General features: G+C 42.4%; 1 protein-coding gene across 1 annotated transcript; it reads right to left on the bottom strand.

Annotated features, from left to right (window-relative positions):
• Positions 1–725: 725 nt before the first annotated feature.
• Positions 726–109798, bottom strand: CTTNBP2 (cortactin binding protein 2). Its single transcript, XM_083182807.1, has 23 exons — positions 109642–109798; positions 79923–80030; positions 63347–63571; positions 59015–60647; positions 55406–55609; positions 51325–51424; positions 49740–49887; positions 47048–47296; positions 44905–45022; positions 39671–39943; positions 37320–37415; positions 32576–32655; positions 26843–26929; positions 25996–26095; positions 25312–25467; positions 25012–25199; positions 21344–21522; positions 20844–21049; positions 11042–11218; positions 8981–9038; positions 7858–7990; positions 5010–5108; positions 726–1799 (listed from the first exon to the last, which is right to left on the bottom strand). The coding sequence occupies exons 1-23, from the start codon at positions 109795–109797 to the stop codon at positions 1632–1634; spliced, it is 4941 nt and encodes a 1646-aa protein (XP_083038933.1). The 5' UTR covers position 109798; the 3' UTR covers positions 726–1631.
• Positions 109799–144179: the final 34381 nt, after the last annotated feature.

Here is a 144179-nt window from a genome sequence, read left to right on the forward strand (position 1 = left end):
ATGGGCTAATATCACTATTTTAGCCTGATGGTGTGTACTGGGCTTTTTTTTTTCTGCCGAAAAATTCCTGTTTTTGGCGATAACACATACAGTAAATTACCACTGCTAATAGGATATAGCCCCAGCATTTTTTTTTTTTAAACACAGAAGATACAGTAGAGTAGAACACCTAGATTGCAGTACAGTGCCTTCCCCGAAGCTAGATATTACACATTAAACACCTGTTAGAATCTACGGGGACTTTAGTCAAGTTGGCTACTGAAAGTCCTAAAGTTATAGTAGCCAGGTTAAAGAAGAGCTTCAGAAGAGTCTATTTGGTGACCAGAATGGAACCTAATGGACCCTACAGGTTTTATTACATATAGCCTATATTCTATTTAGTGCTTTTAAGTGACTGCTATTGGTTTTCTTGGCAAATTCAGATCTTGAGCTATAATGTTGGCTGACGTGCATACTGTAGCTTGCTTGGCAAACATAACTTGTGACCTAAGCAGGAAGCATGGAGTGTCCTCACCCATATAATGTACACAGATTGCATGCTCAGTAATACATGGAAATCTAAACCACATTTCCATTCATTTGTAGATTTAGATCTACATACAGTATATAAATAAATATATACCACCAATTTAATCTGTACCATGTTTTACCATACACAGTAGTACCATGCATAGCTGATGTATACAAATAGACATTTGAAGAACAAAATTACTATTATCTGTCTAGACAGGAGACAATGTGTTTATTGCATCAAGAACTCTTTTTGTACATTAGTGAAACAACAATGTAAATAGAGCAAGCAACACAAACAGCAAATTATGCAATACACAAGAAGCAAAAGCTATTCATGATGATTAAAAGAACAGTCAACATTTTGTCTATGGCTTGTATAAAAAGGTGCATTGATCGGGCAGTGATTCTAGTTATTGCCATGCTGTATTAGCTTTCTGAGTACAGAAAGTGGATATTACAAATCCTTTAATGTAGATTTTATGTGGATCAGGACTGTGCATAATACAATACAGGATCATCCTGCATGTGGTCTGTGTGACACCTCTGTCAGTAATACGGTGCATAATACAACAGGACTCAGTCGGACCATGCTGCATGTGGTCTGTGTGACACCTCTGTCAGTAATACGGTGCATAATACAACAGGACTCAGTCGGACCATCCTGCATGTGGTCTGTGTGACACCTCTGTTAGTAATACGGTGCATAATACAACAGGACTCAGTCGGACCATCCTGTATGTGGTCTGTGTGACAACTCTGTCATTAATACTTTTTGCAAAACAATCTCTTTGCTTTTTTAAAAAAATAATGTTGATAACATCCAAATTTTCCAAGACTCAAATATGTAATTTAAACCACTTACATCAACACATTATAAACATATATACATATAAAGTATTTTTGAGTCCCCATTTACAGACTATAATACAGGGAAAATGGAATTCCATATTTACATAAATGGTCTCTCTACAAGGAATACTTCTTTTACAGATAGACAACCCTTAAATACATGATACAAAAGTGAGGGATTTCAGGCTGCTTGTGCACTTCAGGGATTATATATAAAAATGTACAGATCTCAGTGTGTTGGCCTTCTTGTTGTGCAAGCTCAAGAACTCCTACTTTGAGTCTTTAGAAATGGTTGTTTGCCTTGTATTACTGCTGCTTCGTCGGTTACTTCTCGGTATAGGGAGCAAAGATTTTACTTTTATACATCCAGGCTCTAGTTTTGGCTTCTGGTCACTGTATTCGGACATCGGACTGCTGCGGAGAGGACATGCCCCATTCTGCAGACAACAAAATGGTTCTGTTATATTAGTGGAAAAATAAGAGGAAAAGAAACACATAATGGGCCTAATTCAGAATATACAGCTAAGCAGAGGAAAAGCAGTTGCTGTGATCAAATAGTTGCGGCCCAGAAAGAAAGAAAAAAGGCCATTGCAAATCCATTCACAAAAAGCAGAAAATCGCAGAATATTTTCCATATGCAACAAAGGCTTCTACAATTCTGCTAAAGCAACAAAATGGGAGTGGTCATTGCTGTGGCCATGTTCCCTCCTGTCCATGAAAATGCGAAGCATTGAAGCAGTATACAAATGCAGAGTAATCCACAAATTGCAGGCGCAATGCGAAGGCTATGTACACGCAGTTGTATGTTAATCAACCAGATTGTGTTGATCCATGCTGAATTAGGCCCAATGCTCAATGTCCATGCTGATTTCCCATGCTGTAGCTTATATATATTAGCCACTGATATAACTTGATTGGGATATTCCACCCAGACTGAAGATCGGCTAGACTGCATTATACAAACCATGACTAAGGAAGTTGGAAAGTGAAATTTCATTCTGTAGATGGTTCCTGATTAGTTGCCATAATGATGTGCATTGTGAAATAATAAAAACAGACCAGTAGCATCGCTTTGAACCAGCTTTACTACAAATTTCTCTGTTGAGCTTAGCTACAGCATTGGCTGACAAGGTCACACTTTTAAGGTGATTGATTAAACAAAAGATACATACTGTATGAATGCGTTTTGCAGCTAGGAGGAGAATGTTCATTGCCATAGAGTCTGGTATCTGACTGGTTTTCAGCAGCTAACTTACTGATAAAGCCATAGCCTGGCATTTAATATACAGATTACACATTTGATATACAGTGACAAAGCATTTAGTAGAACCATAACTGCTGTTGGAGAGTCCGCACAAGTGCAATCATGACATTGTTACAAAAGAAGAGATCAACTATGTTACAAAATGCTTTGGTCATAATGCACCACCCCACTGTCCAGGTCAGGACAGTCCTGTCTAAATAGTTGCAGTTGGTCTGTATACTGGAATCTCTCCACTAAAAGAAACCTCAAAATAACATTTCAGTGTACTTATATGTTAGTTGGGCGCCGACTAAGCTACTTGCTTAGTTTTCCGCGTCCACTTACCACGCTTCGGTCACGGTGGCTCGCTGCGCTCGCCACACTATATGATATCAGCTCCATGCCGACATGGATAGTGGGGGTATGAGCGTAGTAACTATAGTGGGCGCCCAACTAACATATAAGTACCCATTTCACAATCTGCTATTAAAAGAAGGTACTTGAACTTTAAATACAATGAACTTCTTTTGAATAGGATACTAACACACTATCCAGTCAGAACATTAATTCATTCATTTTTTTAATATATAAAATAAAAACCAAAAGTACAGACAGTCAGGGAATCAATCGTAAAATAGTGAAAAATGGATTTCTTCATACAGTGTGCAAACAGATGGATTGCCCATGCACACAGCAGAAAGCCTGGTTCAGCCCAGCATCATTGAAGTGTGGGCTTTGAGGCCACGCCTTCACCAGCAATCCTATGCCCCCTAACCACAATGCCACACCCCCTCCTTGGCAGAATTTTAGGGTTGGCTTCACTGGGTTTAATGCATTGGTTCCCAGCTCCAGTGCTCAAGTACCGCCAACAGGTCATGTTTTGTGAATTTTGTTAATCATGCTCTGGTGAGTTCATCTATTTTGCCAGGTCATAAATATACCACCCGATAGGAATCCCGAATATAAGTCCTGCTAGCAAAAATTGAGGATAAGGTTTTGACCTACAGAATATTTAATGTTAATGATAGCCACGCATACAATAAAAATGTACAAAAACATGAGTATAGAACTCATTTTCACTAATATACGACTGATAATCTGTAGATCCCGGATGCCAGTACGCTTGGTACTTAAATGTTGATTTATTAAGACGAGTTAGCAATTTTCTCAGATGTACAGATGTGTACAACTAACTACTCAATAAGCAATGTGACTCAAGACACACGGCACAAGTGGCCTGTTAAGTCCCATGCAGCTCAGCTAGTGCCAAGTACTGTAACTTTTGAAATCATTTTTACCTGAAATTCAACTTAGCAATGCAAAGCCATATATAGTGCACTGTAACTGCAATTTGATAAGTGACACTATGTATGACGGAGTCTGTATATTAAGCAAAACTTAGTGTGGTAAAAAGCTGTGGCCACTGCTTCCTAACACTTTGTATCCAGATATAGACTTGGTTACAGACAGATATACAAGTGTAAAAAATCTAATTAATCTGCAGAGTCTGGTCCATCCTAGTCGCATCGCATTGTAACGTAAGCCCTTTTGGATACAAAGTTAAAAAAAAAAAAAAAAAAAAATTATATATATATATATAGATAACTATGTATCGACACCCGGCTTCTAAGGCTAGAGGGATTGTCCGGTTGTATGCCGGCTGTGATTGGCTGTACGGGGAATAAAGGATGGCGATGAGCGTCACACAGGACAACCCACTGACGAAGTCTCTATGACGAAACGCGTTTGGGGTGTGCCTGTGTGACGTCATCCGTGCTCTGTGTCCCGGTGATCGGCGTTCCCTGACCCAGCGAGGAGAAGGTACCGGCGCGCTTGTAGTCTGTGGAAGGCTGCAAGTGCTGAGTGGTGTGCTGTAATCCCGCAGGAGGAGGCGTGCTGTTATCCGTGGACGGGTAGATATTAAAAACCTTGTGGTATTCGAGCCCACAGCGGAGGAATTAAATGGTACGGGTACCATCCTCTGTCTGTTTTTAAATCTGCTGTATTGTCTATAAACTTTTTACATTAAAAATACTACGCTATGAGGCGCCCCCATTGTCCTTCCTTTTCTACAGATTTCTAATACCCGCTGGACACGGGTCTTATACTTTGGGGAGCAACGGTCTATGTTTAAAGGGACCTAAGCAAGGAGACCCAGAAGTGGTGTGTCTCGAGTTTGAAACTTTTAATTGAGGAGGACTCTTTTTTGCTGGACTGCCAAATTGTCACTCCAACACGGTTTGAGCGCAGCTGTCAAAAAACCTTTGTCTTGCTTATATATATATATATATATATATATATATATATATATATATATATATATATATACACACATATACATATATACATACACACATATATACACACACACACATTATTATAGGCCTGTAATTCAAAATCTTACTTTATGTGGCATCTGACAACATGGTTTGTTAACCGTTACGGATTTCTGCCCATTTGAAGGACTTTTAAATATCACCAGACAGGTATCCAGGTCTGCAATCTAAATATAAATAAACAAACAAAATGTTAAAATAACGAAAACATGTATTAATAGTATTATTCCAGATGTGTCCACATTCATCTATACTCCATGCACTCCAAGTCCTGTTACAAATAACTTGTGACTCGGTAGTGTCCGGCCTCTTTGCATGGGATTCAGTATGAAATCCCGGCGGCCGGGATCCCGGCGTTCAAAATCCCGACCGCCGAAATCCCGACAAGGGGGGGGGGACGTGGATGCCCCCCTTCCTTGCGGGCTCGCTGCGCTCGCCACGCAGCGGGCCCGATGCCTCGCTACGCTCGGCACGCTAATTTATTCTCCCTCCAGGGGTGTCGTGGACACCCCTGGAGGGAGAAAGTGTCGGGATTTCGGCGGTCAGGATTCCAGCGTCGGGATTCTGAACGCCGGGATTTAAACTGCATCCCTTTGCATGCGACTACTTCTGTTACCATTCATCTTATTTGTAAGACTTATTTTGTGAATAGGATGCACAAGCATATTATTAAAAAACAGTATGTGAGACTCAAGGAGCAATTGTCAATTAGCAACCACTTGTATGATGAGGACCACCCAATCCTCTACAAATACAAACATTTTGAAAAGAATAAAAAGTCTCTGTCCTTAGTCAAGTTTCACAAATAAAATAGATCCCAAGGATAAATAATGCTCAGTACATAAATGATACTTAGGGGTAAATTTACCATAATTTGTGTCCTTTCGGGATTGCAGTATTTTCATAGCCTGCAGCTCTGTAATTTACTAAACACAAGGACACAGCAGAGATTGGTCAAGGTTACCGCAAACTTAATTGAACTTATCCACAAGGTTAATACAGGTCACAATTTTTGGTTAAGTTCAATTAACTTTGTGGTTAGCCATCATAGAGCACAATGTTTTTTTCATAACACCGAGTTCTATGGGAAGCAAATAGCCAATCTCCAGCAGAGATAATCTTGTGTTCACAAAGCAGTGGTTCCCAACCTTGGTCCTCAAGTACCCCCAACTGTTCATGTTTTCCCGGTCACCAGGTAGGTGCACAGGTGTACTCATTTACTGACACATTTTAAATGGTCCACAGGTGGAGCAAATTATTTCACTTGTGATTCTGTGTGGAGACCTGGAAAACATGAACTGTTGGTAGTACTTGAAGACTGAGGTTGGGAACCACTGTTCTACGATGATATGCTCAGGGATGTCCTATTGACAGAAGTCACAAGGGATGCCTACATGAAACAAAGAGGAAGCAATCTACACTGGAATAGGTGAGTATTATAATTAACATTTTTAGATATTTACAGTTGTAGTCTGCTAAATAAGAGAACCGAAGGCCTAAGTGGATGTAGGTATGTGCAAGTAACTTTCAAGGTCACATGTCAGTTTCCACAATGCAGTGAAGTAACTTGATTCAATCTTCTCTTCATAATATGTTCTCATAAATAAAACACAATTCATGTTTAGTATGTAATCAAAACCCAAACACAATAGATAAATATGGGGGGAAAAAACTAAGTAATTCTGCATTCTGAAGGATGAAAATGCACCAGAATCTCACTGAGGTGAGTCAACCAGTGCATATACAGGTTTCTTTAATGGACAATTTCTTTCACTGTGTATACAATGATCTGCATTCACCCCAAATGATGCTTAATTGTAGGTATAGTTAGCGTACCATACTCACAATCAATTAGACAACCAACTTATATAATCAGGTTTCTTTGAACAATTGGATTGCTTCTCCATTTGCAATAATAAAACCAGTATTCAAACCACAACAATGTCTAGAGACAGGAATAGCCAGCATACAATACTCACAATCAGTGAGACTGTTATACTCCTATAGCGGTTTCTTTGGGGAACACACAGGTGTCTCAATGTGGCACAACTCAGTTAGATCACTGATGCGGTGTAAACATTAATAATTGGATAATTCTTTGTTTTCTATTATTTAATTTTAAACAGAGAGTATAATATTACAAAAAACAATTATAAAAAAATGTGAGTGTTGCATGATACAATTAAAAAGCAATATATGGCCTGTGGATGAACTGCCAGCTGGACGCCATAACAGGAGCATATATTACACTCACACTCACTCTTAAGCTGTGTACACACGGTGCAATATCACTTGCAATATGGTCCCTGAGCAACCATATTGCCAATGATTTCTTTGTGCTGCAGCGATAAATTGCCAGGTGCACACTCCTGTGTTCAACCCCCTAATGGTCGATGGTTGCAGGAGCTTGCTCCTGCGATCAGCTGTTTCCCTCTGCGGCTCCCCTGGCAGAGTCTCTTGTTAATCAGAGACCATCTCTGGTCGCTCCTGAAAACTGGACACTGAGCAATATATTGCTCAGAAATATATTGAACCGTGACTACACAGCTTGACTCTCTCTGACCAACTCGTTTTTACTTTTTCTTATGTCTTTCAAAAGTTTCATAGGGTTTTTCATAAGTCACCATTTTGCAAATAAGGCACACTGTAATGGAAAAAGTTGCAGACACAGATGCTCACAGCTGTGTCATGCCATGGCATGGTGTCACTATAAGGGCTGTTTAATGCACAAGGAGGCTAGATGTATGCGTACACAGCTGTATATGGTAATGCATATGTTATCATGACAGCTATAAACCTTTTTTCTTTCACAACTGAATAGTGCTGGTGGTTGAAGGCATTCTATCACATGACTGATGCATATTTTAGTACAGCAACGCAGAATCCCATTCTATAAAACAGTCGTACAGGCCTTACCTTGGTAATGTCTGGTTCTGACTTGCTGGAACACATTGCTCGCAATTCTTTCACAAGATCCACATCATCATCTGATCCAACCGACAGCCTTTGTTCCACAAGGAGAGATCTAGAGTGGTCACGATCCAAAGATCTGGTACAGTCAATTGTACACAAAAAATACACATTTTCTTTAGTATAGCAAATATATTTCAGTAGGAAATATACAATTGGTAGTAGCATATAACAGTACCAATATTATAGCATTTAAAGTTACCACCAGTCCAGATTATTTCAGACCCCTTAACCCAGTTCTCAACTATACTTCAACTACAGATGGTCTTGCTATCGCCACGGCAAGATTTTTTGCTGTCTGCACAGGCATATTATATACAGCAGGGGCGGGGAACCTTTTTTGTGCCACGGGCCATTTGTATGGGGAAAAAATCCTTGGGGGGCCATATGTAAAAATTTCTCTTACAAATTGTCCTGCTGCAGCCGTCCCACGCTCCGGCGGCTGCCGCGGAATAGGACTGACAGTCTCCGGCTGCTGTTGATTAAGAGGAATCTTGTGAGAACTACCGTCCTCTTGCGAGAATTCCCCTCTACTTGACTTCCAGCAAAGCTGCCAGGCGGGTGGGACCGGCTACAGGGGCCGCATACGGCCCCCGAGCCTGAGGTTCCCCACCCCTGATATACAGGGTGGGTTCCATGTAAACCCACATGGGTGTCATTGACGTGGTGTCCAGCTCCTATATGTAGAGGAAAAAATTCAGTAGAGGGATACTACAAGCAAAATTTTGGTTAGAACTGCACTTATCAGGGCCATAACTAGGGATGTGAAAGGGAGGCAGCCACACAAGGAGCAAGAGGATGAATAATTGACTTGATCAGCTTACAGCCAAGGTCTAGGAGGAATCAGACTGCCTTCTTTCCCCACAGACTAGCATTTCGGGTTCCAGACTGTCTCTTGCGCTAAACACACTGCAGCATGAGACATTTAATTTTACAGAGATCCAGGTGGGATTTATGTGGCTTGGTTAAGAACAGGGCATACTTGAATACTCACATGTGCAATACTGTTACATTACCAAAGCATTACTTTAGATTTAGTGTGTATAAGCAAGACCTAAAGTGAGCATACTTTTTTTTGATCGATGAGATGTTCATTCCATTCTTTAGTTCATTCTTTGTAGTTCCACCTGTATTGGAAATAAAATCAATTATAGTTAATCTATATAGTACATGGGCAGCAGGCTTGGCTTGTCCAGTAACCTTGGGCGTAAGTATAGTGGGTGCAAGGGCTTTGGGGGCTACCCGGGTTATAAAGCTGCATATGTGGCATAGTATGAACAGGAGGCAGCACTGTGCTGTGACATAATATAAACTGGGGCACTGTATGTCATAATGTGAATTGGAAGCAAAGCTCATCTCGGCTCAGGCTGTGTAGGTGCTCTCCATGCTCTGCGGCTCTGCTGTGTCAGACTTGCCAAAACTCCCGCTTTGTGCCCAGTTAACGCGCTGCCACGCAAATTGACATGCTGCTCCCAGAGTTCCACGCAGCTCCCCATGTATATATACACATAGTGCGAGTGCCCAAGTCTGACTCTGGGGTCGGGGCTTTAAAGGGTAGCTACTAGGAGCCTATAGGAAGGAGCACAGCAGTTGCCCCCCCCCCCCCCTGTAATACATCACTCACCATGAGCTTCACACAGGCAGTGCAACCCGGCAGCTAGAGAGGCTCAGCAGCTTTTAGGAGCCTGTGCTGCTAATGTGAAACAGGAAGCTTCACCAGCCCCATCACCTAGATAGCATGTCCAGCGCCACAGAGACACGCAGCACAGTCTGTATGCAGACTTTATTTATTTTACAAGGTTCTTCTCTCACTTTCTCCCCTTCCCCATTCGTGGAACCCCTGACGCCCCCTCCCCATCCCTGCAACCCCCTCTCCCCACACAAGTTCCCTTCTGCTCACATCCCCCCTCTGCCATCCCCTCCTTCTCCACAGGCTGCCTTACCCTGCTCACTCTCTCCTCACACTCCTCCATCCACAGTATGCCCTCCCCATCCATGGCACCCCAGATCCCTCCTCCCCACACAGGTTCCCTTCTCCTGCTCACATCCCCCCTCTCTCATCCGCTCCCCCCCCCCCCCCCCCCCTGGCACCCTCCCCACAGAGCCTTCCCCTGCTCACTCTCTCCTTACACCCCTCCTCCCCCATCCTAGGCACTCACACCCCCCCACACACACACACAGGTTCCCCTTTCTATCTCACTCTCTCCTCATACACTCCTCACCATGCACAATATCCCCCCTTCCTCTCCTCTCCCTTTTCTCTTCTGCTGATCCCTCTCTCCTCACATGCCCTGGCCACATCACCCCCTCCCCACACATGTTCCTCTTACTTTCTCACACTCCCCCCCCCCCCCACATCATCTTCCCCCATCAACCCCTCTCTCAACCCAGCACCTGCCCCCGTTCTGTCCAGCAGTGTCTTTTAGGGTGCCTAACACTACTAGTGTGAATTGCGTTAGCGCCGGGTACCTACCTATGGGCAATGAGCATTTAATACCCCCCCAATCCGGGACAACAAGCATTTAATCCCCCCTAGGCATGTAATCCCTCATGGTAACAAACATGTATTCCCCCTTGGCAATGAGCATTTAATCCCCCGGGGCAAGTAGCAAGAAACTCCTAGCAATTGGCAAGATACCCCTGGCAATGAACAAGGCACACGCTTTGCGAACTGTCCCTAACTTGTTTGTGTGTGTGGACACTAATTAATTTTCTGGCGCAGGGCAACAAAATATCTAGTTATATCACTGCTGCTACTGGGCATATTATGTGTATGATGCAATACTACTACTGGCATTATACACCTTTTTTTAGCACGCGCCTTTAACATACGCTGTGTCTGTAAAGTGCGGGAGAATGACATAGAATGACATATGCCTAATACAGGCCTTCTAGAAAGAGTATTTATAATCCAAGCAGACATACTGATGTAGTGCTAGCTATGTGAGCCGGTCACACACTATGGGCAGCTTTAGCACATGTTACACAGAGCACATGTCACTGCTGTACACTGCTTGTTCCTGGAACTCATAGTTTCCTTGAAATTAAACTGTAGCTAGGCAAGGGCCCTAAGCAATATGCAGGAAAATCTGAGTGGCACACAGTAGTATAACATTACTGTACATATGACCTTTCTCTCTCTCTTCTCCGGTGTTCCAGGAGTTAAGATTGGACTTTTTACGGGGACTTGTACTGACTTTTCTCCAGGCTCCATTCTCGCCCTTCTTCTTTCCTCCAGACTTGTATGTAGGACTCATAGATAAGGAAAAGTGTCCTCCTTTAAAATCAGTTATGTACTGCTCTATATCTGAAAAGACAGAATTACCAATTTTAAATCATTCAGTATGAACACAATATACCTTCTACATATAGGAACAGATAATTAGCAGATGACCTGTAATGGTCATAGTAGAACTGACAGTTCTAGAGACCATTTCAGGTGTTTCCTGAACCAACATTTAAGGTGGTATCCTATTGCCGGTAGTATTTTACCATATGTCACAAAAGGGCCAATATCCCAATTTTTATCATGTCGATATAATGGGGCTATCCAATTATAGCCTGTCTTTTCATTCGCTAAATTTACAGTTTTTGGATGATGGCACATGGGATTCGGGAGAAGTTCCTGGACCGATCTGTTATTGCGGAAAAGCCGGTCTGATAGGGCTGCTTAACAGGGATACAGCATAATCCCTGATAAGTGGCAGCTTGCCAAGGCTAACTGGGTACCCACCAAGGGATCCAAAAGAAGCAGTAATTTACAGCGGTTAATAAGATACCCCGCCTTAGAATGTTCCTATCTGTTGAAGCCAGTTGAAACCAGTAAAATGAGTCAACTATAAAGACTTTATTCAAGCATCATCTACTCCCAATATTGGTAAAATTAATAGGAAAGAGTGTTGGATTATTTATAGTTTAGTCATAATATATATATATAGATATACACACACACACACACACACACACACACACACACATATAGCGCTAATCTATATGCCTAATACATATACATACACACATATATATATATATATTTGGACACTGACCCTATTTTATATATATCCTTTTTTAGGATCTAGCATTATCTTAGATGATCCCGATAGTTTGGCTCCTTTGGAAGTGACAATATAGATTTATATATTGTAGCAGAGTTTTTTCATTATTTGATTTTTTTTATTTATTTTTTTATGCTTTATTTTTTGTGCTTCTATTATGTTTATTTTTCCTTTTGTATATTGTGTGTATGTATTTTGATGTATTGGTTCCCTGTTCCCATTTTCACAGATGCAGAAAAGCAAGCTGATTCAAGTTAATGTGCGTTCCAGACCCTGACAGCCGGCCGTAATCAGGAAGTGAGGTGACATCTGGCCAATGGAGTTGCGGCGCCCGGCGGGGACAGGTAAGAAATCACTTCACTGTGGTATTTATGTGTGTGCTGGGGATGGGGAGCTTCTTGTTATCTACATCACTGTAACTTGTGGCTGGTATCCTGAGGACGGGGCTGTATCCCCGAAAGCGCTCGATCTATATGCCTAATACAGCTTGAAGTTTTGAAAAAAAGTCTGTGTGCCTCTTTCATTGGACTATTGTTATTGGAAATTAGAGTGCACCAGATAAAATCTGCAATGATTGGAGTGCCGGCATAAAAGGACATAAATAAACTGTTTACCAAACATATTTGGGTTAGGAGTTATATATTGAATATGATTTTAACGCCCATCTTACTATTGTAAAGCCCAAGACTCTCATACATAGTGAAGGAAAAGTTTAGAAATTACAGATCTTTGATATGTTACCATCTTTATTTAAGGGACCAAAATTAGACATTTGCCTCAAAAGCTATTTCATGGGCACATTTGGAGTATTCCTTCGTTATTTCTTTATCAATTTAGTCAGCAAAAGATCTGGAGTGTGGCACTGGCATGCATGGCAACAATACAGGACTGAACATCTACAGAAGAGAGTGGTGAATGATAGTAAGATCATCTCCTTGGTACAGAAAACCCCCTCCACAACATCCAGCCATGAGAAGAACATTCTGCCGGAGGTAGGCTGAACATTATCCAAGTCTACCGTAAAGAAAATACTTTACAAATACAGAGGATTCACCATAAAGGTACAAAGCATCCATAAGCCTCAAGAAAAAAAGTCCAGATTAGACTTAGACAAAAAAAATCTATAAAAGCCAGTCTAGTTCCGGAACAGCATGCTTTGCACAGATGAGACCCTGGGCTGCAGCATCAACCAAAGTTATTTTGGTGAGTTATTTTGTTTCTGTGCAGGGTAAATACTGGCTGCTTTATTTTTACACTGCAATATAGATCTCACTTTGAAGTAAAACCCCACCCAAATCTAATTCTCTCTGCACATGTTACATCTGACCCCCTGCAGTGCACATGGTTTTGTCCATCTAAGAAGGATTTTGTCAGAAAGAGTGAACTAGAATAAGGCCCTATGTAACAATGCAAGGTAACGTTTCTCTGTAAAATACCCCTTAGCAAAGAAAAATACATTGATGTTACTTAAGCTGAAGTGTGGTAATGATACCTGAAAAGAACAGCACCACTCAAAATGCTTTTGACTCCTACTGTATATTATGCAGGGGCGGATGGGCCATAGACCTTTAAGGGAAGAATCCCGGAAGGCCAAAGCACCTATGAGGCCACATATCAAGACAGTGACTCTTTTCCCCATTTTTTCAGATGTGGCCCTGTCCCTCTCCTGTCTCCCACACAAGCAACCTTTGCCTGTTCACAGAGCAGAGTACCTCATGCTGCAATACTCACCTATGGCAGGTTACCATCTATATACATTGTTACACCTGTTACAGGGACAGGAGCGTGTGCTATCTGGAGGTTTAACAATTTGTGGGGTTTTACTGTGCTCCACTGGGGGGGTTGGGGGGGGGGGATTTGTGATATTCGGGGCTTATGGTATTGAGTTTTTTGCTGGATGCAGGGTTTGGGGTCTCAGTGGGGGAGGAGGGGCAATATGTGAAATGTAGAGGTTTGTGGTTTGTCGCAGAAGCTGAAGGTCTGGGGGCCAGTAGATTGTCAATGGCTTTCACCCAGATGTAGTGATGTATTAATCCTGCCTATTTTGGTGTTGGTTCTGTCTACATTTGGTATGGTGCCGCACATGTGAGGCCACTTCCAGAAATGTTTTCAGGGCCACTTTCAGTTGTCAATCAGCCACTGATATTATGTGACAGATAAAAAGTAGCAACCATACACACAAAAAAATATATAAAGAGCACTCACCAGGCTTTCCCTTTAATGACAATAACAATCATTTAATAACACATCAAGTTAAAATGCATACACACATCCACACGACATGCATATAATTACATTGAGACAACACATAAAAATAGGTAAAAGGCAAAGACATGGTCACACTGAAGAGAGAGTGTTAGACACCGTTTGGCCCAACTAGTCTACCCTAAACACATGTATACAAATGGGCCCTACACATGGCGATTTCAGGGCATTTTCTAAGCGATCTCACTAGATGCCCCTACATCGCTCCATGTGTAGGGGCCATATCCTAGTGATAAATCTATTAATTGCTGGTGTCAGGGCCAGTGTTCTCACTGGAGAACACTGGCTCAGACAGATCACTCAGCACACAGTGCTGGTACTGTACATGACTGTGTGCTGAGCAATCTTGCTGAGCTTTCTGAGCAATCTAGCATCACTCAGAACACTCTGCATATCTCCCTGTGTATAGGCCCCATTACACACTAGGGGATATTTTTTTTTGAGGGGGCCATCTAACCAACCAGTACATTTGTTGATTGTAGGAAGAAACCGTGGTATGATTTTCCACTGACTAATTGGTGGTATAGACCAGCCTTAACAAATGCTTTATAAGAAGAATCATGCACAAAGTTGTTCTTCTGCAGAAGAGCCCAGAAACGGAATCGGTACATCTGTCAGACCAGACTTAGGTCTACAGTCATTAGGTCGACTGGCCCCAAGGTCGATAGGGTTACAGGTCCACATGGGTCAAGGTCAACATGGGTTTAGATCGACAGTCATTAGGTCGACATGAGTTTTTCATTGTTTTTTTTGACCCGAATGTCGACACAGTCGACATGGACACAGTTGGAGTTTCACCGCAGCCCCTCGCATCGCACGCAATGCTTCCGGCACAGTGCCTCGCTATGCTTGGCACACTATTTTATTCTCCCACCACGGCCTAGTGGATGGTAGGGCATGAAATACCGCCTGTCGGCTCAAAAAACAGTGAAAAACTCATGTCGACCTAATGACTGTCGACCTAAACCCATGTTGACCTTGACCCATGTCGACCTTTAACCCTGTTGACCATCTGGGGTCGACCTAATGACTGTCGGTGGAGTGGAGTGTGGTCTGACAGATGACCGTTTCCGAAATAATACGGAAGTCTGAGTTTCAGTAAAACAAACAGGTCATAATAAAAGAAGAGACCCCAGCATTTTATCAATGAGATCACTAAAGTTGCTGTAGATCACTAAAGTTGCTGTAGATCACCTCCAGAATTTATTACACAATGCAAAAGTACAGATTAGTACCTGTTAATAGGCTTTCCTCTACTCCACCATGGCAGCATACTTCTGGGTTACGCCCTCTTGGGTAGATATCTGGAAAGGAACACAAAAAACAGACACTGCCCCTATATAAGGACCTCCTCCCCTGGGCTCTGTGTCTTAAATTAACCAGCTCCATACACAACACATATAACAACTAAACGGGTACGGGAAAACGGCTGCCATGGTGGAGTAGAGGAAAGCCTATTAACAGGTACTAATCTGTACTTTCCTCTACCTCCCCATGGCAGCATACTTCTGGGTATACCCAAGCAGTTTTATTTCACTGGGTGGGACAATCCATTATCATAATGAAAAGAAAAAAGGATACGGTTACTTCTCCATCTCCGTCCGTAGTCTGTACATTCTATCGTCATACTACTGCACTCAATATTTTGCGCCCCATGCTAGCATCTTGGGATGCTGTAACGTCTACCCTGTAGTGCTTGGTAAACGTGTGTGCAGATGACCAGCATGCTGCTCTGCGTACTTCTTCTATTGACGTGGATTCCCTTTCAGCCCAGGATGCCGCCAAGGACCTGGTCGAGTGGGCTTTAAGCCCCACAGGAACTTCCAATTTCCTAATCTTGTATGCTTTCCTGATACATGTCTTTATCCACCTAGAAATGGTGGTTTTTGTAGCTCCCAGCACCTTATTCCTGCCTTCCATCAGCACGAACAACCTTTTTGACTTTCTGAAAGGCTGTACTCTTCTTATATATGCTTTTAAGGCTCTAGTCACATCTAGATTATGTAACCTTTCTTCCTTAGCATTTTTAGGATCCGCACAGAAAGAAGGAAGGATTCTTTCTTGGTTGAGATGGAAACTGGAAACTACTTTTGGTAAAAAGGTAGGGTTTGTTCTCAGCACTGCCCTATCTTTGAAGAAATTTAGAAACGGTTCTTGTACCCACAGGGCCTGGAGTTCGGATACCCTCCTTGCTGACGTAATAGCTACAAGGCAGACCACTTTTATAGTGAGATAGTTGAGCGATATCTCTTCTATTGGTTCGAACGGAGTCTCTGTCAGTACGTTAAGAACCAAATTGAGGTCCCATGGGGCCATGGGGTTGTGGAAAGTTGGTCTAATCTTCTTGATCGCTTGAACGAACCTCTGAATGTACTTATTGTCCGCAATCTTGATGTCCAACATTGCCCCAATGGCCGAAATTTGCACTTTCAAAGAATTCGCCGCCAGCTTCTTTTCCAACCCTGCTTGCAGAAAGTCTAGAATGGTCGGGATTAATCTGGGGTTTTTGTTATTTTCTTTACAGAAGAACACATATTTGCCCCATATTCTATAATAAGTTGCTGACGTCGACATCTTTCTTGCCTTCCGTAGTGTATCCACTACCTTCTGAGAAAACCCTTTTCCTTTTAACGTCCTGGTCTCAGTAACCAGGCCGCCAGGCTCCAACTTGCTGGTTGCCGTTGATGATACCGACCCTGCCACAGGAGATCCTCGTGATCGGGTAGGACCCATGGCCCTCCTATCGACATCCTTACTAACTTGGCAAACCAAGGTCTCCTCGGCCAATATGGCAGGACCGCTATTACCGTGGCAGTTTCTCTCTGCACTTTGTTCAGGAACCTGTGGATAATTGTGAACGGGGGAAAAGCATATGCTAACTCCACTCTCCACTCTGCAGTGAGTGCGTCCGTCTGCCATGCTGTCGGTTCCCAGTGTCTGGAAATGAACCTCGGAACCTTCGCGTTGCTCGCCGTCGCCATCAGGTCCACTTCTGGCACACCCCATTTCTGTGTTAGTTGTGCGAACACTGCTGTTGACAACTCCCACTCTCCTGGGGTTAGCCTGTGCCTGCTCAGAGCATCTGCCCTGACATTTTCTTTTCCTGCCACAAATACTGCGGAGATGTTTCTGACATGACGTTCTGCCCATTTCAGGATAAGCGCCACTTCCGACATCAGCTTCCGGCTCCTTGTACCCCCTTGTTTGTTTAGGTACATGACCACTGACTGGTTGTCTGATCTTATTATCAGATCCTTGCCTCTTACTGGTTCCTGAAATTCTTGACATACCAAGAACACCGCCCACATTTCTCTTACGTTTGAATGTTCCCGGCTCATAGCCTGGTCCAATTCTCCTTGTATCGACTGTTCTTCGCACACAGCGCCCCATCCTGTCTCGCTGGCGTCTGTCAGCACCATCACCTGTGGTCCGGTCGCGAAAGACTTTCCTTTGGTCAACCTGTGCATTTTTGACCACCAAAGCAGATCTTCTACTGCTCCTTTTGACAGATATATTCTCTGCCTTCGGTCCTTTGCATCCCCGTTCCACTGTCTCAAGAAGCAATTCTGCAGTGATCTGATGTGAAATCTGGCCCACCTGGCCGTGTCCAATGAGGCCGACATGAGGCCAAGTACCCTCATGCAGTCTTCTGAGTACACCGCCTTTTTCTTCAACATTCCTCTTACCTCTTGTAAAAGTTTTAAGCGTCTGTCCTTTGTTAGTTTTATAGTCATCTCTTTCGTGTCTAAAATGACCCCCAGGTATTTTACCTCTTGCGTCGGCACTAACTGACTTTTTTCGAGGTTGATTAACCATCCATGTTGTCTTAGGTAGTCCTGCACTACCCTTGTATGTGCCTCTGCCATTTCTCTGCTGCAATTAAGAGGTCGTCCAGGTATGGCCAGATTGAGACGCCTAACACCCTTAGGTTGGCCACCAGTACCACTAGAATTTTTGTAAAGGTTCTCGGGGATGTTGACAGGCCGAACGGCAGCGATGTGAACTGGTATGTGATCTGTTTTAGGCGAAATCTGAGGAACTTTTGATGTCCTAAAACTATTGGAACATGTAAATATGCGTCCTTTAAATCGATGGTAGTCAAAAACATCCCTCTTTCGATATCTGGCACAATGGATCTTATTGACTCCATTCTGAATCGCTTCACCTGAACGTAGGTATTTAGTCTCCTTAGATCTAGAATAGTTCTGAATCCCCTGAAGGTTTTTCCACAACGAAGAATCTTGAGAACCACCCCAGATCTTCGTCTTGTTTGGGAACTCTTATGACTACTCCTTGCTCTATCATGGTTTGTAGGCTGCTGAACAAGGCCGCCCTTTCTTCCAGATTGCTGGGAATAGGTGGCACTTCCATCCAGTTTCCTGGTACTGTAACAAATTCTATTTTGTTGCTCTGAGGTAATTACCTCCAGCACCCATTTGTCCTGTACTGACTGATGCCAGGCTTCTTGGTATTGCATCAGCCTGCCGCCCACTTTGTCTCTGGCGTCATTGCTGGTTTTGCCTGAAGGCAAACCTGCCATCTCTACCTCTTTGGCCACGAAAATTATTTCTGTTACCGAGCCAAGGCCTGCGAAAACCTCTGCCTGGCCTATACGTTTTTGCTTTCCTGAAGTCCGTGGACTGGTACCGGGATGATTTATTAAATGACCCCCTTCTTGCGGCCTTATCCTGGGGTAGCCATACCGACTTACCCCCTGACACTTTCGTAATAATCTCATCCAACTGTTGCCCAAACAAGTAACTTCCCTGGAAAGGCAATGAGATTAACTTATTTTTGGACTGACTGTCCGCCGCCCAAGGCTTTAGCCACAAGGCCCTTCTTATAACTGCCGTTGTAGCGTTGGATCTGGCCGCCAAGCGCACCATATCAAGTGAGGCATCACACAAAAACTCAACAGCCACCTGTATGTTTTGCACCACCTTCAGTAACTCTGATCTTTTAATGCCGTCCAGCATGTCGGACTCCAGGTCTTGGCACCATGACCTTAAAACTCTAGTAGTCACTGCTGCCGCCGATGAGGCTTTCATTGAAGCCCCTATCGTCGTGTGCTGCTTCCTCAGACTCATTTCAATTTTTCTCTCCATTGAGTCCTTAAATATATTCGCATCCTCTAATGGGAGCGTAGTTTTCCTTGAGATGCGTGCTATTGCCGCATCCACTTTAGGTGCCTCATCCCACTTTTTAACCTGCTTGTGGTCAAAAGGGTACATTTTGGATACTCTTAAAGGCACCGCCACCTTTTTATCGGGATGCCCCCATTCCTCTTCCACTACTTCCTGTAGCTTCTTAGACAATGGGAATTGTTTAGTTTTTTTCTTTTTGTCCTTAAATAGGAGGTCCTGAAGCTTGCCCTCCTCCTGAGGGTCTTCTATATTGAGAGACTTATGGACTAAACAGAGCAGGTTTTCTAGTAAGTCTGGGTTAAAATCCACTCCTTTTTCTTGGAAGACTTCGCCTTCCTCCATCTCTTCCTCTGCCTTCCCTGAGGGACCTGGCTCTGAACCCTCCGAGTCAGAAAGTACAGCTCTAGGCCTCTTCCCTGATGATTTGGCAAAATCTTCTTTAGACATAAAGGTGTCTGCCAGCTCAGTCTTGAGCAACTTCACTAAGTCTGTGATCTGGATAGATCCCATTTGCAGCGAACCTCTACATTTGCTGCACACTGAACCTGAGCATTTATCAGGCAGTACTTTGTCACAAGATGAACATTTCCGCTTGTGTTTAGTTTTAACCTCGCTTTTTTCTTTGCCAGTTTCAGACCTAGCAAAAGAAACCCATATTCAAGCATATATAAAAAAACTTTGTACTAAGCAAAAAACTGCATCTTTAATCCTGCTTACCCTGGCTTAATCGGCTGCTTTTTTTCATCCTCCATGTTAACCTCTAGCACCAGAGACTCACTGTAACAACATATGATCTCTATTTAGGCGAAAAAATAATATAGCCAAGTCCCAGCAGCGCCGCTGCTTAACGGGACCTTACCCCAGTCTGCTGGTATCGGGAAAACTTCCACTGGCCTGCACCTCCGTGACAGACGCCGCTTCCACACTCACACGGCCGCCGGTATCTCCTTCCACAAACGCTTTGAGACGCCTTCTGATGACCTCAGACGCCGGCCCGGCGTCTCTTACTAATACCACGCGTGACGCCTTGCGTCACCACGCGCCGCGTCACGCTAGTGCGCCCGCTCCGTTTCCATGGCGCCTGTTTGTGCAGATACCGGCGCCATTACCCGCAACCGCTCCCGGCGGCGGGGTACTCCAGCAGACGGACGGCCCAACTGCCCTTGACAGCGGGAGTCCTATTATGCCACTACCCCTTACTGCACTCGGCAGGGGAGCCAGCTCTACAGCCTCTTCACAGGGTAAGCCCATACATCTACCCGGAAAGGAAAAAAAGACACAGAGCCCAGGGGAGGAGGTCCTTATATAGGGGCAGTGTCTGTTTTTTGTGTTCCTTTCCAGATATCTACCCAAGAGGGCGTAACCCAGAAGTATGCTGCCATGGGGAGGTAGAGGAAATGTGTGTTGACACAAAATGACCATGGTGTCCTCCTGTGTGCAGAATACTGGTGTTAGAGCTAGCACTTACCACTCTTGGGAATATGACAGCCGTGTAGAATGGCTTTATTCAGCAGGATACTGAGAGCGGCTTTCACAATCGCCTGTTGACCATGAATTGGAGTTTTTGTGGCTGTGACATGTCCAAGAAGAGAGGACCTTTTTATTGTGGCAATGGAAAGGATTGCTTCTTGCACTTTTGGAACAATTACCGCATTCCACAATTTTGACATCCACCTTTAAAATACAAATATATATTAAGTCATACATGGTGAATGAAACAATCACTTATACCCAGGGCCAGAAAAACCACTAGGCAACCTAACGTGACAAAGTTTAAAGGCCATCAAATAGTGAATGTGCTTCTATTGATGCTGCTTCAACCAATGAAATGATAGAAAGCAGAGCCAAGCGACTGTTGCTACCCTTGGTATTTCATTTATTTATTTCATTTCTCTTCAGAGTACTTATTTTTGAAAATACTATTACTAACTTAAGTATAAGTATACCACAGGAAGAAAATGTACTTACTTCACCATTATTTGTGCATTTCCAGGCACTAATGGACAAGACATAAATGGCTGTGGTCCAATAAGTGCATCTGGTGTGCCTAGGCGAGACAAGCAGGAGTTCAGCTGGTGCCAGACAGCACATATCCAGTCAACACCTTTACACACTGGGTCACTGGGTGGAGGAAGTTTTCCCTTGAACTAAAAAGAAAGATTAGAAATGAGCAGTCAATATTTTTTTGAATGTGCAAATGGATCTGGAAGAATACTTAAGTTGTGTATATTAAGGGCCGTAATCAGATGTGAGCAAATGAGGCAACATTGCGTGCTAAAAATAATGCAAATTTTTGCTGTATTCGAAGTTGTAGCATCCATGTGACTGCACTTCCATAAACCATATGAAAAACAGCCATCAATATAAGAGTTCCTTTTTTAAGAGCCCTATGTACAGTACACCTAGTTTTAGAGATGCAACAGAAATCAGACAGATCTCTGAATATGTTCATCCCTCATCCTTTCAATAGATGAGTCTACATTTATTGTAGACTCATCACCACCAGTAGCTCCTGGGGCTATATTTACAGAGCAGCAGGATTTTCTAACTGCTAGATTTACAACAACATTAGTAATAAATGCAAATTATGCTGGTTTTGCATTTATTGGTATTGCAATTTTAAATTCAGCAGACAAAACTGTTGATAATCAGGCATCTGGTCTTTAAAGGAAACCACAAAGATGTCTTCCCATTTGACTGTTCTCATAAACAACTCCCTAAGTAAAAAGGAATTAACTGAGAAAGAATTTTAGATGCCAAATAACTTGAATATACAAACTCCACACAGTTACGGTCATGGTGGGTACCGCACCTATGACTTCAGTGCTGTAAAGCAGTGTACTAGCCTTTACACCATCCGTACTGCCCTATATTTTTCAATAATAGTTTTCAAATTCTAGGAACTTCTGCGTACTTTTAGTAACATTTTATGATCGGTTTAGTATAATGGACACATATAATAGGTTTCATTTCAACTTCATTAGCTAAAATAAAATTATATATACAGGTTGAGTATCCAGTATCCGAATATCCGTTATCCGAATTATTCTGAAAACCAGACATTCCAGAAAGTGAAAAAAAAAATTGGGGGGCTAAAAACTTATTTGTGACACATGTAACAGCCCTACTGAGGACATGATATATAACTGGCACTATATATGTTCAAGAAAATTATTGCTTGGCATTAAAATTCAGTATCTGATCTAGTACACAAATTTTGTTTCATGTTTTGAAACCTTGTTTTTTGAACAAATAAAATATATTTGTGTGTATTTCATGTGGTTGATGTGTTTATACAACGTAATTGCAAGATACATCACTGAAATATTAAAATATTCCAAAATACGGAGTAATCCGTTATCCAAAATTCTCCTGGTCCCGAGCATTTCGGATAAGAGATACTCAACATGTATGTATGTATGTATGTATGTATGTATGTATGTATGTATGTATGTATGTATATATATATATATATATATATATATATATATATATATATATATATATATATATATATAAATAAGACATTGAAAAATTGTATGGCCAAACAATGAGACCAAGAGGAGGTATACAATCACCTGCAACCATTGACTATGGGTAATTGATTTGCCGGGGGTACCCAACTAGCCCCCCTATAAGCTGCTGGTATTGAGGATGTTTCACCTGCCTCAGGCAGGTAATACCAAATACCGACCGCAGATCTGTTTTTGAGTGAAAACACACAGGCTTCACTAAACCTGTGTGTTTGGGAGAAACGCATTTTTTGGGGGGTGACTAGATATATATTATGTTAGTGAATATCAACCATTTATGCCTGATTTCTACTTTAAAGTTAACCTAGCTTCTGGAGACCATTGATCAATAAACTGGAATTGGTACCAAAATATGAATATATTCTTAATGTAAGTCTACTCAGAAAGATTGTTTCTTTAGCACAGTGTTCAGAGAACAGGGGTAAATTACCCCAAATGGGGTAAAAATTTAATTCCTGGGGTTAATGGATGGTCCTGCTGCCGAAACACATCCGGGCATTCACATGAATCTAAATGCATGCCCAGCTTTGTCTCGGCAGCGCGACCGCCCATTACCTCCAGGAATCTAATTTAATTGCATATAGAATCTATATAAAGATTCTATATGCATGTATGGTTGTGTGTGTTACAGTACTGTAGAGTATAATAAGGACCTGACACAGTGCAATGCGTCAGGCCCTTGTGTATAACTCGCTTCCCTGCATGAAGACCCGGGCCCTGCCTCCAAGTCTGCCCGCTTCCTCGGCAGAGGCGACTAGTTGCTGCACCATCTGTAGTCAGTAGCATAGTCTGTACTGCCGCTGCAGCGCTGAGTTTCCTTGCCTGGTTATAGACTCCTGTAAAAGGTATACCCATCTCTAGTCTAGGGAAAAAATGTGCACAGACTGTCACTGTACCATATTGAAATATTGACACTAAAAGTTGCGTGGATGTCATTATCAACTGCTATACCACACACAGCCTGGCAGCCATTGATGAGGATTACCATGTATGGCTTTGTGTGATACAAAATTTGTACCACCCACACACAGCCATACATGGTAATCATCATCATCAAAGTTGCTGCCAGGCTGTGTACCGTACTAGCTGGATAGCTCATCAATTACTTGGGGTACAATGTGTATTACAATTATATGATTTCCTTTCATTCAAATCAAGGGGGTAACATCGGCATATCTAAATATATTTTGGGGTAAAAGGTAAAAAGTTCCCTGACCCCCCGAGTGAAACCTTGTTAACCCTGCTCACAGCTGAATAACCATACAACATTTTGAAGCATAGAGTATTTCTATATCGGGACTAGAAATCACTACGCTAACCTTAGAAAACTTGAATCAAAAAAGGAAGAACATATTTGTTTGGCTTGCATTGTTGAACGCCTGCCATCCAAATAGAAAACATTGCCTTCTCCTAAAAAAGAGGATCATTTCACTTCCTCCAAAGGGAAGCACAAGCAAAGTAAATGATGTCATTGTATACCACTTTAGCATGTTTGGATATTAATTTTTCAGACAAAAGTTAAACCGAACACGGATTAGATAAATATTTATCCCTAGAAGGCTTCATATTGTTAATGTTCACAATGCGACTGTAAAACACATGCCAGCAAATTGCTGATTTGTCTAATGAGTACAGTTGGTGACAATCAATAGTTCTGTATTCTGAGCCTGCTGATGCTGCACATTGATCATGACATTTCTCTCCAACATCCAATCATTCTGGAAGGATACAATGAAATGAGAGCAATGTTGCTGCTGCTTTATCGAGAATAAAGTAGCAGTTTGGAACATTTCTATTTCTGAACGTCATGCTGTAGAGATGGCCATGCAAGTATTTATCCTATATTATTTCAAATTAGATCCAATTATAAAATGTTGTATACAGTGATGCGGCCCCCCACTACACATACACACACATACAGCATGACTGCCCCCAGCAGGACTTCCAGAAACCCAAAAGCTCCTGTTTGAGATCACCAGCCCCCCCCCCCCCCCTCCCCCCCCCCACCCCACACACACACACCTTATAATCCATCCCTGGTGTCTGTCATTTTGATGGACTGTTAAATAATTATAGTTCTATTTCAATTGATTTAGGTCATACCTTGTGCACAACTCTCCGTTTCAAAACTTTCTGGAGTAAAGTGTGCATTGGTTCTCCGTTCCACCTCAGTTGCACCCAGCGGAAGTGCTGCTGAACCAATAATTCCGGCCCTTGCAGGCGAGACCTTGCCACAGTCCCCATCAAAAAGCAATCTTCATGGAAGTAGTAGGCATATGACACACCACTTGCTATGGAAACAATAAAAAAATGTCATAACGACAAGTACAATACTTGAGAATAAGCATTGAGAAATGGTTTAATTTGGATTTCAGAAATATTTAGCAATTCATATATCTCCACCTCGCTGAACATGAAATGGATTTTCAGAGCCACGATTCTCTAAGGGTGACATCAGATCTCCAAGCAGTTCCAATAAGGACACCTTCTCCAATTTTTCCAGAACTATAATGGTTTTCTTTTTAGATGGAGGTGGTTCAGTAACTGGAATCAGACAGCCTGGAAAGAAAAGCAGATTTTTTACAGTATTTATCTTGACAATGTATAAACAACCTATATATATGGTTGTATGTTGTTATGAGAGATCTATTATAAAAGGGAAAAGAAAAAAAAAAAAAGAGTTCAAGTTGAGTTGTATTCAACCATTGTATACTGAGACAATATCTAATGTTGGAAAACTATGTACAACATATATTGATGGCAGTGGTGGTATGCTTTGGTCAGTTCATGAGTAATACAGTGATACACACATGATCACAGTATTTTGCACGTTTGTGTTTAAGCGTTCCTGGGGACAGCCAAGCATGGCTGTATATCTGGAAAATGCTTATGTATATTTAAAATCATCCATTGCACGAGTTGGGTTCATCATACAGGATGGCTTGTTGGAACTCGTGTTAATTTATTATCTTTCATTAGATATTACAATTGATTAGGATTAGAATAGAACATGCATTGTCCTTGTAGAATTCTAAGTCAATTGCCATTAATGGCTAATGCAGGGAAACGGAAAATCCCCAGACTTACCTGAATTAATTAAAATGTCAACAAGTTGCTCTCTGGATAGTTCAGAATCTACTTCAACCTTAACTAGATCACAACTAAAGCCAGTCGCTTCTTCTTTGTGCTGTTATGAAAAACAACATACTTAGTATACAGAGGAGTAGATCTAGGAAGCAGTGATAAGGGAGAATAAGTGATAAAGTGCCTCGTACTGTATAACCGGTCAATCAGCTCCTGACTGTTAAGTTACAGGCTAGGTTTAAAAAGGAACTGATTGGCCAGTGAGCTGATTGGCCAGTGATAAAGGGCCTCAATTCTAGTTCACTCTTTCTGACAAAATCCTTCTTAGATGGACAAAACCATGTGCACTGCGGGTGGGGCAGATGTTACTTGTGTAGAGAGAGTTAGATTTGGGTGGGGTTTTACTTCAAAGTGAGATCAATATTGCAGTGTAAAAATAAAGCAGCCAGTATTTACCCTGCACAAAAACAAAATAACTCACCCAAATCTAATTCTCTCTGCACATTTTACATCTGCCCCCCCCCCCCTGCAGTGCACATGGTTTTGTCCATCTAAGAAGGATTTTGTCAGAAAGAGTGAACTAGAATAAGGCCCAAAGTACCAGGCACATTATCACTGCCTCACTCATCTACCCCTCTGTAGCAAAACTCGTGTATGCTGTACAACAGTGGTGTCAAACTCATGGCCCTCCAGCTGTTGTGGAACTACACATCCCAGCATACTCTGCCACAGATTTTATATAATGGATTGCTAAAACTGTGGCAGAGCATGCTGGGACGTGCAGTTCCAAAACAGCTGGAGGGCCATGCGTTTGACACCACTGCTGTACACCAAATAATTGCTGTGATACCTTGATGTACAATGACAACTGCTCCACTATATATTCTTGCAGACTTCCTTCTGGTCCTTGAAAGATCACATTGTGGTACTGTTCAACCTGATAAAAAAAAAAATCTGAATATTAGCAGCTTTAATAAAATTGTGCAACTATATTAGTACATATGCATGAATTGGAATAAACCTTATATTGTAGTTGAAACATTAATCCATTAAATTACTCTCAAACTTTTAATGGTTTGCTTCACTGAACAACCAGACAGATAATTTCTACTGATTACAATGTAAACCAATGAATGAGATGTCATATGGGCCAGATGTATCAAGCTTCAAAAGTGATAAAATAGATAGTGATAAACAAGCCAATTAGCTCCTACTTGTCATTTTTCAAACCCAGACTGGGTACTTGTGTATTTTGGCGGCGCCCATCGCATCGCATACCATAACGCATGGGGCGGCGGTACGCGTCCTACGACCTTTTCATACCCCCACTATCCACGTCGGCTTGGAGTTGAGAATAGATTAGTGTGGCAAGTGCAGCGAGCCACCGAGCCCGAAGCGTGGCGAGCGCAGCGTGCCCCGCGAGGGGACGCGGATACCTGTGAAGCCCGCAAAGGGATGCGTTTACCTGTGAAGGTATCCGCGTCCCCTCGCGGGGCTCGCCACGCTTAGGGGTCGGTGGCTCGCTGCGCTCGCCACACTAATATATTCTCAACTCCACGCCGACGTGGATAGTGGGGGTATGAAAAGGTCGTAGGACGCGTACCGCTGCGCTCGCCACGCTTCGGGTTCACATTTATAGTGGGGGGGTGGCATGGGGGTGCATTTAACATTCTAAGCACCCATTAGGGTGCTCAAAAGCACCCTTTAGGGTGCTTATACGATTTTTCATCGTATAGGGGGTCAAAATCGCGTCGCATCGCATGCCATCGGGTACATGGCATGCGATGCGATACGTTCATCGTACGATGCACAAATCGGGCGCCGCCAAAATACACAAGTACCCCAGACTGTAATATGGTAGTTAGGAGATGATTGGCTGGATGTTTATTACTCTCCATTTTATAACTTTTTTAAGCTTGATACATCTGGCCCTCAGTGTCATTATTGGCAAGCGCAGCATGGTGGGAAATGACACACCACCATCTCTCATCGACAATAAGAAGGTGGGGAAGATGCTGCTATCTGGCTGCTGCTCCTCCTCTTCCATGTCAGTGACAGATTGGAAGTGTGTGCCTGATTACCTTACACTAATGTCCAATGCAGATTCTAAACAAATGGCACACTGTTGTGCACTTTCTACTACAGGCCTGGCCAACCTATGGCTCTTCAGCTGTTGGGACACTACACATCCCAGCATGCCTTGCCACAGTTTTAGCATTCTCTGGGGCAGATGTATTAAGCCTGGTGAAGAGATAAAGTGGAGATAAAGAGGAAAGAGATAACGCACCAACCAATCAACTCCCCACTGTCATTTTCAAACACAGAGGTAGATAAGGGAGGAGCTGGCCAATCAGCTCCTGATTGTTAAGTTACAGGCTGGGTTTAAAAAAGCGAAAGTTAGGAGCTGATTGGCCGGTGATAAAGTACCAGGCACTTTATCACTTCTTCATACATTTACCCCTCAGTTCATTGGCTGGTGCTTTATCTCCTTTCACTTTATCTCTTCTCCAGGCTTAATACATCTGTCCCCCCTCATTAGCAAAACATTGGCAATGTACGCAGGGACTTGTAGTTTCACAACAGCTGGAGAGCCACAGGTTGGCCAGGCCTGCTCTACTGTAACTCCTCCTTTGGAGGAAGTAACATATTGTGCAATAATGACTATTTATAAATATAAAATACTGTAGAATAGAAATGTATAAATCTTTTTACCAAGATGCTCAAATGTTTATACAACACCGCTCAGCTAAATTATTATCAATGTCAGCAAATTGGCATATGAATTACCTGCATGAAAATGGATTGTGCATTTATCAAGGTTATATTATAATTATTCTACAGTAATTAACCCTTTGAGTGCCAACGTTGCTGTGAGAGATCCTCTAAATACGCTCACAGCAACTGTTCTTTTTGTGGGTGCAATATTTAACTAAACTTCACTTATGTGACTTGGCTGTATTTGTATTGATTTATACTAAAAGAACAGTCGCTGTGATGGGCGCTGAGGATCTCTTACAGCAATGTTGGCACTCAAAGGGGTTAAGGCAGGCACATATCCAAACTCTGGCCCTCCAGCTGTTGTAAAACTACAAGTCCCATCATGCTTTGCCATAGTTTTGCTATTAGGGAATTCTAAACCTAGAATACATGCTGGGATGTGTAGTTTCACAACAGCTGGAGGGCCATAGTTTGGACATGCCTGGGTTAAAGAGCTAAAATAACCGGAAAAAAATAAATCATGAAACATCTTAATGTAACCATATAATACCCCTTTTACACCAGAGCCTCGACCCGGGTTATTGCCACTCCACTCCGGGTCGGGGCTTGGTGTAAATGCGAAAAATAAAATAACTCTGTTCCCTGGGTGTACGACCCGGCAAATGCTCAGGGTCGGACATGCTAAATTCCCGGAGTCACGGGCCACGTAAATAGGTAACCCATTCCCACCAGTAGGGGAGCCCATACCTCCGGACCGCAGTGTTCTGCGGTCAGTTCGAAGGTTGGGCAGGGGCCACGTACAGCCTCCGCTGCTGTCTGCGGTACTTTGCAGACAGCAGCGGAGGCTGGGAGGAGGTGAATGAATGCCTGTGTGCGGCATCCATTCACCTTACAGAACAAAGCTGGGGGAGCACGGAGGCTGGGGGCAGCCCAGCAGCTTAGCTTGCCCCCAGCTATCGGGTCGGCATTGCATGGGTCCAGGCTGGCGGATTCCCGGCGTTCTGAGATGATATCATCTTCAAGTGCTTGTTCAGGACCCACCTTCGCCGGTGTCACCCGCACGGCATAATGCCGGGGAACGCCGGTGTAAAAGGGAACAACTGCCTTTTCTTTTGTCCAGAGAAGTAAGGAGAATAAAGAAACACAGACAAAAAACTGATACAAGCAGCAGCCCACCAGGCTTTAGAGTCAGAGAAGGGCAGGTAAAAAAAAAAATCTTATTTATTGTAGGTTTTAGAAAAAGCTGTATAAAATGTTTTAACACATCAATAATGCTATTAATTATTGCTATACATTTGTTTTTTCTTGTTCTACATTATAATATTCTTATTACTGAAACCTCTCATTTAAAAAAAACAAAACCTATATTTGCACTGGAAAGATGAGCATAGGGAGGTAATGCCATTGTCTTCCCAAACAATTGGGTCTGCCCACTGCTGCCAGTGAGGCCAAAATGAACTACAGATGGGAGCCCAGGGGTAGATTCGTAACAAAATTCGGAATCCTCAAGCAGCCCCTGGGGGTGGGGGTACAGCCATGGCCATATTGACTGTGGGCACTGGGCAGCCAGGAGTTGTTGGCTGTGGGCACTAACCGCTGTGGTCGCACGGTCCGAGGCCCACGGGCCAGCCAGGGAAAAAAGCGGCCAACTCAGTACCGGCCCACCAGAAAATGTCCTGTGGGAGCCAGACAAAGCTGAGTACATTCAAACCACAGCTTTTTTATTTGTAAGTGCATCTCTGTTACATGTGGAGAAGAACAGTGCTTAGACCTGAACACAAGGTGGCAGTATTAGCCATTCAAAGACAACTAAAGGCTTTTCTAGAAATATTTGAACATACACTGATTACTCAACCAAGAGAACATCAGCATTACTTGTAGCTCTGGATCAGGCCCTTTTTGCCTCCGATACATGTATGTGTAAAAATAAATTCCTGAATTGGCTTAAAATATATGGCTTTGATAGGTTGTATTAGCCCCGGGATGCAGTCACTAGGTCTAAAAGCAATAGGTCAACAGATGAAAAAGGTCGTCATGAAAAAGGTCAACGTGTTTTTCAAGGAATGGTGGTTTTTCATACTTTACTATCCAAGTGAGCATACGGTGAGAATATAATAGTGTGCCAAGAGTAGCGAAGCACCGTGCCCGAAGCATGGCTAGCAAAGAGAACCAGGCGAGGGTACACTTATACACTGTCAACTTAAGTCGACAGACACAAAAAAACATGATAATCCCATGTCCACATTTTTCATGCTGACCTTTTCCATGTCGCTAATGCTTGTGTCACCCTAATGCATTTTTTTCTAACTATCTACTTTTTTTTATTAGAAAAGGAAGTGATGTAGGTCAGTGCTCCCACCCACTAACCCTCCAGTCCAGTATGTCCCTGACACCTGAAGCACCTTAGGTAGCCACTGTATCCATACACTAGTGATTTAGATTGTTCAATCTCTGGCGGCTCACCACCGCTACCTTTGGAGTGTGCAGACGCCCTATATTTGAAATGGAGTGCTGCTTCATGGGAGGTTGTCCAGATGTATTTGTCCTAACATTGGCGCTAAATTTACTTTCACTTTTTTGTTCACGTGACCTAAGGCATGTCGACCTATTTCATGTGTTGACCTAGTGACTATATACCTATAGTGGTCGACCTAATGACTGTCAATCCAAGTTCTGTCGACCCGATGACCCAAACCTATTAGCACCCACCCTGTGCACTATCATGTGATTTGCTTTTGCAGTTATGTCTACCCAAAAGTGCGGTGTGGTGTGAGCATATTAAAATATCTATTGAGTGTTGCCTTCCTTCTTTGCTTTCTTAAATGGCACAATATAGAATATAAGGAAATCACTGAGGCACTTTGTGTCAGATATTCAGAAGTTACAGGAGGTCGGATGATGGGGTCCCACACTCACAGCACTCATCATTTCCAAGCTAGGGTGCATCCTCAATATAGCAATGTGGCATCCTTATCTTATGGAAATAGTAAAGCAGAAGGAGGGCCCTCACCATTTTTTTTCATGCTACAAAATTAGTCATTTAGTAGCTACATGCTGACAGTATACTGTACATTATATTAGGCACTGAAAACTCACCTATTCATCAAAGTGTACCCCTCCGCTGCATAAACTAGTCCTGAGCCTGGTTCTCCAACCCTGTCTGCTTACATCCTGCTATCAAGCCACCTCCCACTTGTTTGCACCTCATGTAATCTGTCTGTCTCCCCTTCCTACTAGATTGTAAACTCCTCAGAGCACGGCCCTCTTCCATCCTGTTGTCAAAGCCCTCCTCTCTTATCATTTCACGCACAGGTCTGCCATACTCAAACACTCAGTGACCATCTTTGCCCGGATACTCATCTCCATCTTTGGCCACCAGCACCTAGTAGTCCTCACTACTTATATACTTAAATAATTTAAGCTGTAATGTGTATTGAACTGTGGCGCTCTTTACCTGTACTCTATTTTTGTTACTTATTCAATGTAATTTAAGTTTTGTCTCCCTGTACTGTTCCTTTGTACAGCGCTGCAAAACACTTGTGGCACCTTATAAATAAAATAATAATATAATAATTAGGCATCAGATCTCGTTTAACACACACAGGCAGGCCACTCAGGTGTGGTAACATGCGGAAATTGCACATGCTTATCAGGCATCCTCACTGTCCTCAAACACTTCCTATAATCCGTTCTGCTGCTAAGCAACCAAGTGACCCCTTGCATTATCTCATATACCCTGATGAAAATGCTTTGAATACAGCATTGAAATGTTGGTGAATATCTACTGCCCTACTTATTGTACCATTGGTTTTTTTTTATACAATACTCATAGGAAATATTGAGTCCTCAAAAGGGTTAAACCTACCAAACGGAGGAAGTTTTGAAGAGTCTGAAGAGAAATCATGGATGCATAAGCCACACTGTTAAGATACCCGTCCTTTGGACCTGAAACAGCATGAATGAAAGTGGTTACTGCTAAAACTGCAAATACGCAAAAGAGAGGAAATTCTTACAACTATTGCACAGATAACTAAGAAACTCCCTGTATGCCGGAACAAACTATTATTATTTTTAACTGATCTCCATTTGCTCCCCCATAGTTACCTGTAGAACAGCGTTAATGGTTGTGGCTGAAATGCTACTGCCAGCCTTGAGGAAAAGTTTGTGTTACAAGATGATATGCTAGTGCAGAATGGCCAGGGAACAAATATTTCACTGATGAGGCCACTTCTAAATGGTAATATGAGAAACAGAAGCTGTTCTACTCAGAGTGCACAGTACCGGGACACACACTTCCCCAGTCATGGGAGTAAGCCATTATATAGCCTTACAACTTCAGAAATTAAAAAAGTCAAATTGCTGTTAATAATGAGTTTAAAAGTATGGTTTACGTACAGTATGTCACTGAATAACAGAAATATTAGGACAAATCTAAAGGCATCTGTATCTGGTAAAAAGTGCAGCATCTCACTGTATTAGTCACGGACTGCAGACATCAGGCCTGTTACATGCCTAATGTCAAAATAAACATTTCCCCGTCTGACAGCTTAATGGATCAGGAATGTCAGTATGGAGAGTAATAGAGAAAGGGGTCTATAAATAAATCAAGTATGAATCTAGGTTATTTATACGAGGTGACCTTCATATCTCAGAGTCCCTGTCCTGAGTCTATTGTACAGTCTATCATGTGATAGATTGAAACTCACAACATGGAAGGACAAGTAGTAAAGATTACATATTGGCAGACAAACACTGGTTAGTCACAATGAACAACAATACTTATGTGTTGTTATGGCTACACTGTATATTTGCTAGAATTTAACAATTTTGAACACGTATTAAAGTAAACACCACTGCCATTATCAATACAGTAACACTGCTGTATCTGCAAACCACACAAGTGTCCCTATTTCAGGAAAGCAATCCTGCTTTACTGAGAATGCCCCACTCATGCGCTGCAGTGTCTCATGGGCTATGGGGAATAGTAAATAACTGGTTCTTTGGGTCAACTAATGAGATGCGCACAGCATTTATTTACAGCGCAGGGAGAGCAATGGGAAGCCCAGCATATCCAGGAATGCAGAGCACAACTCCAATGCAAGTGACATGGTGTTACAGAGAGCCAAAAAGAGAAAAGCAAAATACCACACAAATGCTTAGCTTTCTGCTTTCTACACTATAACTTACTGTACTTTTTTAGTATTTTGTGTTTTTTTATGCAAAAGTAAAGCACATACCCACACTTATTGTTATATTAGGGCCTTCACACTACAGAGTAGTAAATATTATTACTCAGCTGCTTTTAGGAGTGCACATTGATAAACCAGATATATTGTGGTATGTGCACAGACAGCTTTCAGTGTGATTGTGCCTACAGTCTCCATTGCTTCAATAAAAGCGAGGCAATTTGTTTATCTGTAATGGTCTACTATCCCTTACACCAGTGTTTTTCAACCACTGTGCTGTGGCACACTAGTGTGCCTTGAGCTGTTCTCAAGTGTGCCCCCACATCTATAGATAACCAAACCCATTTACAGCCACCACCAGTTCAAATGTTCTTTACTGGTCTCTTCTTTTCATGTAAAGGGCCAATATATTTTAGTTTGGTTACCTGTGGGGACCAGTGTGATTGTTTTTAATGTGGGGGCCAATAGGTTTTTTTTCCTGTGGTGGCCAATGTGTTTTGCCCTGTGGGGATCTCAAGGTGTGCCTTGGGAATTTTAAAGTCTTATTTAGTGTGCCGCAAGGTAAAAAGGTTGAAAATCACTGCCTTACACAGTACAGGACGGTTTCTGTCACATCTGCCTAGCTTATAGTGTGTATTAACTGCTGTGATCTGCTGAATATTCTGCCCATCTACATGGTAGTCACATACCCGTCTAGCCAGTGCAACATTACAAGTGTATACATCTACACATCAAGGGCATCAAGACAAGGTAAATTCTTAATATTCTGAGACCCCGTTAATAACCGGAAATCCCTCAGTGGGACAAATGATGAACAGAGACAAAAGATAATTAAATTTGGCGTAGACGCTTTTTTTGGAGCCGGCACATAAAAAGGTATAATATACAGGCTATGATTTAGTATATAAAATAGGCGCTACGGTGTGGTGTAACAAAATATGTAACACATCCTGTTAGGTATTAGGTGCAGGAATCCCTTTCTTAACAATGGATATTTGCCCTTTAAATATTACTGTTGCCAATTAGACCCAAATGTATACTTCTGAAAAAGACATCTACCTATCGACATGCATTGGGTCCACCACTGAAGGTTGACATGGCTTAGGTTGACACCTGAAATAGGTCGACATGCTTAAGGTCGACAGGGTTGGATGGTCGACACAAGCATTGGGTCATCAGTCAAAAGTTCAACATGGGGTTTTCATTTTTTTCCAGCCGACTTGCGCCGACAGCAGGAAGAATAAAATAGTGTATTTACAGTACAGGTCGAGTATCCAGTATCCAAATTATTCCGAAAACCATACATTCCAGAAAGTTAAGAATTTTTTTTTTTTTTTATAAAAACTCACTGGGGACATTTGTAACTGCACTACTGAGGACATGACATGTAACTGCCATTATATATGTACAATAAAATGATTGCTTGGCATTCAAATTCAGTATCTGAGATAGTACACACATTTTGTTTCATGTTTTGAAACCTTGTTTTTTGAACAAATAAAATATATTTGTGTGTATTTTATGTGGTAATAAAATATAAATGTGTGTATTTTATGTGTTTATACAGCATAAATGCAAGATACTTCAAAAAACATCATTGAAATATTAAAATATTCAGAATTACGGAATAATCCGTTATCCAAAATTCTCCTGGTCCCGAGCATTTTGGATAAGGGATACTCAACCTGTATACAGTTTCATGTTGACCATGTCAACATTTGGTAAAAAAAAAAAAAACAACAGTAAAAAAAAACCTTGCCGACCTGTTGACTGTCGACCTAGACGCTGTCAACCTAATGCTTGTGTCGACCTTAACCGTGTTGACCTATTTCAGGTGTCAACCTAAATCATTTCGACCTAATGACCCATACCCATCTAATAGTCAGGATGCGTTTGGCAGATCAACACTAATAAAGTCAACAGTCAACCACTATTGGTTGCCAGGCCATAGGTCGACACATTAAAAAAGTCAACATACCTAGGGTATACATGATCAAAAGATCGATGAGTTTTTAACATTTTTCTTTTTTTTCTTAAGCTGTTTTTTCACATTTTACCATCCAAGTGGACATAGAGTTAGAGTATAATAGTGTGCCGAGCAAAAGCGGTGTCCATGTCGACCTATGTCAACATAGACAACACAAAATGTGAAAAATTCATGTTGACCTATTGTTTGAGTTGACCTTTTCAAGTATGTCGGCCTTATTAGTGTCAACCCTATGTCGCATACCTTCATGGGCAATGTCTGGGTCTCACAATAATTCAGTAGATGTGCTTTATCCCTGCAGGACAAGCAGCAGCATGGACACAAGTACAGTATCCCTTACTCATCGCTATTCACAACCCACATACTGCAGCCAGCCAACAACTAAAATACCCCTGCAGGAAACTTCTGTCATGTACTGTATTACTCAGCCTTTGCAAGCCACTGTACAAAGAAGCACTAGATCATAGCGGATACTTTAATCACGTTATAGGACATAAAACACTATCCAGTTTACTTTCATCATTGCTAGGTTTTACTGCAGATAATTATTGTCATGCTACAGTAACTATGGGATTGCTGAAACCAACAACATAAGCCTCAGGTTATGTGTATTTCACTAAAGACTATTCTTGTATATCTGTGCATGAGCATTGATACAGCAGTCTACAGTGCTGCCATGGAGCATTGCGGGGGCTCAGTCCAGACAACGCAGGTGCTTCTATAATGTTTGTGGGGAGCAATGAATGCACATCGAGCAAGTGGGTTACCCGCCGTGCGGGGTACCTTACAGCAGCCTGTCGCTGGGAGTTTTCATTTTTTGAAACTTCACAAAATGACAAGTCATGCAGATGACATTTACAGAGGTGTACTCCTTCACCTAGCATCTTTGCGCCCTATGGCACGTTATACTTCCAAAAAAAATCCTGAATTTTATGACATGTTCACATTGTAGCTACATACAAAGTCACTCACAGTGTGCTAGCTACACCAGATTACAAGCAACAGCAATCAGATTACCCTTGCTTTGTAGTTTTGTCCCAAAGAAACTACTGTCTCAAGAATTAGCAGCCATCCGATATCAGTTGATCAATTAGTATCATATATATTTTTAATGTTTGTGTTCATCACTGGCCAGTGAAATATATTTGTTTAATAAATTTTATTATTTTTCTATATACATTGATTCTAGCGTGTTGTCATACCTTTTTTCTTGTCCCGTAAGTGATGCGACTAAAGATGCGTATTTTTAGAAAAAGACGCAGACAGGACACTTGTTGCAGCTAAGTCGCAAAAATGGGGCTATTTGTCACAATGTAAATAAAGGTGTATGTGGACACATCTGTAACTAATACTTATTAATGCAAAACTAAAAACCATATGTCATAAAATATAATACATTTTTTGTGTGAAAAAAAAAACCAAAAAGCATACAATACCTGGCATAAAAACAGTTACTTGATGCACTTTGCTCATCTTCAGAAATTCCCATGGTGACTGGAGAAAAATTTGGCCAATTGACCAGGTGGTGTTTCCTGGAATAAAAATTAACATCAGCTGTGGATTTATTTACATAAAAGGGAACCCATCGTAAAAAATAAACACTGCATTATTTGCAGATCTTGGTCTCCAGTGTTTCCAAAAAAGTTTGGGGATATTTTATCGCACAGGCAAAAAATCTACACTTCTTCTGCACAGCTTACTTTGTCCCTAGGCAAAGAAGGAAGTAGATACACAAATAAAGTAACCAAGATGGCCACTGAAAGAAAGTAGATACAAAACTAACCAAGGTGGCAACAAGTGATGAAGTGAAGGCATGTTCTAGGCAAATGTATAACACTTTTATACATCATATAATGAAGATGGTCTTAATGCTGTTCTAAGGGAAATCTTAAATCATTTTCGTTATTGGTGTTTTTCCATATAAATCCCCAGCTTTACAATGAATGTTCATTGATCTATCTGATGGATGAAGCCAGTGGCGGAACTCCCGGAGGCAATGGAGTCATCTGCCGCCGGGCGACAGCCTCAAAGGGGGCACTGTCTCCATTGCCTTCTGTTGTTCCGCTCAGTAATGCTTTATTTAGAAGTGCTTCCCGCAGCCAGGCGGTACTATTCTATGCAGCAGCGGGGCCCAGGCCAGTACCGTTATTATATTCAGCAGCCACGGCCGCAGCACCCCCGTTCAGTCTCCCTTCCCTGTCACCTGGCTGCTCACTGCTCTGCGGAAGTCGCCTCGCTGACATCCGCCCGCAGCCTGAGAGCAAGTGAGAGCCAGGCCAGCAAACAGTGACGAGGAGCCAGGAGTCCGGCGTGAGAGTAGCCACTGTCTCCACTCCACACACAGCCAGTGCGGGTGAGACTGCAGTGTAGTCTGAAGAAGCTTTGAACCGGGAGCCAGGTGGAAGACGCTGCAGCAGCAGCCTGTTTGGGTGAGAGACAGCGCAAGTGACGGCAGCATACTCGGCTACATAGCCGGGCCACGCTGTAAATAAATACAAATACATACATATGAGCAGATTTATAAATCTGTAAGCTGCTTTGACAGAATAGTTTTTGCCCAGACAGTGCGCATTTCTAACTGTAGTGTGTTTTAGATATTTGCTTCACATATGCTTACCTGCATCTTTTATGTCAGGTTCTTAAAACTTTTTTCACTGCTCATATGTACATGTTTGTTTTTGTTTACAGCGTTGCCACGGCTATGCGGCCTTGCATGCTGACATTACTTTTTGTAGTTTGCTATGGGGGGGGGGCAACAACATGTATCTTGCCTCCGGGCAATTGGGATGAACTTACGCCACTGGATGAAGCTCGTATATGGAAATTTATTACACCACTGTTACACCTTTCAAATAAAACACCTTAATTGTACCTAGTTAGACTCCAATCAGCTAATGCGAACTTTAAATGAACCTTTACATCCTGAAAACTGACTTTTCATTGTGTTGTGTATCTTACTGAAGGGGTAGAAAAGTATGCAATTAACATTTTTATTTGTAATTAAAATATCTTGGGAGATTTTTTTAGGAGTATTCTGCACTGATCAGTAATAAGAATTTCCAAATACATTCTTCTATGATAAGAGCATCAAAAGCTAAAAATGATAAAGAGGTAGAATACTTTTCATGATGTCATATAAAAAATGAAAATGTCAAGTTTCCCATAAATGGTATGAATATTAATATTTAAAAGTAGTTTATAGTTGAAAATTTACTACACGAATATTGTTTACGGGTCGTGAAAAAAATGTGGCTGTTTATAACTCTATTATATGTCTGGTGTTTTAGAGGGGTATGCAATCCCGGGTCACGACTGTCTATCCCTCTTGACAGCTGTGATCCTGCCCCATTTTAGTTTTGCGTGACAGCATATCGCCAGGCGGGATTCAATGTCCCAGTTGGCGATCGTCGAAAACGTAAACGGCTGTGGATTGTCAAGATTTGCCTGTGATCGCGACAATTCACAGCTGTTAACGACAAAATGGGCCCGACAGCTTTTAAAGTTAAGTCCGTTCTGTTGATCTGCCTCTTCAATGCTGTCAGCCAAGACAGCATTGAATAGGAGCCTGTGGCTATTTCCCCTGTCGGAATAGCGGCAGGAATTGCATACCCCCCAGTGTTAAAAAGTTATGATACAGTAACTACAATGTACACAGCTATAGCTTTAAATATAGTCACTCTTCTCACTTATGGAACAAAGGACATGAAAACTGTGATAATAGAAACATTTGCAATAATAATATTAAAACCTTGCAGGTCATATATTTTCCTTAAGAGACTTCCAATACCTAGCTTAAATGACAGGTCTGTGATTGAACCCAGTCCAAGGCTGGATTCAGCAGTGTTATTAAATGTCATGTCTTCCTGGTTCCCCCATCCATCAGCGATAACAGCACTGAAATGGTTCGATACAGCCTGACTCACAGCTGTTGAAAAATCATCCCATGTCATGTGTTTGTGGATGCGCAGGTAACAAATGTCTTCACTTTCAAAATCAGTTGTGCTGTAGCAGATCTGATTACCATTTTCCAGAGAAATCTTAACTGGAGTGCTAAATGAATCTGGGAAAGATAAAAACAATATTTAGTGTATATTATTTTGTAATGTATTTATTGATCTGTGACACAGTGACCTATTTTCGCTATAACACTGGTATTCTGGCTATGGACGATTTTGATTATGTGATTTTCCCTTGAAGTACATGGAGCCGATTTTGGCTACATACACTTTCGATTTTGACTATGTGCGATTTGGTCTATGACCAAATACACTTCAGGTGACATACTTAAAATTCCCTTGCCTGCAGAATCTTTTTTTCCCTTGCGATACAGACCTCGCTCCGCGTATATGTACATTAAGAAAGTGTGCTTTCTTGAAACTTGTTATAAATTATTGTTTATTTCAAAAGAAACCATACTGGGATTTTGTTTTCCTTTTTCTTCAAGCCGTTATTACTGTATACAGACTGCTAAGTGTCGCTATTTATGGCAACCATGATTTTATGACGACTGTCACCAGCAGAGAAGAGGTTTGAGGCACTCCTCTTTGTCAGCATGCTTGTTCCCAGCACCCAATAAGTATGCTTTTCCCCCACATACTTCATTTCTCATATACATTGAGAGAACACCATCTGTTCACCACCTAAATAACCCACAGTAAGTATTAACTTTAACTCATTTGAGATCACCAAACAACATTACAAAAATAATAATAATGGAGTCAAAGAAGGTAGAATGATCTCCTCATTCTGGATTCAACTAATTCAGGGGAGCCTACATATTATAAGGGGAAGGGGGTCATTTATTTGTAATGATGCATACCCTTAGTAACAATTTTCGGTACTTGTGAGTTATCTGGGCTGCCGATTTTTTGATTGTATGCCTTAAGTTAAGGCATACAATCAGATGCGATGCGATATCGCATCGCATCGCATGCGACCATCGGATGCGATGACCCGATTTTTCCATAGGAATCAATGTTAAAATGGACTGAGTCCATTTTAACATGGAATTCAATGGGAAAAAGGGGTCCTTTTCATACCCCTACTATCCAAGTGGGCATGGAGTTGGATATAAACCTGTGGCGAGCGTAGCGAGCCACCGAGCCCGAAGCGTGGCGAGCCCCGCGAGGGGACGGTATTCTGTGTCCCCTCGCGGGGCTCGCTACGCTCGCCTCGCTACGCTCGCCACAGGTTTATATCCAACTCCATGCCCACTTGGATAGTAGGGGTATGAAAAGGACCCCTTTTTCCCATTGAATTCCATGTTAAAATGGACTCAGTCCATTTTAACATTGATTCCTATGGAAAAATCGGGTCATCGCATCGCATCGCATCCGATGGTCGCATGCGATGCGATGCGCCCGATCCGACCCGATTTAGAAATCGGCAGCCCGGATAACTCACAAGTACCCAATTTTCTGGGATTACCAGTGATCAACAGGCAACATCAGCCAGCACTATAGAATAATCACATGTTCATAGATTCTAGAGCTGGCACTGAATGTTACCTATCTCCCCTATACTAGCATATATAAGGGAAGCATGTGCCAGGACAGGGGAGTGAAGCCCACTACAAGTCATCTCTTTCAATTCATGTGCACACTTTGAAACCAATCTTGTGTTCTCTCAAGTAATGTTGTAGGCTGTGTTGCTGGACTACCATATTATTCCAATAAATCCTGTTCAAATCTAGATGGTGAAACTCACTAAAATGAAACTAAAAATAAAAGTATTACAATTTTCTAGAGAAGAATGTGTTTGAATTTCTAATGTGGAATTCTGCCTTTTGTTGAAAAAGTATTAATGTCAAAGAAAGAATCAAAATAATTTTGCACACAAATACATTAAATATATTCTATGTGGGCGTGTAAAATATACACAAGTTGCATTACATTACAGTACATTAACACAATTTGCTTTATTACACTAGAAGAATTAGTATTTGATATGTAGTGTTCATTCTAGCACCCGCCATCTTTGAAAACCCATGCAGTTCCTCTTCCCTGCCTGGGGTGTCGCTGTCTGCTGTAGTGCTTCTAGCACAATGTGGTGTGTATATCAGCACTGATATGCAAACCAGACCTGTGCTAGAAACACCACAGCAGACAGCGACACCCCAGGTAGGGAAAAGGAACTGCATGGGTTTTCAAAGATGGCGGGTGCTTGAATGAACACTAATATGTTGTAAGAAACAACAATACTATTGGTGTCTTCTGAGAAGTTAATGTCAAGTGAAGTGAAGTTTCAAGTGAAGAAACTGGGTGAGAATGCCCTCAGCAGTGAAAGAGTTAAATGCATTTTTTGTTTTCTAATTACAACCATAATTTATTTTCTCCTCCAGAGATCACTTGACACATTGCAGATCATAGAATTTAATTATAAATTACACTCTTCTAAAATCTACTTAGTACCACTCCCTTGTTCATGAATAATATGCACTAGAATGGCTATATGCAGAAACAGAAAGCTAAAACTAACAATGTAGTATTTTCTAATTACAATAAATAAAGTCCACGAAGAATCAGGACATGTGAAGGTATTCCTTTCTTGCAGATTCCTCTTATTTCCCCAAGGAGAATACAGAGAGAACCCACATGAGTGAGAAATACAATGCATAGCACCAACAAATGAATTAGAATACAATTCTAATAATAGATAAAAATAAATCATTCATTTATACTAAAGTTCTATTCTATCATAGGACTCATCACTAGGTCAGTCAGTAGCACCGTCAGTGAACTATTATTTTACGAGCACCACACTTAGAGGTGTATCCAATGCCGCGATAAAGGGGGGTTTGTACGGCGATGATGGCTTATTTTTGGTGAGGAAAAGCCATCCTTGCCGTCGAAGCCCCTCACCATATTCAATGTTTGCCCGGAATCCACGCCACCAGAGAACGGCGAGGATCCACTTAAACGTCCGAGTTCACCGCAAATGCAGCGAGTCTGCTGCATTTTGTGGCGAGCCCCGCTGTTTTAATGGGCACACTCACCGTTTACACCTTGCCAAATGAAACCAGCAAGGTGGAGACGGCGAGTGAAGGGGAGGGAGTAGAATACTCTGACGGCAAACTATAGGCACTGCTTGCCGTCATAACAATAAATATGGCCTTGAATTTCATATACTAACATTGCACATATAAGTAAATGAAAATAACTCTAATTGAGGTATTTGATTAGATGTGGCAACATACAGCAGCTAATTAATTCAGTGGTGGGTATTCAATTAGTCGTGATACATTTCACTTATCAGAGATTATGCTCCAAGTGCCTCAGGCACCGTAAAGTCCTCCGAGTCGTGATAATGCATGAGATCCAGATACTTCTCTTGGATCCCATGTGGTATCACCCATAAACAGGAGAGCCACTGAAAATAAACAGGCTTACATTGGAGAGCCTGATAATGACCATTAGCCCATTTTTAATCAGGAGAAAAATTAAATCAGGGCTAAATAAATTCTGTCCTTAAAATATAAATGCCATAACACATTAAACACAGGTTATTGCAACATATGAATAGCCAAAATCTCTCTTATGCCTCGTACATACGGAGATATTAATTTTGTAATCAAATCGCAAGGTTCAGTGTACACATTCGATTTAGACTATATAGTATAGATCTGTACTATATAGGGCAGTATTCAATGAGAAAAATTCTCCGTGTTTTATGGCGAGTTTGTGCTTTTCTCGCCTTGGATGGAGACTTTTGCTCTCCAAAAGCGAGCAACCCTATTCAATGTGAAATATTCTCCGTCTTTTTAAGTAATTTTCGCCGTCTCTCTCCGTGTAGAAATTCTCCATCTTTTGATGGAGAGCTGGAATGTGAACTTTTAATCTAAAAGGTTTTTTTTTTTAATTTTGGTGTAAAAAAATCAGTTTTTTTTTTCTGTGAAGGGGCATGTTATTTTTATTCATGTGCTTATAGCACATGAATATATATTTAATAAAAAAAAAATATTTTTTAAATTTTTTTTTTTTTTTACACAGTGCAGCCAGCAGGGGGCCGGAGCGCTCGAGCCGCTCATTAGATATTCATAGCACCCGAACGTAACTATGCACGAACGGTGCAGTGAATACTGGGTCCCCTGCTGGCTATAGGGGGGTGCAGCCTGGGTCCTGGAGAGCCCCCCTCCCCTCCACAGTCCTCTGGAGCAGCCAGGGAGACTTTAATCTCTCTGGCTGCTTCCGGCTCCCTGAAAGCTCCCTGCTCCCTGCAGGGGTTAAGACTCGCCGCGAGTGGCGGCGAGTCTTAACCACATTGAATAGAGGGAGCAGGAGTGGCAGCGAGCCCTCCGGAACACGGAGAGTGCATGGAGAGCGAAATAAAACGCTCTCCATGCACGGAGAACTTTTTCATTGAATACTGCCCATAGTCTTGCTTGCACAGTTTATTTTTCTATTCGAATTCGATGCCATGGGCTGCGCATGCAGCTGAAACCATTCAATTTAGATTCAACTTTGACTATTATTTTATTTACAGTTTCTTATATAGTGCAGCGCTTTACAGAGTATAGTTGAACATTCACATCAGTCCCTGCCCTAGTGGAGCTTACAATCTATATTCCCTACCACATGTACACGCGCACACAGACATTCTAGGGTTAATTTTTGTTGGAAGCCAATTGACCTACCAGTATATTTTTGGAATGTGGGAGGAAACTGGAGTACCCAGAGTAAACCCACGCAAGCACGGGGAGAATATACAAACTCTGCACAGTTAGGGCCATGGTGAGTATTGAACCCATGACCTCAGTGCTGTGAGGCAGTAATGCTAACCATTACACCATCCGTACTATATAAGCATACAAAGTTAGTTAAATCGAACCGTGTGTACCGCAACAGCAAAATACGAAATGTATTTTGTTATTTTGTAACTTTTCTCTTCTTGTGACGATAAATCAATGTAACATAATAATCTTTCCCTGTAATAGGATTATGTGGTAAGACTATGTGAGATCTTTTCAGCTTAGATGTTGAGCTGCCAGACTGAGAGGACAAGTAAGGAGCAAAGTTCACTCACTAAGATTCTCCAGGAGCTGTTTGCAGTCATCTGTTGCTACATCATGCACTGTCCTGTTGCATTTATCTTTTATTTCTGGCTCCAGTCCAGAGTGGCTGCACAGGATTTCTAGGCAATCCTGGAAAGATCACATTAGTTGAAAAAGAAAGATTACACTCCAAAAACAAGAAATAAAGTCTCCTCTGATTCAAAACACTTAACAAAATGACTGCCATCTGCCTTAGCTGTTTTGCTGCTACTACTTTACTTTAGCAACACAGTCAGATTATTGGGAGAATGGGCAATTAGAGAATTTCTAAATTCTAAAATTAGTAACCAGATCTTACTTGTATTTTGAAATGCGATCTGCCCAAATTTAGTCAAATAAAATTGTAAAATATACTGGAGGAAGCCCTGTGATAATAATGTTCTTACACAGCCAATTCTGCTTTTTGGCAGTAAGGTCTGAGCATGTATCCAATCCCTGTGTTCAGCCATGAGTGTCAGGTAGACATGCAGGCTCATCACTGTGTAAATAAAAAGGGAAAAGTTATACTTCCCTGTATGATTATGTATACCTGTGTGAGTTATACTTACCTGTAGGACTGGTGATCCAGAAAGGACAGCCTGTTATCAGTCATCTGATCACTGTGCTGCTGCTGTGACCAATGTAAAGCCAGCATCTCACCTTACACCTCCAGGGGTCACAGTGGAGCACAGGACCAGCTACCCTTCTAGATTACCAGTTTGGATTACAGACAACTATGAGAGGAGTGTGGAGCTGTGAGGGGCAGCGGGAGGTGGTGAATTTGTGGTTGCATGATCAGGGTATTTTCCACGCAAGCTCTGTCCATGCATGCAATATTTGCTACATCCTTGAAATGTATTGAAATATCGCATTGCGGATTTGGGAAAATGTATCATCCCGCCCACAACAGAAATGTGGATTGTGACAAATATGCCTTATTGCCTTTCTGAGTGGAAGCAGACACACTGGTCTGCAGCAGAAGGCTACTTAAACTGGTTTACAATTTTATTTGTTTTTCCTTTTATGATCCTGCATCATTTTGAAATTCTTTTTTCTACTCATCCTATTTTTTACAATTATTTTCTAAGAAGGAGGAATTGGTATGTTTGTGAATAGTTGCCTGCCAGTTTAAAACAATACCATAATTATAGTGTACAAAAGATGCAATGTGGTGGTTGTTGGAGACAAGAAATGAAGTTGGGAAGATGGGGGGACACATCTAATGTGGCCTATAAGGCAACCATTTAAACAAAGTACTGAGTGGATGTGGTTAAGTCCAATGTACTGTAAAGCAATTATCATTGTGGTCTTGTTCTGTGGACAAGCTATGTTGTTTATTAAATGTGATCCACAAAAACTCCCAGTAAGATCTACAGCATGGTTTACTTAGTAACACGTTTAAAAGACAAAACAAACCCAATAACAATGATAACTGTAGTAACAACATAGTAAAACAAAAATGGCAAAAAAAAAGAAACTAGAAAAGCAGATCAGTAAAGATGGCAAATAGTTCTGAAGACTGCACATAAGCTTATCAGCAGAATCCACTGCTCAGCTGCATTCTTATATTGCCTTGGGCTGTATTGTGGAGACTGAATCTTTTCCAGCAGGGATGATATATTATTCATACATGTACTGTACTGTAACAGTCATAAATAAATTAAAAATCTTATTGCTTCAGCAAGAAGTATACCATGGCCAAGTTTAAGCAATATACAGTATTTGCTAGAGAAAATAATAAATGCATATAATGATCCAAGCAAATCTCAATTTATGATCCAAAAGTATAGGACAGCCCTGTTGTAGTTTAATGGAAAATATATACTAGGAGTGTAGAACAAACGAGATTCAGATGACACTAAACTGTATATTACAGTACTATATATAAAAAAACTCAGATTGGGAACACACAGACGTATCTATGTATTGCATAGTCAGGCAGAGAATCCAGTGTGCTTCTTATTTCTGGATAGACCAATAATATTCTGCAGATTTCTTATTTAAATAGTAGCTATATTCATTTCAAGCAACCTGGTCACTGGGACTTTGCTGACATTACATGGAAACAGGTAATCTTCCAAGTAAACTAATTACAAGTGACACCGCCCAACACATAAAAGCTTTTAGAAATCTTACCTTAAATCCTTGTGATGCGGCAACATGAGCAGCTGTCCATCCGTCGCTGTCTACACTATTGATGAGTGTTGCAGAAATGACAGGTTTCAGTTTACGGTTGTCCATGTTCTTCATATCACACAGTCTAACATCAAATTCCTCAGTGGAACCACCGTAACTTCTACCACTGTGGCTTCCTTTATACAGGAGGAGCTTAATGCAGTCTGTGCTTCCAGAACACGCAGCAGCATGAAGTGGTGTACGGCCTTTCTGGAAAAGTCACAGAGTAACAAGTCTATATTAATAAGACTATCTGAAATCAAAACAAACATACTTTATGCCAAGGATAATCATGTTATATACACTGCAAAGATAAGAAACAAAATCTATTTCTACCTTTATTCTATTTAACAAAATTTACACATGCAGCTAAAATGCTTCGATTTGTGGAACTCTTGGCAGTAGACTTTATGCAAGTTACATAGGCCATTTGTGATAGAATAACAAATTAACAAAACAAGATATTGACTAAAGATGGTTGGATTTAATGAAGATGTTGGTCTATAGTGCCCGTTTAAAGTTTTGTAGGGAGGTGGCAAGTCTAATAGGGAGGGGTAGGGAATTCCAGAGATATGGTGCACAATGGCCAAAGTCCTGGAGGCAGAAATGGGAGGAAGTAACCAGTTTGCAGGAGAGGCGACATGCATTTGTGGAGTGGAGAGAGCGGGTGGGACTGTAAAGAGAGATAAGGTCAGATATGTAGGTGGGAGAGTGATTGCTTTGTAAGTGAGTGTAAGGAGCTTGAATTGTATTCTGAAGGGAAAGGGGAGCCAGTGCAGGGCTTGTAAGAGAGGGGAGGTGGACATAGTACGTTTGGAGAGAAAGATGAGACAGGCAGCAGCATCGAGGGTAGACTGGAGTGGAGAGAGGTGATTTACAGGAAGGCCAGAAAGTAGTCAATTACAGTAGTCCAATCTGGATATAACTATTGAGTGGATAAGGGTCTTTCTAGCATCCTGGGTGAGATAGGGTCTGATCCTGGAAATATTTTTGAGGTGGAAACAACAGGACTGTGAGAGATGCTGAATGTGTGGTTTAAAGGAGAAAGAGGAAACAAGAGTAACGCCAAGGCAGCATACTTGGTGGCTTGAGGAGATAGTGGTTCCATCAATAGAAAGTGAAATTGTGGAAGGTGAGGTAATGTGGGAGGGCTGAAAGATGATCAGCTCAGTCTTAAGGTGCGTACACACAGGCATTTACCGCCGGCAATATGGTCGCTGAGCGACCATATTGCCAACGATTGGAGTGTGCACCGGCGATAAATCGGCGGGTGCGCGTTCCCGGTTTTAGCCTTCTTATGATCGCTGGTTGCAGGAGCTTGCTCCTGCGACCAGCTGATTCCCTCTGCGGCTCCCCCGGCAGAGGTTACCTTTCATCAGCGACCATCTCTGGTCGCTGATGAAAAGGAGACAAAGAGCAATATATTGCTCAGCAATATATCGCCCCTGTGTGTACACAGCTTTAGACATGTTTAGTTTAATAAAGCACTGGGACATCCAGATAGCGGAGAGACAGTTAAAAATATGAGTGAGGAGATCAGGAGAGAGGTCAGGAGAGGAGAGGTAGATTTGCGTATCATCCGCATAATGGTGATATTGGAGGTCGAATGAGCTCACCTAGTGAGGATGTATAAAGAGAGATAAGGAGAGGACCAAGAACAGAGACTTCGGGGACACCTACTGACAGTGGAAGTGCAGGGGAGGTGGAGTCATAACAAGAGACAGAGAAGGAGTGGTTAGAGAGGTAAGAAGATAGCCAAGAAAGAGCAGCGATGTAAATATAGAGGGTGCAGGGGATGCAAATACTATGGGGCACCAAGGCTTGGGAAGGGGGGACCATATAGATATATAAATATTCTGCCCTAAATCCCACCTGTCCTGAGACTTATTTTCTCATAACATGGATGAAATTATGTGACTAGGGCATAATAATGTTGTCACTTCGCAAATACATTTTATGCATTTATATCATGCATTACATTGCAATTTGTATATCAAACAAATATACATTTCCATTATTCCATAATATTGAGCTTGTAGCCTAGACAATCTGCTTCTACACACACACTTGAAATATATATGGCTCAGCAATAAACTCAGACATTACACTAAAAAGTTAAATCTTTCATTTAAGATCTTTTTTTTTACCTAAAAATTAAATAGGAATACCATTAAACATTTTTAAATATGTTAACATCAAGGGGAGTATTCAACGTCTGACAACAACAGTAGAAATAGCGTCAGTTAAGGTATTCAATCTCGGCTGGGACGTGTTGCTACAGACCCACCATCCTATGGAGGCAAGTCTGTATTGTCGGAAACGACTGTGGATTGTTGAATCCTCGGACTTTCCAACACTCAAGAGCCAGAACATTGAATTCCAGCTGTCGAGTTACGGTCGAGTGAAGCGAAAACATCCGAAGATTCCAACTGATGTGACGTTCCGACAGTTGGAATCCTGGATTGAATACCCCCCTAAGAATTCATTATGTATTCTTCTGAAAACAAAAACTTCTGAATTCATTAACATTCAACAACTTAACAGCAAGAGGTGAACATTTTTTAACCACATTATACATCTGCTGTACAATGTCTAATGTCCCATAGGTAATATTAGAAAATTCATTGGTGGACATCATTTAGACTACACCCACATTTGTTACAATACTTCGATCCGCTCCAGAGTCTAGCAAAAGTTTAGCAGTTTCAGAATTTCCATTTTTACAAGCCAGATATAAAGGGGTTTGTCCTCCAGCAGCAAAATTGATGTCAGCATTGTGTGCCAGCAATGCTTCTACGCATCTATAGAAAAAAGGGAAGCAGATTAATAGTCTACAACTAACGAACAGACATTCTTACCAGACAGCCAATATGAAAGGCTACTATATTAATTTTCCATCCCCTTTAGGTCTTATAAACTCTATAATGATATGCACTCAATGGTCCTCATTCTGGTTGACTCACAAAGCTGTGGATTTTGCAGCTTTGCGAGCCAACCAAACGCCACCCGCACAAACATCTACCTCGCGCAGTGAATGTCTCCGCACAAATGCGAATGGATGTTTTCCATCTAATGATTTCTCAGGCGTTTGCAAATCTAAGTCACTCTCTGGTGGTGATTTGCAGCGGCCATCTACGTGAACAGGGCGGGCAGCTGACATCCGGTGATGTCAGCTGCCCGCCCCCGGCACCCAAGTCATGGCGCCATTAACATAGGAATGCCCAGCGTTTATATGGGAATGCCCATTAAAACCTGGGCATTCCCATGGGTGCAACTGATGCCCCATGCATCCCTCCTGCACTGCTCCGTGCCGGCTACTATACATATCACCACATCTGTTTGCAAACAGAATCTGCACATGCGCAAAAATGCTTATGCGCCGTACCAAAACATCGCTCCCCCATGCGAACCCGTGGCGGGAGCTTGCCAACCAGAATGACCTCCAACATCTGTAGAGCGTAATCTTAGATATACAACTACTGAGATGAGTCAGAGTATTCCTAATACTGTACACCTCAGGTTTTATCAATCATGCCTTAAAAATTACATGGATTGTACATTTACATAGAATTACTACTGGTTGGATATCTCTTATACGTATATCCCAAAACCGAAACATTCCAAAAACCTCAGCACCTTTTTTTATACTCCTCTGGTCCCCCCAGCGGCCATCGGATTCCTCTTCAGTGGCATCCCTGGTCCCAAGGATGCTTTGGGCTGGTGCACCAGTGCAATGCATCCTTGGGACCGGGGATGCCCATGAAGAGGAATCTGATGGCCACCGTGAATGTCAGGGGACACCGTGGATGTCGTTTTTTTTTTTTTTAAATTAGGAAATCCGGAATAATCCTTTATCCAAAAAGCTCATAGTCCTGAGCATTTCAGATAAGGGATACTCAACCTGTATTGGCAGGTATGTGAGGTACACAGTCAACATGTCTAGCACGTTTAATAAAATGTTTTAGCCACTCTTTCAAATCTAGTACAATAGTTATTTGCTCCTACTTCTGCTATGCTTTGGAGCATATGGGTACAAGATCAGGGTACTGTAAAGGTTCTAAAATCTTTGAAAACGGTTTGGAACTCATACTAACATTTTGTATTGAAGAGCGGTGTTCCACCCAGCAGTAACTAGGGGGACTAGGTGTACCCTAAACTCATATAAACATTAAATAGACTTGCGTAGCAGATGCAGTTAAGCAATATAAGCACAGTTTGCAGAGTAATATACTTCTTACTTTGAATGTCCCTGAGCAGCTGCTGTGCATAGGGCTGTAAAGCCATTTGAAACAGTAGCATCTACTTGTGCTTCTGACGTCAGCAGCAACTTTACACAGTCTGCAAGAGTACAAAATAGAGTGTGAGAATCCAATTAAAATATCATATATGGTTCAAAATGAATCATGGTAAAAATAATTCATACAATTATGAAATATTGGGGTTGATTCAGGTTGGCTTGCAAAGCACATTTGGATTGCTAATGGTCAAAACCATGTGCACTGCAGGTGGGGCTCATGTAAACATGTGCAGAGAGAGTTAGATTTGAGTGGAATGTGTACTTCAAGCTGACATCTATATTACAGTGTAAAGCAGCCAGTATTTACCCTGCACAGAATCAAAATAACTCCCCCAAATCTAACTCTCTCTGCACATGATACATCTGCCCCACCTGCAGTGTACATGTTTTTTTTCCATCAGTAAATCAAATGTGCTTTGCGAGTCAACCTGAATCACCCCCATAGTGTATTTCATATTGCTGCAGGCATATTTGTGAACTGTGCATATGTATATAAGTGAAAGGAGGTAACAAGACTTAAAACAGTGGGTGATAGTCTAGTGGAAAGAGACAATGCAATAGCAGATCATCTTTCAGGCATGTCCAAACTATTGCCCTCCAGCTGGTGTGAAACTACAAGTCCCATCATGCCTTGCCACAGTTTTGCTATTAGGGAATGCTAAAACTATAGCAAGACATGCTGGGATGTGTAGTTGAACAACAGCTGGAGGGCCACAGTTTGGACATGCCTGATCTATAGAATCATTTTTACGCAGTATTCACTGCTGGGAATCGAGGCCAGAGTCAATTTGCAACAATATTCATAAAAATATGAGTTGGCTACAAATATATTTACAGAGGAGAGGTCCTAGCTCGAAGTGGATAAATCAAAGGGTTCAGATGGGGTACATCTAAAGATACTGAAAGAGCTTAAAGGGGTGCTGGTACCACCATTAACAAAATTGTTCAGTCACTAGCTACAGGAATGATTCCAGAGAACTGGAAAACAGCACATGTCTTGCCAAAGCACAAAAGTGGAAGCAAGGAGGGGGCAAGCAACTACTGACTAATGAGCCTTACATCAGTAGTAGGGAAATTGATGGAATGATGAAATCACTATTGAAAAGTGAGAACTCCAATTTATCAATTTACAGGTTCCCAACAGCATCAATTTACTGGTAGGAGATCCTGCCCAAAAAATATCTAGACATTAGTAGGGCTTTTGACATGATCCGACATACTACTAAACTTAAAAAAGTGAAGGTTTGGATTCTAAGGGGGGTATTCAATCCCAGGTCACGACAGTCGATCTGGCCAGACAGCCGTGACCCTGGCCTGTTTTCGTTTCGTTTGACCGCAGATCGCCAGGTGCGATTCAATGTCCCACTTTTTGATTGGCGAAAAGGGGGCGTGTCTGCGTAAACGGCCGTGGATTGTCGATATTTGGCCACGATCGCGACAATTCACGGCCGAAATCGACAAAACGGGCCCATTCTGTCGATCTGCCTCTTTAATGCTGTCAGGAAAGACAGCATTGAATAGGGGTTCACCGCTATTTCCCCCGTCGTAAATAGTGGCCCAGATTGAATACCCCCCTAAGATGGTTAAATGGATATGAACTTTGCTGCAGGATAAGAAGCAGAAGGTCATAGTAAATAGAGTGGAGGGAAAGGCTACAAGTGGTGAACACCACCATCTTTTTAATATCTTTATTGCAAATGGTATCAAAGGGGAAAACGTGCCTTTTTGCAGATGACACAAAACTACGCAAAAGGGTAGAAACACCAGGAGAGGTGAAATAAATAATTAAGGATCTATGTGGACTAGAACAATGGCCAAACAGGTAGCAGATCCCGTTAAATGCCAAAAAAAAAATAAAAAAAATCATGCACTTGGACCTTTAAAAAGCTAAATATAATACCGATTGTACTACAATGGAAACTACTGAAAGGGATCTAGGAGTCACCATTTCAGATGACTTGAAGGTAGGTAAGCAATGTAATAAAGCTAGATGGAAGGCAAGTCAGATGCCTGACTGCATAAAGAGAATAATCAGCAGCAGAAATAAGTAATAATGACACTTTATAGGACTTTTGAACAGGCACTGCAACTGGGGGGAAGGTAAGTTCAGAGGACATTCCAGGAAATATTACTTCACAGGTAGTGGATAAGTGGAATAGATTCCCACCAGAGATAAATAGGCTAAGACAAGTAGAGCAGTTTAAATATGTTTGGGATAAGTACAGCATATTTGCTTAGTTTTCCGCGTCCCCTCGCTCCGCTTCAGGCACAGTGGCTCGCTGCGCACTCCACACTATATAAAATCAACTCCATGCCGACACGGATAGTGGGGGTATAAGCGTAGTAACTATAGTGGGTGCCCAACTAACATATAAGTACCGAATATTTTTCCAAAGAACTAAGGTTCAAATAGGGTTGAGGTTACCAAAAAGGTAAAAATGGGCAGACTAGAAGGCCAAGTGAAAAAAAGAGAATTATTTTTGGATTAAACTTGCGCTTTAATCGCTGCTCTGGGTCGCTGTCAGATTGTATGCATCACCTCACATACAGAGAACAAATACATAGAAAGAAAGGGGGTACCGACAGTATCCTTGAGCGCTGGTCCTAAATGTGTCTCAGCAGGTGAATACCCAAAACACAGAAAAAATATATACACAATAGTGCATTATCATAGGGGGTATGAAATATAACAATTATCTTGCTCCACGGCGTTGGCCGTGGAGCAAGAGGGGCAAACACACTGGACCTTCACCGGGAGAGGCTGCAGGGACGCCTGATACTACCATCTGCCTATTTTGTCTGCAATTCTCTTGTGGACAATAGAAATCGGTGAGAGTCTGCTGATTTGATCCCCCTACATTGTTGTTTTTAATGTATTTGCAAATAAAGCGGTATTACACCAGACCAGCTCTTTTTTTCTCTTTTATGCATGCAATCGGTTGTGGGACTCTGAGAAGATCTGACAGTGTGTAACCGCTCCCCCCAAATGCATTTGAGGTCTGCCTTAAAACAGTAGACCGGGATACATGGTACGAGTCTGCCTGTTATTTTGTATGTGGATTTGATTATGCAACATCTAGACGATATCACACCATATTAGTTTTTCACTTGTTTTATATGTGGAATTGGAATTGGATATCGGGAATCTGACGGCAAAGAACCGCTCCCCCCCCAAAGCTTGTTTGGTCTGCCTAGTAGGAGACCAAACTATAGGGTACGAGTCTTCTCAAATTTGTTCCAAAGACATATTTGATAATTGTTATATTTCATACCACCTATGATAATGCACTATTGTGTATATATTTTTTCTGTGTTTTGGGTATTCACCTGCTGAGAGACACATTTAGGACCAGCGCTCAAGGATACGGTCGGTACCCCCTTTCTTTCTAGAAGGCCAAGTGGTTCTGATCTACTACGATAGCTTCTAACTATAATTTTATTGAATGCACAAGATAATTGATAGTTATTATTTGATTGGTTTGCTATAGGAAACACCTGAACTCATATGCACAGTGCTAGTAGGTACAGGGGGTGCAGCTGCAATGGGTCCAAGCCACCTCTGGGACCTAGCCCCCCTTCTGCACCCACTTACACTTCCTAGCTACCACACACAGTTTACCTCCTCCTCTGCCCCATGCCTTTTCTTGTAGCAGGGTGCTGTTGCAGGCACATCTGCTGCTTAGCCCAGCTCCTCCCATCATCAATGAGAGACCAGGACACTGCCTGCAACAGTAGACTACTAAAAGAGAAGCCACATGGCACAGGAGGGAAGTGGTTCTGGTGATGCACTACGGTGTCAGGGAGAATAAGATTATTGTTGCAGTGCAAGGATGGCTGAAACGTTTGCTATGGGGCCTAATTAGGAATTACTACACCCCTACTTGTCCACTTTAGAAAGTTTGCTAAAGCTCCCTCTTAGCCTAAAAAGAAAAAGTAATCTAACAAATGGTCCCTGTTTTTCATGAGTTTATCATTATTCTAAATTAACAAAACTGCTGGAGAAAAAGAAATTGACAGCTTACCTGTATTTCCATTGGCAGCAGCAGAATACAAGGCAGTATGGCAATCTTTACATAAGTTATTTATATTCAGTCCTTCTTCATTAAGCAGCATTGACAATAAAGTGACATTTCCCTGGGCAGCAGCTTGGTGAAGAAGGGTGGACCTGTCTCCCAGGGGAACAGGACCACCACTTGTTAGCAAAGAAGTTAAGGAGGGAGACCAGCCTGTGTGTCAAAGTAATAGATGATAAGGGGGATAAAAAAAAAAAAAGAGATAAGTATCATTTATTAGTATTACAAAGCAACAGTAGTTAGTATTATGTATTCTTGGGAATGACTAATTGTAAGACATTTTTATTTATTTATACATACAGATGATGAATGAGCATATTTACATAATGTAAAGCATGGTTTTATATAAATGTATTCATACAGTATTTTATATTTTTTTATGTGAGTATTTATAGTCTAGCCAATTCAAATTTTCAAATGTCTAACTAAAAACAGGCTTTGTTAGCCAAAAAATAATTTAATGGATATTCAGTAAGTATAGTTAGTAATTGCAAAATGCACGTTAATTACACAAGGAATGGAGTGACAAAATGGGACTTTAGTTCAGCCATAATTTAAGGGATTGCTTATCTTTATTAAACACATACAACTGCTTCAAGACACAGTTACCGTGAATTATGCACCAAATGTTATGCCTTATGCAGGCTTAATTGGTCTACTGCAGCTTTTTCTGTAGAACTCACAATGAGCTAAGAGGAGTAAATCAGCCTTATTTAAAGGATTGCAATATACAGAAAATTAAAAAAAAAAATAATAAGCAAATGTGATATAGACAATACATTTTGCCAAAAAGCAGGGAAACAAAAGCTTACCAGCAAGAAAGATTTCTCCACTTAACATTTGTATGTTACACTTACTGAACAAGAGAGCAACTTATCAAGAAGCAAAAAAAGATGTTTAATACAAAAAGCCACAGGTGAAGCATTTGGATAAGCCAGAAAAACATGCAATAATGGAAAAGGGAGCAGGGACAGAAGAACAGCTTCTGGCATCAGCTTCAGAATGTGGAGATGGTTAATTTGAGAGGCAAAATCAATATTTCTATCTTTTCATCCTATTTCCAAGCCAAATTATATACGTAGACAAATGATTGCATTTTAAGGAGAAGACAGTGATTTTACAATTTTAAGAAATTAATTTGCAGTTTAATACAAAAAAAGTCATGGGGTATGAAAATCTATGAGCTTAAAATTAACCAATAACTCAAATGCATCATGCTTGAAATAAAAATGAGTAATTTGAAAGCAAACTATATTAAAAATGGCTGCATGTCTTTTTATAGCTGTTGTCATTTCTTTAAAAGAATAGTAAAGCAATACGGAATCTGGGGTTGGCCATTTGTTCCTTAGACACACTTTAAAGTAAAGAATACCTAGACAAATAATTACAATGATTTTATATTCAGTGGCTACTAATAACAACACTGGGAGTGAGTAGATTAAGTCAGAGGGGTGTGGCCACATTATGGAGGTGGTGTGGTCACATTAAGGGCGCATGCCTAGCAATGACAAATCGCTAGGCTGTCTCTATCGCCATTGCACAGATACACAACCTTGACACTCCTAATTCCCAACCAATGGGAAAATGCAGTCAGCAATGTGAAGGTAGGACAGGGCCTGTCCCAGTAAAATCAATGTGGTTGGGAGGTATGCTAATGAGGTTTACAAATATTTACAAAAAAAATCCATTCCTTGTTATTTTTACGTTTTTGTTTTAAAATTTCCTATACAGTTCCTAATATTCTTGAAGAAAGTGTGTGTGTGTGTGTGTGTGTGTGTAAAGGCCCCCATACACAACAGCGATTTGGGCCTATTTCTCCTGTTTCCAACCAATCGGGCCAATAAATCTGGCCAAAATTGGATGTGTATGACATGCCATCGGGTCCGATGCATGGTCCCATGTTGGTCCGACATCCACCCCCCCCCCCCCTGGTGGCAGGGAACAGGGGTTGCATGCGATACATCACATGTGAAAGAACCGCATGCAATCCTGCCACCCAGGAAGGTCTCAGGTGGCTTGCAGGGAATCGCATGGCCATACACTGCTGCGATACATCGCCATAGTGTATGACCAGCTTAAGTATGTATGAATGTGTTAGAGAATGTAGGGGAAAATATAACAAATGATATTCTTGTTATCACTCGTTACGTATGATAAATGGTGTTGCACCCAATCAGCACTTGTCATGGGTTTGAAAAATGACAGTTATGAGTGGATTGGCTGCAGCACCATTTATCATATGTGATAAATCTGCCCCATAGACTATAAAACTCTAGCAGGTCAGGAACAGGGGTGAATGAGAACATATTCTATGGAAGACTTGTGTAATATGCTGGTATGATGCCAGCAAACAATGAATAGGCATTTTCTGTAATCATCACTTTCTGTCAAGAAAGGATAAAGATTCCGGACTGCACTCACAGACACCAGGGAAGCGCCAGCCAGATCTCACCCAATTTAGCCCATCCATATTTATATAGTATTTCTAAATATGACTAGCTTTACTTTAAGTTTAGTGGTTCTTTCTAACATTCTAGCTTAGTATGTAGAAGAGTTCTAAGTTGTTACAGGGTAAGGAAGTGTGATGAAACATGCCTAAGCAAACAAAGAAGAAATACTGGGCGTTATGACAAGAGGCTCCACAGAGTCTCTGATCATCTCAGTTCTGGCAACATTACATTTAGAAAGCAGTTGCAGTTACTGACCTAACTTCTATCAAGGCAAACGCTCGTGAAATTTTATGTGAAGCTGGGCCTCCTAATTGGCAGAATGTTCTGCTTTTTTCAAAACTGCATGAACAAGTGCAGAGCACAGTAAGCCAAGACTGTTTGATGGAAAATGGCAAATCTAGGAATAAGAAGAAAAGGCAACTTTAGTCCAAACACAATTTTATATGTAGCTTAGATGTATCAGCAGCTCATCCACACGTGATCAGAGTCTGCCATCACATGTCAATGGGAACCTATGGATTGGCATACAATAGAATGCAATGCTTTGTGGTCGTCACTTAAGGACATGCTACAATACATCACATGATTTAGGCATTCGTGCATCTCTAAGGACAAACCAGAATATTCAGCTACATGCCCTTTTTATAGGTTGTAGCACTTGACAGCTGTTATATGGTAAAGTGTAGCCTCGTGTCTGGAGCAACTATGCTAATTGTTCTACAAAGATTTTTTGGGCTGTTGAGCTTGTTTATCCAAATAAAGCAAAATATACTCCAAACAAACACACACACACACACACACAATGTATGCATTTTCTTTTCAGACAGTTTATAATAAATTGTACCCTATTTTAAGTCAACAAGACAAAACATGTCTATGAAAAATGTTACTGGTGTTTCACTTAGTAGGCTACTGGTGTTTTACTTAGTAGGGAAGTAGTGCATGTAGCATCAGTATGATAGAAAAACAGATTGTCATACCCCATGTATGAAAAGGAGAATACAATGTGCTGTGAAACGACTATACTGAAGAATGAAAGATAAGAAACAGGTAGTCACAAAGGGATACAACTGGCAGAGAAAACAGTGTAAAGCTGATGTCCCATTACCTGATGCTGTTACCAGGAGGCTGTCTGAATCACATGGTCTAGAGGATGAGGCACTAACAGGGTATATGGAGGAGGTACAGGCAATGGTTGTGGGAATGACAAGGGAATTTTCTGAACATGCAGGTTCGTTCCATCCTGGGGACTGGGAAGGCCAAGCACCCACCTGTGATGTGCCTATAGCTGGTATGACACAGCCTGCAGATGCCACAGGTATATCTATAGATGGTTTTGGTGGCAGCTGAGGAGAAGACGACTTAGAAACAGTTTCCTCATTTAATACCCTGAACCCATGTGCTGAAGTGGAGGGAGCAGATGTAATGGGCTTATGCTCACTCTTTCCCACAGCATTTGGTGGCGTCTTTAACATCGGATGTGGTGCAGATGGCGTTTGTGAAAGTCCAGGTTTTTTGGGCGGAATTGGTGGAGGGTTTCCCCTATCAACTCTTGATACTGAAGTTGATTTCAGTGCAAAAGATGGATGGCTAATGCGCCCAGCAACCGGAGGATATGTGCCAGTTTCCATCGCATGTGAGAACCCAGGTCTCAGTTGCGTACCCCCCTGAGGACTAGTAAACCTAGAAAGGACTTGGGTCACTGTATTTCGCGCCATCTGTTTTGCAACCATATTTTCACGGCTGTTTGGAGATAACTCTCTTGTCTGAGGAGTTTGAGTTGTGTTTCCATTTTGGTCATGCTCATTGGCATTTGCCTGAAACTTAAACTTGGCGGCCTGGATGCGAGGACTGAGACCTGAATTTACAGTGGTATTAGAACAAGTTGAATGTAAGCTCTGCATAGACTGAGACAAATAACTTGGAGAAGCTGGAGAGGTACAAAATGGAATGTGTGTGTAGACGGCGGGATTGCCTGTCAGTTCTGAAGAGCATCCATTCTCTTCTGTCCTGCTATAAGATTGAGACATGCCATGGTTTGTAGGAAGACCAGTTAATGATTCATGTTGGGTTGTTTGTCTATCTGAAACAGGTTTAGCAAATGCTGAATTTGTGCAAACATTTATTTTTGTGTTGCCTGCAATAGCATGGTTTACTATAGATGGTTTGGCTGGTATACTCAACGGAGACTTCTTTATATGTTCAGAGTCACTATCTACCACTAATGTATTTGTCTGGCAAGAAACAGACCGTGATCCTCCAGACACAGAGTGTTTATCCTTGTTCTTACGAAGAAGCGATATATTTGCTCTGCTATCTTCTTCTCGGGACATCTTCAATTGTTCAATGATTTTCTTCATCCTGTCTATTTCATCTTGTAGCTCTTTGGTGTGTGCCTCCTCCCGGGAGAGCTTGGCACGGAGATGATCTCTTTCATTGTCAAACTCTGAAAGCTGTTTTTTAATTTGAGCCTCCATCTGTGCTTCCATTTGTGTTCGGAGCTGTTTTTCAGCAGCCAGTGTGTCTTCCAGTTCAGCACTCCTCTTCTTTTCCACCTCTAACTTTGACACTGCATCTTCAAACTTTTGAGACTCTTCGACTATCCTACTAGATAGAAGTTTACATTCTTTTACTAGTATCAGGACCACATGCTTATTTTTAACACGTTCTTCTTCAAGACGAGCCAAAAGCTTTTTGTGCTCTTGCTCTATGATTTGAAGTTGACTTTTCTCGGACTCAAGCTGAATAAAGAAAAATATATAATATACATATATGATTACACATAAAAGTAATACAGTGTGTCTCACTTCAAATAAAGCAATGTCAAATAGGCTAGTACATAATTATATATAATTATTTCTATTTGAAGTACAGTATATACATAGCAATGAATGGACAAATAATATTCACTGTTTAGCTATGTACCTTTAAAACATGTTCATCATCTATCAGTTAAAACTATGGACAGGTAGTGAAATAATTGTAAACAAAAATTAAATTGCATTAATAGATCTCTGGCTAGCAGTAATTAACAGTAGTATACGATCTACCATTAGAAATCCTAATTACGGAGGCTTTTATCCCAGCCCTCAGGTGACCTAGCAAGACTGCTAGTTTCAAGGAGGAGAATCACACAATACTAATGAGATTATTAAAACATCTCTTTGGCCAAATAAAAAAAAAAAGAATGCATGTAAGTATCTTAGTCATAACACAACGATTGCTCTAATCCAATGCTGAAACCACCACAAGGTTTGATCGAACATTAGTTCAATAGCCAATAAAAAGCTTTAATCAAAATAAAAAGCTTTATAAACATATAAAAATCCTGAGAATTGATTTCTCCCTAAGCGCTACTAAATAGCCCCTTAAAAGGAGAACTTGTCAGACTGTAGATTCAGTCATCTATTGTCTAAAGGTCATTAATAAAAGGGTAACAACAAAGTATAACATTAAAAGTAAATTAGTACTGGTACATTGTGCCTATGTTAGGAACAACATTTATTCTTCACTAAATCTTAGTCAGAAGTTTGATTAATACTGACTGATGTGTTTACTCCTGAAATTGACTGTCTCAGTTTAACTTGGGTTGATGGATTTATATATCCTGCTCATTTATGTCACTTTACACCAGCAATAAATAGGTCGGTAACTTATAATCTTGGGATACCTGCTGCTCAGCCATTTCTTAACGAACATAGGAACGCCTGCCTCAAAAATCAGGGCTACATCTCACAGATCAATACTCATACAGCAGAGCTGCGGTTAAGCTAGGTCAGACGGCCATGCACAGCAGGATACAGATAGGCCCTTGAATGCTGGTCTCTGAGGAAAATGACAGCAGCCAGCAAAACACATCTGGCTCTCTAATTAGATAATCACAATGGACTGATTACACAAGACTCCAGTAGTAATTCTGTAATCACTGTGCAAGGAATGTCATGGTATTTTTTTTAAAAAGGATATAAACTAGCACATATAATTTATTTTACATATTTTAAATATCAGGGTACTTGAAGTCTTGAAATGACTCAAAATATCATCCTTAAAAGCTACAATACAGTAACACTCTATAAAACATATAGTTTATCACAAGACTTGAAACACATAACTTACTAATGTATTTCTGCTTGCACTAAATTTCTGCAAAAACTTGTTTTAATTCATAAAAAATGTGCATCTGGCATGGGTTTCTGTGGAGTTCTAAAACGACTCAGATATCCAGACAGATGCTAGAAAAGGAGTGCATGCCGTATTGAACAGGTGTTCGGCAACAACCCAGATTCCAACATGTCTCAGTCACCTACTCATTTTGCTAAATGATATAAGTTAATGCTATCCCAAAAAACTCAACAAAACATGTTTTCAATATGCAACTCTCAGTGATGTTACCAGACAACCATAAGGACAGGATTACCAATGTCATAGGAATCAATTGTATAGGGAGGATCACCTACAATGACTAGGTACAAATATATTGCAAGCACATCAGCAGGGATGACAAGAAAGTGACGCATATGCAGTGTGTGTGTGTGTGTGTGTGTGTGTGTGCATGTGTGTCTCTCCACAATGTGAGAGTCTTCACATGGGCATGTGGTCTGTCTATGGCTGGTCTAGTTAGCATACAGACGAGGCTTTATTCGCTCGGCAGTAACAGTAAGGATTAATCGGAGAAGATGTATTAAGCCTGGTAAAGTGATAAAGTGGAAGGTGATAACACACCAGACATTTAACTCCTGTCATTTTTATAACACAGCCGATTGCCTGGTGCATTATCACCTACCCCAATGTCCTGGAAAGGAGACCAACATTACTGTAATCCCCAAAAGTCAGACTTTTAAATACAATACATTTTAAAGATAGGTGAGTGGCCTAAATCAAAAACAATATACAGTATGTCCCATCATTATGAGCATACTTTATACATACATATAAGCTCTATTCTTTAAAAGGGCTAAAAGTCGGATGACAGGCACAACGGTGTTTCTAACTGAGACATATGCCTTGTCTTATACATATGTAGCCACACTCATCAATCCCAGGATGCATGGATAGTGCGAGCAGCGAGTACTCATTCTATCTCTACATATACAATTGTCACGGCAAAGAGGAGCATGGCTACACCTGCACATAATGAGATACGTGCCATCTCTGATAGCAACCGTGTCCACAGTAGGAGTCGCTAGGTCTCACAAACTATTTGTCCCTTGGTTGGTGTAATGGTTAACATTACTGCCTTTTACAGCCCTGAGGTCTTGCATTCGATTTCCACTAAGGCCCTAACTGAGTGGAGTTAGTGTTTTGTCCCTCAGTTTCGTGGGCTTCTTCTGTGTATTTCAGTTTCCTCCCCCATTTCAAAAACATAGGAAGTGGTTAACTGGATTCTGACCATAAATAAATCTAATAATTCAAAAGTAATGCAGAAAGTGACAGCACTCGCCTTTCTCTGTCTCCTTTCAGCAGCAGCGAGCTGAGTGGTCATCCGCTCCTGCATCTTCCTACAGTGCTCCATTACAGCTTCTAAGATGGTCATGGGGTTGCTGCAGATTGGTTTCTTCTCTTTACCAACAGCACCTGCTTCAAAGTCTCTTTGAAGAGCAAGGAACGGGTCACCAAGATTAAATCTTCCATATCTTTCTTGCACAAAAACCTCCTTTCGCCTTGCCTTAAACATAGAAGACATAATAATTAAAAGATTGAATACTTTAAATATAAAACAAGAAACTTCCTCTATTATTTGTTAAAAAGCAAACATACAAAACAATGTAGAAACCAAGCTCTTTTGTGTGATCAAGATTAATACTTCAGTCTTTTAACATTATTCAGCACAAATTGTATTCTAAAAACGGCCTCACTGTCATCTTCTCATAATCACACAGCCTAAGGATATAACTACTAAAGTGCAGGTTAACATAGTAACCAGTCAGATTCTACTCATCATTTATCCAGAACCTTCTAGAACATAATTGCTCAGGGCTGGGCAACACCGGCCCTCCAGATGTTAGTGAAATACACATCCCAGCATGCCTTGCATCAGTTTCAGCATGGCCACATAGCAAAACTAATGCAAAGCATCCTGGGATGTGTAGTTCACTAACATCTGGAGGGCCGGTGTTGCCCAGCCCTGCAATTGCTAGAACCGGATTCATACTAGTCTGTCCTTCAAGAAGCCACGGGGGGCTCACAATTGGAAGTTCCCTGCAGGCAGGAAGAGTAGGCAGTTTTACTGCATCTTGCCCGCTTCCTAGTGAAGTGGGCAGGATTGTATGTTACTCACGACAATAGCGGTAGCTGCAGAGAGGAGGTGGGGCTAAATGACTTAATCACACCATTTAGCTTAGACCTCTCTAATCAAGGGTCTTTTCCTATGTGTGGGGGGTGAGGCCTAATGACAAGACCCTTCGGCCCCATCCCCTTAAATGCCCTGCACTCTCTATGGGCTTCTCCCAGAGAGGAGACTTACAAAGTAGGTAATTATTAATATTATTATTATATTTTTATTTATAAGGCGTTACAAGTGGACGCAGTGCCGTACATATAGAACACATTAGTACAGTACAGGGTACACAGAACTTTACATAAGACAATTAAAACACAATTCTCAGTACACAATACAGCGGAGATATAGGGAAGTGAGTGGTGAGAAGAGATGCAGGTATAAATTGTAGGTGAGTAAGAGAGCTGCAATTGTAATGCAAGAAGAGTGCTGTTAGAACAGGAGGGAAGAGGACCCTGCTCTAAGGAGTTTACAATCTAGAAGGAGGGGGAGACAGGTGACATGAGGTGCAGGTAAGGAGACCCGAGGCAAGAAGTGAGGATGTGAAGGCAGGGTGGTGGGAAGCTGCGCTGTGGACTGCGCTAATGTTTGGGCGGCGGAGTGTATATTAGCTACACTACTAATACCTTGCAGAATATGGGAAAGTGCTGGGGTACACCTCACGGTGTCAATCTGCGCTCTAAAACACTAGTGGGACAATTTTTGTTGGGTTCAAATAATTACCAATACTGTGATTTTATAAAGATGATCTTATATTGATCTACTAAAATTTGCATATAAAGCATCAATAAATTACAAAAAAAATGACAATAAATAAACCAAAAGATAACGAAAATCTAAAAAGAATGGTTATGAATTAAAATTTCAAAATAAATGATGAGAGACATTTGCTGCAAAATTGAGTTCCAGAATCTAAATGTGACCTGCTAATAGCGATATACATACACAGAGGGGTGGGACCTCAATTGCACAGGTCTTTATAAATGACTGGCAGTCTGTGATCTTTGTTGCCCAAATGGGCAAGGTACCTTGCTCCTGGCTTGCAGGTAAAATGTCTGCCGGCAGACTCCCTTTCGCACTGTGTGCACTTCAGTGTCCCAAGGGTCTAGTCTACTCACATCGACTAGTTTCACCAAATGAATGGCTTCTTCAGGATGGTTGCAGAGACTGGGTATTCCTCCTCCAGGTCTTTTATAGGGGTGTTGATTGGTTGTGCTTACGCCCACCTTCCCCCTCATTAGTGCTTATTTCCACCCTACATGCGTGCCACAGCGTTACTTCCGCCTGGGGTATATCACCACTTCCGCCCTTGCGGTGTTATTGTGGTTCATGGTACCCGGTGTTCCACAGACTGGGGGCGATCAATGTCACTTCAGCCCTCCCTTTGTAAGGGTGTCATGTCCTTTCCTTACAGGTCGCGGCGTCATTTCCACCCTTCCTTTCAGGGGCATCACGTCACTTCCACCCTTTCATATCAATATGATCGGCGATCACTTCTCTCCCCCCGCCCTCGGGGTTCAAACTTTATCCTATATCTGCCCAGACTCCTCCCGGGTGTTCCTATGCACATGTCCTTGGTACTTTGCCCAGTTTTACTTACAACAAGTCGATATGGGTGTTTTCCAATTATTGTACGGTCTATTTGTTACAGATTCTAATATGCATGTAATTTCACTGAGTGTGTAAAACATAAATGAGGGTGAGGAATAGGGAAAAAAATAATGAATGAAAATAAGCATAATTATAAATAACTAAATAAAAGAAGGGGGGTGGAACATTTAACAGAGGGGGAAAACAGTGATGGTCGTGGGCCAGCATTTTTTTTAAAAACATATAAATATATACTTAATATTTTGGTAACAAAAGTAATCTGCATATACTATTCCTCTGTTCTTCCTGTCTATACGTTTTGGAGAATATTGAAAACAGGTGCATGGCTGTAACTATTTAATTGGTTAAACAAGATATATGATGTCGTATCGCTCTAGAGAGTAGTAGTGAAACCCACCAGGGTGATCTTGGTCCAAGGGTAGTGATAGGGTTGTCATAATTGATGATAGCTGTCGTCTCGGACATGGATTGTATTTGTTCTTGTATTGTATCGGTAATCGTACACATTACAGAAATGCCACAATCTCAAAATCCACGTTCATACCCTTAGGTGTCAGGGTTCCCATGTAATATATAAGTCTTGTCTCTTCCTTAGTCAGTAGTAGATCTTGATCATCCCCTCTCCATGGTGTTGTCACTTTCTTCAGGCCTATAAACTTCAGCAGGTTAGCATTACTGTTATGTTTTTCTTTGTAGTGCAGGGGGACACTATGATTTTCTTTGCCATTCTTGATATTACATAGATGTTCTTGTATTCGCATATGGAGTTTTCTCTTGGTCTTACCAATATACTGCATGCCGCACGGGCATTCTAACACATGTGGTGTTGCATGTAAACCAATCTTCTATTTTGTGGTCTTTCCTGTTGGAGAATAATGTAACTTTATTCACGATCTTAGTGTCTTTACTGTGGGTTTTCTTACATGTAGTGCAGTCCCCGCATCTTGAGAAGCCTTTGGTCCATGTTATAGTTCTTGTCATTGGCATGTCTGTGGTTTGTTTAACCCCTTGAGTGGTATGCTTGGAAAATATCCAGCCTCAGCTGCGCTGCCGCAGCGGGCTATCCAGGAAAATTTCACCACTGGCGCAGCACCTCTAGAGCCCACCCCCTGTCACAACCTTGCAGTTCCCCCCATCACCTTTGCTCTGGCGATTGGTACGCCGAAGGTCCCCTGACCCGCCCGCCAGCCGTCACTCATTTTACAGTGACATTGACGGCAGGCTCGAGTATGGTCGCCGCGGCATGGGGGGGACTCTGGAGCGCTCAGGCACCCGAGTCCTCCCGAGCCGCCGAGAACATCCCCCAGACGGCCAGCTAAGGCAGCGGCGGCAGGGAGGTACAGAGGTGAGGGAGGGGGGCTTCCAACTTCCTATGGTGGGTTTTTCTGGGGCAGGTCAAACCTGCCCTGGTAGGTTTGTCCTGCCCCAGCAAAACCCACCACTCAAGGGGTTAAGGTAACTGCGTACTAGTGTGTTCCTGATATTTCCCGTTCCCCTGTAGACCATTTGAGGATATTTTGGCAGGAATTCTCTAAGTTCTTCATCAGCTCGAAGTATGTGTCAATGTTTTTTTAGGCTTTTCTGTAGCCACCCACTTTGTGAAGAATACTCTGAAACGAAGATCAGATCTTTATTTCTCTCCTTTTTATTTTCATTCTTCTTTTGTCTAGATGTCAGCAGTTCCGTCCTTTTAAATTTTTCCACTTTCTTCTTCTCTTCCTGCAAGAATCCTCTTCTCTTCCTGCAAGAATCCTGGATCAAATTTCTTGTCCTTGAAGTCATTGATGAGTTGTTCTGCTTGTATCTTGTAATCTTCTGTTCTAGAGCAATTTCTTCGGACCCATCTTAGTTGACCCCCTGGGATATTCTTGAGCCACTGCCTATGATGATTGCTGGTTGCTTCAAGGTAGCTGTTGCAGTCGGTCGATTTCACGTATGTTTTGGTCTCAATTTTCCAGTCTTTGATAAAGATGTTGAGGTCTAGGAAGTTAATGGTTGTATCACTTACGGTGCTGGTAAACTCAAGATAGATTGGATTTCTATTGATCATTCCTATGAATTGTTTGAGATCCTTTCCATCCCAGATGAGAATTACTTTGTCAATGTACCTAGCCCAGAGTATCAGGTTTCCACTATGTTCATCCTCTTTCCAGATGGTTTCTGTTTCCCACTGGGCCAGGAAAAGATTTGCATATGAGGCGGCGAACTTAGTCCCCATTGCAGTTCCCCTGCACTGCAAATAAAAGGTCTCTCCGTAACAGAAGTAGTTGTGCGTTAGAATAAAGCTTATTGCCTCTATGATAAATTCTCTTTGGGCCTGGTTCAAATCAGTATCTTCTTCTAGTCTATTCCTTACATTTTTGCAGCCATCTTGATGGTTTATGCATGTATATAATGCTTTTATATCGCATGTCGCCAATCTGTAGGAGAAGTGAGAATGGCAGGGAGGGTAAGGACATGAGGCAGCAGGTAGAGAAAATGGGCAAATATAGTAGAGGTATAACATACAGTAGGGAAACAGGAAGAAAATATGAGAGAGTAAAAATACAGTGACATACATGGCCGTATTAGAACAGTGGTAAATTCAATATAAAAGTAATGGAGTTAGATTACACATGTTAATGATATGATTGGTTGCTATGGGCAGCATTGCCACTTCTGAAAACCACCACTTAGTAACTATACCCCTCAAAAGAAACAATGGACCTTATTCAGTGTGACATGTCAGCCATTTGGGCCTTTTTCCTTGGCTGCAAAAAGTCCAACACAATACTGTATGGCAAATGTAGAAATATTAATCAACTCTATAAAACAATCCATCTCAAAGCAGAATCATGTCATAGTGAGAAAATCCCTAAAACGTTTACAATGTAGAGAGTGCATGGATAATGAGAACAAACATATACACTGTATTCTCTACAGGGCCTACCAAACACACACAGCCATATTTGGATAAGTACAGTTTCTACACACCTGAGCATAAACATTTAAGGGAAGTCTGTGGAAAGCCCAAAAATGTGAACACAAAAGACATATACTTCTCAAATTGGCTGCCAAAAATCACAATACATATAAAATGAGACCTTAAACAAAATGCTAGACATTGTTAGACAAAGTGTGGTATCACATAAGAATGTTGCTATAAAATAGATAACTTACAACCCTTATAAAATGATGCATCTTGATGATTCACCAAGACACCAGAATCTGTTTGAATTTCTCTCATTGGGGCAGATGTATTAAGCCTGGTTAAGGGCTAAAGTGGAGATAAAGTAGAAGATGATAACGCTTCCGCCAATCAACTCCCAACTGTCATTTTTCAAACATAGCTGATTGTCTGGTGCATTATCTCCTTCCACGTTATCTCTTTATCAGGCTTAATACATCTGCCCCACTGATTGCAAGGTGTAGTATTTTCCTTGGTCCTGAACAGTGACCCCCAGTTGTTGATTCATTATATAGAGGGGTGGGGATATACAATTAGTCCCGTTTTGCCACCTAGGCAAAAAATCCATCACCAGTTGAATACCCCCCATAGGTGGTATATTCAATTAGTGTCGGTTCCATTCCGACAGTTTTTTGTTGGACTGGATCCAACAATACCTATTCAATGCAGTGGCTAAATCCGAATGTCAATTGATTGATGCTCACCCGGCCAGCGTTGGGACCGGGTGAGCACGTCAGCGGAAGGTGGCGGTATGCATCCAGGAGGCAGATGGAGCCAGGGCAACACCGGGTGACCAGGCTTGGCAGCAGGACAGATGAATGATGCGGGAGTCAGAGGGAGGGTGCCGGTGGATGGGAGGACGGTGCCGGGTGAGCTGCTGCTGCTCACCCGATGCCGTCCTCCATGCCTCAGTCAGACATCTTTTCATGTCGGATTGAGACTGTTGGAAACGTGGCCAAAACCTGTCGGTCTAAAGTAGGTGGATCCGCAGCCATTCCACCAATCCACCTGGCTTCTGACAGGTCGGAGCATTCCGACCTGTCGGAAAAAAGCAGCCATGAATGAATAGGTTGGAACCCCTTCTGACCTAAAAAAGTAGAAAACTGACGTCTTTCCGACAAGACAGCAGTTTCTACTGTAATTGAATATACCCCATAGTGTCTAAGAAATGCTGTAAAGAGGTATGGTACATGCTGATGCTATGTAAATAAAACCTATATAAATGTTTAATGAATAAGACCGCATGATATTCAGTTGTTGTCTGGAAGCAGTTAAATTCAAATTGCACAGGGATAAACACAGAGCTTTTCAGAACACCAACACACATTGAGTTTAAATCACTGCAAGTCTCAAAGGGTCCATACAGAGGTGATAATGTTAAAATGCGATTTTTCATGTAATAACTTAAACATTTCTGCCTTGAGGGTTGTCAAGTTTGAGTCTGTAATTATACTTCATAAACTTTTATGAAGAGAGTATAAACTCCTGTAGGTATTACTTACTTACCACTTACTTAAGATGAAACCAAACCCTAAATGCCAATAGATTTATGATGTCAGCTTGTAAAAGGAGGCCTCAAAAAGATCTTAAAAATTATATGTAGAATGATTTATTAGGCACATAACAAATCTGTTTATTGCTACTAATGCTGGAAGTTGATATTTAGCTAAGCTCCCTCTTTCATCCCATACGGTCACACTTCATTCTCATGGATACATTGTTGTTGGCTACAGGACCCTTAAGCATCCTCTTGACTTTTAATAGAACCTTTCAAATCAGGGGCGTAACTACAACTTGGTGGGCCCCATAGCAAATTGCATCCCCGCAAGCCCTCGGGCCCCATAGCAATTGCATCTCCTGCACCCTCTATCGTTACGCCACTGCTCCAAATACATTTGTTCTCCTCAACAACAGTCCATAACATTTCTGTGCTGCTCCATCTTCCTCATTTATCCTTTTTCTTCATGTGTGAAAGAAATGACGGTACTTATGTAGTATCTGGGCTGCCGATTTTTTGATTGTATGCCTTAAGTTAAGGCATACAATCAGATGCGATGCGATGCGATATCGCATCGCATCGCATCGCATCCGATATCGGATGCGATGACCCGATTTTTCCATAGGAATCAATGTTAAAATGATTCCTATGGAAAAATGGGTCCTTTTCATACCCCTACTATCCAAGTGGGCATGGAGTTGGATATAAACCTGTGGCGAGCGTAGCGAGCCACCGAGCCCGAAGCGTGGCGAGCGAAGCGAGCCCCGCGAGGGGACGGTATTCGTCCCCTCGCGGGGCTCGCTTCGCTCGCCACGCTTCGGGCTCGGTGGCTCGCTACGCTCGCCACAGGTTTATATCCAACTCCATGCCCACTTGGATAGTAGGGGTATGAAAAGGACCCATTTTTCCCATTGAATTCCATGTTAAAATGGACTCAGTCCATTTTAACATTGATTCCTATGGAAAAATCGGGGCATCGCATCGCATCGCATCGAATCGCATGGTCGCATGCGATGCGATGCGATCTCCCGATCCGACCCGATTTAGAAATCGGCAGCCCAGATACTACATAAGTACCGAAATGACAGTTCTCCTGACTCTCAATAATGTAAATCACAATTTTTTATTTTTTGAAATCCCCTGCCCAACTGTACTCATGTGCATGTGCCAGCTATTCTATCAGGACTCTGGGTTATTTCATAGTTCCCACTTAAGCAAACGTTATCTTTGGATTCCGCTACTGAAATATGAAACAAAGTCCACTGTCCAACAATTGAGCTTTTTGTGTTGCAACTTTTGTGTTTGTGCCACATGAATGAAGGCTGATTAATTTGTGTAACATAGTAAAGGGGGTGGGGCTAGATTGCAAATTTAAAATTTAAACATAAGAGGTTCTACATTACTGGAATTATAGCGCCACTAGTTAACATTCTGAGCATTCAATTTTGCCTTTGCTTTAATAAACCATAGACTTGAGCAAGGTTACACCCTTTAAAATAAGTGAAAAAATGTCTAGTTTTATGGACTGTTGTTGAGGAGTCTGTGAGTCTCCGAAACACTGCCATCTGCTGGCAGAGAGTGAAACTACATCTCTTTCTCTCTCACACATGCACAAACACAGAAGGTAGCAGACTAGCTTTCACAGCTTTTGCTTCAAGCGTGCTTACTAGACTAGATAGAGAGATATACCTATATATAGATATATCTATGAAGAAACAACAAAATTCCTAGAATTGCGCTACCAGTGTGTGGTCGCCAACAGCACTAAACTCCCTACTAGTGGAGTTTAACACCAACCAAATACTAACCCAATAGTGCTGGTGCCCTATGATCTGTTAAAGGGTTATTCCTGTCTTTCCCTTATTTAGAATGAACCATGCATATGATTTTACACATAAAATATTTATTAAAACACAACTTTCTTAAAACAGTGTCTTCATATCATGTTCTTGACATGGAGGTACATTCTTTTGTTTATGGATGAATTTCAGAAACCCAACTCGTTTCGTCTTTTCGACTAAGTGGATGTTATCTTCATTTTTTCCGTAACTGGAAGACCTTTGATGTGTAAACCTCACTTTTTATGATCTTTAGAACACTGAGGATGTTTTTCTCCAATCTAGTAAAAAGGTTTTTCATTCAATTTTGATTGGATGGAATAATGGTAAGATGTGTCCTTAGAAGGACTATGTGGTCTTTATGCCTTTAAGAGTTTATGGATCAGAGCGGAAATGTTGTTTAATCCTGGTGAAGTGGTGCATGTGTTCTCCTCTGCTTCCATGTCTTTGACATGCAGTTTGGAAGCAGAGGAGAACACATGTACCACTTCACCAGGATTAAACAACATTTCCGATCATAAAAAGTGAGGTTTACACATCAAAGGTCTTCCAGTTACGGAAAAAATGAAGATAACATCCACTTAGTCGAACCCTAATATTTTGCTACAGAGATTGGGACCCAGTCTTAAAAGGGCCCTTACGTATAAAAGCCTGAAAAGGAATACAAAGAAGGCAAGCCTATAATGAAAGTGAACACCTATCTTGTTTATTGAAAGAACATTGTAAAAAATATGTTACCCCTGATGAAGTCTTGTTAAAAAACGAAACGCGTTGGGTTTCTGATATTCATCCATAAACAAAAGAATGTACCTCCATGTCAAGAACATGATATGAAGACACTGTTTTAAGAAAGTTGTGTTTTAATAAATATTTTATGTGTAAAATCATATGCATGGTTCATTCTAAATAAGGGAAAGACAGGAATAACCCTTTAACAGATCATAGGGCGCCAGCACTATTGGGTTAGTATATAGATATATATATATCTATATCAAATAGTACCTATATAGCCGGCGAATCAGCTCCAATAAGGCAGGCGGCACTCGAACGGCAGGGTTCAAAAGATGCAATTTTATTTTCAATGTGCCATTGCCTACGTTTCAAGACATACGTCTTTTCATCAGGGCGTGCAGGTAAAATATAAAGTGCTGTTCAATCTGCAAAAGCTTAGTTAGAACTGACTATGTAAACTTGCAGGAGAATTGCAAAATTCAGCTTAAGATTTTGCCACCAAGCTTTACAGAATGTCTCCTGATTTAGAAGATCCCAAAATAATGACAACTATGTTGTGAAGCTAGAAGTTATTCTGTGATAAGCACAGTTGGTAATTGCTCTGTTCTAAAGCGGTTGCTGGATGCTCTAATCAGGAAGCATGGATTACATTTTACAGGCATAATTGAAATGGTTCAGATGACATGTATTTGCAGTTATATATTTGTGAAGGGTGCGAGCACAATGTTCCTCATTCAAGGACAAACTTGCAATGGATTAACCTACATCAAAGCGCTATGCTTCTACAGTTATTCTTACCGTAACAAAGCATCTGAACCATCCTGCAGAGTAGAAGTCTTTAAAAAGCAGTTTGGGACTATTAAATCCTTGACTGGAACATTAGTAATATGCATAAAATGTGTAATCAAAACAACAAAAATGAATTCAGAAAGTACAAAAAATAAAAATGAAGAGCTTTTCTACAGAAGCAAATGCTATGAGCACTCTTGCTCTCTGGGCCAGATGTATCAAGCTTCAAAAGTGATACAATTGAGAGTGATAAATAGGGACAGGATTATATGCATTTGCATATTTGCATATGCATTAGCATATTTTGCCCATTCTCACTGGTTATTGCATATTTTAACTAAAATCTAGTGATGGTGCATATTTTAGGCCCCGCTCCCTTTCCACCCGCAAGTCACAGCACTGCTTTGCCCTGCTGCTGCTGGCCAGGTAGTGGTAGAGTGTGCAGGCTGGGGCAATATGTGTGCACTGTGGGGAACCTTGGATGTACGATTTGTCTGACACTGCTCTAGGCTGCCAATCCATGTTGATAAAAGTCAGTTGGGGCGATGCCATTATGAAGCTCCTGAACTTTTGCCTTCCCCTGACCTGGGACTTTACACCAAGAGACAGACTTCTGCAGCAGAGGAGGCGGGCAGAAGGGTTGTGACATCTCGCGGCGTGGAGAAAATGCCGTGTCACAGTGAGTATGCGGCGCAGGGAAGAAGCCTTCCACTGCGCCGCCCTCACACGCTATGCTGACATTTGATCCATTGGCGCTTGGAGATGAGGGTCCGTGTAGTTGATGCCAGAAGAGCCTAGGATGCTGCAGTCTGCTGTAGCAGCCAGGAAGAAAAAAAATCCTGTGTACAGCACTAGACATCTGCAGATGCTGTGGGCCTATTTTTGAGGTTTATTTGCAATTAATGTTATGCTGATTTTTTAATAAATAAGTTAAAAATTACTTTTTTTTATTATTTAATGTAGCATATTTTAACACTTTTCATGCATATTTTAAAGTATTTTTCAGGCATATTTGCATGCATATTTTAAGCTTTTTATGTTGCATATAATCCTGTCTCTAGTGATAAACAACCAGGCAATCAGCTCCTACCTGCCATGTCACAGGCAGGGTTTGAAAAATAACAGGTAGGAGCTGATTGGCTGGCTCTTTATTATTTTTTGAAGCTTGATAAATCTGTGTCTCTCTCTATCTATATTATATATATATATATATATATATATATATATATATATATCTGTGAAAGAAGGGTGAGATGGGCGCCTCCTAGTGTAGTATTCTAAAACAATGTCAATTGGTGTCCCTCCACCACATAGACACATACACGGCACCCCTATGTCAAAAGAAGTACCGTAGACAGTGGTCTTAAACCACTTTTTATGAGCGTATTTCCAATCACAGGTTATCTCCCAGACTCTCTTTACGACCTCTTTTTCTATTATTCTCTCCTCAGTGGTCCACACCGCAAGATTTAGTATATAGACACAGAGAGGGGAGAAAAGAGGGAAGCAGACTAGTGTAATACGGTCTAATAGTTTTAATAGACGCCACACATTACACAATAAAAACTCGTACAATAGATAAAAACATATGAGGCTTATCTGGAGGTCTTTAGGAAATCCTTTCAACCTTCCACTGCAGACTCGACTCAAGTACCCTCAACGCGTTTCATCCTGTTGGACTTCTTCAGGAGTAGTATTTTTAGAAGGCTCCCTGTCCTCCTTTTATACTAAGCAGGCTAACCAGCTCATTAGCTATGGTTTCCCGCCCTTGACAGGATGACTTCCTGTTTCCTCATGTTTGGAACGCACTACCTAGCGTCATTTGGAACGCAGGCAGTGATTAGGGAGGAAGTCATGTCTCACATGACTTCCTGTATGGTCTAGGCAACGAACGTACATTTACTAAGCTCCTAAATTAACTCAATTCTATATGAACACATCTAAGACCTCCCTAAGGAGGCTTTTTCTCAGGTAAATCCCCACTATAATGTGAGGCTTGTGCCGCCTCGGGACGTCCGTGGGACCATTGGAACGCTACTTCCGGTCCCGCGTGACACGCACGCTCCTTCCGGCGTCCCAACCATCACACCGCTACTTCCGCATGTGTGACGATTAGACGCCGCTTCCAGCACTGCGTGACACGCACGATCCTTCCGATGTTTCGTAGTAGCACACCACTAGCTTCCGCTATCGAGTGGCACGCATATTGCGTGTCACACACAGAGTGTTTCCTACTTTACAAATGAACGCGCTCACTTCCTGTAGTCGCGTCATTCTCGTCTAGGAGGTTTGGAAATGGTTACCATGGCTACCTCTCTCACCGGTAGCCATGGATGCTGATATGTATGATCCACACAGTTTCTGCTACGTTTAAATATTGTGGGCAGTCATCTCCATAGGTGTATGTGGTCACAGTGCCACTCTATGGAAACGCCACCTCCCACTTCCCATTCAATGTACATATAAAGGAATACATATATAAAGACAATATTCATTTCATAAAAATGTTAAAAAATAAATAAAAATATCCTCAGTAAGTAGAAAAATATCCTCAGCAAGTATCAATAAAAGCCAATGTTATAAAAAAGGAGCCAATTCATAATTGTCATTGAGTCCGTTTGGTGTGAGGGTACCTAGTTCATGTATCCAGTACATTTCTCTTCTGGATAGGAGATTTTCTCTATCCCCTCCCCTCGGACCCAAGGTCACATGTTCTAAAATTTTGAATTTAAGGCCTTCTTCACTTCCTCCATGGTAACGTCCAAAGTGTCTGGGTATCGTATGGCTCTCTACCTTGTTTTTTATCCCTCGCACATGCTCCTGTATTCTCAGCTTCAGAACCCTTTTTGTTTTGCCTACATACTTGAGGCCACAAGGGCACTCAAGCATGTAGACCACCCAAGTAGTATTACAGTTGACCAGACTTTTCGTTTTAAAAACCTTTGTGCCATTAAAATTACTAAAATTCCTATAGTCGGAATGTGCAAATATTGCACTTATTGCACTTATAAAAGCCTTTCGCCCGGTCCCATGGGTTTTTTGTTTGGGTTTTCTACTGATATTTTTCTACTTACTGAGGATATTTTTATTTATTTTTTAACATTTTTATGAAATGAATATTGTCTTTATATATGTATTCCTTTATATGTACATTGAATGGGAAGTGGGAGGTGGCGTTTCCATAGAGTGGCACTGTGACCACATACACCTATGGAGATGACTGCCCACAATATTTAAACGTAGCAGAAACTGTGTGGATCATACATATCAGCATCCATGGCTACCGGTGAGAGAGGTAGCCATGGTAACCATTTCCAAACCTCCTAGACGAGAATGACGCGACTACAGGAAGTGAGCGCGTTCATTTGTAAAGTAGGAAACACTCTGTGTGTGACACGCAATATGCGTGCCACTCGATAGCGGAAGCTAGTGGTGTGCTACTACGAAACATCGGAAGGATCGTGCGTGTCACGCAGTGCTGGAAGCGGCGTCTAATCGTCACACATGCGGAAGTAGCGGTGTGATGGTTGGGACGCCGGAAGGAGCGTGCGTGTCACGCGGGACCGGAAGTAGCGTTCCAATGGTCCCACGGACGTCCCGAGGCGGCACAAGCCTCACATTATAGTGGGGATTTACCTGAGAAAAAGCCTCCTTAGGGAGGTCTTAGATGTGTTCATATAGAATTGAGTTAATTTAGGAGCTTAGTAAATGTACGTTCGTTGCCTAGACCATACAGGAAGTCATGTGAGACATGACTTCCTCCCTAATCACTGCCTGCGTTCCAAATGACGCTAGGTAGTGCGTTCCAAACATGAGGAAACAGGAAGTCATCCTGTCAAGGGCGGGAAACCATAGCTAATGAGCTGGTTAGCCTGCTTAGTATAAAAGGAGGACAGGGAGCCTTCTAAAAATACTACTCCTGAAGAAGTCCAACAGGATGAAACGCGTTGAGGGTACTTGAGTCGAGTCTGCAGTGGAAGGTTGAAAGGATTTCCTAAAGACCTCCAGATAAGCCTCATATGTTTTTATCTATTGTACGAGTTTTTATTGTGTAATGTGTGGCGTCTATTAAAACTATTAGACCGTATTACACTAGTCTGCTTCCCTCTTTTCTCCCCTCTCTGTGTCTATATACTAAATCTTGCGGTGTGGACCACTGAGGAGAGAATAATAGAAAAAGAGGTCGTAAAGAGAGTCTGGGAGATAACCTGTGATTGGAAATACGCTCATAAAAAGTGGTTTAAGACCACTGTCTACGGTACTTCTTTTGACATAGGGGTGCCGTGTATGTGTCTATGTGGTGGAGGGACACCAATTGACATTGTTTTAGAATACTACACTAGGAGGCGCCCATCTCACCCTTCTTTCACAGATTTAATACAAAGGGTTCTAAGGAACAGGAACCCAGAGGAGAAGGAGCTGCCACCCCCAAAAGGAAAGGGGGAGTGTTTCTAATAACTAATAACTCAGAATAGTGTCTGAAAAGAATTACATAGATCCACATTGAGAGAAACAGCGCTGGTACCACCACACTAAACATATATATATATATATATATATATATATATATATATATATCAATTTTAAATGAAAAAATATATAATTGCTTACACTTAGTACAAACTATGTCGGTAGGTCAAACCTTTAACTCCGACACCCCTGTTTTATTACTGTCAGATTCCTTCATAAATTACAAATGCATACTTCTATGCATTCTATCTAGACTACATTACCTTATTAGGGTAATTACATTTGTGCTATGCATGAATTCATTAAAGGTTAAAATAGTAGTTTAGGTCATGAAATAGTAGAAGAATGAAAGTAAATTATGACAGCCGGACAGATTAGCAACAGTGTAACTTGTGATGGCTGCATGTGGTAATTGGTAATTATGTTAAGATAGTGAGTGACGGCAGCATGGTGTAATGTTTACAGTCTAGTCATGGGTGACTGTGGCAGCATGTGGTAATTATAATGTCATAATATGAATAATAATCATCTCACAAAAAACTTAGCGCGACCACTTCTGCCAACAAGTAATTCATTACTTACTAGTTACCATATAGTACATGACAGTAGAGTAATGAAATAAATGCAATGCATACATTTCACGTTCATGTATTCTCATGTATGTAATGGACAAAGCTGCCAATCCTCAACCCTGCTGTACCAGCATCACCTAGTAGGGCAAATGTATTAACCAGCGTGAAGTGCAGAAATGCACTTAACACTAGTTAACTAAGGGGGATTATGTTTTCCCTAATGTATTACTAGCGCACCTAACGTGCGCTAGTGACAGCCCTGCTGAGTTACATGCTCGGCGGGGCTGTCCTCTGCAATCCACCCCAGTGATTAGCAGCTGGGGTGATGTATTAACAGCCGCCCAGTTCAGGGCTAGCGTTGTCCTATCCCTCACTGCGGGGACAATGCTAGCCCTGCTGCTGGCTCCAGGCTGTGCTGGAGATCTCGCGCATGCCCATTAGAGCCGGCTGGGGGAAAAGCGCAAGTGCGCATGTGCAGGGACACCAATAAGGAGAGCCATTAACGCTGGCCATAATGGCTCTCCTTATCGGTGGGTGGGGAGGGTTAATACATTTGACCATAATGGGTGCCCGCTTCTCCAGGTTATGCAGGAGAAGAGGGACCCATTATTTTTAAAATGTTAGGGGCAGATTGATACATCTGCCCCAGTACGTGATGCAGTTGGCATCCTGATGGTCAAGGTGGCGAAGGTCACAAGAATGGCGTTGGAGTCTCGAAACACTCAGAATCCTGGCAGTCAGCATCCTTACATGCCGGGCCGCTTAATAGGTCGTATGTGGATCCTTTTGCATGCAATACATCAAATGTGTTCCCAGCTAAGCCTGCCTGGCTCGGATGTGATCCAACAGATTGCTTCTGAAACTAGTGGGACTTGTAGGCTCTGTTGCAATGTGAACTGCACCGCATCGAACCTGCTGGCAATCCAGTGTGATTTGGACACTTTTCATGTGATTGATTGCATGAAAATAGCCCAAATCGCATACAAATTGCCTAGTGTATGGCCAACTTAAGTATCAGTAATTATAGGTTATCTTATGCAGCTTGTGTAAATTCCCCTCTCGGTAGGGAGTCCTTGGAAATTATTTTGAAATATTGACAACCATGCATACCTGAAGGGTGAAAGAAACATTATGTATATTCTTTTGTGACTAATAAAAGGGGAAATGTCACAGTAATGCAATGCTAATAAAAAAGTTACTAGCCTACAAACAGCAATCAGTGATCTAATTAAATATTTTGCTTTATTAAAAAACAAAACCGAGGATGAGAAGTAAAACTTACCCTTAAGGCTTCTATCACAAGATCCCTTGCTTCCAACTCGCCTTCTAAAATACTTAAAAGAAAACGCAATTCTGGCTTGCTCAAATTCTCCACATTAAAGTCTTTCATCTACAAAGATAAGAAAAGAGGCCATGATATTAGCAGTTGATTAGCTGCTTCAGAAGAATATGAAATTAGCAAGTTATAGTTGCTTGTATATAGAATATGTAGATTACATTCTCTAATTTCTTTACTGGTATAGTAACGAAGGAAAAAAAAGATAGGGACTACAGATGATTGGAAGCAATCGGAGCATGTGAGAAAGCTGGAACACCCAATAAACCCAGGAAAAATATGCAAACTGGCAATCTATTTACACTAGGGGGGGTAGATGTGTGAAGCAATGATAAAGGAGGAAATGTGTGCTAAAGGATGCTCATACAGTAATTTAAATGGTTGCATACAAATATTCTATTTAACCAGTCCAAAAGCTGTTGCTATTGATACGCTTTGAGCTCATAGCTAAATAATATGCTGCACTGTTAACTATGTAATTTGTATTCCCTAAAATAGTCTCATTCCCACATCCCTAGAAATAACAACATGCATGCACATTTCTCTCACTGCCCCAACCTGATTGGGCTGCAACAATAATAAGCTACAGAGATCATGGCTTGAAAATGGTCCTCACACTCACAAACCCCTCTTCCAGCAAGGTAAGAAGCTCCATTTATCCATTCTGTATTACAGAACTTGCAAGCTGTAGAAAAAATGGCTGCATGCAGCAGTCTGCAGGGGTCAGCTGAGTTGTTTCCAAGGTGACCGTGCAGCTTTGGTATCACTGGAAGGTAAAATCTTCAGGCAGATAATTGTATTGTGTATGGGCAGTTCCAGGCATGTAGCCTTCTAGCAGAACTTTAGACTTATTCTAGTTCATTCTCTCTCACAAAATCCTTCTTAGAGGGACAAAACCATGTGCACTGCAGGGGGGCAGATGTAAAATGTGCAGAGAGAATTAGATTTGGGTGAGTTATTTTGTTTCTGTGCAGGGTAAATACTGGCTGCTTTATTTTTACACTGCAATATAGATTTCAGTTTGGAGTAAATCTACACCCAAATCTAATTCTCTCTGCACAAGTAACATCTGCCCCCCTGCAGTGCACATGGTTTTGTCGATCTAAGAAGGATTTTGTCAGAAAGAGTGAACTAGAATAAGGCCCTTTGTATCACTGAATAACCCCGATTAAGCCCGCCTGGGTATCTTCTCCACTGCGCTCCATAATGCCAAGCAGGACTGTAACCTCTGGCAGTTTTGCCTAGATGCCTGCATCAGTACTCCATGTGTCTGAAAGCTGTACTTTCCTTTTTGGAGGCCAAGAAAGGTAATTTGGGGTAGTTGATTAGTTGGTGGGGTGTATGAGGTAGTCAAACTATAATGAGATTAAAATATTACATATAAGTTACTAGGTTACACTTTGTGCCCCTAATTCACAATACATTACACGACAGTCTTGTCCAAAATTTTATCCATCAAAATTAAAATGTGCCCTTCTCACTGATCAGCAAGCTATGCAAAAAATCATAGCATGAACACTGATACAAAACTGTTACAACAACCTTACTTTATTTAAAATATGGAATGACATTTTATCAAAGCCACTACATTTGGCTTGGGGACATTTCTTTGAAAACTGGTAATGCTTCTTGTACATTTATACAAAACAAAAGACGTACTGTATATCTACTGTAAATAAAAGATCATGCAATAACACTGTAAGGAGCCTGGGGTAAGGAGCCTGGGGTTTCTCAACAGTTGTTATCATAGACATCTGGTTTCATAACAAAAACGTATAAATGACAAGGCAGAAAGGAACAATTTGATTTTGTTTTGATTTTACAGTAAAATTATGACATTTTGAAATGATGAAGGAAATAGGTCAGATCGGTTAGCAGTTATGTAGCCCAGTAATAAAGATAATTAAGGGGACACACTAGTTCTGGATATATTAATATAAAAAAAAAAATGAAGAACCATATGTAAACGCTGAACATCCTGCAGGTATAATACTGAATAGATGAAGTCACTACACAGCTTTAAGAATTTTTATGACCATAACTGGCATAGTCATGATATCCATATAACAGAGGTTAATTTGTGTCTTACAAAATATTTTGGTGCAAAATACCCATAAAATAATAAAAAAAGAAAAAACAGATATTAAAAAAATATATAGTTAAGAGACTGTACTGGCAAGGTTACAGGTAAATAGTAGTTTCATTGAAGAGGTTAAGTGTCCTACAGATTGCATAAGGGTGCAGCCAGACAACACAGGGAAAAGTGGGTAGTGGGGCTACGTGAATGAGTACACAGCTACTGTATGTTGGTTCCCAATTTTGGAGGCATAGTATCCTAATTCTGGAATTGTTGAGGCCCATGGCAGCAAGAAATGTGGGTATTTCATTGGCTGAATGACTATCAGTGTATGGCCTGCTTTAAAGAGTGATTTTGGTTGCCTGGAAAGCCCCCTCCTTCACACTACTATGAGCCGCAATCCCATTGATACAGATACAGAGTTTTAATTGTGCATTTAGCTATTTGATTTTAATCGTATTGTTTTCTATATATATTCTATTTATTAACTTTTTTTTTTCATTAAAGCTGTGTACACACGGCAGCGATATATCGCTCAGTATCCCGTTTGTAACAGCGACCATAGATGGAGGAGATGCAGGAGCATGTTCCTGCGACCAGCGATCACTACGGGGGAAAAATGGGAGCGCGCACCCGGCGATATATCACTGGTGCACACTCCCATCGTGGGCAATATGGTCGGTCAGCGACCATATTGCCCACGATATCACCCCCGTGTGTACACACCATAAATCTACATTTATACTAAACAAACAAGTGTATTATTAACAGTTTCTAACATAGTGCAGCAAATTCCATTGGGCTTTACAAATGGAAACAATCCCTCATGTTTCCAGGACCTGTCCCCCTCACCCATGTCCCCAGGTGCGGTGTCCCTCCCCCCTCATGTCCCCAGGCCGTGTCCTTTTCACCCCCTAATGTTCGCATGTGCTGGTTACCCCCTCTCCCACCGCTCATGTCCCCAGGTTCTGTGTCACCCACCCCTTATCGCCCTAGGTCCTGTGTCCCTTATTTCCCTCCCTCCCCACTCATTTGCCAGGTTGTCCCTCCCCCACATGTGCCTATGTCTTGCGATACAGCTTAACTGGCTCCTTCATCCCCGCAAGGATGGCATTTTGACTATGGTGCTGGGTGATATAGTTCGCCACAGATGTGGGATGCCAGCCGAACTCAAGAAATAATTTTAAGGCATGGTTTTGCATTGTAAATTATTATTGATTTAAAAAAGAAAAAAAATGTCAAAGTCCGTCCAGCATCCACCACCTTCGGGAAACTCTGACACTATTACATCATGGGCTAGATGTATCAAGCATCAAAAAGTGATAATGTGGAGAGAGATAAACAACCAGCCAATCAGCTTCTACCTGTCATTTTTCAGACCCAGTCTGCAATAAGGCAGCAAGGAGCTGATTGGCTGGCTGTTGATCACTTTCCATTTCATCACTTTTTAAAGCTTGATACATCTGGCCCCCTGCCACTAGAATGAAGTACAGATGCATGTAGTACATAATCTTTTTAGAGGTGCCCATACATTAGGGCGACTTCCCTGCGGGGAGTAGTCACATGCGATTTTCCTTGAACTGCTCTGTAGCTTCCCGAGCTGCAGGACTGTATAGATACATACATTGTATGCAGTCTTTTTGCAATACAATGTATTGTATGTGATCCCAGCTAGGCCTGCCGATCTGACATATCTATAGTGTAGTCCGTCCGATGTGCAGGCTCTGATGACGGAACTATGCATCGGATCAGACCACAAGCACATTCAGTTTTGACATTTTTATCCGATTTCTTGGCCCAATCCGTTGGAATTAGGATAAAAAAAAGCCTAAAATCACCCCTAAACACCTTCACATACTAATTTGTCCATTAAGGAGAAGACATTTTCCACACCCACATTAGCCCATAGTTCAGCATACCTTTAAAAAATCTGTAGGAAAGCATTTATGTTTCCATAAAGGAGAGAGAAGAGGGGTACTCAGCAATATTTATTTCTTTAATTGATATCATAGTAAAAGTACAATATTATTTAGAGGCTGTGAAAACCAAAAAACCTCATGTATAAATATTTAATCTCCCTGCAATCGCCACAATTATTCACAGTGCTGCATGCTTCCTTTAGTATAACCAATTCTACATATACAATTTCTGTATATATTTAAATATTGGCTGCTTTCCCAAAACTAGCTATAGCCATCCATCCAAACACTTCAGAGTCATTTCACTGGAGACATGAGGCTGTAGAGATCCAGTCTTAAAGGTATTTTATCCAAACATTGCATCATTAATGTTTGACAGTCGACAAGACACATTTTATGCATTGGCCTATACAAAGTTAGAAAACCAATGTGCTCTTCATGTTTCTGTATAAAGGGACTTCTTTGTTTAGTTGTAAAGCTCCTTTCACTTTGTCAGTAACATGAAAGTTTTTCCTTTGCTCTAAAACTACAGTACAAGTTATTACCATGTTGGAGAAAGAGTGTTAATTTAACCCTTTGTGTGCCAAATGAATTTGACAAAATAGGTGTTAAAAAATCCAAGCAAACATTTGTATTCATCATATTGACCTTATATTGGAAATAATCAGGTTTTTTTTTTTTTTTACACAGCATTTTTTATTTGAATTTAGAAAATTTGGGAAAATAATGCTATGAAAACGTAACCCATAGAAGCTTTAAACAAAGCTTCAACTGAACTACCTTGTCTCTGTACAGAAGTTCTACAGTTTTACTCCACTTTTCCAAATGACAATACAAAAAAGCAAATATTACCATCCATGTCCTTCTCACACAAGGGTTCACATGCACCAAATTCCAGTCTTGTCCTTTAGCCTTTCCAAATATGAAGTGGATTAATAATTAGCTTCAAGTTTAAATTTTCTCAGTGCCAATAACCAACTGCTCTTGGATTCAGATTCTTCAGTACACAATCAGCAAATGTGACCACTGCTTGTGGAGGACACAAACTTACATTTTCTGGCACAGCTAAAAATAAATATACTGTTCTACCAAATTTTGCTGAGTTTCCACTTCATCATGTTAAAAAGAGCCATAAATTACTCACAATTATTTTCATCTTAAAAATATATGTTTAGGTCTTGGCCATTATTTTTCTACAGTAAGCACTTTGTTTTCCTGTCTTTGGCAGTGTAGATAAATCTGCCGCTGAGCAATAGCTAAAATGAATTTTAACATGCCGCTCTATTTTTATATTTCTGCAGAATTTGTTACAGCTACATTAAAAGTGATTTTTTCTTTCTTTAACTGTGTTCTTTTATCATCTCTTAGCTCAGGATTAGAGGTCACACGACACTACAGGGAAAATAATGACTGTACAGGGAGTAGGTTACTTGTGAATCTAAAATTAGTCATGAAGTAACAATGCTTTGCAAGCTGTATGTGACACAAAATACTTCAGCTTCAGTCTCTCATCCTGCTTCCAGTAAACAGGCGACGTGGAGAAAAATGAGGACATCTGCCCTAAAAACATTACAATATCGTGCAAGTATCGGTTTTCAGTCACAGCATTCTGTGAAATGGCACAGCGATCATCCTCACTCAAGTTCTGACCTGACAAATATACAATGTTAGTGCTGCACCGCCAGTTAAAAATGACTTCAACAGTATGACTTCTGTCTCCCACATTTATTTTACACACTGCTGTATTACATCATTTAGTCTGTCTCAGTGTCGCATCATTTCAGAGATTTCCTAAATTATTTCCCCTTTATACTTTAAGAAGCATGAACCAAAGAAATAGGAGATAATAAATAAGAGCAAATACAGGTACACCACCGATTTTCCGGCAACCTTTGGTCCGGAACCTCTTTTAATCCGGACAATTTTGATTTGTCCGGATTAAAGAAGTTTAGGGACCTCTTTTAATCCGGAAAAAGCAAAATTGGATTAAAAGAGGTTGATGAACTATTTTAATCCGGAACAAGTGCAAGTGTCAGTGAGTACAGCTTCCGCGGACACTGCAGGTGACACAGGAAGCATCATGGCGTCTAAGGTCAAAGCGAGTACCGCACATCGGCGGAACACACAGCATGAGCAAGTGCCACTGGGTACAGCTTCCAAGGATCCCGCAGGTGACATAGCAGGCAGCAGTGGGGCTGATATGGCGTCCAAGGTCCCAGCAAGTACCGCACGTGGGCGGAAGACAAACAAGTACCACTGGGTACAGCATCCAAGGACACTGCAGGTGACATAGCAGGCAGCAGTGGGGCTGATATGGCATCCAAGGGCCAGCAAGACTTTCATTCATACTGCACTTACTGTTAATGTTTGTTCAAAATGTACCCGATACCTTTTTTGCTTATACAGCACATACTACACGAATAAACAGTTTTGCATACACTACTGTGTTTATTCATTCATTAATATTATGCTGTGGCATATATTTGACTGTTTATTGCTTTAGAAATGTATTGAAGGTGCAAAATTTGTAAAAACTAGAAACCTTCGATAATCCGGCAAAATCGATAATCCGGCATGGCACTGGAACCGATGATGCCGGAAAATCGGTGGTGTACCTGTACCACTTTTCTAACAGTTCCATCAATATTCCACATATTCCATATGACTGTTAGGCACAGATTTTAAATGGTTCATTCAAAAGACATGGTAAATGCTATTCAAAATGTTCATACATATTCTAAAAGTGCATGGAATACAGTTTATTTCAATGGGTTTTGTATAGGATCTCATCATATTTTGGTGTACAGCAGCCTTCAGGGGATACGGTCATTGGGTCTACAGCAAGTTGGGTCAACACAGTTAGGTCGACATGTGGATAGGTAAACATGGGTCAAGGTCGACAGCCAAAAGGTCGACATGGGGTATTCCACTGTTTTTTTGAGCCGACATGTGCCGACGGGCGGTATTTCATGCCCTACCATCCACTAGGGCATGGTGGGAGAATAAAATAGTGTGCTGAGCATAGCAAAGCACCGTGCCCGAAGCATTGAGAGCAAAGCGAGGGAATGCGGTGCACTGCAAACTTTGTCCATGTCTGTGTCGACATTCGGGTCAAAAAACAGTGAAAAAAAACCCACGACGACCTTTTGACTGTCGACCTAATGCCATGTCGACCTTTCCCCATGTCGACCTAACACTTGTCGAGCATCTTGCTGTAGACCAAACGATCCCAACCCACCTTCAGTTCATTAATGGTTCTTCATAGATGTTTGTAGACCTCAGCTTACAGATGTCCCAGTAGGCTGTGCTAAGGCCTTTCATTTAGCTGAAAAGAATGGTTTTCCACCCAGTAACAAAAAATCTGCTTGTTAATGCAGCCAAACAAATGAAAGTGAGTTTTGGCAAGAAATTGCAAAAATAACAATGGAAATGACCTACCAAGTGATGCCAAACTGCAGAAATCAAAGAAATGTGTATTCAAAATGAAGGCCAACATCTGGACCATACCATATTCAAAACCACTTAAAAAAAAAACTGTATTTCATGTGCGAATAGATTATGAACTAACATTTTTAATAGCACTTACCATGTTTTTTTTTTTTGTTGTTAACATGTAAAATATGGGAAGTTTTTTTGCCTCTCCCTGTATTATCCACTGTGGGCCTTGTTCTGGTCCACTCATACGGACCAGAATATTCAGTGTCTCCAATGGTGGATGTATGGGCACGGTCATTATTGTGCATACTCCAGGTGCATGCGGCCACAGCGAACAGGATGTTCACCGGGCACACGCACCCAAGTGTGCAGCCAGGGCCATTTGCATATGGGAACACCCAGCATTGCATGGGCGTTCCCATGAGAATGCTGGGTGTTCTCAGCTAACATTATCGGATGTCAAGCTGCCCACCCACTTCCTCCCGAGCATCCACGCATATGTAAGTGACTTCAGAGTCATTTTTATACGCATGCACCTTCGCAGCCTAGTGGACCCACTAGGCTGTGAATGGATGTTACTGTGCAACATCCATTCGTAGGCCCTACGAGGGAATCGCCCTTGCGAATGGGAGACATGCATCAGCAGACAATACCAATCTGACACATTCCCAAGTGCACACTGGTACTTAGGGCCTTATTCTAGTTCACTTTTTCTGACAAATTCCTTCTTAAATGGACAAAACCATGTGCACTGAAGGTGGGGCAGATGTTACTTGTGCAGAGAGAGAATTAGATTTGGGTGGGGTTTTACTTCAAAGTGAGATCTATATTGCAGTGTAAAAATAAAGCAGACAGTATTTACCCTGCACAGAAACAAAATAACTCACCCAAATCTAATTCTCTCTGCACATTTTACATCTGCCCCCCTGCAGTGCACATGGTTTTGTCCATCTAAGATTTTGTCAGAAAGAATGAACTAGAATAAGGCCTTTAATAACATCCATGTAAGAATGTGCCACATACAGACAGGTTATAATGGGACACAGAATAATATTGCATAGCTGACCTAATAAATATTACATTGCACTGTACTGTATTGAAGACAGGATATACAGAGTTAACGATAAATAGGTTACCCACTTCAGAGGGCTCTTGAGTGCATTCTATTGCTCCGAATTAGATCAAATTTAAACTACAGAAAATTCAAATAAAGCGCTAGTCATTTGTTAAATAAAATGTTTATTTCCTAAATACCCTGAAAGGTGGCGCAATAAACGTTCAATAGGGTTATACATTGTAATGTCCAATAACCTGCACATAAATGGTTGATATGCTTGCTCAATATTTATTTCTATTTAACAAATGACTTGTGCATCCTTTGAATTATCTGTAGTTTACATTTTGTCTCATTCGGACAAGTAGAACGTACTCCAGAGCCCTTTGAAGTGAAGTGGGTAACTTTGAAGGGTCCATAAAAGAAAGAATAACTAATGAGATTGGATTACTTTCACACTTTTTATATTGAATTAAAACAGTTATAGCATTCTAAAAATCTACCGTATATACTAGAGTATAAGCAGATTTTTTCAGCACATTTTTTGCGCTGAAAAATCCCCCCTCGGCTTATACTCGAGGGAGGGTCATATTGCGGGGACACGGGGAGAAGGGAGGATGGAGCTGCCACTGCGGAAGGTGCAGGGCAGGGATGTAGGACACAGAGCTGCCAGGAGCGGAGTGAGAAGCTCCGGGGACCCTGCACGGTTGCAGCTGCAGACACCTGGGCAGAGAGAGGACGACACCCGGCACTGGGGAGCTGGAGCTAGGGATGGCCATCGACGATTCGAAATCATTGATGGTTCATGGCCGATGTCTAATACTTTTGCCATTGATGGGTTTTTTTTTTTTTTCAAAGTGCCGGGACACGGAGCACAGCTCCACCCCCCGACACCCGCAAAGCCCCGTCCCCTGTGTTTTGATTGGCCAACAGGCCAAATACGATGAATGACCACCGATATGTAAAAATATCGATGGTCATCCATTGCATAGTTAAGCACTATCGATGGCCAGTTGCAAAATTGCCATCGATGGCAATGATGGCAACGATGGCCTAGCTGGAGCTGGGAACCTCAGCTGCTACGGAGATCGGTGCTGGGTAGAGAGAGAAGGAGATCCGGCCTGATGAGAGTGCAGCGCCGATGAGAGGAGCTACAGTGGAGAGACTGAGAAGATTACAACTATTTCAAACCCCTGCTCTCCCTAGGGTTATACTCAAGTCAATAATTTTTCCCAGGTTTTTTCAGGTCGACTTATACTCGAGTATATATGATACTATATGAAAACATTATTGCATGACATCATAGCATGGCATTTCAAATCATACACTAATCACCATTTACAGACAATGGCTGAATGTCTGTTGCCAGGAATACACCTACACAGTTCCATACCGTTATTTAACTGAAAGAACGCTGGAATATATCTACCACTTTTAAAGTAGTTGTCAGTAGTCCTGTCCAATGGTCTCTGAAAATGTGGCTTTGTGGCTTGACCGTCCCAGTGGAACACTTGAAGAGATTTTGCTAAAGCCTAGAATTAGCTTCGATCCATGGCAGTAGGACAGTACCTTTTAACTGGTGGAAAGTAAAACCAGCAGTGATAGTGGCAGGCTCTGGGGTTGATCTGAACTTCTTCCGGTCATATAGATGGGTGAAGAAGTGTAGATAGCAGGGTCATTTACACCTTCGGTATGCGAGTAGCTTTACCAAAAGAGTGACCTAATATAGACAAAGGGCCCTAAAAAGGGAATCCAACCAAGGCGAAAGCCTTGTAAAATGGGTGTTTAGATTTTTGTTTTTTTTATGAACATTTTTGGCTCTCATAACTCTATCCTACCTCTTTTGGTACTGTATCTCAGTTACTTGAAACTGAAACCTTTTAGAAGGGTCTGTAAAGATTTTCACATGACAAGCTGTAAGCAACACAGTGTGAAAACCACAGAGTCTGGCATGTACAGCACTAAGACTCTTAAGAGAAGGATCAGGCAGATTGATTTGGAAGCTGCCACTCATTACAGACATCATGCACAGAAGGGAGGAAATAAATATCTTTTGACTGGAATAATCCTTTAGATCAGATTTCTTCAGTAAGAAATTATTTTTGCTACAGCGTATTAAAAGGTGTATGTATAATATATATATATATATATATATATATATATATATATATATATATATATATATATCATATTATATACACATATAGGAGAATAGCAGATCGAGACTTGGTTCTCCTCATCACAAAGTTTAGATACAAACAAAAAAAAAAACTTGGATCTGGGGGCATATGTAATAGGACCAGAGATTGCAGGATGCCAGCTGATATCGGGCGTCCGGCATCCCGCACCACTGGCAAACTCTGATCCTAATACAAATGCCCCCGGTTGTGTGTTTTTTTAATGCATTTAATATATTTTCAATTCAAAAGACATAAGATTGGCGATTCCCATAATATTGGTGTGGTCTCATTTTGTCAGATCTAAACTTGGCGGGAAGAAAGGAATTATATCTGAACAGCTCATCTCTCATATATTTATCTTGGCAAAAAGACCAGAAAAAAAATGATGAAAAGATGGCACTGTGGAAATGTTTAAGAAAGCAATGGTTCAGATGATAGATTGATAGAATTGGACCGAGGAGGGAGTAAAGCAAAAAAAGAGCAAATTAATGTATAACCCAAACCATGTTTTAATGCAAGGGTTACAAATACATACACTGCTCAAAAAAATAAAAAGGGAACACTAACAGAACACATCCTAGATCTAAATGAATGAAATATTCTTATTAAATACTTTGTTCTTTACATAGTTGAATGTGCTGACAACAAAATCACAAAAATCATGGAATATCAATGGAAAACAAATTTATTAACCCATGGAGGTCTGGATTTGGAGTCACACTCAAAATTAAAGTGGAAAAACACACTACAGGCTGATCCAACTTTGATGTAATTTCCTTAAAACAAGTCAAAATGAGGCTCAGTAGTGTGTGTGGCCTCCACGTGACTGTATGACCTCCCTACAATGCGCGGGCATGCTCCTGATGAGGTGGCGGATGGTCTCCTGAGGGATCTCCTCCCAGACCTGGACTAAAGCATCTTCCAACTTCTGTACAGTCTGTGGGGCAATGTGGCGTGGGTGGATGGATCGAGACATGATGTCCCAGATGTGCTCAATTGGATTCAGGTCTGGGGAACGGGCGGGCCAGTCCATAGCATCAATGCCTTCGTCTTGCAGGATCTGCTGACGCACTCCAGCTACATGAGGTCTAGCATTGTCTTGCATTAGGAGGATCCTAGGGCCAACCGCACCAGCATATGGTCTCACAAGGGGTCTGAGGATCACATCTTGGTACCTGATGGCAGCCAAACTACCTCTAGCGAGCACATGGAGGGCTGTGTGGCCCCCCAAAAGAAATGCCACCCCACACCATTACTGACCCACTGCCAAACCGGTCATGCTGGAGGATGTTGCAGGCAGCAGAACATTCTCCTTGGCATCTCCAGACTCTGTCATGTCTATCACATGTGCTCAGTGTGAACCTGCTTTCATCTCTGAAGAGCACAGGGCGCCAGTGGCGAATTTGGCAATCTTGGTGTTCTCTGGCAAATGCTAAATGTCCTGCACGGTGTTGGGCTGTAAGCAATACCCCCAACTGTGGACGTCGGGCCCTCATTCCACCCTCATGGAGTCTGTTTCTGACCGTTTGAGTAGACACAAGCACATTGGTGGCCTGCTGGAGGTCATTTTGCAGGGCTCTGGCAGTGTTCCTCCTTGCACAAAGGCAGAGGTAGCGGTTCTGCTGCTGGGTTGTTGGCCTCCTCCATGTCTACTGATGTACTGGCCTGACTCCTGGTAGCGCCTCCATGCCCTTGACACTTTGCTGACAGACACAGCTGGCATTGATGTGCCATCCTGGATGAGCTGCACTACCTGAGCCACTTGTGTGGGTTGTAGACTCCGTCTTATGCTATCACTAGAGTGAAAGCACTGCCAGCTTTCAAAAGTGACTAAAACATCAGCCAGACAGCATAGGAACTGAGAAGTGGTCAACCACAAGTCAATCACTTTTTAAATTTTTTTTTGGGGGGGAACCACCATTTTAATTCAATCACTGCCTGTTCGCACTGCAGCTCAGACGCATGCGCAGTAAGAAAACATCAACCGATTTGGGTACAATAGCCACTTTGACACTGCATCTGAATTAGGCCCACTGTTTCTGTAAGGCATTGCAGACAAAATACTTAAGTCCACAGTTAATGGGTCATCCACTACTGGTCGACAGGCAGAATCTTGACACATGAAAGAGGTCAACATGAAATTTTTTTGTTTTAAAATGGACTACTTTACCATCCCAGTGGGCATAGTGGGAGGATATAATAGTGCGCCCGAAGCATGGTTAGCGCTGCAAGCCATACGAGGGAAAACTATACACGTGTGCATGCTGTCCTATGTCGACAGACCCACAAAAAATGGAAAGCGTTGACATGGGAAAAGGGCAGCATGAATTTTTCATATGTCGACTTCCTACCTGTCGATCAATTGTGGTCAACCTTTTGACAATAGCTCTAATGATCCACACCCCTTTAGGTGCCATATGAATAAAGCATAATCAAATGTAGTATAGGTCAATTGGACAAATACAACATTAATACTTAGCGTTCATATACAAGTTCACGCAAAATTGCCTAATCCTCACCTTCGTATATTCCTCATATAAAGGGTGGATGATATTCCCATTACCATGCCCTTTCCCCTTCAGTATTACACTTACAAGGAATGTGCTACAATAAGCATATCACATTCAGAGGGGAAGGTTTCCTGCTCCTTTAATATTAGAAAAAAATATCCCCTTTATTCATATGCATCCAGAATTAAAATGGAAATCACATTTAGAAGCTGTCTCATTAATTTTTCAAACATTGTAAACATGAGTACGTGTATATGAAAAATGCATCTACACTTCCTGAAGAGACAGTAATAGCCTTCTACCAGAGAATAATGGAAATGGATACTATAAAGCAAATGGTGTTCCAGGTGTTAGTTCTCAGGTACATTACTGAATCAGGTCAAAATTGCTGTGTCTTATTCAGAAGGAAAAACACAGTTTCTGTCCAGCTATTAACTATACAGCTAGTTTTTTATTTTTAACTCAATTGCTGGGGCTGTTCATAGAAGGTCACAGTTACATCATGGACCTTATCCTGGTCCACACGCAACACTGCAAATTTCACAGCGTTGCATGTGGATGTAATGCTGCAGCCGCCTGCAGGGTCACCCCTCCCCCCCTCAGATGCCGCGATCACCCGCACGGCTGCAAATGGATGTTTACCATAAACATCCATTCGCAGCCTTGGGTGCCAGGGAGAAATCATTTGATGGTCGCAGAAGTAAGACACCTCTCTGGTGTTACCTCAGAGAGCGCCCTGTGAGGGAAGCGGGTGGGCAGCTGACATCCGCTGACGTCAGCTACCCATCCCCCGCATCACCGGGCCATTTGCATGGACTCTGCCCCACAACCACTTGCACCCAGCAGCTGCACACGCAAGTCTTTGTATGTCTTTTCTTGGATAAAATTTACATAAGAATTTTTTTTTTTTTAAAGTGGATTTTTACCGGTCTCTGCTATTATTTTATTCTTTGTAAAGATTCAGGTATAAAATATTTTTGAAAATAAGGCTACAGCACTTATGATTCATATTCCCAGAGGGTTAAAATAAAAACTACCGTATATACTTGAGTAGAAGTCGACCCGAATATAAGCCGAGGCACCTAATTTTACAACAAAAAAAACTGGGAAGACTTATTGACTCAAATCGGACCCTCACTCGAGTATAAGACGAGGGGGGCTTTTTCAGCATAAAAAATGTTCTGAAAAAGTAGGCTTATACTCGAGTATATATGGTACTTCCCTAGTACCAGTAGACTAGATACAAGGATGAGCCCAGTGCTAATAACCATTGAGCCATGCTGAATAGTGCAGGTCTATTGAAGTAAGGAAGAGAGCCATACGTATTCCCGTTTTTTTTTTTTTGTGTGTTGTTTTCATGCATTTGTGTCAACAATAGCAGCCAAATAGCTGCAATTGTGGGGGCCTGAGCTTTAAGCGTAATGGTTCCTACACTTTAGAACTTCTCTCAATCTTAAATAGCCTCAAGACGATTGAGAAGCCTCTGATTAATACATCACTACCTGTCTTAATAATCAATGCTATCTTTCTCTATACATTCTCTATAATCTTTTACATGGTTATTTTTGTCTCAAGCATTTTATTCTGAAAAAGCACAGAGGTTTGAGTCATATATAATCATTAATATTCATAAGGCCACAATTGGCAGTTGAAAGGACACATTAGTAACCTTATCTAGTGCATCTCCACATTCCCCTTACGTAGATAACAGAAATATCCCTTCCCCACAGATTCATATCTATCCCTCATGATTCACCCACACACACACACACACACACACACACACACACAAAAACACTATTGGGATCAAAAAACCATATTAACTGCAACCAAATTATGTAGCATTTATACAATGTTAGTATATATAAGAAGCCCACTTTCTTCCCACCTGCGGCAGTGACCACTAGCATAGACCCTGTCTGTATGGTATCCGGGCTGATCATAGACTGACTCATGTTAGACAGTCATATGGTCGACCACTAATGGTTGACAGTCAAAAGGTTGACAGGGTTTAAAGGTCGATATGGTCAAAGGGTTGACATGGAAAAGGTAGACATGCATTTTATTACAAAATTTCCAGCCGACATGCAGTATTTCATGCCCTACCATCCACTAGGGCATGGAGGGAGAACAAAATAGTGAAGCATTGTGAGCGCAGTGAGCCATGCAAGGGGATGTGGTACACTTAGACAGTCCATGTCAACCTATATCAACATAGACACCCTAAAACTCATGTCTACCTTTTTCCACATTGACCCTTTGTCTGTCGACCTTTTACACGTCAACCTTTAGACCCTGTTGACCATATGACTGTCTATCATGAGTCAGTCTATGTTTTATTCCATAACCATCTGTATGCAGACTTATATTGTGCTCACATCATGCAGGGTTTAGTAGTGATACAAGTTTTTCTAATGGTCTCAGGCTGTGGCCAGTTATGCATCACACAGGTTCTGTAGTAGCCGGATAAGGGACATCACACTAATAAAATGACCATAGCGTTTTAAACTTAACATCTATCTATCTCTATATTATATATGTGTATGTGTGTGTATGTATGTGTATGTATGTGTGTGTGTGTGTGTGTGTGTGTGTGTGTGTGTGTGTGTGTGTGTGTGTGTGTGTGTGTGTGTGTGTGTGTGTGTGTGTGTGTGTGTGTGTGTGTGTGTGTGTGTAGAGAATATACCCAGCGCAAAGCCCTTAGTGACAATAAGATGCTTAGCATAAGAGGGGGCTGCGTTGAATACTGACAGGGTGAGTGGTGACAGCGAGCAGGAAGTCCTGCTTGCTGTCGCCACTCGCCCACAGCATTGAATACCCCCCAATGTGTGCAGTCTCTTTCAAGGATCGTACCAAAGATCCAAAAGGGTAGTACTTGCAAAAAATAGGAAAGAAACGCACCAATGAGCAGTAAATCTAATTAATATTTACTTAATAACAATGCTCACATACATTGAGGTAAAAGATAATATGCTTGCCAGCCATATATTAGCATAATCACAGCCCAGACTCCTCTGTAGTTGAACCGGGTCAGCTGCTGACCAATGGACCTTAGACTGAATGCTGCACCGCTCACCAGAATCAGAAGAGAAGCCAGCTGGATCACAGGTGGATCGGATACGTCACTGCGTCAAAGCAAACAAGCCACGCCCAATGCGTTTCATCAGGGGGTGTGGTTAACTTAAGTATCGGGTTCTTATACTCTCATTCCTTTTTTAGGTGTTCTCATTTACAATTATTGACAAGCCAGACGCTCCAGCATGTGAAGCTTAATATCCACGTGATTTCCATATAACTTTTTACAGCAATATTATAACAACGAGACATCACAAAATACATCACAAAAAAATTACAAAAGCATATAAGACGCCACACTGTGGGACTTAAGAGTATAGCCGACGTTTCGGATGGGACTCCTTTATCAAGACCAATAATCCAACAATACACACATAGACATAGCTTACTACCGTGTCCACCAGTACGTCACCTCCCGCCCTGTCCACCGCCGGTGCGCTACGGCGTCCATGCCGCTTCCGGGTTCCGACTGACCTCCCACCTAACGTGTGAGCGTCATGACGTCAGCGTCTTCCCGGCTGGAGACCTATTGGATCCACAAACTGGATACCATGCAACCGAAGGGGTTGAATGAACAGCTGTTGTATAATATGTTCCTATGATGAGACGCATTGTTTGCTTTGTTTGTGATGATTTTTCTATATTGCACATATTTGTATTTTTTCCACAGATCACGTATCCACCCGGAGTGGCAGCGTCTGGTTGCTTGGTAACCCAAGCCAGGTCGAGTATCCCGTATCCGAATATCCGTTATCCGAATTATTCCGAAATACGGACATTCCAGAAAGTGAAAATTTTTTTTTTTTTGCTAAAAACTCACTGGGGATATATGTAACAGCATCACTGGGGACATGATATGTAACTGGCACTATATATGTACAAGACAATGATTGCTTGGCATTCAAATTCAGTGCTGAGATAGTACACACATTTTGTTTCACGTTTTGAAACCTTGTTTTTTGAACAATTAAAATATGTTTGTGTGTATTTTATGTGGTAATAAAATATATTTGTGTGTATATTATGTGTTTATACAGCATAAATGCAAGATACTTCAAAATACATCATTGAAATATTAAAATATTCCGAAATACGGAATAATCCGTTATCCAAAATTCTCCTGGTCCCGAGCATTTTGGATACGGGATACTCAACATGTATGTATATATATATATATATATATATATATATATATATATATATATATATATATATATATATATATATATATATATATATATATATATATATATATATATATATATATATATATATATATGTTCAATGGATGGGGATGCGGCGACTATTGCTCTTTCAAACAATTAATAAAGTATCACCTGTTCTAACTAGAACAGGATAGAACCTGATACCACTGGAATAAATTAATTGGCTGCAATTACCAATTTAAAAATGAACACTACTGTGAGTAAAAAGTTAGAAATTTATTACAAAAAAAGTAGGGATATTTGCACAATAAAATGGGGGGAAAAAAGCAGTACAAAAGATATATGGGTACTCTTTACCTAGAACGGCGCCCATCGCGGTGATCCCGACATCGCGGGCAGTACATAAACGGCCGCGACGCGATGCCCGCGATCACCGCGATTTTCCCATAGGGAACAATGTTAAAAAGCCTGATTGACCGCGATTTTGCATTCAATGCCTCAATGCCCGCGATTTTCCCATAGGAATCAATGTTAAATGGGCTACAGAGCCCAAATAGGCAGAATTAACCCTTAAATGTCCCCCCAATTTTTGTACGCCACCCCACGATCCACGCCAACCCGAAGCGTGACGAGCGCAGCGAGCCCGCGAGGGGCGGCGGTACGCGTCCTCCGACCTTTTCATGCCCTACTATCCACGTCGGCGTGGAGTTGAGAATAGAATAGTGTGGCGAGCGTAGCGAGCCACCGAGCCCGAAGCGTGGCGAGCGCAGCGAGCCCCGCGAGGGGACGCGGATACCTTCACAGGTAAACGCGTCCCCTCGCGGGCTTCACAGGTGTCCGCTTTTCGCCACGGATACCTGTGAAGCCCGCGAGGGGACGCGTATAACTGTGAAGGTATCCGCGTCCGCTCGCCACGCTTCGGGCTCGGTGGCTCGCTGCGCTCGCCACACTATTCTATTCTCAACTCCACGCCGACGTGGATAGTAGGGCATGAAAAGGTCGGAGGACGCGTACCGCCGCCGCTCGCCACGCTTCGGGTTGGCGTGGATCGTGGGGTGGCGTACAAAAATTGGGGGGACATTTAAGGGTTAATTCTGCCTATTTGGGCTCTGTAGCCCATTTAACATTGATTCCTATGGGAAAATCGCGGGCATTGAGGCATTTTAAAGTAAAATCGCGGTCAATCAGGCTTTTTAACATTGTTCCCTATGGGAAAATCGCGGTCATCGCGGGTACACGATTTTGATGTACCCGCGATTTACCCGCGATGCCCGCGATGACCGCGATTTTTTACCCCCGACGCCCGCGATTCTAATTGCGGGCGCCGTTCTAGGTAAAGAGTACCGATATATGACTCTCGGGTCACCTTAGATATGCGTGCGCATTCACCAGGAAGTGGGCAAGCAGCTGACATCCGGTGATGCCTGCACCCACATCACGGGCCTATTACCATGGGAACGCCCATGAAACACTGGGCATTCCCATGGGCACAACTAACCGCCCCATGTACGCAGTCTTGGGTGCGTGCACCCGGCGAACAGTGTGTTTGACGTGGCCACATGCACCCGGCGTATACACATGCGCAGAAATGCACCTGCACATACGCACAACCTCAGTTCCCACACGGGGGATGCAAATTAATTAGAATTTTCAGAAGGCCCTTTCACACAGCGTGTCAAACGCAGGATATTTGTGCAATGTGAAAGGGGTAAATGATATCAATAGGCTGCATAAAGGGGTAGATGCAATAAGACGCAAGCTACCCTTGTGGATGGGGTACATACTGCTTTTGGGTCATTCCTTGGGAATTTACGTTACTTAGGGGCAGATTTATTAAGCTTGGTGAAGTGTCTGATCATCGGCCAATCAGCTCGTAACTGTGAAGTTATATAGGGGGAGGGGCCCTAAACTGCACACCCTGGACATATGAGGTGCTACCTGCTGAGACCTGTAGTGCAGCAAGCAGGAGGAGGAGTTTGCAGGTGCACACTAAATATAAATGCTAGACCTTTTAATATCATTGCAATATTGCATTTCTGAGGATATTAGCATAATGATGGCCATTATTATCGGCTTGTCCACCATGTCCAGGTTACCTCAATAGGACAAGTCCCTAACACTACTCTGAGACAGGTCCAGGGCACAGGACCCCCCAGGCCAGCCCAGCAGAACCACCCCATGGCACCACATTAGTGTGAAATTAAAGTGATAGTAAAGGGGATAGGGGAAATTATATGTCCTATTGAGGTAACCTGGACGTGGTGGACAAGCCGATAATAATGGCCATCATTATGCTAATAACCTCAGAAATGCAATATAGCAATGATATTAAAAGGTCTAGCATTTATATTTAGTGTGCACCTGCAAACTCCTCCTCCTGCTTGCTAACTGTGAAGTTACAGGTTTGGTTTGAAAAATGACAGGTAGGAGCTGATTGGCCGGTGATCAGACACTTTCTTACTTCACCGAGCCTAATAAATCTACCCCTTAGTCACACAGCAAACAATTAGTAATTCCTATATATAGTTTTAGAAGACATAACCACTTATTTTCTAAGTAAATTAACTTCACAAAAATTCTGTTTGACGTTAATAGCCATGCATATACTATAATTGCTGCGTTACTTTGAAACATTGAGTTACCATGGAATGACCCTTTTGCAGTAGGTAAATTATAAACGTTATAGAACGTTTCTAATCAACATTAGATCAGGAGTCTCACATCACAGCGTTCCCACAACAGCCATATTATAATGTAACATAGTAAGGTAAAACAGCAGAGCTAATTTCACCTTATCAACCTCAAAAAAACATGTTGCTTAGCAACATTTAGCCTATTGCTGTAGCCTATAAAAGCTCTCCACCCCCAATCAATACTGAAATAATAGAAAATATACACAATATATCATGTAGTAACTACTCTCTTACAGCTGGAAACATACATTTTAAAATCTCCATTACATTTACTGTTTAGTATTGGATAAGGGCCACCCTGTAAAGGTCACCATGGATTTGATCTCACTGAAACGCCTCCGCTGGTCTGGTAGCCTCGTAGGGGAAATTCATTATGCAAGCAAGTCTGTGGGTGTATTCTCTAAACAGCAGCCAACAATAACATCAACGATGCAATGGATATATTTGCTGAAGTTATTTACCATGCCAATTCAATGTGAAAGAACAATTGGTTATTAGTTTGCCAAAGTAAAATATTATTTTAAAAGACATTAAAGAAACCGGTAACAGAATTCTGCTACGCCTCTATCCATGCAACAGATTTTAGGACACTGTTATATACTGTAGCAAATGCAAGGTTTTAATTCTCCAATTTCACATAAGAATTCATCTTAAATGTTTGAACACACACTACATTTATTTTATAAAAGCTTTAACGCTCGTTTTAGATTTCTCGGTACTTGTTTCCTAGCACGGCCACAATCGTGGCCATCGGGGGTAATTTTTAGTGGCCTGCGACGCGACCGACGCGATGCCCCCGATTTTTCCATTGAAATGCATTGAAAACAGTGAAAATCGGGTCAGTCGCGTCGTGTGCGGCTAAAAATGCTTAAATGGTCCACACGCGATGGCCGCGATTTCCCCATAGGGAACAATGTTAAATGGGTAACTTTACCCGCGATGACCGCGATTTCCCATAGGAAACAATGTTAAATGGGTCAATTTACCCAAATCATCATAGGGAAGAATGGTAAATGGGCCAGAAACCCCCAAAAAAAACCCTGACCAGTGAAATGTCCCCCCAAAAGTAGTTTACGCCACCCCGCGATCAATGTGAACCCGAAGCGTGGCGAGCGCAGCGGTACGCGTCCTCCGACCTTTTCATACCCCCACTATCCACGTCGGCGTGGAGTTGAGAATAGAATAGTGTGGTGAGCGCAGCGAGCCACCAAGCCCGAAGCGTGGCGAGCGGACGCGGATACCTTCACAGGTAAACGCGTCCCTTCGCGGGCTTCACAGGTGTCCGCGTCGCCATGGACACCTGGGAAGCCCGCGAGGGGACGCGTATAACTGTGAAGGTATCCGCGTCCGCTCGCCACGCTTCGGGCTCGGTGGCTCGCCACACTATTCTATTCTCAACTCCACGCCGACGTGGATAGTGGGGGTATAAAAAGGTCGGAGGACGCGTACCGCTGCGCTCGCCACGCTTCGGGTTCACGTTGATCGCGGGGTGGCGTCTAGTACTTTTGGGGGGACATTTTAATGTTCAGGGGTGTTTTTGGCCCATTTACCATTGTTCCCTATGATAATTTGGGTAAATTGATCCATTTCACATTGTTTCCTATGGGAAATCGGGGTCATCGCGGGTAAATTGAGGCATTGAACATTGTTCTCTATGGGGAAATCGCGGGCATCGCGTCTGGCCCATCGCAGCTGATTTTTTAGTGCATGCGATGCCCGCGATGGCCCCGATTTTACCCCCGATGCCCGCGATTATGATCGTTGTGGCCGTGCTAGGAAACAAGTACCGATTTCTCTACAAGACTGTAAACAGTGAATGCCAGCTCCATTTATACAAATTGACAAGTCGCATTGGTCAACTTGGACATCATCATATTTTTGACCTGACAGCCTGAATAGTGTTTAAATAATTACTTTAAATACCAGATCATGTAATAACACCAGCATCTGCAGATCTTAATGAATGGGTGCTTGCTGTTTGGCCACAACTGTTCTTTAAGAAGCTCATTATTACTGGGGTAGGGTCTGATTGCTGGATCCTGATGGTAGCTAGTAGGTACAGTTAGTCTGCAGGGGTGGGAAGGTTTAGGAGGGATCAGTATGAAAACCCGGCGGTCGAAATACCAACGGCGGAATCCCGACTGCCGCAATGCCGACAAGGGGGGGCCGTGGATAACCCCCCCCCCCCCTTGTGGGCTCGCTGCGCTCACCACGAAGCGGGCCCACTATTTTATTCTCCCTCTATGGGTGTCATGGACACCCATAGAGGGACAAAGTGTTGGCATTGCGGCGGTTGGGATTCTGGCGGCGGTATTTCGACCACATCCCGTTCAGGATTAGGCTGTGTGATGGTGCAGTTACGATTAGGGGCAAACCACAGAAGTGCTCACTTCTACCACTTCTGTGTCACCCCTCTCTGTCTGCCACTCCCCTTTGGAATATAAGCTCTCACAAGCAGGGCCCTCTCTCATAAGTTTTTTTTCCCTCTTAAAATATAGATTTTTTTTTACGCCTTACTCCTGTCCGCTGATACAACTGTCTTTTTTAGCATGTACTTGCGCTTGCTTTTTACTGTAATTCATTGTTTTATTGTTTTTGCTTATAGGTGTTGGTAGGTGCTGCGGAACCCTTGTTGTGCCAAATAAATAAGCAACAATAATATTAAGGTAAAAAACAACTGACTGACTGTTGTCGGTATTGTGGCTGTTATGACTTTGTGCCTAACTCTCAGAAATGATGTACAGTAAGTCTATGGGAGAGATACACTAAGCTTTGAAAAGTTATAAAATGGAGAACGATAAACCACCAATCAGCTCCTACCTGTCATTTTTCAAACACAGCCTGGGACATGACAGTGAGGAGCTGATTAGCTGGTAGTTTATCACTCTCCATTGTATCACTTTTCACGCTTAGTACATCTTGCCCTGTGTGAGCAGTTTGAAAATATTCACTAGCCAAGTGGGTTCCCAAACTGTGTGCCGTGGCTCCCTGGGGTGCCTCGGACACTTGCAGGAGTGCAACGGTTTGGTAGTTCAGGACCAATTCAAATTATTTATGGTCAATTATTTATAGACAAAACCAGTGCTAGTGGCTGCCAATCATGAAATAAGTGTTCAAACAGATGCAAATCCTGCCCTTACTACATCCTAAGTATCACATATAAACACAATCTACATAATTTTATATTTTTTTGGGGTGCCGTGAAAAAAATTCTGATACTCTAGGTAAAGTAAATTGTGTTTATATCTATTCCTTAGTGTCAGTTATGTGATGGGGGCCAGGATTAACTTCTGTTTGTCCACAATTTGCCTTCTACATTGGTCATAAAAGAACGGCACAGAGTTTGGGAACCACTGCTCTAATAGAAAAAAAAAAGGGTAAAACGTATCCTTAAAAAAAGACTGGTAGATTACAGACAATATATAAATGTCTTTGCTATAAGCAATGAAAACACAATATGGACCAGCTTAACACATTCTGCACAATCAAAATAATTTAAAGATACATGAAAAAACTAATTTATGATTATTTCATTGTAAGAAACAACTGAATTATGCTTTCATTTCAATACTGTAATAAATGAACATTTTTAAAAATCGAACAGGTCAACTTATAAATCAAGTATATAAATAGCCTTTTCCAGGGCAACACTAGTTGCCTTATTACTACATTGGTTATCTTTTGGGAATGCTGTAGGTAGCTCAAACAATGAATCTGTTCAGTCTGCTCTAGATTCTAGAACATAATTCTATTTTAAAGCAAGCCCTACAGTAGATCATTTTCTTGTATGCATATATGTTCCATTATGTACACTATTTTTTAGCTTTGAATTGATTATGTAACTTGCCATTTTACTTACAGGATCACATAGCATCATTTTTCTCCATTAATAATAAATTGTATTAAATTATGTTGTACATGGATGCAGATTCATGCTGTTTCGCCCATGTTTTAATAGGGAATGGAGAGTAAAACAACGTATCGGATATCCCTTTCCACCGGCCTAAAATCCCGGTTTTTGCCAGGTTGACCTGGGAAGCATGTCAGTGGAAAAGGCTCAAAGGAAAAAAAAGGTACTTGTTTCCTAGCACGGCGCCCACGATTTTGATCTTACAGCATCTTATACATCTCATTGCATCGCATACAATATAGTGGCATGCGATGCGATTTTTAATTGTACAAGCACCCAGATGGGTGCTTACAATGTTAAATGCAGCCCCAGCGTAGCGAGCCCGCGAGGGGCGGCGGTACGCGTCCTCCGACCTTTTTATAACCCCACTATCCACGTCGGCGTGGAGTTGATTTTATATAGTGTGGCGAGTGCAGCGAGCCACCAAGCCCGAAGCGTGGCAAGCGGACGCAGATGAGTTAGCATGTATTCCGCTCACCACGCTTCGGGCTCGGTGGCTCGCCACACTATCTAAAATCAACTCCACGCTGACGTGGATAGTGGGAGTATGAAAAGTTCGGAGGATGCGTACCGCTGCCCCTCGCTGGCTCGCTATGCTTCGGGTTGGCGTTGATAGTGGGGGTGGCGTGGACAATGGGGGTGCATTTAACATTGTAAGCACCCATCAGGGTTCTACAATTAAAAATGCCATTTGCTGGCATGCGATGCTGTGCGATATTTAATTGTACAATCCGGCTCATTTACCCGATTATCGCATACCATCACATACCTTATGTAATGGTATGCGATGGGCGCCGTGCTAGGAGACAAGTACCGAAAAAAATTCCCGGATCGATGAACCCAGGATTTCAACCTAGGAATCAAGCAGGGTTTAAATGGGTAAAACATGGGTGACAAGCAGTAGAAATGCCTCCTACCTGGATTTTTGTACATGGGTACATCTAAACAATGCTGATTGTACTTTCAGGACAGTGACTGCTGATATAATCTACGAGACCCTTGTGGGGACATGTGGACGAAGAGGAGAGGCTGTTTACACAAGAGCTGGCAGAGAAAGTGTGGGCGAGGGCAGAGAGGAGGGAAGAGCGCAGGCTGCAGTGGTCTAACTATAAAAGGCCCCCCCCCTTCCACCGTAAAATAAAGCCTGCCTCCCCCTCCACCACCAGGTCTGTGGCCGGGACCCGCAGATCTACTTGCCTGCAGTCCCGGTGCTCCTCCTGGCTGTCTCCTGCTAATGAAAATGATCCTCACTTCAATGTGTGGGCTCCCCCTTTTGGCAATCCCAATCAAAAATTAATAGGGATCGCCAATCGATTGCTGAATCAGATTTTTTAACATCTGGTTTAAATATCTGTTTTTTTTGGAGTTTCATTTTTGTATGTGTGGGCATTCTGACAGAAAAAATCTGCCGATCACTGAAACAAATCTGTAATGTAAGGGCAAGTCAAATAGACAATTTATCTGGGGGGGGGGGGGGGGGGAATCACTGAATCGGAGAAGCAATTAATTGTGATTGCTGATGTATGGGGCCCATAAGAATGCCCACACATACAAAAATGAAACTCCAATAAAACCAGATTTTTAAACATGTTTAAAAATCTGATTCAGCAATCAATTGGCGATCCCTGTTAATTGTTGATTGGGATTGCCAAAAGGGGGAGCCCATACATTAAAGATTAATTGTGACAATCATCTCCAGAACAGAGGATTGTCACAATTAATTGCTGATGTATGGGCCCATAACTCTGGTTTCTCAAAGTGCAGTGGAAATGGAGGCAACTGAAAAGAAAACCCGGGACAAGGATGCAGTGGAGATGGGGAAAATCAAAGTCCGACCCTGCAAAATCCCTGGTCGTACCCAGGATTTTGGTGGAAAAGCAGTATTATGGAAATGCTGACCAATACTGCACAGACCTATATTCACACATAGAACAATATAATTCATGGAACAGAGAAGTGTTTATGTATAGACAAAAAGAATTGTTAAAAATTACAGTTATTTTAATGGTTGTAGCCAAAGGCGTAACTACCATAGGTGTAAGGAGTGAAGCTGCTTATTGGCCCAGAGCTGAAGGGGGCCCATCTTCAATGTTTAAGTAATGTTTCACGTTCATTTATCACCATCATTTGCTAAATAGGGGGCCTTCCAAACTTTTGCTATGGGGCCTATGAATATCTAGTTACGCCCCTGGTTGTAGCATACATACCAGCCGCTAAGATCACTAGCAATGTGACCTAGCACATTGTTTGGGAACCCTAAAAATAAAGGGTGCACCGCCTATGGGTTGTACAAAGGTAACACAATGTTTTCAGTACTCAACTGCTGTATTAACAAGAAATTAAAATATAATTGGCTCTATTTGGCTTCATTTGTTGGAATGAACCAGTAATTTTACACCATGTAAGAATGCTTAGTTGGTGGTCTGCAAGAATGAATTAAGAAGTCATGGATTTTGCACATGTCCCAAACTCCAGTTTTCAGAAGATAAGTTACATAATTAAAAGGTTTGTCCATTTTGGAAAACCCCTTTACTAAATGTTGCACTTCCACATGAGCTGCATATAAGTGGGTTGACCAGGATCCAAGCTCTGATTCCAGAAAAGGTTACTGTAGATGGGTTGGGCTTAATCTCATGGTGCGGAGAACTCGACGAAGGGTTGAGCTCTTCTGATGTAGACCGGACATTTGGAATAGCCATTATTTGCAATGATATGGTATCAACAGAGGCATCAGGACAAGGGGAGGGCTCCCACAGGAAACATCTCCTTATTTGCACATGGAGACAAAGTACAGTATAAGGACAGTTTTTAGTAAGGTAGGTCTGTCTTAAAGTGGACATCCCTTGTAACAGGACTCATCTCCAAATACACCTGCAACTTCCACTCAGAGTGGACTGCACATCGCAACTGCCCTAAATGGCATTAAGCATTTTTGACCTATCTATTATTTTGTTGATAGATCAGAAATCAGACTAATGCTAGATACACATTAAACGATTCCCGCCGCCACCGATGTAATGGACTATAATAGGGTTGCAATGGGAGAACAATGTTGATCATACACACTGGCCGCATGCATCTTTAATGATATTGATTGTACAAACTGAACGGAACACTGCGGAACTTATGGGACAATCAGAAAGTTGTTGGATGGAACAGGGTGAATAGCAGTGTAGGAGGAAGACTGCAAAGCACAAGCATGGACTCTACTAAAAACTCCAAACTGCAGCTACGTTCTGTAGCTGGGGTGGAATGGGAACTAAAAGTGCCCCTGGAAATTTTTGTCAGCAACATCCTCTGTCATCCCAACATGCAGGATGACTGAGGACATCATTAGCAAGGGCCATGCTGTGGAATGCAGCATGGCCACCACTATTGCTCCGATACTGCAGCATCAGCATGTGTGTATGTACTTTGTGGATGCTGGCTTCGCTGTTGGATCTTGCTGGCCACGTTGTCCCTGGTACACACATAATCTATGTATGTACGCAGCTTTAAGCATTTAAAAATGTAGTATTGCTTTAGATTTTATTTCTGTACTATTATTACTTGATCCACATATTGCCCTAGAATAAATGTTTCCAATATCACCAGCCCATGTCCCTTCTCTGCCAGAAATATGAGCACCATGTGACTGGTAGCCACATGCCTTGGTGAGGTTATGCTGACATCAGAATGTTCCTAATTCTAGTGACTAGTGTAGCTGTGATTTGCAGCAGATGATAGCAGGGATGTGATTATATAATGTTCTTACACCTGAAATGTGTTTTAATTACATCTTAGTTCCATATAAAAAGGGGTCCAAGATGCAGGGCTCCAGTTGCCTGAACTATAATTCCACTACATACAGGTTATGCTGCATGTGCAAGCTGGATGAGATGCAGTCAACAGATAGAGATGCGTGTTCCGTGCAATAAAATTGATCAAATGTTTTTTTTTTGTTTTTTTTTTTACAGTAGCCCAAATACAAGTCATGTTTATTTCTCCTGCTCCAATATTTACCCCTCTGACCATATAATCATTGTTTAGAAAGCTCCCAAACAGAACCCATATAATAACTGTTAGATATGCACCATTATCAGCTTTAAGTGGGATTTCTGCTGCTGAAGCCCAGAGGTGTATATCACCATTACGCTTTATTTTAGTTCAAACACATAGAAAATGGTGAGGATACTGTAACTAGTAACCACAGATCGACCAATAGAATTGTCCCCTCTGAATTATAATAATATTTATAACCTGCTACAAAGTAAAAATAAAATGATGGCACACTGCTTCACATCACACTCAGCAAAATGTACCTGTTTATCCAGGTTTATACGACCTAACACAGGCCAGTAAATATTACTGCCAAAGTATTAATAAAGCCCTGAAATTCGGAAATAAAAACATAAAATCCCTTCATACTGTATAGTGACCACCACATATTGGTGTTTCTAATAGTCTTGTAGAAGTAAACAGACACATGTTACCCAAATGTCATAATAGAGTCACAGTGCAGTGCTGACAGCTACAGGGTCTCTGACACAGGATCTGTCACTTGAAGACTAATGTCAGAATAGAGCGCACAGACCGCACCACCAAACCAGCATTGGCAGATGTCCACTATTTATATTCCAGCAACTCTGTACTGTACAATGCCATTTACACACTGTGCTATTCTGTGAGTACTGAACACACAGGAACATATGTATCAAACCTTGCAGAGACATAAAGGGGTTTACTAAACCTTGGATAAAATGGACGGAGATAAAGTACCACAATACCCCTAACTGGCATTTTCCAAAGTCTTGGGGCGTGACAGTTGGGAGCTGATTGGCTGGAGCATAATTTTTCATATGAATGACAGTTAGAGGCTGATTGGCTGGAGCACCACTTATTATTTGTAACAAGTCTCCCCCTTTATCGCTCTCCAAGCTTTGATATATACAGTATGCCCCTCAATCGTATAAATATTCCATAGCTCTATGTGATGTAGTATGAAAAGAGACCCTCAGTAGCCCTCTCAGATGGAGTGCGAGTGGGACCCCCAGTACCACACAGCCCTCTCAGATGGAGTGTGAGTGGGACCCCAGTACCATGATACAGCCCTCTCAGATGGAGTGTGAGTGGGACCCACAGTACCACACAGCCCCTTAGAGGCAGATGAAAATGCACCAGACCCAGTAGATCATAATCCCTAGGACATTCAGTAGAGGGAATGCTGCCAGTCGCCGCCACAATCGCTGGCAGAGTGGGGCCAGGGCTAGAGCCGCCGCAGCAAGTGACGGGGGCGCCACGGATAAGAAGCACCATGATGAATGGTTTCCCGGCCGTGCAGCCCTGACTTCTGCAGTGTCAGGAGCCTGGGATGCCATTCATTCTGCGGCCGGTGCTGGGGGATCACGGCTGGAAGCTGCGGTGCGGAGAAGGCATATACACCTCTCACCTCACACTCACCCGGGTCACAGCAGCTTCCCCGCATCTGTACAATTTGCCGCTGACAGCTGGGAGCCGTAAGCGACTCCCCCCTCACCCGGAGCCGGGCACCAGCACATCTAGCGCCAGCAACGATGCCCAGCATGACACTCGGGTGATTCCCTAGCCCGTGCTACTGCTGCCCTCTGTAACCCTATGGCACCCAGCCCACCCTGCCCAGCACCTTACATTGTCCGGCTCCCCTTCACCGGAGGAGAACGCCTGCTCCCCGCTCTCTCCCACTGTCGCCATCTTCGTGCTGTAGCAGCAGAGACTGAGAGCCTGGAACGCAGCAGCCGGGGTAGGGGAGGGAGAGGAGGACGCAGCAGCCCCCACAGCCAGCATAGCATTACCCTGCAGCCGCCGCCGCTCCTCCCCCTACCTGCAGCCTGCCAGATACTGCTGCTGCTGTGCCCGATGTACACCTACACACTGGCGATGTCGATGCTGCCCGATATGCACCCAAACCCAGGGCTGCCGATACTACCCTGCCATCACTGTCGCCCAAATAGGCAAACACACATAGGCACTGCCGATACTGCCCTAACATCTTCCGTGTCAAACCGTCTACCAAATACCCCAATGACATTGGCATTTTAACTTTTTTCTTTCTGCTGCTAATTCCTCTCACTATGCAACCAAGCAACTGACTTGCCTTCCTCATGGCTTTATTACATTGCTAATTTACCTTTAGCCCTGGCGTGGTACCATGGGGTCTATCTGACAACCCTCCTCTTTGAAACTATCACGAATAGTAACCTTGCCTTTCACGTATTTTCTCGTAAGCACTTCCTAAAGGTGCCCACAGACGCATCGATCCCGGCGTGCATTCTGTGCTTAACTAGTACACATAGCATCACATCGTATGCCTTGTGCATGCGATGTGCATGCGATGCAATACTATGCGATAAAAACTAGTACAAAAAGTATGTGCAGCACATACTTTTTGTACTGTGCGATGAGGTGCCGCGGGAGCGCGCACCCCATCGCATAGCATCGCACCACCGGGATCGGTGCGTGTGTGGGCACCTTAAGAATGTGGCACACGTTCGCTAGTTTTTGTGTCTTTCTGTTTATTTTCAATTTACTGTTGTTTATGTTTGGGTTCAAATTGACCCCATAGTACCTTCCTTGTTTTATATGTATTTTTTCCAGGTTCTGTGCCCTGCACACGATGTCGAAATGACAGAAATTAACGTTGACACTGAAGATGAGGACTATATTGAAGATGATTTGATCTTGGAGCAGTAAATGTAAAGCAGCCCATACACGTCCCAATGCGGGCATGCGTTGTGGGCTTCAATAGCATGGATCACATTGCATTGCATTGCATGTGCATCCGTTGTGCATGCAATGCGATGCAATTTGATGAAACCTTAGTACAAAAAGTATGTGCAAGCACATACGTTTTGTACTGTGCGATGAGGTGCCGCGGGAGCGCGCACCTCAAAGCACAGAACGGACAGCCCGGCATCGCAGCGTGTATGGGCTGCTTTAGGCCTACAGGGATAATGATAATCAGATGATGTAAACTAATCAGAAACTCACACATGAAGTGTTGTGCAATATCATTTAAACAAAAACAGATCATTGTAATAAACAGTGATATATTTAGTACATTTTTTACCATGGGTTCACTTGGACCCTATGGTACTAGCAACGTAACTATTTTCAGGTACCACACCATATTTAAATCACCTATAATAGTGACTCCTAGATCCTCATCAATAGTTTCCAATATAGTGCCATTATTACTGTATATAGTATTTGTGAGACCCAAGTGATTCTGCTTTTGTGTGCCATTAAGCTGTAATTGCCATGCTCAGTCTTTTCTCATTGCGATTGTGGACTGAGAATAAACAGGACTTTGTTTGTTAATTGAATAACAAAATCAAATTAAGTCAGAGTGGGTGATGTGATGCAATGATTGTTGTTCAGATTGTAAATGCTATGGAAATTTGCCAGAAAATTTTATTTTATTTTTTCCAAACAAGTCACTTAGCAGTAATTTTCACGATTCTGAAAAATTCCATGAAAAAAAAAAAAATCATCGTACCCCATCTTTCCAGTATACGGGGCAAACTGCCATTGCCACAGGGTTTAAACGCAAGTAATGTCAGCACCATTAACATGCTTCCTCTGGCCAATTTGCATACAGTACCTGTTTACTAAAAAGAGCTCACTACCCTATGGGGCAGCAAACACCTTTGAGCAAGATCTCATCGCTGCATTCTACCGTGTCCTAAGAGCTCAGCCGAGTGAGATACTTGCCAGCAATTAAACTAAAGCTGTGTACACACCGGGGCGATAGGGGCTGAAATCGCTGGGAATATGGTTGCTGGTGACCATATTGCCAGTGATGGGAGTGTGCCCCAGCGATAAATCGCCGGGTGTGTGCTCCCGTTTTCAGCCCGTTCTAATCGCTGGTCGCCGGCAGAGATTCCCTTTCATCAGCGACCATCTCTGGTCACTGATGAAAAGGAGAAACTGAGCAATATATCTCCCCCCGTGTGTTCGCACCTTAATTCCATAGTGCTATCTTGTAAAATGGAATGTAATAACAGCAAAATGTTTGGAGTTGATAAAAGTTGGATACACTCATTAATTCCATTATGGAAAATGACAAAAATTATTGTTCGGATACATTTTAAAAATTATATAGATTTAACTAATTTGTCTGAATGACAATTGTCTGTTTTCTAGTGTTTAAGAGCAAATGTTAGATTTTCATATGCTCAGGGCCGGTGCAAGGTGAGGGTTGTGTGTATATAACTGCACTTGCAGTAGGTGTATCCCCTAGTATAGAACAGGCATAGTAGGTGGCACTCAGGAGACTCCACAGTTATAAAGCAAAGTGCAAGCGCAGTTTAATGTTGATGTTTCGGGGAGCTTATCTCCTTCCTCTAAACATGAACAAGTGAGTAAACAAAGTGTATAAATAACAAACATAGTCAACTTACCCCTCTTCAGAATTCCCTCACAGTGAGCACCTCTGTTGCCTGCTCCTGGCAGCCTGATGTACAGTATATATATATATATATATATATATATATATATATATATATATATATATATATATATATATATATATATATATATATATATACTATATATATATATATATATATATATATTCCAGAAGTGCCAGCACTCCCCTGTATCCATACAACTTACTCCGGTGCCCCTCCAAAGTAATAATAGTATGGTGTGGACTACTCTCTGAGTAACATCTGCCTTTGAAATATACTATATATACACACACACACACACAGTTGTGCTCATAAGTTTACATACCCTAGCAGAATTTGAGATTTTTTTTGGCCATTTGTCAGAGAATATCAATGATAACTCACAAACTTTTCTTTCACTCATGGTGGTTGGGTGAAGCCATTTAGGGGGAAATTTACCAAAATGGATTCGTAGAAAAAAGGTGTATTCGTAGGCAGAAATACACCTTTTTTTTACGAATTTGTATTTTCGGGATTTACAATCCCAAAAATACAACAATTCGTAGTCCTAAAGATGGAACATTCGTATTTGTATTTACAAATACGAATGTCCTACACCATCGATAGGATACGACAGAAATCACCATTCAAAAGAATGGTGATTCCTGATTTACTAAGCAGCCGTACTGACAATACAGCTGCTAAGTGGTGTGAAACACCCACGCAAATACGACAGGAAAATAGAACACCATTTTCCTGTTCTATTTGCGTTTTAGCCTGCACGGATCAGTCAGATCCGTGCAGGCTTTAGTGAAAAAAAATAGAAAAATAAATAAATGTAAAAAAAAAAACGGCGTGGGGTTCCCCCCACAGCTGTAACCAGCACCAGGCTGAAGGAGCCGGGGCCGGTAATTAAAAATCAGGGAACCCGACAAATAGGGGCTCCCCGATTTTTAACAACCAGCCCCAGGCTCCAGGTCCGGGGCTGGTTCCGAAAATACGGGGGACAAAATGACTAGGGGTCCCCCGTATTTCAAGAACCAGTCCCAGGCACAACAGCCAGCAGGGTAATGCCACAGCCGGGGGGAGACTTTTTATGCAAGTCCCCCCGGCCAAAGCATTCATCCCTGTGACCGGTCAGCCTGGCCAGGGGCCCTGGGGGAGTGGGGACCCCCCCAATGAAGGGGTCCCCCCCCTCCAGGACTTACCTGACCAGGCTGAAGCCTGGTACTGTCCCCGATGCCCCTGGGCGGTGGGCATCGGGCTGATTATCGTGTAAAAAAAAAGATGAAACTATTGTTTTTTACTGTGGCACTACAAGTGCCAGCAAGCCTCCCCAGCAAGCTGGGACTTGGAGAACCACAAGTCCCAGCCTGCTGGACATTAAAGGGCCCGCTGGCACTTGTAGTTCCACAGTTAAAAAAATAGTGCACAAAACACACTGACACACTTTTAAAATAAAACTTTAATACATACAAAGCCCACGCATACTAATACTTACCTATCTTCTTTCCGTAGGTATCCCTGGTCCTGTGTTGTCGTCTTCTGGTCCTGTGTCGTCTTCTTCCTCCATGTCGACTGTCGCTGTCGCCGTCCGGATCCAACGAAATCCATTTGGGAAGCTGTGGAAGGAAACCATACTCACCTGTCCCAGCGCGACGTAGTCCAGGTAAGTGTCTTGGCAAAAAAACAAACCGAACACCCCGAAACCAGCCGGACACGGAGACGCACGGTACTGTATGTACATTGTGCGGCTCCGCCTCCCGAATGCCACTATTGGCCGCCTTGCGGCCTAGCGGCTCCTGATTGGCCGCTAGGCCGCAAGGCGGCCAATAGCGGCATTCGGGAGGCGGAGCCGCACGATGTAAACAAACACCGTGCGTCTCCGTGTCCGGCTGGTTTCGGGGTGTTCGGTTTGTTTTTTTGCCAAGACACTTACCTGGACTACGTCGCGCTGGGACAGGTGAGTATGGTTTCCTTCCAAAGCTTCCCAAATGGATTTCGTCGGATCCGGACGGCGACAGCGATGGTCGACATGGAGGAAGAAGATGACACAGGACCAGAAGACGACGACACAGGACCAGGGATACCTACGGAAAGAAGATAGGTAAGTATTAGTATGTGTGGGCTTTGTATGTATTAAAGTTTTATTTTAAAAGTGTGTCAGTGTGTTTTGTGCACTATTTTTTTAACTGTGGAACTACAAGTGCCAGCGGGCCCTTTAATGCCCAGCAGGCTGGGACTTGTGGTTCTCCAAGTCCCAGCTTGCTGGGGAGGCTTGCTGGCACTTGTAGTGCCACAGTAAAAAACAATAGTTTAATCTTTTTTTTTTACACGATAATCAGCCCGATGCCCACCGCCCAGGGGCATCGGGGACAGTACCAGGCTTCAGCCTGGTCAGGTAAGTCCTGGAGGGGGGGGACCCCTTCATTGGGGGGGTCCCCACTCCCCCAGGGCCCCTGGCCAGGCTGACCGGTCACAGGGATGAATGCTTTGGCCGGGGGGACTTGCATAAAAAGTCTCCCCCCGGCTGTGGCATTACCCTGCTGGCTGGTTGTGCCTGGGACTGGTTCTTGAAATACGGGGGACCCCTAGTCATTTTGTCCCCCGTATTTTGGGAACCAGCCCCGGACCTGGAGCCTGGGGCTGGTTGTTAAAAATCGGGGAGCCCCTATTTGTCGGGTTCCCTGATTTTTAATTACCGGCCCCGGCTCCTTCAGCCTTGTGCTGGTTACGGCTGTGGGGAGGACCCCACGCCGTTTTTTTTTTTTATTTATTTATTTTTCTATATTTTTTTACACCTTGCAGCCTGCACGGATCTGACTGATCCGTGCAGACTGCTAGAAATAATTCGTATTAGCAGCCGTATATACGGCCGCTAATACGGATGGTTACACCATCGGAGGGTTACAAAGCAGTCGTATCTGACTGCTTTGTAACTGACCCTCCGAAACACGAGTTTGCATACGACTTAAACAGTCGTATGCAACCGTAGGGAAAATACCAATACGAAAAACTAGGTTTTTCATATTGGTAAATTTCCCCCTTATTGTCAAACAACTGTGTTTACTCTTTTTAAATCATAATGACAACAGAAACTACGGTACTTGTGAATTAGCACGGCGCCAGCCTATGCTATGTTTTCAGAGTAGGCTAAGCTACATTGTCAGAGTAGCCCAACGTCTGCCTAGCGTAGTCAGCGTAGTGTCCCCGCAGCAGCCCTGCATAGTCAGCATAGTACAACAAAAGTATGTCTAGAGCGCTAGGGGCAGTGCTTGTGTGTCTTACACACACCAGCAGCCACTACGATGAAGGGATGCCGCCCTCCAATGCAAAAAAGAGACAGGAGTCCAAGCTCACTGACACAGAAATCATGAATGCCTACTCTAACCCCTAGAAATACTAATGCTATTAATTTTCCACAACTTTCCACCTCTCTGCAACAACAGCTCTCTCTAATTCCTACACTTACGTCACCCGACTCTGCTGTTTCCCACCTGTAGCAGACTCTTGAATCAGCCCTTGATGAAGTGGCTCCAGCTACCCATTGCACCCCCTGCAGGCTTAGATGCCAGCTGTGGCACACCAAAATGACAAGACAACTACAAACTTGGTCACGTAAAGTAAAATACCAATGGCGTAAATCTCATAATCTGGCTGATTTCCTCAGACATAAGTCTATCTACCACTCCTACTGCAATGCCTGGACACTGCCAACAAACATACTTCTAATCTCTTATCTCTTTACATGCCACCAACCCTAAGCGACTTTTTAACACATTTAGGTCTCTTCTGTCCCCTTTCTCTCCTCCCCCACTGGCTACCATCAGTACACAAGAACTTGCATCCTACTTTAAGGACAAGATTGATAACATCCGAGATGAATTGGTATGCTCTTCCACAATCTATAACCCTCTTTCTTCCCCACCTGAACCCTCTGGCACTTTCCACACTCTTCTTATCCTTCTACTCTACTACCTCTCCTCTTGGTGCTATACCTGCCCAAGTCATTAACACTCTGTCTCCTGTTCTTATCACAATCTTAACTAAAATCTGCAATCTCTCTCTTGCTACTGGTACTTTTCCTTCTTTGCTCAAACATGCAGTGATCACTCCCTTCTGAAAAAATTCTGACCCTAACTCTCTCTCTAGCTATCGTCCTATCTAGCAGCTCCCATGCCTCTTCAAGCTACTGGAGAGACTTGTCTACTCTCACCTCACACACTTTCTTAACTTTCACACCCTATTTAACCTGCTTCAGTCAGGCTTTCGTTCCCAACACTCCACTGAGACAGCATTGACTAAAGTGGTGAATGATCTGGTAACTGTCATGTCTAAAGGCCAGTACTTACTACTTATTCTCCTAGATCTCTCTGCTACGTTTGACACTGTTGATCATACTCTTCTCTTACAAACACTGCACTCCCTAGGTCTTAATGATACAGCCCTTTCCTGGTTCACATCTTACCTATCTGTTCGCTCTTTCAGTGTTTGCTTCTCTGACTTTACATCCTCTTCACTACCTCTGTCAGTTGGAGTTCCGCAAAGCTCAGTCTCAGGTCCTCTGCTTTTCTCAATCTATACCTCCTCTCTTGGAAAACTCATCAGCTCTTTCGGATTTCAGTATAATTTATATGCAGATGATACTCAAATCTATCAACCCCAGAGTTGTCACCAGTGGTTTTGGGCCGAGTCTCTGAATGCCTCTCTGCCATCTCATCTTGGATGTGTTCATGCCACCTCAAACTCAATATTACCAACACAGAATTACTTATATTCCCACCAACTAAGAACAGTTACCATCCTGATATTTCCATCACTGTTGACAACTCGACAATCTACCCTACCCCACAAGCTAGTTGCCTAGAGGGACACCCTCAACTCTGAACTGTCCTTTGTTCCCCACATTCAATCTGTCACCAAATCATGTTACATGCATCTAAAAAACATATCCAAAATACGACTCTATCTCACTCAAGACACTACTAAATCTCTTATCCATGCACTCATTATATCCCGCATTGATTATTGCAATAGTCTCCAAACTGGTCTTCCGAAGAACAGACTCTCACCACTGCAATCGATTCAAAATGCTGCTGCTAGGCTGATCTTCCTAGCAAGACCCTCATCGTCTGCTGATCCGCTCTGCCAGTCCCTCCATTGGTTACTTGTGTTTTACCATATTCAATATAAAACCCTTCTGCTGGCATATAAAGCTATTAACCATACTGCACCAGCATATATCTCTTTACTTATCTCAAAATATTTCCCATCTCGGCCACTCCGCTGTGCACAAGATCTGCATCTCTTTTCTGCATGGATCACCAGCTCCCATTCACTATTACAGGACTTTCATCGGGCTGCTCCCACCCTATTGAATGCTCTTCCATGCACAATAACACTCTCCAATAGCATCCAAACTTTCAAGCGTTCCCTGAAAACTCACCTCTTCAGGCAAGCCTATCATATTTAAGTTCCATATGCATAACCCTCTGAGGCATTAATGTATCATATAGCTTCCCTACTGGACCTACAATAGATGCTATTACTGGTGCCTGTCCTTGTGTTTCCCTCCTATATCCCTATAGATTGTAAGCTTGCAGCAGGGCCCTCTAACCTCCAAGTCTGTTTGTTGTTACCCAGTTTGTTTTATCTCTGTTTAAAATTGTAAAGCTCAATGGAATCTGCTGTGCTATATAAGAAACTGTAAATAAATAAATAATACTGTATGGGCGCTTGTGAGTACACAGGGAAACAATTAAAATTAATATTTTTATTACACAAAACACAACAGCATACCTCCCAACATTTGAGATGACCGTTGCTGGGCAGGATGGACTTTTGGGGGCGTGGCCTGCCAAAAGGGGGAGTTTCCTATACTCGCAGCGCTGCCACGAGGCCATGCCCCCATTTTTCGCCGCTGTAGGGGCATGCCTTGCAGCTCTGTAAGCTGCTGGCCAGCCCCCAGCCCCTCTGCCTGAAAGAATAGATGCTGTGTGCATGCGCACAGCGTCTATTCACTGACAACAGGGGGGGACGACTCCCAACTCCCCCCCCCCCCGCCGCGGGTCACTGCTGGCCGGGAGAAGGATGCGGGAACATCCCAAAATACCGGGACTTAAGTGGGACAGTTGGGAGGTATGCAACCGTGAATAAGTACTACATAAAAACGTCTAAAATAATAAATGCATGCATACACTCAAATGTAATAAAAATGAGTTGCCAAATGTTACTACTGAATGTTTTCTCTATCACCCAGGGGTGACTCTAAACCAGTTCAGCCAACGTTGTTATAACTGGTTTCCAGAAAGGAATATGAATTCCATATAGTCCTCCGTGGGGAATCCACAATGATCACTGGATGGTGTATTAGTAAAATAAGTTGTTACTCACACATGGCACTGCACAAAGGCCCTTATTCGGATTGAGTTGGACGGCTCCGTGTGTGGTCGGATGGCTGATGTTTGGTATTTGCGCATGTGCAGAGGTGTATCTGTGCCTGTGCGAATGCCTCGCACGTCCGAACATGGAGTAAGGTCTGTGCAGAAAACGAACCATCCGAGCAGGGGGTGGAGAAAGGGCGTGAAGGGCTGTTTGGGATCATTACCATATGCGTATGCCCCGCGTTTCATCGGTGTCCCCATGAAAACTCTGGGCGTACGTATGGTAATGTGGCCGTGACGCATGTGTGGGGGGCGGACAGCTGCCATAGTCGGATGTCAGCTGCCCGCCCATATCCCTGCTTTCATAAGGAAAAATGTCAGAGTGGTCTGGAGCACTTAGTGCTGCCTGACCGCTAGGTCCATCATTTGGTGGTCGGCGACCATCACAGGATGGGGGAGGTTCCCACAGATGGAGGAGGTGTTCACATGAAACATCCACTCGCGGTCCGTATGCTCGGAGTCTTACCACATTCGGATGGTGTGAGCGATCTGTACGGTAGGCGGATCTAAGAACACTCGGTTCCTGTCCGAAATATGCATCCGTCCAAATCAACTAGAATAAGGGCCAAAGAGCATTCAATGTCCTGAGGCTTATCAGAGAGCACCTGTGACACGGTGTGCGGGTTCTGATGTCCGCGCATAGGGCGGCTTTGTCAATTCAGGATTGACAAAGCCACCCTGTGCGCAGTGAAATGCGTTTTCTATAAGGACCAACACACCACCCGGCACTTTGGCACCTTAAAAGAAAGAGACTCGCAAGTACTGTTTCCTCTATCATCTGCCTGCAGTGAACCAAGGGTTACTGTGCGATGGTGATTACAACTACAGCCGTCATAACACACTAAGGCCACTTGCGGCCAACCCAGCTCCGGATTATTACCGGATCCCGCCAAGCACCATACGGCAGGGAGGACAACTGTGCAAGTACACCTGGGCCACTTGCAGCTGATCCGGCTTCTGCAGACCAACTACGTCCTGCCACACAACAGACGGCGGCGGGGCACAGTTGTGCCATTCAAGCGGGCGCTGCTGAGCTATACTGAGCTGGCATCTTGGGAGCTCCTTTGAACTTACCATCTTTGGACCCCACCACGGTCCTGCTGACATCGGAACCTGCACACCGTGTCTCAGGTGCTCTCTGATAAGCTTTAGGACATTGAATCTGCTTTGTGCAGTGCCATGTATGAGTAACAACTTATTTTACTAATATACCATTCCGTGGTCATTGTGAATTCTTCACGGAGGACTATATGTAATTCATATTCCTTTCTGGAAACCAGTTATAACAACCTTCGCTAAACTGGTTTAGAGTCACCCCTGGGTGATAGAGAAAACATTCAGTAGTAACATTTGGCAACTAATTTTTATTACATTTGAGTGCATGCATGCATTTATTATTTTAGCTGTTTTTGTGCAGTACTTACTTATTCACTATTGTGTTTTGTGTAATAAAAATATTAATTTTAATAATTGTTTCCCTGTGTACTCACAAGCGCCCATATGGTATTACTCCTGTAGTCAGCGTAGTGTCCCCATCAGGCAGCGTAGTCACCCTGCAAGCTGCAGCTCTGTCCCCGGCGTCCCTGGCAAGCCTAGTGAGTGCCTCTCACACAGCACTGGTAACTGCCAGATCCTCTGCGCTGGGGGACGCCAGCGGAGAGGCGATCATGCGGGTGCCGGCGGAAAGGCACTACATCTGCCTGAGACGCACAAGCGTCTCAGGCGCTTGTGCATCTCAGTAATTCTTGCGGCAGAGTACGGCAACCCTGCCTATGTCCGCTTCAGTATGACAGGGTTAGGGGTTTGGTACGTAAAGGGGGTGCGGGCGTAAGTGCATCTCATGCACAATAAAGGACGCATTTGCTAGTGCTCCATGTTACATATTGGCAAATGCCTCCTTTTCAAACCCCCACTATCCATGCCAGCCCAAAGCATGGCAAGTGCAGCGAGCCCTGTGAATGGACGTGTTACGCATCCTCCCGACCTGTTCATACCCGCACTCCGGCGTGGAGTTGATTTCAAGCCCGAAGCACGACGAGCGGACACGGAATACACATCAAGTAATACGCATCCCCTCGCGGGGCTTGTTGCACTCGCCATGCTTCAGGGTTGGTGGCTCGCCACACTTTATAAAATCAGCTCCACGCCAACGTGGATAGTGAGGATATGAACAGGTCGGGAGGTGGAGGTGTTTCAGGAACACATTCACACTTGTCATGTCATCCTGCGCTAACTACGTAATCTTCGGCTAGCTGCGAATGTACTGACTACATGCTAACTGCGTAATGCTGACTGACTATGCTAACTACATAAGCTCCGGCTAGCCACAAACGCACTGACTACGCTGGCTACGGCAGCCGGAACACAATGCTGAACTGACAGGGACGCTGACTACATTGACTACGATAACTATGCTGGCCGCGGAAACACTATGCTGATTCTGACAGGGGCCCCGCGGGTGATGTTGCTGTTTTCTATACATGGCTGGGGCTGAGGCGGTGCCAACTAGGGGGTCACACAGGCAGAGGAGGAGGATGCGGGGGTGGTCGGTGGATGCTCCAAATCTCATCCCGCAGCCCTCCACACCACACGGTGTTTGGAGGGCGCGTCGCCCTGCCCCAGCACACTTTGCGCATATTGGGGCAGATGTATTAAGCCTTAACAAGAGTTAAATGCAAGGGTGATAAAGAGAGAGCCAATCACCTCCTAACTGCCATGTTACAGGATTGTGTTTGAAAAAAGTCAGTAAGGAGCTGATTGGTTGGACGTTTATCTCTCCTTATCACCCTTGCATTTATCTCTTGTTAAGGCTTAATACATCTGCCCCAATGTAATAAGTGGCATGCCCTCATACCGTCACAGGCAGCCACTCATTACATATGCAGGAAGGAGGGGCTGACTGGCGCTGCAGTGCACATCCACAGAGTATCCAGCAGCGGCAACCCTAGCTGTCTGTACAGCCACAGCAACTATTCCTCTGGTCCAAGTAATGTTCTACGCAGGGCGGGTGTCGGTGGCTGTTAGGGTGTGCTGCCATACACACAGTGCTGCAGATCAGGCAGGGATACTTTCTTCCAACGGGGTGGAAGGCTTGGGCCCATAGGATTGTGTGTCCCTTGGGCTACTGCACATTAAGCCCATGCATTAAGACGGCCCTGCGTAGTGTTTGACAAATCTGTTGCAGGCACTGGTGTAGAGAGCTGTGGTAGGCCCAGGTGGGGCTTATTGTGGGAGTTGTGACCATGCCATCTTATGCAAATTTAGGAATTGTGCACCTCATCCAGGATAAAATCCGAAGAGGTACGCTCGTTCTCACCTATCCCCCCCCCCCCAACACTCTCTCTCTATCTATCCCTCTCTCTCTCTTTCCTCCCTCTCTCTCGTTATTATTCTTGTGCTTAATCTTTATTATTGGTTAACATATGCTGAGTCCCTGCACTGTAAAAGCAGTTCTTTTTGGGTAACATATTGATATTGTAGATAAAGCTTCTTTTTTTTTTGTTTCAATAGTTGAAGAAAACTATTTTCAAAGTTGAAAATATTGTCAACTTAAAATGTTATACTTCATCATGGAACTCTTAATCAAACATTCTTTGTTCTCTGCTTTTTGGGCATCTTAATACTTGTTTCAGCCTCTACATTTGAGGTCATGTCTTTTGCCATAATCATGGCGGAAACCCAAACTTCAATACTCTTTAACAAAGATATTACTGAAGTAGGTTATTGCAAACTGGCCAGGGCCGGTGCAAGCCCCCCACCCGCCCCAGGCAAAAAAAAAATGTGCCGCCCGTCTGGGGGGGGGGGGGGGGGGGATGCGGATGATAGTGCGGCACGGGGGTGATGATACTATGCCCCCCCTCGGAGCGCAGGTGGTGCCGCACTGAAATACCCCCAGCGGGCGGCGGGCGGCGTGGGGGGAGCAGCGTTGATTCACGCCACAGGCGGGATGGGGGAGAGGGAGGATCATCAGACTCACCTGATCCCTGCTTTCTGGTACCTCTCTATGGTACCTCAGCGGCTCAGTACCGCCCTCCAGCAAATGCCTAGTCCTGCCTAGTGGTGGCGCCGGCCCTGAAACTGGCAGATCACTTGATCTGGACCGCATGGATTTGATTACAATGCTCACTGTGGGTTGGGATTGTTGGGTCTACAACAACTAGGTTGACAAGCATTGGATCGACAACACTAGGTTGACATGCAGCAAGGTCGACATGCGTCAATGTTGATATGAGTCTAGGTCAACCTTAAATTATGTCGACACAATCATTAGGTCGACATGGGCTAGGTCCACAGTCAAAAGGTCGACATGGGGTTTTTCACTTTTTTACCCGAATGTCGACGCAGTCGACATGGACTCAGTTTGAAGTGCACCGCATCCCCTCGCATTGCTCACTTCGCTCGCAATGTTTCGGGCACAGTACCTTGCTACACTCGGCACACTATTTTATTCTCCCACCACGCCCTAGTGGATGGTAGGGCATGAAATACCGCCTGTCGGCAAATGTCGGCTCAAAATACAGTGAAAAACCCCATGTCAACCTTTTGACTTGCGACCTAGCCCATGTCTACCTAATGATTGTGTCGACCTAACATCTTGTCGACCTAGATCCATGTCAACCTAGTTCTATGTCGACCTAGAGCCATGTCGACCTAGATCCATGTCGACCTTGACCCATATCGACCTTGCTGCATGTCGACCTAGTGGTGTCGACCCAATACTTGTCGACCTAGTTGTTGTAGACCTAATGACCATATCCCCTCACTGTGCCTGGGTGCTGTGCTCAGGCAAAATGTGTTCTCCATGTCTCCCCTGTCCTTGCCCACCACCCTACCCAGGGTACATCTAGTGCTTAGGTAGCCAACCCTAGTCCTCGAGAGCTACCAACAGTGCATGTTTTGCAGGTCTCCTCACAGAGAATCACAAGTGAGCTAACTAGCTCCATCTGTGTATCTTTTAAAATGTGTCAGTGATTAATGAGTGCAGCTGTGCAGCAGCTAGGTTGTCTGGAAAATGTGAACTGTTGGTAGCTCTCGAGGGCTAGGGTTGGCTTCTAGTGTATATCTGTTATATATCTGTACTGCCACTGTTTACTTGTTACCTACCTGGCTGTTCTAATCCAAATCGAATTCCTTGTATGCGTAAGTATAACTGGCCAATAAATCTGATTCTGATTGACAGAGAAGGTTTTACCAAAAGATAAGTGTCAGAATAAACTGAATTCTTCTAAATGTTATAAAGGAAGTGACTTGGTCTCTGATGATAATGATGAGTCATCTATCTTTTCTTCCATGTTCAAGAGAGTCCCTTGTATCTCGACTAACTGATATCAGACTTAAGGAGCCCATACACGGTCCGTTTAACGGATCCGTTTGGGACTTAATTAGCACACATCGGATCGGATCCCTAGTGCATGCAGTGTGCATGCACTGCGATCCGATGTGTACCTAGTACAAAAAGTATGTGCAGCACATACTTTTTGTACCGTTCTATGTGATGCGCTGGAGCGCGCATCGCATACTGTAGTACAGAACGGAGCCATACACAACGGACCGTGTATGGGCTCCTTTATACTTTGAACTCTGCATTGCTATCATGTTTTGCAGACTTTTTTGAACAAAAATTTTTTGAATTGCTCCATCATTTTGTATATGATGAAAGCAGAGTGAACAGTCTCTGAAGTACTCCAAAAAGAGAAACTTATTTTAATGTTTATTTAGCAACTGATCACCATATTCAAGCTGTGACAACCGCATAGATTGTAAAATGCTTGGCACTCCAATGCTTCCTTCAAAAATGCACCCGTACCACTGAATGCCACTACAAATTCTCGCTGCTTGGTGGACTTCCTCCACTTTAGGGTAATCCTACAGTTCTGCCCTCTCTCTGGCTAAGCAACCTTTTTTTTTAAGTTTCTCATCTTTTCACAGTCCTCCAATCCCCACAGTCACATTGCCACATTCAATACACTTCACGTCCCCCTTCTGATTTCCATCTTCCATTGCTGACCTTCTGTCACCTTATCACCTCCCATCACTCTTCTGCTGCCCATACAACTCCACCCAGCTGTCAATGTGATCACGAGACATTAACCCATACATGGAAGAAAAGTAATGGAGTCCAGGTTAGGCAAGATCTTGTCTTGTCTAGCATCCATAAATTCAGGTGCATCCCACATTTGAAAGACGAACGTTGTGGCCCAATAGTAGCTTTCATTGTGGTCAACAGCTAATATTGCTCAGGGCTACAGAAAATATATGTTTACCATAAATGGATGGGAGGGCCCATAACTACACCTGTACACATTAAGGCACTCTATAAGATAGAGGATATGTCCAGCTGTTTCCACAAAAACACCAGTTTTTGGGTGTTAGCCACAAATTAAAAATTATACCTATATGTATAAAGGAGGGACCACAGCAAATACCTGCTGCAATCCCTCCATTCCTGCACACAGCTGGATCCTCCATAGGCTAATATGGGAGATGTGATGCTGCCCAATTTGCCAATACTGACCCCCCCCCCCCTTCCCCCACAGCTACCACCATCTGAAAATGGCAGTAGCCCAATGTGCAGCGTGGTCTTTGCTGATCATAGACCATTGGCCACTTTTCTCAATTGTACCCACATTCTGAAGCTTGGACCCAGTAGGCAGCACATCTGTAGATGGCAGTGCCTAAAAGAAGCCTACAGGTTTTTTTATTGCAATGTTTCCTCAGTTATCTATTGGGATCCCTGTCAGTATCCTCAGTGGCGCATGTATCATCCAATGCATGCACAGAACACTGTGTATCACAGAGATAGCTCTTATCCTGAGAGCTGTCCTTTGTGATTTTATTCAAGATTAGGGCATTACTATAGGCTGCTGTGCTTCTGAGGAGGGGCAGGATGCAAAATGTGATGCTGGATGATCTGACCTTAAAAGGAGTGCAAATAACATTTTCTTCCAGGTGTTTGTGTTAAACTCATTTTATGTGGAAGTTTTTCTATTTAAAAAAAAATGGTAAGACTTGTTGTACTAGCTTATAATTCCTACATTCTGTACTGCATAGCAGTATTCGACTCCAGTCTTTAAGTACCACCAACATATATTTTTTATATATACAGATACAATTTGCTTTTGCTTAACCTTCTTGAAAGATTATTAAAAAAAGAAGCTTGTAGCTTCTCTGGTAAAATTAAATGTACACATTAGAATAATCATACTTTTTTTTTGGAAACTTAGGGGGAAATGTAATAGAGTATGATAATAAGAAACTAAATGATTTTTGGAGAACTCTCCAGTTTTTTTTAAGCGGCATTTATTTATATGACAAAATCAACCTGTAGTTTTGCAGTAGAAATGATCACCGCTCAAAAAAAAAAAGGAATACTCTCACAAATTTTCTCACTTTCTGACTCTTATACCCTATTACATTTGGCCCAAAAAAGTCTATTTAAAAAAACAAAACAAGTACAATTTGTGTGGGTACTCAGTAGCGCACGCAGGGGGGGGGGGTGTCTGAGTACCCAGAACCCCCCCCCAGGAGTCTAAGGACCCTAGCCTTAAAGCTGAGGGTCCCCTCTTTCCATGGGTACAAGAAGTTTAAAAATTGGCCCTTGGGAACCGGAGATATCTGACTTCAAAGTAGTGGTCCCCATCCAAGCCTGTTAATTGCTCTTCCCAGCCAGATATTTCAGGTTCTGTCTGACTTAGAGTTTTTCAAAGTAAATATTCCAAAAGCTGAGACTCTCCCCCTTTGAGGGACACTAGAAGCTTGTCTCTACTGTTCCCAGATCCAGAGATATCAGCCTTCAAGCAGCTGGTTCAGGGCCGGCGCCACCACTAGGCAAACCTAGGCATTTGCCTAGGGCGCCGGCCACTGGAGGGCGGAAACTGCCGCCCGGGTACCTGTCCTACCGGCGCTGTCTATTTCAATCTGGCGGCGGAGGCAGCGGGGGTCCCTGCAGTCTATTAAAAATCACGAGCGCTATCCGCCGGGCTATGCGGAAGCGCTTCTAGTGTGAAAACTCTGGCAGCACGGCGCACGCTGATCTCAGCCAATCAGCGTGCTGCCAGAGTTTTCACACTAGAAGCGCTTCCGCATAGCCCGGCGGATAGCGCTCGTGATTTTTAATAGACTGCAGGGACCCCCGCTGCCTCCGCCGCCAGATTGAAATAGACAGCGCCGGTAGGACAGGTACCCCCCCACACCACCCACCCACCCCACCCCCCCCCCCCCCCCCCCGGCACCGGGGCGCCCCCAGCCCGACTCGCCTGGGTCGCTCCGGTGCCTTGCACCGGCCCTGAGCTGGTTACTGCTCCAGCTCCACACATCTGGTATGTAGTTTTATTTTCTCGTTGGCAGATTGCTCTGCCTCCTGAACTCTGATCCCCTAGTGCCCAATAGCATTTGGTAGGTTGGATTCTCTAGTTTTTAATTCCATTAAAATCTAAGAAATCTATTTCCGGGAACTGGAGATATCTGCAGTCAAGCAAGCTGTCCTCCTACCAGATAATTATGAATAATAAGCCCACTCCACTATACACCCCTCCTCTGTGTATTAAACATGCTCTACCACCCTGGAAGTTATGTATCAGGGCCCCGTCATTCAGCCCAATGCCCCCTTCTCCCACCCCATCTCCCACCATCTGTGCAGTAAAGGGGTAATAAGTGGAAATTACTGATCCAGGCCCTACATGCTGTGCGGTTGATATAATACCCCCTACCACCCGTGGGACATCAAAGCTTCCCCCACCCCTACCGCTGGAGGTTCGGTAGGGGCCCCAATACATTGCTATGCCCAGGGTCTACACCGCTGTTATATTTATATGTGTGTGTGTATATAAATATATATATATAATTATTATTATTTATTTATATACATTTGGTCTATCTATAATACTTTAACTGACCCGGCATATACTGGGTCACCTAAGTGTCCATCTCCGTGCTTTGCTCTGCCCCTCTGGAAACCCCCTTCTGAAAATCCTGCGTTTGCCCCTGGTACTGCATAATAAAACAGTTATACCATAGGCAAATCTAGAAATATGGTAATGGATGGTCCCAGATCCAAACAAAGAAGTAGGTCGGACCTTTGCGCGGCGTAGACGCATGGCAAAAAGGGGGCATGTCCTCACGGAAAGAAGGCGTGTCATCACAAAAAGGGGCGTGGTATTACACATTATACCACACACCGTAATGTCCATTACACATTTTAGCAAACTCCGTAATACCCACTACAAATGACAAGACCACACGCCGTAATGACAATTGCACATTGTGCCATACATCATGATGTCCATTACATACTATGTAACAAACCGTAATGCCCATTACATATTTGACACATAAGTGCCACTTACCTACATGTTCACTGCTAAGGGGTTCTTGCTTGATGCCAGAGGCTTCGCCTTTATTCTCGATGCCAAGGGGGCTTCATGCTTATTGCCAAGGGGGAATACATGTTTGTTGCCAAGAGGGAGTTGTTAAATGATCGTTGCTAAGGGAAAACGCATGATGTTGTTGCCAAGAGGGAGTAAATTGTTCCTAGCTTAGGGGGGAGTTAGATGCTCATTGCAAAAGGGGAGCAAATTTGCTCGTGGGGGGGAGGGGGGATTGCTCATTGCCAGAGGGAAGTGAAATTGCTCATTGCCAAGGCCGGGGTGAAAAGTGCTCATTGCCAAGGGGGGGGGGGGGTACTGCTCGTGTGAGAAAAAAAACAAAACAAACCTCACAGAGAAACAATGGTAGCAAACACTCTCCCTATTTACAAGCACACAAAAAAAATGAACTTAGCTCTGGGGGGTGAGGACACCTACAGAATCTGGCCAGTCAAGTTGTTGTAAGCACAGTTTTAGCTGCTGAACTGATACAATAAATGTATTATTTATTTACTTACAATGTCTTATATAGTGCAGCATATTTTGTTGCACTTTACAAGAAACAGTGATAAAACAAACTGGGTAGTAACAAGCTGACATAAAGGTAGGAGGGCCCTGCTCGCAAGATCTCAATCGATATTTAGTCATCTGCACCGATTTTGCCTGTATACACTACTTGGCCCCAGTATACTGTCCACCATAAATTTTTGTTGCTGAAGGAATCTGTTTCATTGGCAAAGTGTAATTGCAAGAAGAGACACTCTAAAACCAAGAAATTAAGTCCTTATTTATTACATATATTACTTTGCCAGTTCTGTCCAGCTAGGCTGGCGTTAAAAGTAATTGAACCTGGCCCTACCTACAGCACCTTGCAGTGATATTTCCCTTTACATACTGTAGGAGCTCTGGACACATGATTGACAGTATGCCGACATGGTTCAAACTGACGGTTGGCAGGTTCATAATGTTGACACCTGAAATGTTGTCAATGTGAAATGACGACAATGTGAAATGACAACACTGAAAAGTTAGGGTCAGGGTGTGTGTGTGTGCGTGTGTGTGTGTGTGGGGGGGGGGGAGTGTTAGGTTTAAGCATTATGAGAAAGGTTAGGGACTAAAATTCAATTAGCCCCAATAATTGTGGGCTATTTAATTAGCCCCGTTAAGCCAGCGCAAACCGCAGTTTATCAGGTATTTTGTTTCACCTTTCTTCTGCAGGTGAAGCAAAATCCCTGAAAACAGCAGGTTGTTTCTAGCAAAAACACACATGGTTCACTGCACCAGTGTGTTTTTAGGCGAAAATATGTTATTATCTTTTATAGAGTGTCCAAACTGGATAACCGTAGAAAAAAATAAAATCGGAGAAGCAAAAGGAAAAATTGTGAATAACTTCAGTTTTTCGCACCTGATGTTTATTCTGGGCTAATTGAATGCCAGCCTAAGAGAAAGGGAAGAAATACTTACCAGAACTCAGGAGAATCACAGGTTCATGACAGAGGATCTAGTGACCTTTCAAAATACCACAATTCATAACACCATAATGCTTTTTACTGCAAATCATGTTATTTCAGATTCAGCCTATGCAGTATTCTCTGCTGGAGGATAGTCTACCCAGGAGAGTCCACAAAGAGAGCCTTCTTCACTTTCTGGGATAGTAGGCAAGAATGCCATCATTATTAAACTACTGTACATGCAAGCATATTGCCCTTGAATTTCATTAAGCATTTTCTGATTGGCATAATACACAGGAGATCAATACTGTACATAATTGCACAGGCTTGCTTTCTGACCTCAGCTCTCAGTTCCCCTTAAGCCATGCCAAGAGAACAGCTTCATTAATGACATGCTGTAGTTACTGTAGTTATATGCTACAGTATATTAACAATAGTTACTTGCCAACATCATGAGCATTGTGCAATCTTTGTGTCGATATGCAGGAAATTGGTAACAATGGGGCAGATGTATGAACTAGCGTTAAGTGCAGAAATGCACTTAACGCTAGTTAACCGGGGTGGAGTACGTTTACCCCAATGTATTACTAGCGCACCTAATGATTTATGCTCAGCGTGGCTGTCCCCTTCAATCCCCCCAGTAATTAGCTTCCGGGGCGATGTATTAACACTGCGGGGACAACGCTAGCTCTGCTGTGGCTCCGGGCTGTGCTGGAGAACTCGCACTAGAAGCTCACGCATGCACAGTAAGCCAGCCAGGGGGAGAAAGAGGGACTTAAAACACGCATGTGCAGGCCTGAGGGGGCGCCGATAAGGAGAGACGTTAATGCTGGGCATAACAGCTCTCCTTATCGGCTCTCCTTTTCTTGATGTTAAGCAGGAGAAGCGGGACACATTATTTAACAAGCGTTAGTGGCAGATAAATACATCTGCCCCAATATGTCGGTGGCAGAATACTGACTGTGCAGCTTAAAAAGCTTTTAACGGTGTTGGCAACATACTGTATGTGTACACATGCTGCTTACAAAGTAACCTACAAGAGCAACACATTTGTGAACTTTTGCAAAAGTGTGGGGTAGAACTAGCTGGACAATATTTTATTTTGTAGAAAGAATGCCACAAGTGTGTTTGATGGATATATATATGCAATAGGTGATTAGTTAGGAGTTAAATATTTAAATTGCATTTTGTTAATATCATTCTGTAATTTATTATTAGCATCATGAGGACCCAATGTATTTGTACACCTCCAGCTTTATACTTTCACTCCGCCCACCACGAAAGGCAGTTCCTATTAATCCAGCACAAGCTTCCATCCTTAAATCACTGGGCATTTTTAAGAGAACTCACCGTGGCAGCCGAGGGAATCGAAGCCGTAAACCTCCTATCAACTGTAACCATCTAAGTAACCGGTCATCAGTCTCTCCAATTTCAAATAGGAGACAAATAGAAGCAGTACCCAACAGACGACCCTGTGCTTTGAAGTACAGATCTGTAAATTCTCGCTCTGTGAATGACTTCCAAGGTGCCAACACACACTACTTAAAGAAAATTGCAGGCCCTCGGGTATGTCCCATCAGGTCCGTCCTTTGTAATGCCAGATCTATAAAAAACAAGACTGCTACAATTGCTGACCTTATCGAATCGTCAGATATAGCCTGTATTACTGAGACTTGGCTGGATGAAAATGCAGCACCTATCCTGGAAGCTGCAGTTCCAACAAACTACTCTGTTATTCACAACCCCAGACTGGACCGCAGGGGAGGCGGGGTGGCCATCTGCTTTAAAAAAGAACTAAAACTTAGGGTCTGCCCAATGGAAATGACTCACTCATTTGAGTGCATTGTTGCCCGGAGTTCTGCACAATTAGGTTTCAGAGTACTTCTCATCTATCGCCCCCCTGGAGATGGAAAGACATTTCTACAAGAGTTTGCAGATATTGTTGCTGGGCTAGTTCTGGAGCACCAAAGATGGCTCATCCTCGGGGATTTCAATGCATGGGTCGATGATGAGCTTTCACGCCTTGGCCAAGATCTCATGTGCACAATGAATGCTCTCGGGCTCACTCAAGTCATCCCCTCTGCTACACATAAAAGTGGCCACACTCTTGATCTTGTCTTCCAGATTGGACTAGAAGTATCTGACCTAAAGATAAACCCAGTCACATGGTCAGACCACCACTCAATATGGTTCTCAGTCGCAACCCCTCAAAATAGATCTGTGCCCATGGAATTGACCAAATATCGCCCAAGGAGGGCTATGACTCCTCAGGCCATGGCAGCTAACTTGAACCTCTCAGCAGTGATGGGGACCTGTAAAGATCCATGTTCCCTAGTCCATTTTTATAACAGGGCTGTGACAGAGGCACTGGATACTATAGCCCCATTGCGTATTCGACCCTGCAAACCACACCATCAAGCTCCCTGGTTTGACAACAGTATTCGTGATCTCAAGAAAAGGGGTCGTATACTTGAAAGACGTTGGAGGAAGACAAACCTGGCAGAGGATAAATTAAATCTAATCAAACACATTGGAATATACCAATCAACAATCACCCGCAAGAAAATAGTGTTCCTTTCAAATGAGATCATGACAGCAAAAAATAGGCCTGCTCAGCTTTTCCGTACAGTGGAGATGCTTTGCAAACCAGCATGCCTGCAGCCTGATGTAACCCTCTCGCAGTCAAGATGCAATGAGTTTGCTAAATTCTTTGCAGATAAAGTATCTATCATCCGGGCTGGAATCCCCACAGTGACACCAAAGGAGTTCCAACAGACCAAGCCTACCAGTTTAAGACACTTGCCTTCATGGGACATCTTTGACCAAGTGGATGTACAATACATTGCTGGAATTTCCAGACTGTTGCGTCCCTCCTCCTGTGATCTGGACCCTGCCCCATCCAAGCTTCTTTTAGGGTGTATGGAAATAATCGGCCCTGCATTTGCAAAAATAGTTCAATGCTCTTTGCAGACAGGCGTTTTTCCCGAACCACTAAAGGAAGCAATAGTCAGACCACTTCTTAAAAAATCTAATTTAGACCCTGACTGCATGACCAACTACAGGCCAGTATCAAATCTTCCTTTTCTAGGAAAGGTTATTGAGAAAGTGGTTGCAACTCAACTAGAGACCCACCTGTTAACCCATGACATTTATGATCCATTCCAGTCAGGATTCAGGAGAAGACATAGCACAGAAACAGCTCTGGTATGTGTGCTCAATGATCTTCTAAATGCAAGGGATAGAGGAGACTGTTCAATCCTAATCCTTCTGGACCTCTCTGCAGCATTTGACACCATTGACCATGGGATTCTAATTGAGCGCCTGGAGAATTTCTGTGGCCTGGGTGGCACAGTCCTTAGCTGGTTCAAATCATTTCTCGCTGGCAGGTCACAGAGAGTTGCATCGGGAGTATACTCTTCACCACCAGTGCCGTTGTCTTGTGGTGTCCCACAGGGCTCTATACTATCTCCCATGCTTTTTGCAGTATACATGCTTCCACTTGGTGACATAATCAGACGTCACGGCCTGGTCTACCACTGCTATGCAGATGATACCCAACTGTACCTGTCCTTTGCTCCAGGCACCGTTAACACAATAACAACCTTAAATGGCTGCCTAGCTGAGCTCCAGGAGTGGATGAGTGCCAGTTGGCTGAGACTGAACCCAGATAAAACAGAAGTCCTGATGATAAATCACAGGACAAGACGGCAGCATAGCCAACTGACAGGTCTTAAGCTGGGGGGCACAGCACTAAAAAACTCTGATCATGTGCGGAATCTTGGTGTTGTCCTGGATAATGGCCTGACACTTAAACATCAGGTGTCAGCCACAATCAAATCCTCATTCTTTCATCTGAGAAACATAGCCAGAATCAAGCATTTAATTCCCTCAGAAGACCTTCCTAAAGTCATACATGCATTTATATCATCACGACTAGACTACTGCAATGCTCTCTACCTGGGTCTTCCAGCAAAAGAATTGCACCGCTTGCAGCTGGTACAAAATGCAGCCGCCAGACTATTAACTAACCAGCCCCGCTCCTGCCACATAACTCCCATTCTCTACGCCCTTCACTGGCTACCTGTAAAATGGCGAATCGTTTTCAAGATTGGCTTACTCACTTTCAAGGCCCTACATGACCAGGGCCCAAGGTACCTGCAACAGCTGCTGATCCCGTACTGTCCTACTCGATTACTACGATCCACTGAAGAAGGACTACTAACAGTACCCAGAATCTCCCTGAATTCATCTGGGGGTCGAGCTTTCAACTTTGCTGCTCCAACTCTGTGGAACTCTCTTCCTCGCACAGTGCGAGAAGCGCCCACTATAGAATCCTTTAAAAATAGACTAAAGACATACTTATTTACTCAAGCATTTCACTGACATCTACTGTTAAGCTTGTTTTGTATTTCGAGCTGTAAAGACAATGTGTGAAGCACTTTGAGTCCTATTGGGAGAAAAGTGCTATATAAATATCATTATTATTATTATTATCATGACAAAGCTACAAAGTGACTATTGACAATAAAGTATAAAGGTAAGTATTAGATAACCCGTATGTGTCACTGTAGCAGTACTGTGCAAGGGCATCATAGATGGCACAGTATAAGACCCCTAGGGACACAGAGACAATGTAAAATACATCAATTTGTGTTGCCAATTAGGGAAGTGGAATAAATACACAGATACAATAAGTAAATAATCCACAACCAAACAAAACAAATGAGAATATAACATATTATAAAAACGTTTACCATTAGTTTTTATTAAGGCCAGCTGGATCAACTGTGTTAATCATAATATCTATTTGCCTTGGCTTTGTATTTCCCAATATAGTAGCTGGGGAAATATGATTTGGCAAATGATGAGGCTAAATTGGAGCCCATAGTGCCACCAAGGAGTTGAAGGTAAACTCTCCATTGAAACAGAAAACATTCTTTTTGAGCATCTTCTCAAGTAGGGTTATGGAAAAGTTGATATCTGGGTCCATAGTACATTATTGTTGGTCAGCAACACCTGGATGACCTGGTAGCCTAAAATATGGTGTTTGTTGATATATACACTCACCATGTATAATATAGTACAGAGCAAACTCTGGGCTAGCTTTTGTTGGAGTGACTGTAAGGTTTGAAGTAGTAGTATATTTCTAAAAAGTAGGTTACTGTACGTCTAAATCACAGAATGTAGCTAGCAGTCTAAATACTTTGCTAGTCACACGTCATTATTAATCATTTCTGTATGCAATGCTTTAATAGTGTCATTATTGTTAACATAATCTTTTGTTGCAAGTTGTCAAGTAGGTTCTTAGAAGCAGTTTTTTTGTTAGTTAATTTTATAGATTTAATTAAGTTTTCAGTGTATTTCAGTTCCATATTGTTAAACAACTATCATTATTTCCGAAGATATCCGAATGATGTGTCTACAATGTTAAGTTAGCCACAAAAAAAGTCAACATGCACAATTTCAACCTAGACAAAAGATCGAAAATGACAACACAAAAAAAGGTAACATACTGTAGCAATGGTCGACACGTGAAAAGTTGACTTTTTTAAACATTTTTATTTGACTCTTTCATACCTTATCATTCATGTGGAGTCCAAGTAGGAATGGTAAGTTAACGACACCAGAAAACTTAAAAATCTAATGTCAATCTTTTCATGTGTTGACATTTCCATGTCGGCATTTTGCTTGTGTTGACATTTTGTCAATGTCAACCTTGTGCATGTCAACCTTTTGTCAATGTCATTGTCAAGACTTAAACAAAAAAAACAACACCTATGTTGACCTTTTAATGTGTAAACTTTTTTATGTCAATATTTTTCTTGTGTAAACGTTTTTGTTATTGTTGACTGTGTGCATTCTGACATTTTGTCAACTTCTGGCAAGGGTATGTGGTACACTAATTGGGGTCCATGTGCTCAGGTATCCACTCCAAAAGAAACTGAAAAACTCATGTTGACCTTTTCATATGTTGACCTTTTCCATGTAGACATTTTGTTTGTGTCGTTTGTCAATGTAGATTTTGTGCTTGTTGATCTGTTGACCTTGTGCATGTTGACCTTTTGGCATGGATCTATTGATTTTCAACATAGACATTATCGACCCTATGATCCATAACCATATCCTTAACTGCCTACATTCTGTCTGGAGCGTAGTCTCTCATTACACTTTTTGGCTTATCTGCTACATACCTTCCTGCAAATACACCAGCCTGCCTGCACATCCCTGCAGATTCCTATTTACTGATTCAGCTTGTGCTATAACATGAGCAGACTCAACTTGTGCTATCCTGAATGCAATATTTATTACAGCTTGGCTGTTCCCATGCATTGCTTAAATTACAATCTGCTTATCATCGGGTAGTTCTTGTCTCAGCCAGCAGGATTCTATATTCAAGATGTCCTTCACCATGGAGGGTGCATACACCAAGGAGGAATGCCCATAAAATGGTAGGCGTTCCCATGGACGTCTCCATTCCCATCACTGCAATCCCCAATCCTTGTCAACGGCCTGGGTACTATGGAAGTCACCAAAGCCATTCGCAAAATCAGAAAAAATCCCCCAAAATCAGAACGAGCCGATTTCGCCTCATTATGAATAAATCAGAATCACCCCTAGAATGCAGTTGTCTGCACTAATTAATTGTGTTCCTGACTCCACACCACTGAGCACCCACTGTATACATTTTCTACCATCGATGGAGAGTTCCCCTGTCATGATTCAGCATCATATGCACTTACCAGCCCATTGTTCTCAGGTGTTAGGCTCTCCCATTCTCTGTTACCACTGTGGTCCATTATCATTTCCCAGCCTTCTCTCTAGTGCCCCAGTGATCCTCTCGACCTGGCAACTCCACACCGCACACTTCCTGTTGGCTCTGCCAGTTAGGCTCCACCATCCCGGTCAGCTTACCACAGATGAACCAATCAGGGATGAGTTTCTAACCAGCAGACCATGCCCACCAATGAACAGCAAGCAAGGAGGAAAAAAGTTGCTTTCTAAGACTCAGAATGCGCCAGTGCAATGTTTGCCTTCAGGCATCCAATGGCTCCAGTTATCAGGTCTCCTTCTATTATCCAGTGTCAGCTTACGTTTTGTTCCAAGCTATTCCGGTTCCAGCCAGGATCCTTGTGCCAAGACATTCTGGTACCAGTCCAGATCCTTGTACCAAACCATTCTGGTACCAGCACAGATCCTTGTACCAAGCCATTAAGGTTCCGGCCCGGATCCCTGTCCCAAGCCAGTTCCAGTCCCTGGATGGCTCCTTTCTGATACCGTCAGCCTGTGCTGCAGCAAGCGACAGTGCGCATGCTGCTGTTGGACTTTGAGCCTGACTCTCTTGAACCTGAAGATGACCCCCTTTAAAGGGGGGTACAAACTCCATGAAGATCCATGCAGTTTTTTTTTTTTTTTATTGCTCACTTATTCCTACAGTACATTTGCATTTTAAACTCAGCAGTTATGTAAACTAGGGTACATTAATAATTTTAAGGAGTTTCAGTTGGGACATTATTTATATTGGCCTGCTGACTGCAGCTATGCAGGAGACTAGTTGTAGTACAAATCTTTCATCCTAAATTAATAGCTTTCCTAAAGAACAATGGTTGTTGATTTTCAACATCCTCTCTGATTCCTGCTATTGTAACTTTTACAATGTATTAATGTTTGTGATGATTGCTCTGCAGTATTTGAACCCAAAAGCCCTCCCTGGCATACACACAAAACAATAAATTGTAACAAATAAATAACAGTTGCAATGCCTACCAAAAGCCATACTGCAGGTTGTTGATCCATCCATGAAATCTTCCGTCCAACCATCTCAAGTGAAAAGAAAGAAGAAGAAGCGAGATAAAAGGAAAAGCGAGCAATGGATAGGGAGAGAAAGAATAAGAGAAGGGGGGAAATTAAGTAGTAGTTAATTCAGTTAGAGAGGAATGGGGTTCCGTACACCCACCTGCTGGAGCAAATATCAGGTAGATTGAAAAAACTTTTATATTGACAATTTAGTGGAGAGTTTGTATGTACCTATGCCAACACTTAAATAAAGCAGGGATAAGGGATTTCTTGTGTACCAATCCATGGTTAATAGGAATAGTAGTCTAGAGGTTGCCATAGAGAGGGTGGGGGGAGTTGTGTGAATCCATTGCCTTCCTTACTACAGCTGAAAGCAAGAAAATAAGTTTTTTTTAGCAGTTTTAAGGATATCAGACTAGTCCTTCAAATGCTGATAAACTGTCCAAGAAATGGTACATCCAAAAGGAATGCTCAGGGTCAAGGTACCGAATTGGTGCAGGGCTTGCCAAAAGGTCTGAGATACAGGACAATCCCACAAAAATGCATGATGTCCGCTTCTTCAGCAGAACAATTATTACATCCCGGCCCCTCAAAGATACCCATCAAATAGCGTTGCTTAGTCGAAACGTATGCCATGTTTAAAATTGTATAGGCCATCTCCTGATACATAGTCGCAGGTATGAGTTTAAGAGTTCTAAAGAAGGTATCTAATAAATCAACTTTAGTGAAAGAGGGAATCTGAGACACCTATATTTAGCCAGGTCAGGGAGGTCAGTCTCCAAATCCAGTTCTGAGCGGATACGGGCATATATGGTGGAAATAGAGTATTTGAGTGTAAAAGGGAATCTATGGGGTTTAGGAAATCTGAATCCTACAGTTGATATTAAACAGATCTTAAATAGTGCATGTCCTGGAAATAAAAAAAACATGTTAGGGAGAGAACCCGAATCTCTCTACAGCCTCCAAAAAAGGTAAAGGAGCATTTAAGGATGTCATTTTAAACACTAAAAGAGTGGCAGGTGGTAAAAGGCACCAAGGCCTCACCATTTTGAATGTTAAAATTTCCAAGTAAGAGATAAGAAATGATAGTGTTTAAGACCCAAATAACTCCTAGACAGCCTCCAGGCCTGAACAGTAGAAGACAGCAACAAATTATCAAATTGAGGGGATTTTATTTGGGATGGACATGCATGGAGGAGGTAACTTAAGGTGCGTACACATGGATAGATTTGTCCAACGATTCAATCTCGTTAACGATTTCCTCTGAACCTCCTGCACAAACGATTTGGTGACAAATGATGAACGATTGAGCAAACGATTACACATGAAAGATTGATCTTTAACGATGGTGGAGGGAGAGGGAGCCAGTCAATTAGCCTTACCAAATCGTTCATCGTGCATACACATGAAACGATTGGTACACATCGTTAACGATTGGTCGCTGATCTTTCTGCATGCAGGAAAGATCAGCGACCTCTACCAACGACCGTCGGGTATGCGCATCGTTCGATATATCGTTCATAGACACGGAACGATTTGAACGATTGGTGGTTTCAATCGATCGGGAATGCCCAGATCGTTGGCCAAATCTATCCCTATGTACGCACCTTAAGGGAAAGAGGGGCACACAGTTGGGATTCTATCCTGTTATCTGCAAATATATAATTACCAATAAGTCAGTCCATGGCAAAACAAAGAAGGCAGGAAAGGTTATATTGTCTTATGTTGGGTACATTACTACCTCTTCTATACAGTCTGTGATAGTTTTTTTTAAGGCTGATCCTAGGCCTTTTTTAGTTCCATATACATTTAGAAAGAAGAGCATTAAGCAGAGAAAGATCAGGTTTGGTAAGGAGGAGAAGGGTCATCTGTAAGACATGCAAGAGTTTAGGGAAACTTGCCAGCTTACCGGTAAATAAATTGCAGCATCCTAACAAGTTTGCCAGAGACTGAGCTCTGTCTGAATTTTATGTATAATTGGGATAATATTACAGAAATGTAGAGTACAAGGGTGTTGCGGGAGGGCTGTTTCCAAATATGTAATGTGGGAGGGTACCCCTTTAAATGGGAAGGGCTGGTACCATCCCATGCGGGGCTGGGCAAAAATCGCCAGAGCCTCAGACTTTGCAAAATCAATAAAAAACCTGCAAAGGAAGTAAAACTAGCAATGGCATCTATCAGTAAGGGAGCATTTAGGGTCAGACGTGAATGCTAATAAATCATCGGCAAAGGCCCTAACACGTAATTCATTGTCACCGACAGTGATGCCCTGGAATCCCCACAATAACGAGATAATGAAGAAAGGGCTGCAATGCGAAATTAAAAAGCAGGGCAGACAAGGCATCCCCAGGCAAAAAGATGAAGAGGTAACATTGCTCACCATCACCTGTGCCGGGTGAGTGTAGAGTGTAAGTATTAAATTACAAAATTTGGGACCAAATTGTTGATGGGAAAGCACCCTGGAGAGCTGATGCCAAGCTATCTTATAAAAATACCTTTTCAGCGTCCAGGTTAATAAAAATATTATCTTCTGCTTTATTTAGGCGGGCATGAGATATAGCAGCTATTGCTGTACAAATCCCTTGCACTGATTGTCTGCCCCTGATAAAACCCAGTTGGACAGGTGAGATTAAGCATGGTAAGCATATCTGCAGGCAATTGGCCATGAGTTTAGTGAGGATCTTGTAGTCCCGATTAAGGAGCGATATTGAGTGATAAGAACCTATTATGGAGGGGTCTTTAACGGGTTTGGCCAGCACAATTATCCTGGCTTCATTGAAGTACAATGGCATAGTCTGGGACGTGGAATGGGATTGTATAATTTTACCAAAGTGGGAACTAGTACAGCACCAAGGGCCTTATTTTGGTTCATTCTTTCTGACAAAATCCTTCTTAGATGGGCAAAACCATGTGCACTGCAGGAGGGGCAGATGTTACTTGTGCAGAGAGAATTAGATTTGGGTGGGGTTTTACTTCAAAGTGAGATCTATATTGCAGTGTAAAAATAAAGCAGTCAGTATTTTCCCTGCACAGAAACAAAATTACTCACCCAAATCTAATTCTCTCTGCACATTACATCTGCCACACCTGCAGTGCACATGGTTTTGTCCATCTAAGAAGGATTTTGTCAGAAAGAATGAACCAAAATAAGGCCCCAAGTGACATAGAAATCAGCTCCAAAACCCCCGGGACCTGGGCTCTTCCCATTGGGTAGAGATTTACGAGCAAGTCCGCCTTAGTAATAGAAGCACCTAGGAGGTCTTTTTTGTCTTGGGACTATTGGGAAGATGAGCATTACGCAAAAAGGAGTGGCCAGCAACATCATCATTTGGGTCTGCAGAGTAAAAAGATTTATAAAACTGCATGAGCAAATGGTGGCAGGGTCAGATATAATAGTGCCAGAAGAATTGTTACTTCCACCCACATTCTCATATGGGGGCCTCTAACTAGTGTATCCAAAATTTTCCCTGCTTTGTTTCCTGATTTGTAGTATTTATTTTGTTGATAATCATATACTTATAGTAGGGATGTGTTATAAGCCACCCAACATAAATACGGAGGAGGAGAAAGACCTCTTGCTACAAGTGGGAAAAGCAGCCAGCTTAGGGGACTTTATTATTATGGGCGACTTCAACTACCCCGATATCAATTGGAAAGATAGGTCAAGTTGTACCACTGAGGGAAATGTTTTATTGTATGCCTTTAATGACCACTATTTGTATAAATTTATTGAAAAACCAAACCAGGATTAATAATATCCTGGATCTCCTGATGGGGACATTCTATCTAACATACCCATTAGGGAGACATTGGGGAACAGTGATCACAATATGGTCATGTTCAATTAAAATTTTAAGAAAGGTAATTCTATTGGAGCAACTAGGTCCTTAAATTTTAAGGACCGGTGCTCCGACAGGCGCTCGAGCGCAAAGACTCACCACGCTGCAGGCTCGGTAGCTCACTTCACTCACCACAGGTTCTAGGAGTTTGGATTTGTCAGAATAGCTGAGGATTTTTTATGATGACCAGACATGAATGGCCCAAATTTGCTTTATATTAAGGACCCACCCTGTGTGCCTTCTCAATTGTTTAATGGTTTCCTTTAAGATCCATAGCCAGATGTTCCGGAATCCAATTAGAAAGAAGGTCAAGTAATTCTTGTACTTTTACCGACTCAGGAACACCCACCACATGTAGATTGTTTTGACGGCTGCAATTCTCCAAATCATCCAGCTTCCCTGTTAAGGTGCATACACACTACAAATTTTTGTAACAATTTCATTCATTTTTGGCCCTTCTGAACAATATTGGTCAAAATATCTTTCAATGTGTATGCAGAAGGGCCAAAATGAACAAAATTGGTCAAAAAAAGCATACGGTATAACAAAGTGTCAGCACTGCATCTCTTCCCACATCCAGAGTGTAGGAGCAATTACAAATATGAAGCATCTGTCCAGAATGTCTGAAGGAGGGAAACAACCCTATACAGTCATGATGCAATGAGATAGTAATCGCTGTAGTAAGAGGAATGATGGTAGCGACTGTGTTACACTGCATGGGAGAGGAAGGGGTAGCCGTGTAACAAGGTCATATAAGGCAACAGCAGAGAATCAGTATAATCGCAGTAGCTGTAACAAGGAGGCTCCTCCTGATCTCATAGGGGTCAAGATATGCCCCCTGATGGCAGCAGGGCACTCAAGTCTCCTCCAGATCCCCATAAAGTGCTTATTTATGTACCAATCAAAATTAATATAATTTTAATTCCCATTATAATTAAGACAAGCTGTTGGGACTGTTCACCAATTGCCTGGTGCACTTTCCCTATCCTTGTGTGCCATTTCCCTAGTATTTGGTAAAATTACCCACATGCTAAGAATGAAAACATACTTGGTGCAAGTATGCATATTACTGTAAATCTCTTATGCGACCATACTGTATTTCCTCTTTCTTGTTATATACATAAGGATCAGACTTAGCATTAATGGCATCACTAGGGAGATGTGAGCTACACCCGGGGAGTGAAAACAAAGTTCAGAATCCTCCTCAGTGACAGGAGCCAGGTATTCAAGGGATGAATAAATTTGATACATTATACTTTTCAACATCAACACTATAACACCTTTACTGATTGGGGCACCACAAGTTTGTTGCCCTGGGGCCCCCATACCTTTTTCTGGCCCTGAGTGTAGTAGCCGGCACTGCAGACCAGCCAGCCTCCAGGGGGATTGGGTTATGAAGCCATGCCCAATACCACAAGACCATGCCCCATACCACAAGACCACGTCCCACCCATGGGACTACACCCCTTTTACTGAAGCATGCTTGCGTCTCGAGGTCGATATACCTTCCTGCACTGTTTGTTGAATGAGGTAGGGGCACCACTCCCTAGCATTTAGCACTGTGTAAGTGCTATTGTTTAATTTGGATTGCTATTAAACATCACACACATGTGTTCTTTAGTGTAGCAATTCTGGTCGTGATTTCTCACACCTTTTTTGGCAGTTCCCTTACATTGCTGCAATTACCCATCTAAAAGATATATCCCTCAACTAGGTAATTAGTAATATCACAGATTACTTTGTGAAACTAATCCATAATGTCCTAATCAGAGCAATAGATTTAAATAGTCTCATTCATCTTTCTTAGAAAATGTAATCACCTTCAGATTCCTCCAATCAATACCCATATAGTAGTTTAGAGATAAAGTGGAATTCATTTTGCAATAACTGTACAAAATCTTTCTTATAGACTCCATTTTAGGCTACACAACTATGACATAAAGCAGCAGTATTAAATATTATAGATAATTGCAACTTGCATTTTGTGTTAATTTAAAAAATATGTGGATTTGGATTTACGCCAAATTAGCGCAAGTTCGGATTTATCCAAACTGTTCATATTGGCTATCCAAAATGCGTGACATATGTGATAGCCAATAAGATTCCGATTAAGGGGGTGATTCTGGTTGGTTTGCAAAAGCAAACACCTTCTTTAATGGACAAAAACATGTGCACTGCCGGTGGGGCTGATGTAACAGGTGCAGAGCAGCAAGATACAAGCTCACAGCGATACTTATCCACACAGAAATCCAACTTGGGCCTTCAGACCCACAAGTAATTGATTATATTAACATATAGACAAAGGGTGATGAGGTCACATCTTCGGTTTCTTCTATTGGTCAGTCCACAAAAGGCATCCTGGGTAGCTAGCTGCTGGATGGATGGTAGTCTAGTCTTTTGTCCACATCGATGATGCTGGATACAGGCCCGCCCAAATTAATGCATGAATCTTCTCACAATGCATTTCCTATAACATAACTAGTAGTTCTATCTATATATATAACTTTAAAACTAAGCAAGCTATCATAACATAAATCACTACTTCATTTATATAATGTAATTGGAAACACAATAATACTAAACATGTCTATGCTAACACATACTATCTCTGAATAATCATACTTTGAATGGTGAAATATATTAGTACATGGCGGCACTCTGCCAGTAGTAGCATATCCATGAACCCTCTCAGGATTTATTCAGTTTAGATTAACTGTGTCTTCTCACTAAACTCATGGAGCAGGTTTCCCACCCCTCCAGCTTCATTTGTTTGAATACAAGACACGAACACACACACACACACACACACACACAAACACACACACACACATCCGGCAGTATCTGCATACATAAAGGCAGCCTAAAACCTCCTTAGGCACCAGCAGCCTTT

This window comes from Crinia signifera, chromosome 4, assembly GCF_055691185.1.
Source record: "Crinia signifera chromosome 4, ASM5569118v1, whole genome shotgun sequence".
NCBI lineage: Eukaryota > Metazoa > Chordata > Amphibia > Anura > Myobatrachidae > Crinia > Crinia signifera.

What these genes read in the sequence shown, in the direction of transcription:
- CTTNBP2 (XM_083182807.1), bottom strand. Translation starts at nt 109,797, where the DNA reads ATGCTGGCTGTGGGGGCTGCTGCGTCCTCCTCTCCCTCCCCTACCCCG. An exon ending in TTGTGATAGAAGCCTTAAGG is followed by an intron (nt 63,572 to 79,922) that starts GTAAGTTTTACT and finishes TCTATGTTTAAG; the next exon opens with GCAAGGCGAAAGGAGGTTTT. An exon ending in CGGAGAAGAGAGAGAGAAAG is followed by an intron (nt 9,039 to 11,041) that starts GTCATATGTACA and finishes TTTCCAATACAG; the next exon opens with GTGGAACTACAAAGAATGAA.